Source organism: Muntiacus reevesi, chromosome 1 (assembly GCF_963930625.1).
Source record: "Muntiacus reevesi chromosome 1, mMunRee1.1, whole genome shotgun sequence".
In the NCBI taxonomy this organism is placed as follows: domain Eukaryota; kingdom Metazoa; phylum Chordata; class Mammalia; order Artiodactyla; family Cervidae; genus Muntiacus; species Muntiacus reevesi.
Window position 1 is genome coordinate 205846397 of NC_089249.1, and position 144179 is coordinate 205990575.

General features: G+C 40.3%; 1 protein-coding gene and 2 pseudogenes across 4 annotated transcripts; all 3 read right to left on the bottom strand.

The window, feature by feature from the left end:
• Positions 1-3030: 3030 nt before the first annotated feature.
• On the bottom strand, positions 3031-121442 carry GRAMD2B (GRAM domain containing 2B). Of its 4 annotated transcripts, none has more exons than XM_065918194.1 (14): positions 121172-121442; positions 32953-33072; positions 29922-30033; positions 27563-27629; positions 26560-26663; positions 22563-22658; positions 20626-20697; positions 20433-20513; positions 16948-17059; positions 16154-16276; positions 15458-15545; positions 12499-12603; positions 8533-8626; positions 3031-4251 (listed from the first exon to the last, which is right to left on the bottom strand). In XM_065918194.1, exons 1-14 carry the CDS (start codon positions 121297-121299, stop codon positions 4210-4212), a joined length of 1344 nt encoding a protein of 447 aa, XP_065774266.1. In that variant the 5' UTR covers positions 121300-121442; the 3' UTR covers positions 3031-4209. The 4 variants fall into 4 exon arrangements, with proteins under 4 accessions (XP_065774266.1, XP_065774265.1, XP_065774268.1 ...); XM_065918193.1 differs by having other exon boundaries at positions 15458-15548; XM_065918196.1 differs by lacking the exon at positions 121172-121442 and adding an exon at positions 76457-76711.
• Positions 14057-15448, bottom strand: LOC136155948 (large ribosomal subunit protein uL24-like; annotated as a pseudogene).
• A 10527-nt stretch (positions 121443-131969) lies between the features above and the next one.
• Positions 131970-132358, bottom strand: LOC136167120 (large ribosomal subunit protein eL27-like; annotated as a pseudogene).
• Positions 132359-144179: the final 11821 nt, after the last annotated feature.

Genomic DNA, 144179 nt, shown 5'->3' on the forward strand with positions numbered 1-144179 from the left:
CATCTTTTTGATAATAGACATTCTAACAGATATGAGGTGATATCTTATTATAGTTTTGATTTACATTTTCCTGTTTAGTGACATTCAACATCTTTTCATGTGTCTATTGGCCATCTGCATGTCTTTAGAAAAATGTCAGTTTAGACAATAACTTTTGAATCCATTTTTGAGTGAATTTTTGTATATAAAATAGAGGTGTAATTTCACTCTTTTGCATATAGCTGTCTAGTTTTTCACTCACAATTTATTGAAGCTAACTGTCCTTTTCCCACTGAATATTCTTGACTCCTTTGTCATAATTGGCCATATATGTGTGAATTTGTTTCTGGGCTCTCTATTCTGTTCCACTGATCTATGTGTCTGTTTTTATGCCAGTATCATACTATTTTGATTATTGTAGCTTTGTAATTTAATCTGAAATCAGGGGATGTGGTGCCTCCATTTTTGTTCCTCTCTCTTGGTTGCTTTTTTTGGCTATTTGGAGTCTTTTAGTTCCATACAAATTTTAGGATTGTTATTTTTGTGAAAAATGCTATTGGAATTTTGATAGGGATTGCATTGAATCTGTACATTGCTTTGAGTAAGGCTTAGCATCTGGAAAAAACAAAAGCGCTAGAAATATTAGTGGTCAAAGATGCTCCATTTAATGTCTGATTTTGTTTTGTAAAGTCAAGAACTGGTAATATCATTATTAGCAAGGACAGGCTTAAAAGAAGTGCATGAGAAGTATTATATCACTGAGCTCCTTTGTAAGAAGATCGGTTTATGGATCCCAAATGAAAGTATTAACTGTTACAGATGAGTAGAATTCTGACTTTAAAACAATGCTTGAGAGCAAAATCTACTGGGCTGTCTATAACATGTTAGTGTTCATGTTATAGGTATCCATCCATCCTTTAGATCATCAGAAACAGATAAACAAGGAAAGTATCACCCGAATTGAAATTTTAGGATACAGAAATCAAAACAGCATACAACACAATAAACATATAGGTTGGAAAATTTTCAGTCTGACTCTATGAATTTGTGAATTAGGGCGGGCGAGTTGTGGAAGGCAAGGAAAAAGCATTAAATAATGTGTCTGGTAGGGAATTCTCTGGCAGTCCAGTGATTAGGACTCTGTGCTCCCACTGCAGGGGACCTGGGTTCAATCCCTGGTTGGGGAACTAAGATCCCTTAAGCCTCATAGCACAGCCCCCCCCACCCCCCCAAAAAATGTGTCTGGTAGAAAACACATTTATGGTTACAAAGGGAAAAGGGAGTGGTGAGGAATAAATTAGGAGTTTGGGATTAGCATATATAAACTACTGTATATGAAACATAAACAACAGGGTCCTACTATATAGTACAGTGAAGTATACTCAGGATCTTGTAATAACCTAGAGTGGAAAAGAATATGAAAAGGGTGTGTATATGTATACATACATATATATATATATATGTATATATATATCTGAATCACTTTGCTGTACACCAGAAATAAACACATTGTAAATCAGTTATACTTCAATTAAAAAAAGAGGAGACAGGAATGCATTTATTGTTTGAAAAGATTGCTCTTTCTGCATCTGTATGTATGTGTATGAATAATTTTTATTTTCTAAATAAATTAGGCTTAATACATAAAAAATGTGTCAGGGATGGTTTTAAAGAACTACATAAATGAATAGCTGGGAAATGCCTTGGAGTGCTGTGTATATTTACGAAAATATCTTCAATATTCACACAGCTTGAGAGATCAATAATCATGTCTACTTTCCATATGTAAGACTGGTAATTTCTCTCCACCTAAATAGTATGTTTTAATCACAGATTCTCTATGTAAGTCTGTTTGAAGATAGGTTCATTTGTGTCATATTTTAGATTCCACATGTAAGTGATATCATATGGTATTTTTTTTCTTCTGAGTTACTTCATTTAGTATGATAATCTTTAGTTGCATCCATGTTGCTACAAATAGCATCATTTTTTTCCTGGCTGAGTAGTATTCTATGGTATATATGGACCACACCTTTATCTATTCATTTGTAGATGGGTGTTTAGATTGTTTCCATGTCTTGGCTATTGTGAGTAGTGCTGCCAGGAACATGGGGGTGCATGTATCTTTTTGGATTAGAGTTTTGTCTGGATATATGCCCAGGAGTGCGATTTCTGGATCATATGGTAGCTCTAGTGTTTTGAGGAATCTCCATACTGTTTTCCATAGTGACTGCACCAATCTTCATTCCCACCAACAGTGTAGGAGAGTTCTCTTATCTCCACATTATCTCCATAATGCTTACCTTTTTTAATGCTATTTTCTATGCCAATTTTTGACAATACCATTCTAAATAGTGACATAATTTAAGTGCTCTGCTACTGAATAGTCACTAATGTTCTGCCCTTAAGGCTTCAAAGAATAGTCTTGTATGTAAATCTTTGAGGAAATCACTTATTGCTTTGGGATAAATTCCTGGATAGCCTTATTAATTCAGTGAAATTACTTTTAAAAGGCTCCTCACACAGTTGCAAAATTTCTCTCCAGAGGTGGCTGACACTCTTGAATCTTTAATGGTTTTAACGATAAAGCATTGATGTAGAACTTTGATGATCAAACACTGGACTGTCAGACATGCAAACATTTTAAGAAAAAATGAATACGGTTCCTATTAAAAGAGTATACTTCTTGCCCCACAAGGCCATCAGCTTTAGAAAGATTATCACATTTAATTCTCACAATGACACTTTCCCTTGGTACTTTTATCAACAAAATGGGGGAAAATAACCAGATACCTTGCTTATAATAATAATAATTCAAAATGAGGACGCAGGAATCATGCATTGATGTTCTGACATCACAGATCATTTTCTTTCCCCTATATTGTTGTAACACAAGAACTTACATCAGTTTTTTTGCAAGTGAATACTAGGGAGGAAAGAAGTATGGGTGAGTTGGAAGTAGTAGAGAGGGATGAGAAGCAGTTAAAAAGCAGTTAAAAAGTCTTAGTTACAAGAATTTACAGACTGACAAAAGACAGTGTTAGCAAGGTATTTAAACCAATGAGTATTTATTAAAAGCCAGGGGTGCAACCAGGCACAGTTCCTGTCCAGGAGGCTAACAAATACAAATGATGTAACCAATTCACTTATTAGCTTATCTGATTAAACAAAATACATTTCATAGAAATGATTATAAAATGCATTATAGATAAACAGAATATCTTTTATATTAACAAATCTTAGGGCATCTAAATAATTATTAATAAAAACTAGCCAACCCATATGGTAAATAGAAGTTAGCAAACCACCAGTTATATATTTTAGTCAGCAAGAGAGAAAAGCATGCTATCATCATGCTGATGGGTTTCAGCATGAATTATAGACGTCCTGTTTCAAAACAAACACAGTCCACCTACAATCTTAAAAATGCAGTATCTTCCATCCAGTATCAAATCACTATTATACTTTTTGGCTTAAAGATTAGTTTTGGTTTAAAAGTCAGTTTAAACTTAGTACTTTAGTCTCATGTCTCACAGATTCTTGAACTGGGGTGGGTGAGAATCCATCCTGTTAAGTATTAATGAGAAGAACAAAACAAAACATAAAATGGGATAGTTTAATCAACTTTGCCTGATTTTCTTGCCAATACTCGGCTGAGAAGTTAAGATACACACGTCACTTAAACCAGAAAATAACATCAGAAAGGGAAAAAAAAACCCAAATTCAAATGTCACTTGTTTGAAGCAAGTTTGTCCATCAGAGTTTTTTTTCCTTTTGGAAAGTCATGGCAAATTCTTTAAGGGACTGTATCGAGTTTGTTGGCACATGATATATCCCTTCCGTTGAAGGCTGGTTAAGGCGGGGGTGGATACAGGAGAGAAAAGGCAGATGGGTAGGACTGAAAAGGCTGGAGTGGAATACGTTTGCTGACGCAGTCACAATAACCTGCTGAACCACAATCATCCACGTGTCTGCCGGGCCCTTCCCGAGACCTCCAGAGACGGTTTGCTTCAGGCAGCAGAACTGAAAACTTGCTCAGAGAGTCAAGGTCAACTTTTATTGCACAGGAACCAGAACTATTCCCCATTCCCCCCTTTCCTGAGCCTGAGACCTCCAAGGGCAAGCGAGGCTGCCCGTCCGCTAGCTCCTCTGGCCAGCAGGGAGCACTCCACCAGCACACCCCGGGAGCACCTTCTTCAAGGAAGTGCGAGGTATTGCATGGCTCGAGCTTCAGTCACCATTCTCAAGCAGCTTTTGTAAGTTGTTTTGTATCTTGAAATAATAGAGAGAAAAGCTCCTGTTATTACACAGAGTGGGGTATACAGTAATGGCGTATTTGCTATGGTTCATATAATGCTTGAAATTAATCTCTTCTACCTTGAATAAAAAGCTACACATGGGTTAAATTTAGATCAGGCAAATAAATGCATTATCAATGGCACCAAACTGTTTTGACAGTCCACCTTAAAATGAAAAAAAGGGCAAAAAAATGAAAGAATGGCACAAAGATGACAGTGTCAGTAGAGGCTAAGAGAAGTAGAACAAAAACCTCAGCAACGCCAGGTGTGACCCAAATGCATTCAGAGACAATGGGAAACTACTTGACAAAGCCCATGTGATGGTCTGAGTCGGACAAACACCACAATATAACATTTCCCAGAAGACAGAACTTCACAGGCCATTGCCTATCTGTGGATATCAAGACCACAGGAGAGTGCTGGACGATGAAAATGGGTTTGGTAAATGTTTGGGTAAATGAATTTGAAAGAATCCAGAGCAGGGTGTTTTTAAGGACCAATACTGTGAAGAGAATAGGGAACCCTGTGGGACAAGACAAAGAGAACATAGTCTTCTTTTGCAAGAATATCTGGTGATGTCCTACTGGTATCCACAGGGTAAATGGAGAGGAAGAGGTCTAATAAGTATGTCCCAGGAACTTCATGTATGCTCACCTTAACCACACGCACGTTCACACACAGAGGTGGGTTTTCCACGCGAAGGTAAGGACTAGAGACACTATATAACAAGACTGGTCACACAGCAGGAGGCACAGTAGGGAAAAGAACGGATGTCTGACTCCATAGAAGAGTTTATGCTTTTTCTTCTGCACTGCTGCTGCTGCTAAGTCGCTTCAGTTGTGTCTGACTCTGTGCTACCCCACAGACGGGAGCCCACCAGGCTCCCCCGTTCCTGGGATTCTCCAGGCAAGAGCACTGGAGTGGGTTGCCATTTCCTTCTCCAATGCACGCATGCATGCTAAGTCGGTTCAGTCATGTCTGACTCTGTGCGACCCCATGGACAGCAGCCCACCAGCCTCCTCTGTCCACGGGACTCTCCAGGCAAGAATACTGGAGTGGGTACTGCTCCGACATTAATGCCACTTCCAGTACTAAGAAAATAAGTATTTACTTCTTTACCTGTAGAGGGCACTGGCTTCATTCCCCATATTCTTACTTCACATCTTCCCTACCTCTCCCATATGACCAAAGATAAATGGAAAAGCAGGAGTGGGAAGGGAGAAAAAGAAATGATAAAAAAAAAAATTGATATCCAAAATATTTAAAATGCCTACAAAGACAAAAACCCAAAAAGTAAAACAAAGGAGATAAATGGGCAGTTTACAAAAGGAAATTCATAAGGAGAATATATATATGAAATGATGTTCAACCACAGTATCAATCAGGAAAATGTAAATAAAAACCATGAGATCTGACTTCAAACTGTCTAGGAGGTGGGAGGGGGCCAGAATGGCCTAAGATGGTGTCTACACTAGAGAATCTGAGGAGACATTTGAAGATAGACTAATTAGTGAACAAAGTCTTGTGCAGTGTATCAGTGGCAAGTAAAAAAAGAGGAAGGAGTTAAAAGTATTCTTCAATTTCCCACAAGAATGACTGAAAGGACAGTGATGCCATGAACAGAAATGGGTAAGATATAAGCGGGCAGATCAGGAGGCTGAGACGTGACCAGTCCCTGCGGGAGCATAAAAGAGAGCGGCTGGTGTTGAGTAGCAACAGCTGAGACCTGGCTCCTACCTCCTCATAGCTGCTGCACCTCCGCCGTGCGGGGCTGGGTCATCACCAGCCTGCCTCTGGGGAGGGCGGGGCGGGGGCTACAGCCTGAGCAACAGCAATGGGCGTGCCCTGGTGACTGTTTTCATGCTAAGATTCCTATGAGCAATGTGTGCAACTTGAGTATTTACAACGTCAACACAAGCATTTTGACCCTAAATCCCCTCTTTCCCGCTTCTGCTTTGGGACACAGGTTTAGATTGGCACCCTAGCCGAGTGGCTGGGTTCTGCGCAGGACATGGCCAGCTGTCTCTCCTGTTTTCCTGTCCCTCATTACAGTGTTGTCCCTGCCAGGATCCACAGGAGAATGGGAAGAAATGCACAAGAAGGCGGCTGGGTTCTGCATGCTTCCCAGTCCAAAGAAACATCATCATGTGCCAGCGTGAACAAAAAAGAAAATTACCACTCCATTCTCCAGGTCAGCATGGAAGCCAAATATGTCTAAAGTGAAAGTCACTCAGTTATGTCCAACTCTTTGCGATATAGTCCATGGAATTCTCCAGGCCAGAATACTGGAGTGGGTAGCTTTTCCCTTGTCCAAGGAATCTTCCCAACCCAGGGATCGAACCCAGGTCTCCTACACTGCAGGCAGATTCTTAACCAGCTGAGCCACAAGGGAAGCCCAAGAATACTGGAGTGGATAGCCTATCCCTTCTCCAGCAGATCTTCCCGACCCAGGAATCGAACTGGGGTCTCTTGCATTGCAGGCAGATTCTTTACCAACTGAGCTATCAGGGAAGCTCTAAACATGTCTAAACATTTCATCAAAGAAATTTTATCTTCAATTCTAGCAACTAATGTTTTAGTTGCTACTCTATACCTTCTCTAGCTTGACTATGGATCGAAAAGAGAAAATGTCTGAGTCTGCCCACTGATACAGTGATTCAGTGGGGATTATCTGTCATGCCTTGGTTTAGAACAGAAACCTGTGGACTCCTTTGCTCTCCAAAGCAAAGTGGAGTTAAGTGCTAGATACCATTTGGTATCACAGGACAAACTTAATTTGACTCATTTGTTTTATGTTTTTTCCCAAGTAAGCATAACTGTACTATTATGGAAATCCACCAAATACTAAGCATTTGTGGCAGCAATTAGAATTGAATAATTCACTAAACCTTTCCTGAGATAAGGATCAAAACAGCGCATCAGATGGGAAGGGATAGACATGCTGAAAGGAGAGATAAGAAATGTTAACAAGGTTTAACTTCAGGATATTTCTGGGTGCCTACCGTCTTCTCCTGTTTGCCTCACTCTTCAGTGACCTTATACCCAAGCATAAGGTTGGATTTTTGAGAGCAGTAAAGCAGAGGGCTTCTCAGGATAAATGTGGGAGTCAGACCCGGCTCAGATTCTAGCTCTGTCAACTTTCTGGCTCTGCCTCCTTGAGTAAGTTAACTTGAAACTTTGATCATTTTGTCAGATGGAAACAATGACATATACAGAGACTGAATGCAAATATTTTATGTATGGGGACAACCAGTCTGGGTGGAGCTGGGGCTGCCCTCTCTGGTCAGGACACTCCCTACAGTGTCCCTCCCTGGAGCTCCATGTCAGATATCACTTATCCTTGGGCCTAGGACAAGAGAATAATTTCTAACCAAGGAGGAAAACCACAAAATCTACTATTAATAACAAGGAAAATGAGCTGAAACCTATTTCTTTGTGGAAAATCCCCTGGCGAGGTTTAGTCATTTCAATGGCCTGTCGCACACCCATGTGTGTGTAACCCCTGCCCTATGGTGGTAGGGGGCCTATAGTACCAACATAAACCTGTGTCCCAAAGCAGAAGCAGGAAAGAGGATTTAGGGTCAAAATGCATGTGTAATAACGTTCCAAAATGCATGACGTTATAAATAGTCATAAGCTGTACACATTGCTCATAGGAATCTTAGCATAAAAACTGTCAACAGGCAGTAAGACCAACCTAGACAGCATATTAAAAAGCAAAGACATTACTTTTCCAACACAGGTCTGTCTAGTCAAGGCTATGGTTTTTCCAGTGGTCACATATGGATGTGAGAGTTGGGCTATAAAGAAAGCTGAACACCGAAGGATTGATGCTTTTGAACTGTGGTGTTGGAGAAGACTCTTGAGAGTCCCTTGGGCTGCAAAGAGATCCAACCAGTCCATCCTAAAGGAGATCAGTCCTGGGTGTTCATTGGAAGGACTGATGTTGAAGCTGAAACTCCAATACTTTGTCCACCTGATGTGAAGAGCTGACTCATTGGAAAAGACCCTGATGCTGGGAAGGATTGAGGGCGAGAGGAGAAGGGGACGACAGAGGATGAGATGGTTGGATGGCATCACCAACTTGGTGGACATGAACTTGAGTAAGCTCTGGGAGTTGGTGATGGACAGGGAGGCCTGGCGTGCTGCAGCCCATGGGGTCGCAAAGCATCGGATATGACTGAGTATTGAACTGACTGACTGACTGAGGCAGTAGGTACAGTGACTGACCCAACACACGAAAGAAAGCACTCACCTTTTCTAATCTGATTATGTTAGCTGTAAGCTCTTGGCACAAGGCCTCCACATTTAACTGTACTTGTGACCCCAGGCCAGATGGTGCTGTCTGTCTGTAAGAACCAAGAGAAAAATTACTGTGGGCAGGAATGGCAAAGAAACAAGTGGAATGTACACACTTTAAATTTATTGGAACAGAAAACTAGGTTATAATAGAAGACAGTGTGCATTTAACCTACTAACATCAGAAATGCCCTGCAGTAATCCAGAACTCCAGACTAGATGCTTAGGGGACTAATTCTACAAAGATCAGCTGGAAATCTCTTATTTTTGTCTAAGTGGTTGTGTTGTACCTCGGCTTCCAAACAAGAATCAATTATTCTTAAGCATGTGGTTTCTTAGACTCCTTTTATTAACCACTGATACTTCTCTCTGTCCATGATGGCATGCAATTTTAAGGAGTATTGCTTTTCTCAGTCATATTCGTACTGTTTATGGGAGAAGCAATCATTTACACTAGAACTTTCATAATGTTTGGGCTTCCCTGGTGGTTCAAACGGTAGAGAATCTGCCTGCAGTGCAAGAGACGCAGGTTTGATCCCTGGGTCGGGAAGACCCCCTGGAGAGGGAATGGCAACCCACTCCAGTGTTTTTGCCTGGAGCATTCCATGGACAGGGAAGCCTGTCTTTCATCAAATTTCTGCCGATGTATGTGACTTCTGTATTTCCTTCCTTGAGACCTGCCATATAAATGTAATTGCCCTTGTCTAGTAATATAATTGATATATTCACCATTAACCACTCGAGAGTTAAAGGCATGGGCTCTTACTCTGGGGTCCTCTGGGCTCCTATACCAGCGAAAACTGTAGGACATCTAGAGATATGTATACATTTTCCTGAAGAACCGCTCAAAAAGCATTGATCAGATTTTCATGTTAAGGTCAAGCACCATGGTTTGCATCTCCTCTGTTTCTTGATTGAAATTTAATTTAAGCTGTATTTTTTTTTAAAGTATGGTTGCTTTACAGAATTTTGTTTTTTGTCAAACCTCAACATGAATCAGCCATAGGTATACATATATCCCCCTCCCTCCCCATCCCACCCCTCGAGGTTGATACAGAGCCCCTGTTTGAGTTTCCTGAGCCATACAGGAAATTCCCGTTGGCTATCTATTTACAGATGGGAATGTAAGTTTCCATGTTACTCCTTCCATATGTCTCACCCTCTCCTCCCCCCTCCCCATGTCCATAAGTCTATTCTCTATGTCTGTTTCTCTACTGCTGCCCTGTAAATAAATTCTTCAGTACCATTTTTCTGGATTCCGTATATATGTGTAGAATATGATATTTATATTTCTCTGTCTGATTTACTTCTCTGTATAATAGGATCTAGACTCATCCACCTCATTAGAACTGACTCAAATGTGTTCCTTTTTATGGCTGAATAACATTCCATTGTGTATATATACCACAACTTCTTTATCCATTCATCTGTCGATGGACATCTAGGTTGCTTTCATGTTCTACCTATTGTAAATAGTGGTGCAATGAACAGTGGGATACATGTGTATTTTTCAATTTTGGTTTCCTCAGGGTATATGCCTAGGAGTGGGATTGCTGGGTCACATGGTGGTTTTATTCCTAGTTTTTTAAGGAATCTCCATACTATCTTCCACAGTGGCTGTATCAATTTACATTCCCACCAACAGTGAAACAGTGTTCCTCTTCTCCACACCCTCTCCGCCATTTATTGTTTGTAGACTTTTTGATGATGGCCATTCTGACTGGTGCGAGGGGATAGCTCACTGTAGTTCTGATTTGCATTTCTCTAATAACGTGTGATGTTGAGCAGCTTTTCATGTGCTTGTTATAAGCTGTGACGTTTTTAGATGGCATTAACTGGTCTAATTTATTTTACATAGGATCCATCTTTGAGCCATAGATACTTGGTAACTTATTGATGATTATCTAAATGTTAAGAAAGCAAACATGTTTTTCATTGAGCAGAGGTGAACAGTTTCTTCTTTAACCTTGATCCATAGCATCAAAGTCTTATATCCCAGAAAGGAAACTGAGTTTAAATCTTAAAAAAAAAATTATTATTTATTTATTTGGCTGCACTGGTTCTTGGTTGCAGCATGTGGGATCTAGTTCCTTGACTACGGACTGAATCTGGTCCCCTGCATTGGGAGTGTGGGATGTTAGCCACTGGACCACCAAGGAAGTACCTGGTGAAATCTTTCGGCTTCTAAACGAGGGATCTGAGACTCAAGGTACTGATTTATCCACATGAAATTCTGACAGTCCACAGGCTGTGAACCCGCTAACAAAACTAGTACAATGTATATATTAAAAAATGGTTCTGTACCCACGAAAGCAGATTACAAGTGTGGATTTAGCTACCTGGGCAGCATGGATGGATGACCCTGGATGAAGTAAGGTACATAGGAAATTCAGGTTCTGTTAAATTACTCCATTAACAGACTTTCCCATCATAGATGTTCCCTGACCTCATGTCACATGTGACCTCTGTGATTTTCCTTTTAAATGATTGTTTTTCAGATTGTTACCTCCTCTTGGGTTGACTACCTAAACAGTAAAGTAAATATTCCATTTGACTTTCATTAATAGAATTTCCCCCTCATTGTCACCAAATTAATTAAATGATAACAGGACAGGAGGTACATTTCCCTAATAAAATCACTTTTATCACTTAGATGATAGTGAACTAATATTAATAGTTTACAGTAATGTAGAGTCACCTCCTAGCTCTAGCTGGTTATTAACATCTGAACAACATGGGAGAGGGTAAGGACAGGGTATAAATCTATCCGAAACCATTCATTAGACTTATTATTGGTTCAAATGTATGTTCACGGTAAAAAAAATAATCTGTGTAACAGCATATACATAAGCCATAGAACAAAACTTCAAGGTAACTGTCAAGAAAGGCCCCAGAATGGTATAGCATAATAATTCTTAAAGTGTAGACCCCAAACCAGCACCAGAAGCTTGGAGAATGGGCCCTGCAGTCTATGTTGATAAGCTGTCCAGATGATTCTGATACACAATGAAAATACACTGACTGACTTCTCGGCTATTCCTTACATGCAAGGAACCACTGGTAGACTAAGTTTCTATGGTCATATAGACCTGAATCCTGATTCTGTTATTATTTATTTTTTTTACAAACTATTTCTCTGAGTCTCAGTTTTCTCATCTGTAAAGGAGGGAATAACACCTATCTTATAGGGTTATGGTGAAGATATAATGAGAGAACACTGTTGGTGTGTGAAACTATGTATTATAACAGTGTCTCTAGCACATGGTACATACGCTATAAAGAAATATCTCTACTTTTAAAACTGCAGCTAGCAGTATGCTTTATTTTACTTTTTAGGAAATGTGTCAAAATCCTCATGTAAATGGGTTTATAGGAAAGACCGCTGTGTCAACAGATTTAATTAGTTGGGGCCTATTAAAAATACCATAGTAGAAAATCTTTACAGACACATTCAGCTAATTATTGGTCACATAGATCTTATAGTGGTCAAGAGTTTTGTAAATAAGTGAGTTCCTATAAAGAGCTATAAATGATGAAATGTGCTGAGTTTCTTGAATTGCTTCTTTTTTATGAATGACTTGACTCACTGCCATTTTACGAAGATAAACTTGAATATTTTAATAAATGGGCTAAGGTCACAACGGAGCTTAGGATAAGAGAACAAGATAATAATGTAAAATTAGGCTTGTGTCTTGCCTTCTCACTGGCAACAGTATAGCAACCAGAAAACATTCAGAGCCAGGTCATTCATTTTTTTCTCCAGGGCCCACCTCCCTCTTTATTTTCTATAGGCATACTTAGCAAAATGTCTCATACAGAATGTATCCTCAATTAATGCTTGCCAGAAGGATGCCATGCTCAGGTCAAACATTATACTAATGTGAAAAGCAAGCAGAAGACAGCACTGGAGGGACTGTCTTACTCAGTCTGATGGGTGTCCACAGTGGAGGTTAGTGACCCCAGCTGCTCCTCCAGAGTATTAATTCTGTATCTCATGTAGAAGGTCGAGATGATCAGTGCACAGACACTAGAAAGGGATAAAAGAGAAATTATCAATAGGTTGATGGCCAGGATCTGATTGATGTTCCTAAAGCAATCAATGTAAACCCCGTACATTTGAGGCAAGGTATTTACCAAAATAACTTGGCTACAGAGACTTTAAAAAGGTCATTCTTTTTTTCAACAGACTGATGCTTGCACCAAACTTTAGAACTAGGATATTAAACTTCTCTAGTTCCTCAATTTATAAATAATGGCCATTCAGGAGTCTTACTCAAAGCCAGCCAATGTAGATTGTCAAGCTGGGGCTCCTCCTCCCACCAGGTATTATCGGAAGTCCTGGCCAGTGAGTGTCTGGTCTTGTGACTCACAAATTCCCTGCTTTATCTAAAAACCAAACCAGGCACATCCTCCTCGGTTGTGAGGAACAGCCTAGAACTGGGTCAGGCTATTTTCAGAAGAACAACTGGTTACAGAGTGGAAGCTGAGGGGGAAGTTAAAAAAGTCAACGCCTAAGTTTTTATTGAAGGGGATTACTTTTCTAAAAATTGAAATACAGTTGATTTACAGTGTTGTGCTAATTACTGCTATATAGCAAAGTGACTGTTATACATATATTTATATTCTTAGAAACATTCTTCAATACTATTTTTTAAGATTCTTTTAAAATATTTTCCATTTTTTAAACATTCTTTTCTATTATCCTGTGGTTTACCATAGGATACTGAATACAGTTCTCTGTCCTATACAGTAGGACTTGGTTGTTTCTCCTATACTTTACATTTTATAACTGTATATAATTTGCATCTGCTAACCCCAACCTCCCACTTCATCCCCCTACCCCCTCTCTCTCGGAAACTACCAGTCTGTTCTCTGTGTCCAGGAGTCTGTTTCTATTTCACAGATAGGTTCATTTGTGTCATATTTTAGATTCTGCATATAAATGGTATCAGTATGATATCTGTCTTTCTCTGACTTACTTAGTATGATAATCTCTAGTTACATCCATGTTGCTGCAAATGGCATTATTTCATTCTTTTTCATGGCTGAACAGTATTCCATTGTGTATATAAACATAACACCATATCTTTATCCATTCATCTGTTGATGGACATTTAGGTTGCTTCCATGTCTTGGCTACTTGGCACTCCATAGGAGTGCATGTGTCTTTTTGAATTATAGTTTCATCTGGAGATATGCCCATGAATGGGACTGCAGGATCACACGGTAGCTCTATTTTCAGTTTTCTGAGGAAACTCCATACTGTTTTCCACAGAGGTTGCACCCGTTTACATTCCCGCCAACAGTGTAGCAGGGTTCCCTGTCTCCACACCCTCCAGCGTTTCTGGGCTTTTTAACGATGGCCATCCTGACTGCTGTGAGGTGGTACCTCACTGTGGTTTTGATTTGCATTTTTCTAATAATTAGCAATGTCGAACACCTTTTCAAGTGCCTTTTGGCCATCTGTATCTGTCCTTTGGAGAACTGTCTATTTAGGTCTTCTGCCTGTTTAACCAACTGGGTTGGGTTTTTTTGTTGTTGGGTTGGATGAACTGTTTGTATATTTTGGAAATTAAGCCCTCGTTGGTAACATCGTTTGCAAATACTTTTGCCCAATCTGTGGGTTTTAATTTTGTTTACAATTTCCTTTGTTCAAAAGTTTGTAAAACTTTGACTAGGTCCCATTTGTTTATTTTTGTTTTTATTTCTATTGCCTTGGGAGACTGACCTAAGAAAACATTGCTAAGGATGTTTTGCCTACGTTTTATTCTAGGAGTTTTATGGTGTCATGTCTTCTGTTTAAGTTTAGTTTTTGAGTTTAGTTTTGTGTATGGTGAGATGGTGTGTTCTAATTTCATTGATTTACTTGTAGCTGTCCAATTTTAAGGGGATGACATTTTAACGTTGTTTTGGTTTCTAACCGGAGGACATTGGATAGATGAAAAAATAAACAAGAACAAAGATGCATCGTATTTCAGACAACAATTTCTCTACTGAGAGTAGCTACTCAGAACTTAGTCCTCTGCTGGATCTGGCCTGTTTTGCTCCTCTTTCTTCCCTTCTCCACTATTTATTTATTTTTCATTTTAACAGTTTTTAATGAAAACTGTAGACAAGATGACTTTATTCCTGCATCTTCTCAAGTGTTTCTTCCTTATATTTGCCCTTTTTCTTTCCTACTTGGCGAGATTTGGCTTTACGTTCGAGGATCTTTTTGCGGTCTTTGTGCAGTTTTAGTCTGGTGATAACCACCTTGCTGGGGTGAATGCCCACATGGACAGTTGTGCCATTAGCCTTCTCCCGCTGCACTCGTCCAATGTAGATGCCGTATTTCTTCCTTTAAACCTGGGCTACTTTGCCAATTTGCTGCTCTTTGTAGTGCCCTCGTACAACCTGAACTTCATCATCCTTTCGGATGGATCGAACGTTGTACTTCTGTCTTAGCTCTTTAGAAAGAGGAGAAGACATAATTTTCCTGCGAATGTGGGAAGGCGTGTTGAAATGCCTTTTTCGATTCTTGCTTCGGTCAGAAGTCACAAAGGGATTGAACTTCATTTTGGCTGCTGGCACTGCAGCGATGACCACAGAAGGGAAGAGATCTGCAGGCTGCTGCTGGTTCTGTAAATTTTCCTCCATTATTTATTTAAATAAAAAGGGATGAACATGAAAATGTGACCTAAGTTTAAGGAAAAAAAATGCTGAAGTAGGAGATGAAAATTGCCCCCCCCCACCAAAGATCTGGGTCACATTAGAGACATTAGAGATTCATGGCTCTTGACAACATGAAGAGATTTTTCCTTTAGTGAAATGAATTATTTTCTTAAGTCATTAACAGTAAAATACAAGTCTTAAGTCCATTCACAGTAAATACATTTACTTACACAATTGCATAGAATATAAGAATATGGTGGAGAGTTGGCCATTTCTCAGACTTTACTCTGGGTATGAGTCCAATGGTTTCTGACTGACCTGCTGAATGGAAAACAAAATATATGTTTTAAAGTGATAACATATCTCCTTCATGCAGTAGTATCCCTATAGGGAAGAAGTACTTGAGAGGCAGAATTATTTCCAGGCAATAGGAATCAGAGAAAATACTATCTGAAGCCTTCCAGTTTTCATTTCAATCAGTGGTTACAATTCCTTCCCACATGTTTCATTCAATACATATTTGTTGAGAGCCTTCTCTATGCCAAGCCTTGGGATAGAGAGTGACTGGTGAACAATACAGACCCCAGCCTTGATCTCCTACCAGGACAACCGGTGACCAGTTATGATAATAATCAGTAAATAATATTAAATAATTTAGTTTTATGGGTAATTTTTGAATCATAGTCTCAATGTATTCAGAATGATGAAAGGTCCTCTACAGAAGCTATTCATCTTTGTATCCCTTACAGTAAAGCACAGAACTGGGTACTGTCTGTTGAGTGAATAAATGAACTAATATGCAAAGACCTACAGCAAGAAGGGAGGAGAGGGAACAGGAAAGGCAGTCATAAAGTGAAACATGAGGACCTTTTCAAGTTACAAGCAGATGCCCCACTACCTGCCTGCCATCATAATCCATTCCTTACCATGCCCAGGGAGGCTCTTGGCTTTTCCCTCAGGTACTCTGTTCACAAGGGGATCTGCCCGAGTCGGTTTCGCTTCTCCCTTGGAGACATTCAGAACTGTCTGGGATTCTGTCACATGGAAATCTACCAAGATGAAACAGGGCTGGGTAAGTTTTCCCTCCAGTGTGTTTACACACATAGGATCAACCACAAAGCAAATCAATCACTGAATATATACATAATGGTTGGGAACATAAGTGGATCTTCTCACAAGCTGGTTGAGTGGTTTGGAGATGAAATTCAGTGTTTAAGCAAATAAGAAATAAAACAATACAAAGGCAGTTTGTCCTTATCCCACTGACTCATGGGGATCATTCGGCCATAATAATAAAATTATAAAGAAGAGGTAAGAAAATATTGCATGTTTCTGTCTTTCAACCACTCCAATATTATGTCTATTTAAGAGATTTTTTTCTCCCCCCTCCCCCACACCACACAGCTTGTGGGATTTTAGTTCCCCAACCAGGGATTGAACCGGGGCCCTCTGCAGTGAAACTGTGGAGCCTTAACCACTGGACCATCAGGGCATTCTCAAAGAGACATTTGTTACATGCATATAAAGGAAAATGGGTTTTTACCACATAGGCAATTCGTTTCCCTTGAACTTTAAAACTACTCTTTGTTTAGAGTCCCGTTTTAACTGTAAGCTCAGAAGATGTGTTGTTTATTGGTTGGTTTTGTCTTCTTGTTTTGGTTAAGGTAAGGATGTTTTGTGAAGAATTAAGTTTCAGTAAAGATACAAAAATCTCCCAGACCTCGAGAGTTCTCAGATTCAGGGGTCTGAGATCCAGAACTACTGTATCCTTCCATGTCTTGCCTTCTTTGCTGTACCACTCCATCCAGATCTGAGAATTCATCATTGAAATCCTGAAGGGAAATAATGAAATGCAAAGAGGCCCATTATCCTTTATTCAACATGCAGGCCTTTCACTTAGGCCTGACCTATAAAATACATATAAGGAGGGATTACCCTATACTACTGGGTTTCCACAACAGAGTATCTGGTTACTGATTTTCTGGGCAATCAGAATTCTGTTAGCACACAGTGGCCAACTTGTTTGAAACAACAAATGTCTAGGGAAAAAAGTGGAATGCTGATGACAGAAAAGCTTCCAGGTAAAGCTGGAGAAGTCTCATTTGCATTCTGTAATGAGAAAAAGTGACTGAAATACATATATGTAACAAAAAAGTAGCTAGAAAGTTCTAAATGTGTATTCTAAATGCAGAGTCCTTTGGACAGCAAGGAGATCAAACCAGCCAATCCTTAAGGAAATCAACCCTGAATATTCATTGGAAGGACTGGATGCTGAAGCTTCAATATTCTGGTCACCTGATATGAAGAGCTGACTCAACGGGAAAGACCCTGATCCTGGGAAAGATTGAGGGCAGGAGGAGAAGCGAGTGACAGAGGATGAGATGGCTGAACGGCATCACTGACACAATGGACATGAGTTTGAGCAAATTCCTGGAGACAGTGAAGGACAGGGAAGCCTGGTGTGCTGCAGTGGGATCAAAAAGAGTCAGACGTGACTTAGTGACTGAACAACAACAAATGCAGAGAAAGTTTTCTTTCAAATTACAGTTTTAAAAGAGGTATTGGAAACAGAAAAGGGAAAATGGCCTAAGCTAATTGGACAATGAAGGGAAAGTTTTAGCTTTTTTCTTCCCTCAAACAAATCAAAACAGGGTCAGTAACATACTTCCAAATGACAGAAGGGTTATACAGGAGTATGAAGTTGGGAAAAAGTGGGATGTTTTTGCTGTGTACCCTACTTGTTCCCCAAAGTACCTAAGAAATGAAGAGACAAGAGGTATCACTAAAATGTGCTGGTGAAAGTACAATTAAGCAGTTAGGCAAAGGTACAATTAGGCGAGCTTTTCACAATTTATTTAGCGACCAAGTGAAGAAAAGGAAACATGGCCTATAAGCAAATTACCAACATTTCACCTTCAATTAGCTGTCTCTTGATCATTTCAACAGCCACTGCAACTTCATGCAAGAATTTATAGGGGAAAGAAAATTAAACAATTCAAATCTCCTCAATTTAATAAGTATTAATGGAATGCCTACCATAGATCAGGCAGTATGCAAAGCTCCATACATATGATTTCATGACTGCACTTAATCTTCACAGCCATGTAAGGAGCTTGGCATTTTACCAGATAAAGAAACTGAGTCAGAGTAAATGAAGAGCTTGCCCGATGGCATGGCTCAGTTGGCTGGAATCGAGATTTGAAACCAGGTTTGATGGATTCCAAATCATAAGTGTTTTATCCTATTTCTCACTGTTTTTTTCTTTTTTTCATTTATTTTTATTAGTTGGAGGCTAATTACTTTACAATATTGTAGTGGTTTTTGCCATACATTGACATGAATCAGCCATGGATTTACATGTGTTCCCCATTCTGATCCCCCCTCCCGCCTCCCTCCTCATTTGATCCCTCTGGGTCTTCCCAGTGCACCAGCCCTGAGCACTTGTCTCATGCATCCAACCTGGGCTGGTGATCTGTTTCACCCTTGATAGTATACTTGTTTCTCTCAGAACTGCTATTCTCTCAGAACATCCCACCCTCGCCTTCTCCCACAGAGTCCAAAAGTCTGTTCTGTACATCTGTGTCTCTTTTTCTGTTTTGCATATAGGGTTATCATTACCATCTTTTTAAATTCCAAATATATGCATTAGTATACTTTATTGGTCTTTATCTTTCTGGTTTACTTCACTCTATATAATGGGCTCCAGTTTCATCCATCTCATTAGAACCGATTCAAATGAATTCTTTTTAATGGCTGAGTAATATTCCATGGTGTGTATGTACCATAGCTTCCTTATCCATTAGTCTGCTGATGGGCGAGATTTGAAACCAGGTTTGATGGATTCCAAATCATAAGTGTTTTATCCTATTTCTCACTGTTTTTTTAAGGTAGATTTTTTTTTTTAAATTGAGATAAAATTCACTGGTTTAAGTATACAATGTAGTGGTTTTCAGAATAATTACATTATTGTACAACCATCACCCCTGTCTTATTTCATGATATGCCCATTTCCCCACCAAAAGAAACTCTTTATCCATTATCAGTCACTCCAATTTGTCCCTCCTTTCATCCCCTGGCGACCACTAGTGCATTTTCTGTCCCTATGGATTCGTCTATTCTGAAAATTTCATATAAATGAATCATACAACATGTGGCCTTTTGTGTCTGCCTTCTTCCCCTTAGCATAATGTGTTCAAGATTTATCCATGCTGTATTATGTATTGATAGTTCTTCCTTTTTATGGTCAAATAATATTTCACTATATAGATATATTACACATTTTATTTGTCCATTTATCAGCTGATGGGTATTGGGGTTGCCTGTACTTTGGGGCTGTGATGTATAATGCAGCTATGAACATTCTGGTTTAAGTTTTTGTGGGAACATGTTTTCAATCCTAGTACTTTTTAATAGCTCTGAAAAAAAAAATAAAGATTTGTAGATGCTGAAACTCTGGACTCATCCCACTTCACCAAAGGTACTAAAACATTTAACAATCATCAATTCGGGAATAACCATTTGAACAACATGGCTGGGACTTCTTGGGCTTATATTATACCATCTCAGGTATAAATCTTGTACAAATGGGGGAGCTATTTTCCATTAGAGATTTACTCTATAGTCAAAAAGTCTAAAGGAATCAAAGAATCTCTGTCTTTCACTTGGGCATTACTGGGCATTACAGCTTTCTTCTTCCACAGTTATTTCTAATTATCCCTCTTCCACAGTTATTCCTGGGTATCTCTCATCACCTGCTAAGCTGTAAAATCTCTGAAGGTAAGAACTAGTTTTGATTTTTCCTGGTGTCTTTATGGGTATACTATGCTAACATGGTGCCTTGAACACAGAAGACAGTCAATGACTTGTGGGACTGAATCATGCCCTCCCCAAATAAATTGGTGAATCCTTCTAAACAACACTGATAAACACATCAAGATTTGATGAATACCTTTGCGGACCTGTAACTGGTCAAGTTGGCCCACTAACATGTTTCTTTTTTTTTGCAGGGTGGCTCTTCAATTTCCTGAATAGGTTTGTGACTTCCTACGGTCCTCTCTTCTTCAGGATAGAAATGCCCTCTTCAACTCTGCCTCAGACACCATGGTCCTAAGCTCCTCGCACACCCTGGTCATGGTGTGAGGAGCAGTGCCACTGTGGGACCTTCTCACTTTCTTTTGCCTTTTCATCATTATGTAGGCAACTCACCAGAGGCAGGGATGAAGGGCGGTCTGCCCGGAAACTGTTTTCAAGAGAAGACGGACTGGGACCATTGCCAATACCTGTATTCTGAAATTATTGAAACAAAATTATTTTTACAAAATGGAAAAACCAGATCAACTCCAAAACTAAGAAATACAGGAGAGAGACAGCAATTGAGGCTCAGAGATGTCATACTCACTTCTAAGTGTCCACACACAGATTTCAGCAGTTTATAAGTTGAGTCTCTGGAGAGTAAGGAGACAAATATGTACTGAAAAACAAAATAATAACTATTAACAGATACTGCTTGACTAGAAGTAAAAGTTAAACATTTTATCTATCTATATTTTTTCAAACAATGTAGCCTATATTCTATATAGAGTCTATACTCTCATTCCTCTCACCCACACATTGAGTTTTTTATTCCATTCCTGGAATAAAGTGAATATGTTCTCCCACAATAGCAACAAATCTCTCAAACCCAACTTAAATAGAGAAATGTATAGCAAAAGGAAAGCTCTGATACCCTAACCTCGGTGCCCCAGACAAGCTTGGACAGAAAGAGACCTGAATAGTAAAGAAAGGCCCGTGGTGCTTTTGCCAGGTCCCCTTTTAAGTCCCTCTCCCTCCCCTCCCCACCTCCTTTTGAGAAGGTATTTAAGAGTTCCCAAGGGGCTGCTGTCTCTGCTCTGACCTAGATTTCCATTGAAAATTTCCCAACCGCTCTAACAGGGTCATTTGTTTTTTTTCAAGCCACTTCCAGATTCTTTCTTGTACAAATATGGAGATTTCCTAGTGGACGCTTATAAGTAAGTTATGAGAAAGAAGTCAAGTCAGAGCTAGACAGGTCATTTGGAGACAAATGACATAAGGAAAAATGATTTTATCATCCACCACATGTTAACAATAAAAAAGCTCACTCTTTTTTCATCTGTTCGAGTCCTACAGTCTTTTCACACTCGCTTTCCAAAGTTTGTGACTACCCTCTCTTGCTCACCCACGAGAGAACTTGATATGCTTTCCAAGCAAATACTGTATTCCAAAGTAGTTAACATTATGGGTTCTGGCAGTACATGGACTGAGTTGCAGATTTTGGTTCCTTTACTTACCAAGTGGGTGACATTGGGCAAATTGCTTATTTAATGCCTCTTAGTTTCTGTTTTAACAGTCCCTACCCCTCATAGTATGGCAGTGTGGAATAAATGTGTACACACAAGGAAAATGTCTTGTGTACGTTTGGCAAGAAGTACCTGCTGTTTGCTAGCCATTAGTACTTTTTAAAAAAAATCTCACAATAGGTATCAGCATATTTCCTAGCTCATCGGAATAGCTTCTTTTAATCTTCCCTTCTCTTTCCTTCCCTCTTTAAGTTATTCAGCAGGGTTAGAAATTAGCTTTTATGCTTTCTTAAAAACAGTAGGGAAAAGATATAAAAAAAAATTTCAAGTGAAAAATGAGTAACCAAACCATTCCACTGCCTCTCTCTTGCCAAGATGAAAGAAACACTGCTCTCCATGCAAATATTTCAGGCTGTCCATGCCTGGCGTAGCCCACGGCCAATGACAACTCCAGAACTTCTGTATTGAAGGGGGGTAGTTAAGGCAACCTGGAATCAGAGAGGCCCTAGATTGGGCCTGAAGCTGCACCTGAATAGCAGACCCCGCTTTTACGTTTTCAGGTTGGCTCTGGAGAGGCACCAATGGAGGTTATGGGGAGACTCGCCACCCCCACCCCAGGGAGTCCTCCTATCACCCTGCCTCAGCCTGTAAACAAGGCCGTGGTAGTGTTTTAAATAATAATAAAGAAATGAAACATATCCCTTTGGCCTGACCTGATCTGATAGACGTTAGGGAAAGGGAAGTTGGGAAAGAATTTTAATTTTTTGGACCTTGGTCAAGAAAGTATAATGTAGTCAGGAAATTCAAAATAGGCAATGATTGGAAGAAATCACCTTATCAGGGGAAAACCACACTATACAGATGTCTGAAGGCTGTGATTTTAAAAAGTAGTCTTCTAGAGTAACTCCCAATTCATGGTATTTGTGGCTCAGGGTCTTGGTAACTTGGCAAGAGGCCCCCAAGGCAAGGAAAGCCAGAGCAGGACCAAGCAGGGTGCCCACGCCCGCCGCGTACTCACCCTGTCTGTGACCGTCGCGATGATCAGGGCATTGGGCACCAGGAGCGCAGTTTTGGTTTTCTTTATCAAGGTCACTGAGAAAGCTGGAATTGAGATCTGAAACGCAATCACTGAGTTAACATGGGCTCTGGCTTCACAGAGCAGCAGCATTCCAAATCATCATGTTAAAGGAAAAAGAAAAGATGACACCAACAGCCGGCTCTTCAGTCTCCATGAAGAAAAGGGAATCTTAAAGAGTGCTCTGGGTGTGTCACCGAGGTCTCAACGTGGTGTTTACAAAGCAGGAGGATAAGTGTGGATCACTGAGTCTGTTGAAGGGTTTGGTGGGAAACCTTTCTCTTTAGACATGGGAACAGAATGCAAAATGTACAGTCATTTTAAAGGTGATCCTAAGACCCTAAAGAAGTTAGGTGCTTGTGGTTACCCACTCTGAGCTCATCTCCAACCACCTCGCTCTCCTCTGTTCTTAGGGGAAGAGGCTCAAAGCACTGGTGTAGCAGAACCCATTTGGGGACAAGAATCCTGGGACCTGAATTCTCAGTTCTGTTACTATCTACATGATCTGTCCAACCTCATAAGCTGTCCTTTCTTGGCCTCAGTTCCCTGACTTACAGAGACAGTTTTACCTACTTCCCAGGGTGTTCTGTGGATTAAATGAGATAACAGATGGAAAATACCTAGCAGTCAATAAAAATGTCATTCATTTCCTCATATGTCTCTTAAAAAAGAGGATGGGTGAAATAAAAGAACTCTTAAGTTCTTTTCTGATTCAAACAATAAGAAATAACGACAATTACAGCAGCTACCATTATCAATACCTATTCACTAGATGACAATTTCATTTAATTATGACATTCCTATAATATAGATATTCTAAGAGAAAAGGATGTTTGTTTAGAGAGGTATATGACTTTCACCAGGGCTTTCCTGGGGGCTCAGATGGTAAAGAATCTGCCTGCAATGCAGGAGACCTGGGTTCTATCCCTAGGTCAGGAAGATCTCCTGGAGAAGGGAATGGCTACCCACTCTAGCATTCTTGTCTGGAAATTTCCATGGACAGAAGAGTCTGGTGGGCTACAGTCCATGGGGTCTCAAAGAGTAGGATATGACTTTCTCAGGGTCATAAATAAGTTACAAAGATAGAATCTGAACCAATCTGATCCAAAATAGGGGTTCTTTTTTATACAATGTACTACAAGAATGTACCAGATGCCACAAATAGTAGATGTTCCTCATATTTTAATCAAACCTGGTTGATTTTTATGAGATCAACCAGGCTTGATCTCAAAGGAAAATGGATCACATCACTTTGATCCCCGAAAACAGAGGCACCCACACTCCTGGTAACAAGGGCCTGAATTCGCCCACAGGTGCACACACTCACGTGAACATACATTTTGTAAAAATGCTTTATATATTCTGAAAGAAATCAACAGGGTCAGTTGGTGGGAAGGAGGGCCTTATGCTAGTACTTCCAGCTTGAATGACCAAAACTGAACTTATAATTTTCTTAAGGTTAAATTTAGGATATTTGTGTTCACATGGAGGTTTAACAACATGGAGTTGTTCTACTGCCCCAGATGGGAAGACTATGAAGAAACAGGGGCTAATATAAATTAGACACTAGAGGAAAGAAAGCTATTTCACCAAAGAACTCTACCCACAAAACTTTTGAAGTTGGGGAAATAATTCAGAAGTGATAAACTGGTATTACTTTGGAAAAAAGAACTTCGTATCTTCCATGAAAGATGATGATATAACAATAAGTCTAATTTTGATTCTCAGCAGCAACACAAATACACAGTGACAAGAGCTATAAATTTGGATTTTTGCAGAATCTGAGGCATGGAACACCCTTAGGATGGAGTTTTCAATCAACTGCTTCATAAGTATAAAATGACAACTAGATAACACTGGAGAAATAAAGCATGAATCATTTCTCTGTTTGAGCTTAGATGGAATGTGATACATGCCTTTAATTTTACTAGCATCTGAAAATACACACAGGCTGAAAACGTCTTGATTAAATTGAGGTTACACTTTATTATTAACATTTCTCCAGGGTAGGGTGCTTAGAAAACTCCCCTTCCTGGTGCAGTTTGTTTGACTCCTTTTAGTTCATGCTAGATCGTGTTGGGCCAAGGTCTGTTGGCAGAGAGCAAATTTTGCCAGAGGACTGAAGCCCAAGTTTCCATGACACCATCCTCAGTGGGGAAGGAATGTGCAAGTCCCTATTGTGGTTCTTATCTTCCCACCCCTCTTAGATTAGATACAGCACAGGCAAAAGCAATCCGGATCCCATGTGTCCTTGTCTTAAAAAAACTAGGTCAATCCTTTTTTTTTGGTCAGTTCTTTCTTAGCTAGAGGAGGGATTTTGAAACCATTACTAGAATAATATTAGCTTGAAACCACTTACTGGTTTTGTGAATTCCTCATCACTTAACAAAGGCTAATTCTTTGTTCTCTAATGTTTTCAATCCCTGCTGCTTTGGTCAGAGGTGTTGGCTTTCGCTATTCCTGAGAATTATCTTCATCCCACAGAACTGGAAATCAGTCCCCTTATCCACTCTATGGACAAGAGTTTATAATCCAGAAATCTAGAAACATGGTATGATATTACTCAATACGGCTTTCCATTATACTGATTCAAATAATACTGTGAATCTAAACTATGTTTATCTCAACACAACTCTATACAATAAAAATTACGTGTTTGATGCTAGTCTGCTGACTCAATACCAATATAAAGTATTTCCACTATATTTGTTAAGTGGCCTTTATAAGACTGCCAGTAGCTTTAGGGAGAGTATTTAAATAAAACATATCTACCAGTCAAAACAAAAGGAGTTTTTACTCAGCTGCTTCATGAATATAAAAGTTGCTTATTCATGATCATGAATCAGAATAATTAAAAACTCACCAAGGCCACGCAAACCCCAGGTATTTCTTTGCCTCCTTGTTCTGGTGGCCTGACTGAACTGTGTGATGTGACGCCATAGCTCAAAGGGAAAGAATGTCAGTGGGAAGTAATGAGCTTTTTCCTCTCTTACGCCAAACTCCCAAGGGCCTTGTTTTAAAAGGCGGTGGTGCCCTGGGAAAACTACCAACTCCTTCAGGCTATTCTCCTTAATGGCTCAGGTATCATGGGACTCTGCTCCCCCAAATCTGTATTTAGTGAGAAGGAAAAGATGTCAGTCAGCGTCTACTGGAGATGGTATGTGACTCCCAGACCAGGACCAAAATGCTCCAAAGCCTGCACATTTTAAATGTACTAGTGACAAAGGGAGCTGTAATAAGTAGCTTATTTATAGACCTGTTTGCCTAGATTTCTCATGGTAACTGTGTGAATATGGTGTACAATTTTTTTTTTTCAAGAATTGTTTTGGGTTTAATGTATGTCTTTGAAACAAATTACAGCACACTCTCCATATGAAGAACTTTGAGTGTGCTGGTGACATCTTGGTAAAAAGGATTTAAGGCAGGATTTTAGGAGGGATATATGTATGTAAGGAAATGAATGAAGAGAGTGCAGTTTAGGGACAAAGAGAAGTTTGTGTCATCCAGAGGCATTTAGGGGGCTTCCCAGGTGGCGCTAGTAGTAAAGAACCCGCCTGCCAATGCAGGAGATGAAAGAGACACGGGTTCTATCCCTGGATTGGGAAGATCTCTTAGAGAAGGGCATGGCAACCTACTCCATTATTCTTGCCTGGAGAATCCCATGGACAGAAGCGCCTGGCAGGCTATAGTCCATAGAATCACAAGGAGTCAGACACAACTGAAGATACTTAGCACTCATGCAGAGGCACTTTTTAAATTTTTTTTTTTTTTTTTTGCAGAGGCATTTAGAACCTGTAGTATTTGGGACTACAGTCAAGGAAACTTGGTATAAAGGTATAATGATGACACAAATATTTATAAACATTGCTACATTTAACAATTAATATTAACAATATGTAAGAAAATGCAGGGTTAGTTTTCTTTTTAAAAAAATACTAACCTTAGTGTCTTTTCCAAAGACCTTGGAATGAAAACAAATCCAGTTTTCCGATACAAAGAGCTTCCCTTGGTATAATATTTCTTTCTGTAGAGCACACGTAAAACCTGGGAAGATACACACAGGTATAACATCATTTAGAATTTCCATTTAAAATGAAAATCGTATCTATCTGTTGATGACTCAGGGATGGGCAGAGATAACACACTCATATGCTCAAAAGATCTCTCCCCTGTTTTTCAGTCATCTTTGGTGGAATAAAGCTATGGAGATGAAAGTTTGTTTTTTAATTCCAAGTCTTACAAACTTCAGTATAAACATCAAAATAGAAAGGCAAGTCTGTCATTGCAGATGAGGGTTCAGAATGAGAAGGTGTATCAGCCTTGTGCTAATGTTGACACTGCTGCCTGCCCCTCCTTCCCTGGGAGGGTCATAATGACTCTTTCGAAATAGATGGTCTCCTTGTGGGAAGAGCACGTGACCCACGCCTTCCTGTGTGGAGAGAATGGCAGGAACCCAGCACGCTGCCTGAGCATTTGTGTACTGAGGGAGGCTGGAAGGGAACCCTGGGTCCCTCTGCTCCCAGGTGGAGCCAAGCAGGTACTGAATGGCGTGCTGGGCCAGGTGTTTAGGTGTGACCGCTGAGCCCTGCACAACGCAGGGGTCGACATGTCTGTCGACCTAGGTCTGTGTTGCCTTCTTCCAGTCTGGTCTTGCTTGGTCTTGTTATCCTAAAACTCAGCACAGACCAATCACCATGCATGTGAGCACAAATATGGAAGGCGAGGACATTCTGGAAACCTCAGGGATAACTCTGTATCACATGGAGGGAGTCATTCTACTCTCTCATCTCTCAAGGTGCTGGGTGAGAGCTGAGTGAGGTCAGCATTACGGTCACATCACGACTTTCAGAAACCTATTCTCCTCAGTGATTCAGTCCCCAGACTCTTTGACCCCCCCCAAAATCAATTAGCATCTTTTCAAAGTCAACCAGGTCAGAACTTACTTTGTCTCAGGGGTTCCTCTGTGGGGACATCTAGAAAGAGTTTGTGGAAATGCATGTTTGCTTTGTCCTACAAGGAAGACAGAAGTCACTGCTATCAGTGTTCTTATCAAACAAACAAACTGTAACTTCAATTGAAATTACATAACAAGCCTCCCCACTCTTAAAAAAAGAATCTTTAGGAATTCCTTCTCCCTGATCTGATAGTCTCCAACACAGTCCTTCAGTGAAAAACAGTGGAGGTCACAAAGGTTTCATTTTCCAACAAGATGAGTGACCTGATGACTGGGCATGTATCTATAATCATGAAGTAGCTGGTGGGCAGCTTTCTGCAGAAGTGGCTGGACAAGGGTATCCCTAATAAGAAATGAGGCAGAACTGTCAGAAATCTCACCAGGTAGTGAATCCCAGGGCACTCAAGATCCCAGTGAGTCCTCTCAGAAGAGGGGAGTGGTTAAAAGCTCTGTATCAGATAACCCTGAGTTTAAGTCTTGGCTGCACCTCTTCTGTGATATGCGATCCTGGCCTAGTAACCTAACCTCTCTGGGCCTCAGTTTTCTTACCTGTGTCAGAAGGATGTCCTAAGGCTTAAATGGGCTGATACATCTCCAGGACCTGCTCCTGGGTTTGCCCCTATCACTATTACTGTGGGGAAGGCATTTCCTTAACCAGTGTTGGGGGAGATGACAAATAGGATTTCTTATGAAAGATTTAGCTCTCCAGGGCAGTGGAAGGCCCAAGAGTCTGAAATGCTACAAATCACTTCATCTTCAAGGCACCTGTTTCCAGTTGTGACAACAATGTACAGACAGCAATTTACAGCCTGTAAAGGGCATTCACAAAACACCACTCCCAGCTCCACAGTCACCTGGGAACCGATGTCCGTACTGCACAGTTCAGGGACCTGTGCTTCAGGGATACTTGGGGACTTAACTGGCTCCACACATCTACTAAGAGGTAGAGCTGGGCCCTCCATCCACAGGACCACTCTTCTTCAAAAGCATCCAGCAGGCAGAATCTTATGAGCAGAAAAGAGATACCACAAATTGGCCCTTGATGATTTTATTATCTAAACTAGAAGTGGTCTCAATGGCATAAGTGGTCCTAGTATTGTCATAAAGGTCATTCATATGACAGACAGTACCCTCAAGACAACTAATTGATAGATGAACACTTCACATAAAGTAGGTTAGCTCATGCTGCTTCTTGGAGTGCATCTTGCATCCAGATAGTTCCCTTTGATTAAAGCTAGATGTTGTTCTAAAACTTACGGTTTACCAGTGGGGAAACTGGGGGGTGGGAGGGAGGCATAAATTGGGAGATTAGGATTTATAATATACACACTATTATAAAGAAACAGATAACTAATAAGAATCTACTGTATAGCATAGGGAACTCCAGTCAATACTCTGTAATGGCCTCTATGGGAATAGCATCTAAAAAAGTGGATATATGTATAACTGATTCACATTGCTGTTCAGCAGAAACTAACACAACACTATAAATCAACTATACTCCAGTAAAAATTTAGAAAGCTAGGTGTTCTATCTATCATTTCTTTTTAATGGCTATAGTGAGTATTGGCTGCATGCCTGATTTAAAAATATCCTGGGCCATGAAATCTTCAAAAATGTGGATAAAAATCAAATTAAAAAAAGGCAGGGACTGATCTAAATTAAACATGACATGACAAACAAATGCAGTGCATGGCTCAACTGGATTCTAGAGAGCAGGGGAAAAAAACCCTCTGTAAAAGACATTGACTACTGGGACAAGTGTGGACATTGAAAATGGATTTTACATTAGTAATATTTTCATAAATTTACTATTTAGTTAAATTTCATGGGTGAGTCAACAGTTTCTTGTTCCAGTTGTTAGGTGACATATATTCAAGTATTTTAGGAGTAAAGTGCCAAAAAACCCCAAACTGTTGACCCCAGTATGTCATACTCTATGACACAGATCTGTCTGGGTATATTTCAGAGCAGATTCTTCTAGAGAAGAATCATAACCCCGTTCCAGGCTTTCCTCCTCTGTGTGCACTTGGGAGGCCTTCTATTCACACAGATGCCTTATCAGACTATAACTGCAGTGCAAGGATGTCATAGTTCTGGTCTTGGCTAATTATTAGACAAGCACATGAATCTGGGTGGCCCCTGCTCTCTGGGCACTTGTCAGAGTTCGGGGCCACGGTGCAGGACTCACTACCATTCAGCATATGCTGCAAGGTCAGCTGTGAAATCCAGCGTTCTCTAAATCTGTACCTGCGTTAGTCCTGGCCCCTGCCTTCCTTCCTCCAGCTGGCTTCAAATCAATGCCCCTTTCACCCTCTGAGACGATATACATCTCATTCCCAAATCACCTGGCTTGAAGATGAGGACTTTTTCCTTTCAATCTTAGAGTCACTCTTGCTTTCCGTTTTACAGTCGCTTTTCTCATTTGCTAAAGGGGCACCATCGAAACTGGATTTTGACCTGAGGAAAGAAAATCCAGGGAGTCTATAAAATGAAATTTTTTATGCTACCCACTAACTTTATTACTACATCTTAATTATCACGCCAGCTCACAACAAAGCTTTTCATTGGCTTTTCTCTTCTAGATATCAGCGATCACTCAGTACTCTAAGGGCAATTACCCAGCATGTGATGTGGGTGACAGGGTGATTTCAGCAGCTGGTCATCCCAAACTGCAGAAATCATACCTTATGGAAGAAAGAAGTATTGGTCGAGCTGTGAAAGTAATTATATCATCTCAAAAGTACTTCAAGCAATATACAGAGTAGTACTGGAGGCCAATAACAGAAGCTGCAGCTATAGTTCAATCCAGGAATATCTGGTTTCAAAATTCTGTCAATACTTCACAAGTGTTAATTAAATGAGGTGCTGCATTAAATGCGTCAGAACAGACAAGACAGTCTTTATCCTTAAGGAGTCTGTGCACACATCAAACATCTCTTTAAAAAGGCAGTATGTGATATAGCATCAAAGCAATACATATCACAGGCGTTAGGAGGAGATACAGAGACAGTAAGTCCAACAGGAGGTAAGAGAAGAGACCAACAGGACAACATGGGTTTAATACACTGGGCCTAACAGGATGAGCAGGAACCAGGTGTGAGGAAAAGAGAGGCAGATCATCAGAGTGGGAATATAGAAGTGAAATCATGATTGAAAAAAAGACCATGTGTGGAAGTCCTTCCTTTGTTCTCATAAAGGCAGAGGTCAGAGCTCCCCGGCTTCTTTCCAAAATGATTCCAGTCCTGCTTCTCCATTTGGGTAGCATTTGCATCTTCAACCATACAGCAAAACACAGCCATTTCAGTGTGGATTGAGTGCATGACTTTCAGAGGTATATGAATGAACAAGGTTCGTGATACAATTATGTAGATTTTTTCTGTTTCTTGGGGGGAACATGGCACATGAAACTCATGATTCCACAACAGGATTCTTTAGATCAAGGTGCAGTTAAAAACAATGTTTGGTTCAAAGTGAATTTAAGAAGACTCTTAAGCAATTGGGGTGGCATATGAGTGTGACATAGAAACAGAAATGAAGTTAGAGAGACTTTAAGCTCTGGTTTTCTCAGCTATGAGGACCATGCAATGTCCCAGGCCTCTGCCAGCCCCAACAGTTTGAGTCCAAGATACCTATCATTCAATTCAAGGCACAGAGATTTGGATTCAACTACTGGCCATTGAACCAATTTATGGGTATAAATATCTTTAGAATTCTAAGAATTATTAAAAAAAAAAAACTGTGAGTAAACATTTGTACTCTACTTGAAAATAAAATTGTTTTTACAAAGGTCAAACTACCTATTATTTATATTAGCCACTAATTTGAATTTATCACCTCTATTGATTCAAATTAATAAATGTTAATGGTATTGTCAAGGCAATGATCAGACCTTTCAAAGAACTACGGGCTGTAAGCAAGCGTGACAGAAGGGCCGCTGTGCCCTTGGTTTCAAGTGGCGCAAGCAGAAGGGTTTGTCTGCACAGCACTGGCCTGAAGTAAGGGTGGGAGGGATGTTCATTTACATACATGATTTCTTTGTGCCTTTTCAACTTCTCACTTCTTACAAAGGACTATGAGCAGGACCTGAAGCCTAGTGCAAAATTTTTATTCAAAAATTCAGAATTTCCAGACAGTGACAGCAGTGCCCTCAACCAAGCGCAGAGCTCTCTGCACTACACAGATCACACGTTGGAGAAGTTTCACAAGCCCTGGTGCCTGGTGTAAGATGATGAGTGTATTAGTCTCATGTGAAGCCTGGGGAAGGTGGAGTTACATGTGTAGTGCATTTCAGAGCACCTGTGGTAGCCAGTCACTGGTGGTGAAAGTCACAAGAAACAACAGGCTTTATGTCTTTGTTGAGTAAGGCGGGATGCTCTGACAGGAAAACAGCTGTACAAAGAATGGTTGAAAGCGAGATGCATCAAAACAGACTTCCAGAAAAGATGGAGAGAGAATTGGGAGTGATAGAAAAGAAAAAGCAGGGGGCAGGGTAAAGACTTATGCTTGGTGCTGAGTGAGGAACAGATTAGCAGAGAAGACATGGGCTGGGGTAGCCAGGAAGGAAGGGAAAAGCAGGAGTTATTGAATCATCCTTTAGCAGAGGCCCAAAGACGTAGAAGGCAGCAGTTCTGACAGTTCTAATAAGGGGAAACGAGCTATCAGTCCAGTCAACGTAGATGAGCGGTCAGAGTTACTTGTGATTGATTGTTGGCTTAACCATTCTCCTTTAAGGGCAGAAAAGCAACTTGAAACTCCTACTTCTTCCTTCCATGTGGAAAAAAGCACATAATTGGTGCCCCTGAGAGTGATGGGGAGCAGAGGTCCAGGTCTCAAACCCCCTCTCTCCTCACAGCCCCATGACCAGACTAGGCCTGGTTTCCATCACTGGCCCCCAGACACAGGCAGTGTCTGTCCAGGGATCCCAGGCAAGGGTTTTTCCCCTCCTCTCTCTTCTGCGGCTGCCAGGAACGTGAGACGGCAGGTGTGCACGCCCATAGGCTGAGCGCACGATCCAGCCGGGCGGCCTCATCAGGGACCCTGCCAGTCTTCCCAGGCGCTCTCTAACTCTGCGCCAGAGAGGGGGCCACCCAGGCTTTATCACGTAGCAAAATCAGTGCTCAAGGAAGGGGCAGAAAGTTTGCAGAAGACTGGGGCGGGAAAGAGAAGAGACCCTGCTAGGAAGAGCTCAGAGAGAAAGCAGGTGCCAGAGCCTGGATGTGAAGGAAAAATACCTCACTTCTTTCTCAGGGGTGTCCCCTGCCTGCAGGAGAGCTTCCGTCTTAGCCACCACCATGAAACTAGAAACACCAGCTCTTTCCAACAACCCCCTCCCCCCGAAAAGCCTAAAAAAAGGGAGGGAGTCATGTGAGGACTCACCGCATGGAAATGGTTCTCTTCTGGTCCTGGGACTCGGCCTCGCTGGACAGAGTGGGAGACAGCGCTGCTGGCGACCTGCATACCTTCTTCTTCTCCTCCACGCCATTCTCAGCCTCTGAGCTGGGGAAGAGAAAACGCTTCACCTTAGACATCCAGGGTGGGGAGGATGGAAAGACGATGACGTGACCTCACTTTTCTGAGAGTGGAATGACCTTCAGTCCTGCGACAGGCTGAAGTCAACAGGGACAGCTGTGCCCTTCCCATCCCTCCATTCTGGCCCCTCCGCCGGTGCCAGAGGAGGAGGAGCTCCGAGTCATGCTGGCTTCAGATACACCTGTAGGTTTATGTGCAGGTAAATGTCTGACTTTGCAGGGACTTGCTGGCTCCCGGGTCTGTGGCCCATGAGCCCTGCACTGCCCGGCTCGGCCCTGCCCAGCACGGAGGTGGCAGATCACCTGGAGGCTGGGAGGGCCTCCAGAGCCTGCTCACGTGTGGCCTCCAGCCAGGTGTGAGCGGTGCCCCGGGGAGCCCCACCCGTTTTGTTTGCACTTAAGTCACTTATCACCTTTTGTTGTAGTCCTATAGGACGTGACTTGGGTAGTTGCTCATTTCACCAACTGCCTCTCTCAGCAATTACAATCTCTAATCGGCACCACCACCTAGGCTAGGTGGGAATTACTACCCCCACTTCACAGGGGAAGAAACTGAGGCTCTTACATGGTGAATTACTCGCCCCAGTTCATAGAACTGGCACCTGTCTGAGTTGGGATTCAAACTCAGGTCTGTCCATCTGAGAGGCCTTTGTATAGAAGGCCATTCTCAAATTTTCTCTCTTCGCATTTGTCCATCCCCTCAACCACCTATCTATCCTCTGAGCCCTCTTACTAGTTCTGTGATGTGGGACCCCCAGGCTAGGGGGAAAAATCTCATTGATCTTTATACTGACCTCAGGGTCTAGGACAATGCTGGTATGTAATCGTGCTTAATGGGCTTTTGGAAAACTAGATCTGACCTCGGAGAAAGAGCAAGAAGAGGGGAGAGTAAGTCAGAGGGCTGCATGCTGAACCATTAATGGATGCAGGAGGGCCAGTGCGGTAGACACAGGAAAAAAGTTCCCACAACCTAGTGAAGTAAGTTGAATAAACCAAAAAAAGAAAAAGAAATCCAGTCGAGAGTCCCTCTTTAAGTAGGGAGACAAAGTGTGTGTGGAACTTCAATAATCCACTCCAGCATTCCTTCAAATATTTACCAAGTTCTCTGAAGGGTCAGATTGAGGCCCATCCTGCATAGCACCTTTGAGGACTCAGAAAGAGCCATGCCCAGTCAAAGGCACCCAGGAAAAGGTGCTGTCTGTCTGACTGTAGCCCTGTGGACACATGGCCAGCCAGAGAAACGGTGCCCCTTGCTCTGGGCAGAAAGAGCCCAGGGCCAAGATGTGGAGGAAGCAAAGTGGCCGGAGGTCAGCCCCTCCTGGCGTCACCTGTCCTGAGCAGGCACTTGAGTGCAGTGCGGGGCCCTCAGCTTTCACCAAGTGGGTGCCTCTGATGCAGGGCCCCCAGCTTGGCCCTGACAGAGTTAGAGACCTGCCTCCAGGCCAGCCCACTCAAGCCTCGCCTGTCAATGATAGAACGTCCAGGTATGCACAGGTTAAAACGGCTTCTAGATAGAGAGTCTCCACCCTTCTCGTCCCTAACCTGCCGCCTGCTCTCCAGCACTGGTCCTCCCAGGAAGGCCCTCCTCAGCCACACAAACTCCCCCGAACCTCCCAGCCCAGGCGCCCCAGCTTTGCCGTTGCTGTCTCTATAACTCGCCGGACCCCTCCTGATTCACGCCGGGGACTGTTAACTTTTTGCTCCCAACTGGCTTATCAATCCAACTATGAGACGGAGTTCCTTAAAAGCAGGGAACTTCTGTTTTTTTCCCACTACACTCAATCCAGCACTTTGCTTACTGCGGTCACTTGCCGGTGTTGATCGATATGGGATTGACAATGATTGATTCTGTGATGGCTAAAGCGGAAGTGCAATTCATCTACAGGCCAATTCAATTTGGGGTTTTTGTTTACTCAAAGACGCTCAGGAAACTCAAGCAAGCTAATTCCTAACACTGGTGAGATGATTCTTGGAGGCACCCCTTATCCCAGAGGTCGTCTTGTCAGCAGCAGACTCTAACTGCTAAAATCCGAAAAGCAGAGACTTGCCTGTGCTTGAGTGAGGAGGGTGCAGGGAAAGAAAGAAACCACTTCCTCGGGGCCTCTCGGTCACTGTAAACTTAGTCAGTGAAGCTGAACTCTCACTGACAAGGGAGATGAAATAACAGGTCTCACTGAAGTCATGAAAACAAGGAAATCAGTTTAAAAAACAAAACAAAACAAACAAACCAGAAACAAGAAGATAAGTTTCTTTCAAGGACACTGACTATAAGAATTAACTAAAAAAAAAAGTCAACGATCCTTTTCTCTCAACAAAAGCTTGTTTATGGGTCCCTGCTGGCCCAGCAGGATATTCAGAGCTGAGTGGATAAAATGAGTTTCAGTTTTAAGGAAGCACAGAAGCAGGAGAAAATGCTGGGAACAGGGGATCCCATCTTCACCTGGTATTAGCAGGTTATTTCTTCTCCAATCTCGAACCCAATTTAAGCATCAGTTATGGGCCCTGAAAGCTTCTCAGGAGGGAGTTTCTGAGCAATTGCCATCAATAGACAAGGGTGACAATGCTTGGGAGAAAAGGCAGACACACTCATACTAACCAAGCTTGACTTTACCTGCTAGGCAGCAGCATATGTATTACCAGCTAGGAAGTGATGGTTTCAATAAGACACTGCCACACACCGTTACACAATCTATAAATTAAAAAAACAGGCTGACAATACCTATCAGCAGTCTGATATTCCTTACTTCCTAGACCTCATTAGTTTGGTGATGAGTTGATTCAGACTTCACAATGTTTCAGAATTAGATTTTTTTTTTTCATTTATTTTTATTAGTTGGAGGCTAGTTACTTTACAATATTGTAGTGGTTTTTGCCATACATTGACATGAATCAGCCATGGATTCACATGTGTTCCCCATCCTGATCCCCCCTCCCACCTGTTTCAGAATTAGAATTTTTATGTGGAGTCCACTATTATTCCTCCTGGAAAGTCTCTCTCTTCGTTTAGAGTAAACTCAACACCTCTCTCCTGTCGTGTCTGTCTCCCAGGCCCTTTGCCTCTCCTGCTGAGCCTGTACTCAGGCACCATCACATCTCACTGATGATTAGGTTCTGTCTCAGGTGAAGGATTATGCTGTTATCTCAGATAAATGCAAACAAGTGCCTCACTCTGGTTCAGTCCAGGAAGCTGTGTTCCTTCCTAATTACAGTGATAAACCCGTGTTTGTCTCCCTTCAAGTTAAATTAGTCTAAGCTTGGGCATCAAAAAGGTCACTACATTCCTTTATGGTAGTACCAGTGAGATAGTTTTATATCCACTATCATTTAAAAAACTCTCTGATTATCATTTCTGGAAACCACAGTCTTGCCCAACAAAGGTGAAGAAGTGACTTGAAGATAGCATATGTTTCACCAGAAAATAAAATCCTGGAAATCGGATGGTCATGATTAAGCTCAGGTCTGTGAAAGGAGAGTGACACCGAAACCCTATGCTGAAAACTAGGCTGCCCCGGACTTGCCAAGATCTGTAGCCTCAGACTTGTTTTTAGCATGCTGCCTGCTTGGTGACCCTGTGGCCGGTGGGCAAGAGCGGCCGTACTTGGAAAGCAGAGGGATGGCTGTAGCGGCAGAGGACGACTCTGGGGACCACTGGGCAGCAGCCACGCAGCAACCAGAGATGATCAGAGTAGCCGAAAGCAGGAAGCAGCATGGGGTGCACCCAGGAGCTGGTGATGGAAGTCAGGACCTCTCCAAGACCTCTCAGCCTCTCCCAAGTGCAAAGTAAGCTCAATCTAGTTTGGGAGCAAACTAGATTTTTGTAAGTCAGGAAGAATGGTCTTTCATTTACAATTCGGATGGAAGTATATCTTTATCTGGAAACTTTACATTGCGTTTATCTATTGACGTATTTACTCCTGAATAGGTACGAGAAGCACAACAAGACAAATGGAAAAACAAATCTCCCCGTGCCCACCCCTGCTTCACGGTCGCCCTGTCTCTCCCAGAGGCACCTACTGTTCCCAGCGCCTGTGCATCCTTCCAGGGAACCTGAGTGCTTACAGGTGTCGGTGTGTTTTAAGCACAACTGATAGCATGCTATTCTATGCCCCTGACCCCCTTTTGTTTTTCAACTTATGGCATCTTGGTCCTCTTTTCCTATTAGTACCCATAGAGCTTCCTCATTCTTTTTAATGACAGCACAGAGTTCCACTGTAATGGCTGACTTATAATTTAACCAGTTCCTTATTTATGGGCATCTAGGTGATTTCAGTCTTATCATAAATACAGACAACATTACTAAGAACGTCCTCATATGTTATTATGTGTGAATATATCCATAGGATAATTTCCTGGAAATGAAACTGCTGTGTGAAAATGTACACAAATAAAAGAAATTTTATAGTTATTGCCAAATTGCCTTTAGTAAAGGCTTTGTGACTCACACCCACAATATGTATCAGAGTTTACACATTTCTACCAAAGTGTTAAACTTAAAAAATAATTCAGAGTGCCTAGCACAGAGAATAACAATTTTACCAATGACTAGTGTTACCAATGACTAGTTTTTTTGTAATGTTAAAATTTTTGATCTCTACAAATGTGAGAGGTAAAAAAAAAAACAAAAAAAAAACCCATTATAGTTTTGATTTGATTTACATTTCTCTTCTGATCAGTAAGGTTAAGAATATTTTCATATATGTGTTCTTTATTTCCTGTTTTGCAAATTAGCGGTTTGTATGTACATTTTGCCAATTTTTCTAACGGGCTGCTGATAGAAACATTTAGGGAAAACAATTCTGATCATAACTGCATCACCAAATTCTTGGCAATATCCTAGAATTGACTTTTTAAATAAACAAACATTTAGAAAAGTTAAGTGGATATTAGAGGTCAGCATAATGTTAAAATAAAACATTAATGACACATTAACTTTTCCTTTTTTCTTGATAAGCTTACTGGCAGATTTTAAAAAGGAAAGCCAGAAACATATGGTTTTGGCAAAACCTGTGATGAAACCTGACAGGCTTCCAGTTCAGGATGGTGAACAGGAGCACAGATGTTTGCCTCTTCTTTCTGAGGCCTGTTAAAACGAGAAATAATAATCCTGCTTACAATAATGGTGGGAAACCATCCACAGAAGAGTGATTTCTCCACATTCTGGAAAATGAAAGCAAAGTACAACATGAACTCATGCGGCAAAGCAGAGGAAGTTGTATTTTAAAATTTGGGCATCAATGGAAGATAAGAGAATAATAACATATTTCTCAGAATCCAATAAGGTGCTATAACAGGAGGATGTAAGAAGTGTGGAAAACATTAAACAAAATTAAAGGTGTGTGTGTGGGTGCTCAAAAGCTCTGCCCATCCTCCACCTCGCGCCTCCCCCCGATCACCCCGCAACACCGAAATGTCAGATAGTCAGCTACTTAGCCTGTGAGAGAAAAAAAATATTAGAAGAGTTGTCAATTTAAAAAAATGAATAACTTAGCAGCAGAAAATCAGGGTACCTAGTATGGAGGCTGAAACCCCAGAATAAATCCCATCTCTTCTTTCCATTTTGAACAAAGTGGTCCTAAGCTAAGTACCAACTCCCTATCCATGTTCTATTGAACTACTCTAATTCCTCATCTGAACCCTCACTGCCCACCAGTCCCTCATTCTTATATATGAAATGACAGCAAAGGATTGCCAGATACTTGAAGAAAATCTGAAGTCTTAAAGAAAAGACCAGGATAAACCAACAAGAAGGTAAAAACCCTAGAAAATTGACTTCAGAGAACAGAAGAAAATAAACAACCAAACAAGAAAAACATAAACCCAAAACCCTCTAATAAATATCTTCAGAGAGAAGACAGAACTCATAAAACAGACCAGAATATTATGCAAGAGGATAGAGTTTAAATCCTTACTAGCCTACAAAGCACTTCCAGATCTGCCCTTGTTGCCCCTCCGGATCCCCCTAACACACTTTTCTCAGTTCATGCTCCCACAAGAAAATCTGTGCCCTGGCTGTTCCCTCTGCCTGGAATGCTGTTGTCCCCATAAAGGGCAACACATGATTTTCTCTCTCCTTTCCTTCAAGTCATTACTCAAATATTATGTCCTCAAGAAAACCTGGAGTAACAGGCAAATTTGGCCTTGGAGTACAGAATGAAGCAGGGCAAAGGCTAACAGAGTTTTGCCAAGAGAACGCACTGGTCATAGCAAACACCCTCTTCCAACAACACAAAAGACTCTACACATGGACATCACCAGATGATCAACACTGAAGTCAGATTGATTATATTCTTTCCAGCCAAAGATGGAGAAGCTCTATACAGTCAGCAAAAACAAGACCAGGAACTGACTGTGGCTCAGATCATAAACTCCTTATTGCCAAATTCAGACTTACATTGAAGAAAGTAGGGAAAACCACTAGACCATTCATGTATGACCTAAATCAAATCCCTTATGATTATACAGCGGAAGTGAGGAATAGATTTAAGGGACTAGATCTGATAGACAGAGTGCCTGATGAACTATGGACGGAAGGTTCGTGACATTGTACAGGAGACAGGGATCAAGACCATCCCCAAGAAAAAGAAGTGCAAAAAAGCAAAATGGCTGTCTGAGGAGGCCTTACAAATAGCTGTGAAAAGAAGAGAAGCAAAAAGCAAAGGAGAAAAGGAAAGATATATCCATTTGAATGCAGAGTTCCAAAGAATAGCCAGGAGAGATAAGAAAGCCTTCCTCAGTGATCAAAGCAAAGAAATAGAGGAAAACAACAGAATGGGAAAGACTAGAGATCTCTTCAAGAAAATTAGAGATACCAAGGGAACATTTCATGAAAAGATGGGCACAATAAAGGACAGAAATGGTTTGAACCTAACAGAAGCAGAAGATATTAAGAAGAGGTGGTGACAATACACAGAAGAACTGTACAAAAAAGATCTTCATAACCCAGATAATCACGACTGTGTGATCACTCACCTAGAGCCAGACAGCCCAGAATGTGAAGTCAAGTGGGCCTTGGGAAGCATCACTATGAACAAAGCTAGTGAAGGTGATAGAATTCCAGTGGAGCTCTTTCAAATCCTAAAAGATGATGCTGTGAAAGTGCTGCACTCGATATGTCAGAAAATTTGGAAAACTCAGCAGTGCCCACAGGACTGGAAAAGCTCAGTTTTCATTCCAATCCCAAAGAAAGGCAATGCCAAAGAATGCTCAAACTACAGCACAATTGCACTCATCTCACACGCTGGTAAAGTAATGCTCAAAATTCTCCAAGCCAGGTTTCAACAGTACGTGAACCGTGAAATTCTTGATGTTCAAGCTGGTTTTAGAAAAGGCAGAGGAACCAGAGATCAAATTGCCAACATCTGTTGTATCATCGAAAAAGCATCAGAGTTCCAGAAAAACATCTACTTCTGCTTTATTGACTATGCCAAAGCCTTTGACTGTGTGGATCATAATAAACTGTGGAAAATTCTTAAAGAGATGGGAATACCAGACCACCTGACCTGCCTCTTGAGAAATCTGTATGCAGGTCAGGAAGCAACAGTTAGAACTGGACATGGAGCAACAGACTGGTTCCAAATAGGAAAAGGAGTACTTCAAGGCTGTATATTGTCACCCTGCTTATTTAACTTATATGCAGAGTACATTATGAGAAATGCTGGGCTGGATGAAGTATAAGTTGGAATCAAGATTGCTGGGAGAAATCTCAATAACCTTAGATATGCAGATGACACCAGCCTTCTGGCAGAAAGTGAAGAAAAACTAAAGAGCCTCTTGATGAAAGTGAAAGAGGACAGTGAAAAAGTTGGCCTAAAGCTCAATATTCAGAAAACAAAGAACATGGCATCCGGTCCCATCACTTCATGGCAAATAAAAGGAGAAACAGTGGAAACAGTGGCAAACTTCACTTTTTTTTTTTTTTTTTAAATATTTTCATTTATTTATTTATTTGGCCGGGCTGGGTCTTAGTTGCCGCACGCAGGATCTTTAGTTGTGGCATGTGGGATCTAGTTCCCTAACCAGGAATGGAACCAGGGGCTCCCCGCATTGGAAGCTTGGAGTCTTAGCCACTGGACCATCAGGGAAGTCCCCAAACTTCATTTTTTTTGGGCTCCAAAATCACTGCAGATGGTGACTTCAGCTATGAAATTAAAAGATACTTACTGGAAGGAAAGTTATGACCAATCTAGATAGCTTATTAAAAAACAGAGACATTACTTTGCCAACAAAGGTCCGTCCAGTCAAGGCTATGGTTTTTCCAGTAGTCATGTATAGATGTGAGAGTTGGACTATAAAGAAAGCTGAGCACCAAAGAATAGATGCTTTTGAACTGTGGTGTTGGAGAAGACTCTTGAGAGTCCCTTGGACTGCAAGGAGATCCAACCAGTCCATCCTAAAGGAAATCAGTTCTGAATATTCATTGGAAGGACTGATGTTGAAGCTGAAACTCCAATACTTTGTCCACCGGATGTGAAGAGCTGACTCCCTGGAAAAGACCCTGATGCTGGGAAGGATTGAGGGTGAGAGGAGAAGGGGACGAAAGAGGATGAGATGGTTGGGTGGCATCACTGATTGAATGGGCATGAGTTTGAGTAAACTCCGGGAACTGGTGATGGACAGGGAGGCCTGGCGTGCTGCAGTCACAAAGAGTTGGACACAACTGAACGACTGAACTGAACTGAACTGAATGAGACCTATTTATGTAATCAAAGGGTTGGAAAATAGCAACAAGATACAGAAATTTGAAAAAAGAAAAATTAAGAGGGAAAAACAAGACATGTTTAAGCCAGGTACTTCTATATCAAATGAACAGGAATTCTAGTCAAAAAAAAAAAAGGAGAAAATATTATTAAACAAAAAATATGAGTGGTAAAGAGGTCAAAGATGGGCAGAGGTTCCTAACTTCTTATTCTAAAAAGTTGGAAGTCAAATTAATTTCACAAGATATTTTGGTCAAGGTGTTTTTTTAAGAGGCAAATGAATGAAAATAGGAAGGAGAAAGTGATATGCAGGAAGAGAGGCAAGCAAGGAAGTTAGTATAAATGAGTTGATACTTTTGTTCCATCAAAACAGGAAGCTGATAGAGAAAGTAGAGAATTAGAACAGGATGCATATATTTTTATAGATAATGAAGTAACACTACCACTAAAATCAAGCACAGTTAAAAGTTATTGGGGAGGCAGATGAAAAACTTAGCAGTTTTTTTCTTTTTTTTCTGGAGTAAGGCAGCAGAAAGAAGCAAATTAAATTGTTGTAAAGTTTGGTTCTTAATGAGAGAGGGCTGTGTTTAGACTTTATTTGGTTGGCAGTGGGGATTAATAGAAGATTTTTAGACAGAAGTAATGAAACGATGAAGATGAGATATTACTCAGTGTTTACCTCTCTGGCACACACATCACAAGCGGCCTGATGATATATGTGCTCATGGAGGGCTGCACTCGCATCAATGTGTAAGAACGGGGAAGGGGCGCAGGTGCGGGCTGGAGACAGTCAGAAAACAGAAAGGCAGCTGGGGGAGGAGTTTGACCTCGAGAGGGGCAGACTGGAGAGATAATCAAGAGAGAACACCAGATCAAGTGGGAGAACAGGCAATGGAGAGGAACATCCAAGATAACCCAAAGGTTATCTGGGGAGTGGAGAAGATCAGTACCACCAGGGATAGTTACAGGGAACACAAGAAGAACTGTAGTTTTGAGGGAGTGATTTTGCAAATCTAGTTTGCCATATAATAGACATATATTGGTAGCAGGTAAAAAACTATATATGAAAACCAGCAGAGCCCAGAGAACAACAACAAAAAGATACTGTCTTCGCAGAGGAAGGTTTGTCAGTTGGAAACGATTTCTGTTGAGTCCCAAGCACACTGTCATAGGGAGTGAACGTGAAAGATGCTCAGTCGTGTCTGACTCTTTGCGACCCCATGGACTATACAGTTCATGGAATTCTCCAGGCAAGAATACTGGAGTGGGTAGCCTATCCCTTCTCCAGGGGATCTTCCCAACCCAGGGATCAAACGTAGGTCTCCTGCATTGCAGGCGGATTCTTTACCAACTCAGCTATCAGGGAAGCTCTAAATCTTAACTGCAATATCAGGGCTGGAGGAATGGCTGAGCACAGACCACCAACTGAACCCAACACGGCCCTTGAACCTGGTTCCATGAACAACCACGTGATTCATTCCTACCTTTATATCTACTCCCAATTCTATTTTCAGCATTACTGGTTGGGGCACAGACTTGGATTACTGTGCTACTGAATGGTTTGCCATGGAAACGAACAGAGATCATTCTGTCGTTTTTGAGATTGCATCCAAGTACTGCATTTCGGACTCTTTTGTTGACTTATGATGGCTACTCCATTTCTTCTAAGGGATTCCTGCCCACAGTAGTAGATATAATGGTCATCTGAGTTAAATTCACCCATTCCAGTCCATTTTAGTTCGCTGATTTCTAAAATGCCAATGTTCACTCTTGTCATCTCCTGTTTCACCACTCCGAATTTGCCTTGATTCATGGACCTAACACTTCAGGTTCCTATGCAACACTGTTCTTTACAGCATCAGACTTTATTTCTATCACCAGTCACATCCACAACTGGGTGTTGTTTTTGCTTTGGCTCCATCTCTTCATTCTTTCTGGAGTTATTTCCCCACTGTTCTCTAGTAGCATATTGGGCACCTACTGACCTGTGGAGTTCCTCTTTCAGTTTCCTATCTTTTTTCCTTTTCATACTGTTCATGGGGTTCTCAACACAAGAATACTGAAGCGGTTTGCCATTCCCCTTTCCAGTGGACCACGTTGACAGAACTCTCCACCATGACCCATCTGTCTTGGGTGGCATGTAACATGGCATGGCTCATAGTTACACCAAGTTAGACAAGGCTGTGGTCCATGTGATCAGTTTGATTAGTTTTCTGTGATTGTGGCTTCCCATGTGACTCAGGCGGTCTGCCAGCAATGCGGGAGACCCAGGTTTGATCCCTGGTTTGGGAAGATCTCCTGGAAAAGGAAATGGCAACCCACTCCAGTACTCTTGCCTGGAAAATTCCACGGATGGAGGAGCCTGGTAGGCTACAGTCCATGGAGTTGGACTGAGAAACTTCACTTTCACTTTCTCTCTTTTCTGTGATTGTGGTTTTCATTCTGCCTGCCCTCTGATAGGTAAGGATAAGAGGCTTATGGAAGCTTCCTGATGGGAGAGACTGACTGAGGGGGAAACTGGGTCTTGTGCTGATGGGCGGGCCGTGCTCAGTAAATCTAATCCAGTCTTCTGTTGACGGGCGGGGCTGGGTTCCCTCCCTGTTGTTTGACCTGAGGCTACACTATGCTGGAGGTGATGAAGATGATGGAATGCTCGCACTGCTGCACTCAGTGCCCCCATCCTGCTCAGGGGGCCACCGCTGACCCACGCCTCCACTGGAGACTCTTAGACACTCATGGGCAAGTCTGGGTCAGCCTCTTGTGGGGTCTCAGCTCCTTTCTCCTGGGTCCTGGTGTGCACAAGGTTTTGTCTGCGCTGTTCAAGAGGCACAAGATTTAGAAAAGAGAGAGGAACCAGAGATCAAATTGTCAGCATCCTTTGGATCCTCGAAAAAGCAAGAGAGTTCCAGAAAAACATCTACTTCTGCTTTATCGACTATGCCAAAGCCTTTGACTGTGTGGATCACAACAAACTGTGGAAAATTCTTAAAGAGGTGGGAATACCAGACCACCTTACCTGCCTCCTAAGAAATCTGTATGCAGGTCAAGTAGCAACAGTTAGAACTGGATATGGAACAACAGACTGGTTCCAAAAAGGAAAAGGAGTACGTCAAGGCTGTATATTGTCACCCTGCTTGTTTAACTTATATGTAGAGTGAAGTGAAGTTGCTCAGTTGTGTCTGACTCTTTGTGACCCCGTGGACTGTAGCCCACCAGGCTCCTCCGTCCATGGAATTTTCCAGGCAAGAATACTGGACTGGGTTGCCATTTCCTTCATGCGAAATGCCGGGCTGGATGAAGCACAAGCTGGGATCAACTGGGGAGAAATCTCAATAACCTTAGATATGCAGATGACACCACCCTTATGACAGAAAGGGAAGACCTAAGAGCCTCTTCATGACAGTTAAAGAGGAGACTGAAAAAGCTGGCTTAAAACTCAACATTTAGAAAACGAAGATCATGGTATCTGGTACCATCACTTCATGGCAAATAGATGAGGAAACAATGGAAACAGTGACAGACTATTTTTTTGGGCTTCAAAATCACTGCAGATGGTGACGGCAGCTATGAACTTAAAAGATGCTTGCTCCCTGGAAGAAAAGCTATGACCAACCTAGATAGAATATTAAAAAGCAAAGACATTACTTTGCCAACAAAGGTCCGTCTAGCCAAGGCTATGGTTTTTCCAGTAGTCATGTATGGATGTGAGAGTTGGACTATAAAGAAAGCTGAGCACCGAAGAATTGATGCTTTTGAACTGTGGTGTTGGAGAAGACTCTTGAGAGTCCCTTGGACTGCAAGAAGATCCAACCAGTCAATCCTAAAGGAAATCAGTCATGACTGCTCATTGGAAGGACTGCTGCTGAAGCTGAAACTCCAATACTTTGGCCACCTGATGTGAAGAACTGACTCATTTGAAAAGACCCTGATGCTGGGAAAGATTGAAGGTGGGAGGCGAAAGGAATGACAGAGGATGAGATGGTTGGATAGCATCACCGATTCGACGGACATGAGTTTGAGCAAGCTGTGGGAGTTGGTGATAGACAAGGAAGCCTGGCGTGCTGCAGTCCATGGGTTGCAAAGAGTTGGACATGACTGAGTGACTGAACTGAACTGAATTCTGTTTTCCTTGATTTTCTTTCAAAGCCTAAGGCAACTCACATAACCTCAAAGTGTGTTCAAATATCAAGATTTTGATTCTGAAGAAACAGAAGCCTAACTCAAACTGGCTTATGTTTTTATTTTTAAAAAGCCACCCACAAGGGCTTCTGTCATTGCTGTAAGATGAAGTTAACAGTAGAGGAGAGCTGCAGCTGCAGACATGTCCCCTCAACCTGGGAGACACACAGAGGTGATCTCCAGGGTCTCCCTCTCCAAGTTTTCTTGGACATCAATGCCCCATTCATCCCCCTGAGACACTGCCTCCATTATGTCATGCCCCTATTCCAGAACTAACAACGCTTCCTATTGAGCATCAGAATGAGGCATCTGGATGTGAGTCAAGACTCTCCAGAGTTTTGCAGTCTCTCTCTACTTTCTAAAATGACTCCTCCATTCCAGCCCTGCTGGTCCTCTCACCATGGTGGTTTAGTCGCTAAGTTGTGTCTGACTCTTGCAACCCCATGGACTGTAGCCTGCCAGGTTCCTCTGTCCATGGGATTCTCCAGGCAAGAATACTGAAGTGGGTTGCCATTCATTTCTCTGGGGGCTCTTCCCAACCCAGAGACAGGACCAGGGTCTCCTGGTTCTATCCGCATTGCAGGCGGATTCTTTACTGATTGAGTTACCAGGGAAGCCCATAGCCTTGCTTATGTGTTTCATCCTTCCTCTGTGTATGGCTCTTGGCTCGTCTAGCCTAGACTGTCCTTTCTGCTCCTTCCTAACAACCCACAACTATTCATTGTTCCATGCCCAGGACATGTCCCTCTTGATATTAGCCCCTATCTCTTTACCTCTAATGTCTGGACATAAAAAAATTATGTAATTAATATTCACTGACTGGACAATTTTGAGTATGTATAAAGTTCAGAACAATAATCAGCATTGGAAAAGGGGTTTGAGCTTAAATTTAATCTCAAGAACTATGTAGAAAACTCCTTCCCAAGTGTGATTTTAAATCCTGTTGGAAGAGGACCAGGTGGAAGGTGGAAGAGGACCAGGTGGAAGGGGGCGGGAAAAGTCATCTTTTCCTTTCATTGATTCAGTATTGTGTGCAAACTTATCTTTCAAACTGATCATTAGTTAGATGAGTAATAATTTGAAATATATGAAAACGGACTGCCTTCATTGTCAGAAGAAACAACAATTGTAAGCAAAATAATAATCAAACTAAATAACTTCTCGACAGTGGTATTTTGAGGCCAAGCACAACTGGAAAACACCAAAAGAAAGTGATAAGAAAATGCATCAAGGAGACAGCAATTGACTTTTCCAACTTCCAGGAAAGGTAGATTGATGTTGCTGATAGCTCTGTTTTGTTATTTATACCCTCAGCATGTAAACAGGATTTTGTATAGTACATTGCTCATGCTAACAAATTTTCTAAAATATATATGTCTCCTTCAAACTAATAATCTTCCCAGGGCAAGGACTTTAAATATTTTTTGTATTTCTATCTCTACTATTGTTTTGAAAGTGTTCTTCCACCAACTGACACTTTTAATATACCTAACATATGTTAAAGGAAATCTATTTAACTAAGGCTTTGGCCAGAAGGGAAGTGTTGGGAAAGACCTAGATTTTTAAAAGTGTAATGAGAAACTTACCAAAACAGAAAGATAAGAATGAAAATTTCAGGTAGGGCATGAAATTCAGGAAATTGCAACCCACTCCAGTATTCTTGCCTGGAGAATCCCATGGACAGAGGAGCCTGGCGGCCGACAGTCAGCGGGGTCACAAAGAGTCACACACGACTCAGCAACTAAACAACACAGGATTAACAAATCTTCAGCTATATGACAAATATTCAAAAAATCATAAATATCAAATAAGACTGGAAATTAAGAAAACAAAACCCACTGCCAGAACAACCCCATTAAAATTCAGAATAAAAAAAAATGTTAAGACCTCTATTTTGGGTTTTCAGAAGTAAGTGGAATCCTTCTCTCAGCAGATCAGTTTGGAACCCCATTTTAAAAGAACAGAGGATCAAGAACTGGGAGGATGAGGATTTCAGGCGAAGTCATAAAAACTTTACAGTATGCAAAGGAGAAAAAAAAAAAGAACACGTGCCTTGTAGATCAGGAATGCCAATGAAAAGGCATTTGTAGTGTTAGAATCTGGGAGGTGAGTACGACTACAAAGAACTGGGTGTCTGAGGTGCTGGCCTTAAGCCTGGAGGGATGAGGGTACAGTTGAGCAGAGTTCTGAGATTGTGAGAGATTAACAGAGCCCTGCCACGGTCTCCTGAAATGAGGCTCAGCTTTATGAAAATGCTCCTCCTAAGAAGACTGATGTGTATTTTCTGATACGTGGGTACTGGAAGAGACTCATGTTAGGGAGTTCCATTTTAGAGGCACTCTTCCAGGAAAGAGAAGGAATGAGGACCAGGTGGTAAACGGGAAAAGAGGAGGAGGGAGAGACACCCCAAAGGGATGGAGTCTCAGTAAACTGCATTGGTAGAACAGTGTTTTATGTTCACAGAAATTCCTTTTGAGTTAGACTTCCTTTCTCTTGTTACCATACCTACAGTAATAACTTCTATCTGGAGAGCAACAGAGAGACAGAATGTACCATGCCAGAAATGCATGTATTTAGCCAGAAGGGAATATTTTACCTATGAATAGCACAGTAACATTTAAGGTTAAAGAAAACTGTAAAACTACAAGGCCATTTAGAAGCCGACTGGGGAAGAGAGAAACATTTGCTTTGTTTTCAGGAATCCTGGTCCCTGTGGAGACCAGCTGTGCTCCTCCGGCCTTAGCTGTTGCAGGAGGCGCTTGGACTGGAAGAACTGGCGGTATGAGCTGTCTCCTACTACCCTGGTGGCCATCTGTGATGACTTAAGTGTTTTCTTTCCTCTTATACCCTTCATTTCCTGGAATGCTATCTTCCTGTTTCATGTAGGGGAGGAGGAGAAAAGATCAAACGCCAGAGAGCTGAAAGACCAAGGTACGCAGGCATGGCAACAGAGTTAAAAGTTGCTACAAGAGTCCAAAACAGTACCAGAGAGCCAACTAGAAACGTATTTCTCCTTTGATTCCCCCACTTAAAACTGGCAGAACCACTGTCTCACTGTTCTGTATTCTGATCTCGGTGCAGAACTACATGTGTATGAGGAAAGCTCAGGATGGAGCACACGGGAATTTCCCAGAGATCACTGGGAAACGCCACATCATCCCCAGTGATGAAAACGGACATGGGACCTTATGGATGTCATTACCACAGATGAAAATTCTCTCTGCTTGAATGCTAGATAGTATTACTGAAACTCAGGATTGCTTCTTAATGAAAAACTAATGGGACTCAATTTCTAAAGAAGAGAGATACTATCACTTTTTAAAAAATGGGAAAACTTTACATTAGAGAAAACAGTTTTATGTAAAAGGCTTTGGTTTAACCAAAACACTTCCAAACTAGATATACTTAAGGGAAGAACAGTTCATGCTACCCCATGGCGAAAATAAAAGAGTACATTTTTAGTTATTTCAATATGGAATTCCATAATTATATATATGATATAAATAGTATATCATATATCAGAATATTATCATAAAAGAATACGTATTACATGCTATATAATATCACGTGTTATATAATATGTAATTGATATATGTATCAAAATATGGAATAATTGTAGAACTAGGAACTCTGTTGAAAAATGCTTATAATTAATGTAATTTATACATAATAATGTATAAAGGAAATAAACAATAAAAGTCTAATAAATCTTACATCTGATATCCTTATTTCCTATCCTTTCTCTCTCCCACTACAAATATGCATTTTCTCTACCTGTGCTAAAATATATATTGTTTTGGAAAACATCTATTCTTGGCCCCTCCGCTCTTCCTTGCCACACCCTCCTCCTGGATTTTCCAGATGACTTTACACTTGCATTGTTCTTCTCAAACAGCATTCACACCCTCACCACCACGCCATATGAGTCCTCATGCCAACCTGATGAGGCAGGCATGTAAGACAGGTGTTATCCATATTTCATAAATAAGGAAACTAAGATGAGAGCCTTGAGTGACCAAAGAACAACCTGAGTGACTGGAACCTCCACTGCTCTAATATTTGACTGCCCCTCTCCTACCAAAGCTAGTCAGAAACCAAGACCTGTGGATTTTACGTCCTTAACATACTCCAGTTATGACCGCTTCTGCTCTTCCCCAGATCTACTGGGTTAGCTAGGGTCCTCAGTGTCTCCTGTTCGGACTCCTAAACTTCCCCACCTCATCTGAATGATAGCCAACACTTTCTCCTTCCATCTGTGTGGAAGATCACACTGTCCAAATATACTATAATATTTGAAAAGCCCAAATATACTATAATATTCATATCATCTCCCCAGCCTCACCTCATTTAAAAGCCTTTTTGTTCTCCACTGACTACAGGATCAAACCGAAGTTGAGTACCGGAGGCATTCTGCAATCTGGAGCCTCCTCACTGGCATTCAGCCTCTTGCCATGTTCTGTCCAGCCCGGTGCTCGGGCTGCACAAGCCTTCTTTCATGGCCCCAGCAAGCACTGGTCATCTTCCAGGATTTAGCACGGGCTGGGGCCACCTCCTACAGGAAGCCTTCCCCAATCCTCTCTGTGCCCTGAGGGCCAACCCTCCTTTACTTAAATGATTCTCCCCAGTACCCTAAAAGGTATGACTGCCATGGAAACTGTATGCTTTACTATGGGCTTTAAGAATTGTGACTGGGCTACTATTTGTTCACCTTTACTCCTAGACCATAAGCCCTGGAGGGCAGGGCCTGGGTCTTATCTACCTCTGTATGGGATGTGGGGGTCGGGGAGGGGGGACTCTATTCATTTCATGTTCCTTATGTCACAACTCAGGCCAGGTATTCTTATTTCTAGCCCAGAACCCTTTTTAACTACACAGACCTTATAAATAGCAGTAAGAAGCAATATACTCCACTGTGAATTTCCTGGACTCAGGAAAACTGGCATGGGAAAGACCAGGGAACTTTTCTGCTGGGGGCTGGCTCATGTTTGGCAAACTTAGACTTAAACTAGTCAAGGGCAGGTTCAGTGAGGCCATGGCCTGCCTGTTTCAAGCAGATCTTTGCCAGACAAAGATCTGACAAACTGAACCTGCAAATGTTGGGGGCAGAGAAGAAACATTTCCATTGCGAAGCTTCACCATTCCCTCCTCCCAAACTGGGTGAAAGGTAATGGATTCTGCCTTAGGAAGGGCAAATGAGCTGTCATACAGCAGGGAGGGGCCGTTACACCATAAGAGGCTTTACTTTAAGAGTCTAAAGGGCAATGCTTGGTTATTGCAGATTCTAAGAAACAGAAAGAGAACAGGATTGCTTTTCTTCATTGTACACCTCTGAACTGGATTAAGGCTCAAGGAGAGGAATCAATGCTGTGCCTTTCTAAGAGTGACCCAATGCATGGTTTCTGGGAGTGGCATCTTCATAAGGGATGCTTATCATATTTCAGTGTCTTAATAAGAGCCTGACTTTCTCATCTCCACACCAGATCCTCCCTTCCACAGCATGTGTTACAAGCGGCCCTGCACAGAGCTGCTCTGTCACATCAAACCTGATTTTAGAAAACACATTCTGTTTTCATTAAAAAAGGGGGGGAGGGGCATAAAGGAGTTTAGAAAAATGTATGCATCTTTCTATTTGACCAATGAAGCTAGGTGGCACTGACAAGAGGAATAGTGGCAATTTTTGAAGATCGGGCATAGATTTCATCAGAAAAACTCAGACTCTCTATTTCTTGGGGTTAATAATTTACATCATGTGTTGTGCTGTGCTTAGCCGCTCGGGCATGTCCAACTCTTTGCGACATCATGGACTGAGGCCCACCAGGCTCCTCTCTCCATGGGGATTCTCCAGGCAAGAAAACTGGAGTGGATTGCCATGCCCTGCTTGCTCCAGGGGATCTTCCCAACCCAGGGATCGAACCCAGGTCTCCCGCATTGCAGGTAAATTCTTCACCAACAGAGCCACCAGTGAAGCCCAAGAATATTGAAGTGGGTAGCCTATCCCTTCTCAGGGGATCTTCCCAACCTAGGAATCGAACCAGGGTCTCCTGCATGGCAGGCAGATTCTTTACCAGCTGAGCTACCAAGGAAGCCCAATTTACATCATAGCCGAGTAATTAAAGCTACCTTTCACTTACTTTCATAAATGATTGCAAAAATTTCCAACCACCTACTATGAAAATTTTATGAAATAGAGTAGGCAGAAGAATGATTATCTACTCATAGCTCAGATGAGTATCTTGTTTTACCTGTATCTCTGTCCATTCCTCCCACTTCATATTTTTGTGCAACAAACATCTGTAATTAATACATAGCTGTAAAAGATAAGCACTTTTTCAAAAAAGATAAACACAATACCAGTAGCACTTAAAAAAGGATTAATTTCGTTAACTAATTGTAATTAACAAAAAACACATGAAATCTAGCTGTTCTTCAGGGAAGGTTTTGGCATTACAAATTGTTTTTTTTTACACTGTAAATTGTAAATGTAATTTACAAATTACATTTTACATTACAATGATTTTTTTTATAATAAACATTTTATTATTTCAGGGTGGAAGACAATTTCTTTCTATCTTTTCTCTTTTTTTGCCACTCTGTTTGGCATGTAGGATCTTAGTTCCCTGACCAGGTACTGAACCTGTCCCCCCTGCAGTGGAAGCACAGTCTTAACCACTGGGCCGCCAGGGACGTCTCTAGCACTATGAATTATTATTGAAGAGTAGCAGAGCATGCTACCCTAAAAGATGTCAATTTGGTATTATATAATGATTTTGAGCTACTTGTAGGTAGCTGGGAGGGGCTTTTTCTGAATGCCTCATGACTGCCTAAAGACAGATTCTCCCAGAGGAACTCAATTGTCATAAATCCCCTCCCCAAGTTTCATCAACCAGGGAGGACTGATTTCATCAGAGAAGAGACTAGGAGCTTACACCACACCTAAACAAATTCTGTCACAACTATAATACCTCCCCTTTATTCCATGGGCCCTTCATCTTTCCTAAAAATCATTTACTCTCCTCTGGGAGGACTATATCCTCTCTCCTCTTTCTTTATTAAGATGGTATTTAATCCTGAATTCTACAACCACCTGGAGTTACTAATTTTCCCCTGAAGAATCTCCCAGATACATATGAATTCCACCTGTTAATAAACTTCTCTTTGCTTTTCTCATGTTAATCTGTCTTGTATTATAGGTGTCTCAGAATCTATCTATCTATCTATCTATGAACTCAGAAGGGTAGAGAGAAAATTATTTTTCCTGCTGTCCAGTATTTAGGACTGTAGAACTGAATCATCTCTAAACAGAACTGGATATTTGAGCATCCAATATGGGATCTGGGAGAGTTCACATTTCCTGTATGAGTCCACGTGGCTGTTGCCAGCTTGTCAGAAGAAGGTACCTACCTTGAAATCTTTACTTGATACGGGTAATTTTTCTCTTGGGAGCCTAGCTACCCTGGCTATTCTGGGGAGAGTAAGGAACAGACATGAATTTCCCTAATCTCAATATGTGGGCCAGATTATGCTTTCTTGAGGGTGAAGGAAAAGAGATTCAAAATTACATGGGTCAACATGAAACAAGCTGTAATTATGAGCAAAGTGCATCCAACTGAATAGCTATCGTAACTCCAGGTGGGACCGTGGAGTCACGCCTGTAGCCTGCCTGCGCCTCATGCAGCAGCTGCTCCTCTCCAACCTCCCCCAGCTCACATCCCAAGGATAGCCTCAAGAGAAACCTGAGCAGAGCAGACACAGGTGGTGATGTGATAGTGTGACTGCCCTTTCCTCCAGCCCATCAACACTAGGTGCCAGCGAAGCCTCGGGCTGTCCTGGCACCAACACTGGGCTTTCCCACACACCTGCTCCTCTGCCTTTGAGAATTTACGGGGTCAGGTCACACCTCCTGAGCACAGAAGAGTGTCAATTCTGCACCATATATAAAGCAAGCAGGGTGTAGGTTTGAAACACAATCTGGAGTTCTAGGTGCAAAGAGCAGCGCTCTCAAAAGCATTCGATTCTACCTCACACCAGTCAGAATGGCCATTATCAAAAAAGCTACAAACAATAAATGTTGGAGAGGGTGTGGAGAAAAAGGAACCCTTTTGTACAGTTGGTGGGAATGATACAGACTGATACAGTCCCTGTGGAGAACAGTATGTAGGTTCCATAAAAAACTAGGACTAAAACTACTCTATGACCCAGCAATCTCACTACTTGGCACATACCCTGAGGAAACCATCATTGAAAAACACACACGCACCCCAATGTTCATTGCAGCATTATTTGCAATAGTCAGGACATGGAAGCAACCTAGATGTCTATAGATAGATGAATGGATAAAGAAGTTGTGGTACATATATACAATGCAAAAAACTCAGCCATTAGAAGGAACGAATTTGAGTTGAACTGAGGTGGATGAGCCTAGAGCTTGTTGTACAGAGTAAAGTAAGTCAGAAAGAGAACAACAAATATCATATATTAATATATATATGGCATCTAGATTAATCTATATATTAATTAATCTATATATTAATATATATATGGAATTCCATATATATATATGTGGAATCTAGAAAAAAGGTACTGATGGATCACCAGCCCAGGTGGGATGCATGAGACAAGTGCTCGGGCCTGGTGCACTGGGAGGACCCAGAGGGATCGGGTGGAGAGGGAGGCGGGAGGGGGGTTCAGAATGGGGAATACGTGTAACTCTATGGCTGATTCATGTCAATGTATGACAAAACCCACTGAAATTAAAAAAAAAAAAGGTACTGATGAACCTCCTGATGATATGTGAGGTAACTGAGGGTGTCTCTCTGCCACAGCAAGCTCAAAGTCATCACTGTGTCAACATCTCCACGGGGACAGCAGCAGGTGATTGGGTAGAGGGTGTCTTTGGAAACACAAGAGAAGACAGATGTGAAAGAGGATGTGAGAGGACTCTGTGTCCTCAAGGTTTTGCCTGGATCCTATTTTCTTTTAACTAACTAATGGAACCCTGGGCTCAGGACACAAATATACAGACTAAAAACAACACGTACCAAAACCAAGACTGAGAAGACAAATTGGGCTAAAAAATGTTTCTCTCCTCCAGGGTGTGTATTTAAGGTGTCCCTGAGCCATGCAGCTTCTGGTAAGATCAGTCTGTGAATTTTACAATTTAGTGGTTCTCAAAGTGGGACCTAAGGACCTTCTACCTCAGACCCATCTGTGGTTAGGGGAGGATCTTGTAAAAATGCACGTTCTTAGCCACCCTTGAAGTCTTATAATCATTAAAATCTTGAAACTACTGAGTTGAGCGTCAACCAAGCCAAGATTACTGAGCCGAGTGGAAAACAGTTGACTTGTTTTTTTTAAACCACCAATTTTATGATGAGGACTGGAAGAGAACGGTTAATTTATCAGCACGAACAAGTACTTCTGGAAAAATAATCCCCCTTACTGATGAATGAGATGAAGTTTCTATATTAGTTAAATGCACTACCTAAAATTCTTTGGTAGACACAATTACTGGTTGTTTTTCTTTTACTTTTTTTTTTGCTTTAATTTATGGTTTTAAAAAAACAGAGCAAAAGTAAGATGGAGAAGCTCCACACAGTCAACAAACACAAGACCAGGAGCTGACTGTGGCTCAGATCATGAACTTCTTATTGCCAAATTCAGAATTAAACTGAAGAAAGAAGGGAAAACCACTAGACCATTCAGGTATGACCTAAATCAAATCCCTTACGATTATACAGTGGTAGTGACAAATAGACTGAAGGGATTAGATCTTACAGACAGAGTGCCTGAAGATCTATGAATAGAGGTTTGTAACACTGTACAGGAGGTGGTGATCAAAACCATCCTCCCTCCAAAATGCAAACAGGCAAATGGTTGTCTGAGGAGGTTTTACAAATAGCTGAGAAAAGAAGAGACGTGAAAAGCAAAGGAGAAAAGCAAAGATAAACCCATCTGAATGCAGAGTTCCAAAGAATAGCAAAGAGAGATAAGAAAGCCTTCCTAATTAAACAATGCAAAGAAATAGAGGAAAACAACAGAATGGGAAAGACTAGAAGTTAGTGATATCAAGGGAACATTTCATGAAAAGATAGGTACAATAAAGGACAGAAACAGTGTAGATCTAACAGTAGCAGAAGAGATTAAGAAAAGGTGGCAAGAATATACAGAACTATACAAAAAAGATCTTCATGATGCAGATAACCATGATAGTGTGATCACTCACCTACACCCAGACATTTTGGAGTGTGAAGTCAAGTGGGCCTTAGGAAGCATCACTATGAACATAGCTAGTGGAGGTGATGGAATTCCAGTGGAGCTATTTCAAATCCTAAAAGATGCTACACTCAACATGCCAGCAAATTTGGAAAACTCAGCAGTGGCCACAGGACTGGAAAAGGTCAGTTTTCATTCCAATCCCAAAGAAAGGCAATGCCAAAGAATGCTCAAATTACTGCACAATTGCACTCATCTCACATGCTAGCAAAGTAGTGCTCAAAATTCTCCAAGCTAAGTTTCAACAGTATGTGAACCGAGAACTTCCAGATGTTCAAGATGGATTTAGAAAAGGCAGAGGAACCAGAGATCAAATTGCCAACATCTGTTGGATGATAGAAAAAGCAAGAGAATTCCAGAAAAACATCTACTTCTGCTTAATTGACTATGCTAAAGCCTATGACTGTGTGGATCGCAACAAACTGTGGAAAATTCTTAAAGAGATGGGAATACCAGGCCACCTTACCTGCCTCCTGAGAAACCTGTATGCAGGTCAAGAAGCAACAGTTAGAACCAGACATGGAACAATGGACTGGTTCCAAACTGGGAAAGGAGTTTATTATACTATCAAACCTATATATTGTCATCCTGCTTATTTAACTTATATGCAGAGTACATCATGCGAAATGCCAGCTGGATGAAGCACAAGCTGGAATTAAGACTGCCAGGAGAAATATCAATAACCTCAGATATGCAGATGACCTGACCCTTATAGCAGAAAATGAAGAGGAACTTACTATAATCATAGATGTTGTCTGGGCTTCCCTTGTGGCTCAGCTGGTAAAGAATCCACCTGCTATGAGGGAGACCTGGGTTTGATCCCTGGGTTGGGAAGATCCCCTGGACAAGGGAAAGGCTACCCATTCCGGTATCCTGGCCTGGAGAATTTCATGGACTGTTAAGAGTCCACGGGGTCGCAAAGAGTTGGACACGACTGAGTGACTTTCGCTAAGATATTGTTTAAAAGTTCTTTACATCTTAAATAGGGTTTTGAAGGAGCTTATTTCAAAATGATGACTGATGCAAATACTGAGGTAAAAAAGGCAGCTGAATATGAGACTAGGAGTTAATGGGTCAATATGCTAAATTTAAATCCAATAGCTTGACAATACACCAGGGAGACAAGTTGTGGGCCTTTCTTCTGTCATGCAGATTGAGGCTGGATATTCTTACAGGCTTATCCTTTCAGAAGAATTTTAGACTCATTCTGTAATTAAAAAAAGAACACATTTATTTATTTGGCTATGCTGGGTCTTAGTTGCAGCACAGGGGATCTTTCAGTTATAGCATGAAAATTCTTAGTTGCTGTGTGTGGGATCTAGTTCCCTGATCAGGGATGGAATCTTCTTCCCTGCACTGTCTAGCCATTGGACCACCCTTGAGGTTTCTTAAGACAGTCACTAAGATTCTGTTTGGTTGTACTGAACTTAAAAATTTAAGGAATGAAGCTATCTTTATAATGTGAAGGTTTCCTTTTAAAAGGAGGTAAACCTCTCCATTTAAGTTGTCTCGTTTAGTAGGTGTAATTCCATGGACTGTATAGTCCCTGGGGTTGCAAACAGTCAGACATGACTGTGTGACTTTCACTTTCACTTTAGTAGGTATACAGCTTTACTTTAAGTCCTAACATCTATTTCTGGGAGTTTTCATTTCCTGCTGCTCTCAGGGTCTTTACTTCCTCCAGTTTACTTTTTAAATTAGCATTGTTAGAAAGTAACTGATTCTTTAAAAACACTTTATTGGCTTATAGTTGACTGAAAGGGCTTCCCTGACAGCTCAGCTGGTAAAGAATCCACCTGCAATGCAGGAGACCGTGGTTCAATTCCTGGGTCAGGAAGATCCGCTGGAGAAGGGATAGGCTACCCACTCCAGTTTTATTGGGCTTCCCTGGAGGTTCAGTCAGTGAAGATTTGCCTACAATGTGAAAGACCTGCGTTCGATCCCTGGATTGGGAAGATCCCCTGGACAAGGGAAAGACAACCCACTCCAGTATTCTTGCCTGGAGAATTCCAAGGACTGTAGAGTCCTTGAGGTCACAAAGAGACACAGCTGAGCGACTTTCACTTTCACTATAGTTGACTTAAAATGGTGTGTTAGTTTCTGCTGTTAATTTTTAAAATGTTTCAGATAATTAACTTATTGAATACTCTTGTTTCTAACCCACACATAGAACAGAATAGAATAAACTTCATTAGCTTACTTGATTTTAAAAACTAAAATTAATTTTTACCTACGCTTAGCACACAAAAGGTCCAACCTCCTGTGAGTTACACTGACCTAGTTCCTTATTGCTTTCATCCTCTAACATACTGTTCATGTTCCGTTTCTTGAGAATGTTGACAGTTGACACCTTGATCCTTCAAAGTCCAATGTTCGCATTGGTCGTATAGTGGTGAGCATAGCTGCCTTCCAAAGTCCAATGTTCAAGAGGGATGGCATCCAACAACTTGGCATTAAGTCCAGTGACCTTTATTTTCACTTCACAATTTCCCGGTGGCTCAGTAGTAAAGAATCTGTCTGCAATGCAGGAGACGTAGGCTAGATCCCTGGGTCAGGAAGATCCCCTGGAGAAGGACACAGCAACCCACTCAAGTATTCTGGCCTGAAAAATCCCATGGACAGTGGAGCCTGGTCGGCTACAGTCTAAAAGGTTACAAACAGTCAGACACGACTGAGCACCCACGCACAGAACAGAATAGAATAAACCACCACCAGTGTCTTGCTTTCATCATTATTCAGATTGCTCCATCCAGAAAAGGGATCATCCAGAAATTAGGCTATCTCTAACCTTCCACTCTCAGCCTATAATCTCTCCAGTTCCCACCTCATTTACTTTTTGGCCTCAGACACAGACTGCAGTCCTTGATATTTCCATGTTCTCCTAGTTGAATCAATCCCTTCTGGATTTATTTCTTGAAGCAGCTCAGACCACATACACACACACACATATATATATGTATATATACACACACACACACACACACACACACATGACTGATCACCTTTAGTTTCCACTTATGCCCGTTCTTTTGCACAGCCATTCAGCACAAATACCCCCAAGACCAGCTCTGCACACTGTTAAAGGGGGAGAAATTAGCCCTTACGGTGGACTGGTTCATTTGCTGTCAGCTGGGCACTCGGCAGTTCTCTCCTATACCCTCAACTTGCATGCCAAATATTCTCCAGGCTCTCAAGTCCCTAACCAAACACAGTTCATACCTTTGAATGAAAGGGGTTACCTTATCACTGTGCTGAGTCAATTGAGAACTGAAGTATTCAGACAAGGGCATGTCTTCCCCTGACTACAATCACCTAAACCTGCATCTACTGCATCATACATGTCTCCAGTTTCAGAAGACAGTTTCCCTCTTGATGTTCAAGCCCACTTTCTGATACCTCTGGGCTTGTTCTATCAGTTATTCTATCTTTGGGCCACATCTTCATCTTTTCCTCTTTGCTGGTTCTTTCTCCTAATTTATATACAGGCTCACAAAGCTCTCCATCAAAAAAGCCAAAATCTTGCTTAGTTCTCACTTCCTAAGGTTACCTTCCTGTCTTTCCTTCACTTCTCAGCCAAGGCTGTCAAAGCCTTAGTCTACCCATGTTGGGTCTGTTTCCACATTTCCCATTAACCCACTTCACTATAGTCTGGCCTCCATTTCCATTGCTTCACTAATGTTTCTCCGGCAGAGTTCACCAGCAATCTCTACATTGCTAAATGCCAAGGGCATATGAGGAGTTCTCTCAATGCTGCTATTGGTGGTACCTCCCACTGTTGACTAAATGTTGAGATTTCCCTTCTCTTGTTTTTTCCCCCCCTCCTGTTTCTATACCATTCTGTTTGCTTTATTTTCTGCTATACTATTTATTTTCCATCACCTTTGCAGCCTCTTCTTTGACCTTTATCTCAACGTAGCATCACTCCTAGGTTCTCTCTTTGGTCCTCTTCGCTCCACTGGGAAATTCCACCCATTCCAGCCACTGGGAAATTCCATCCACTGGATTTTAACTGTCACTTCTATGCCGGCATTTCCCAGCTCTGTGTCCCAGCTCTGACCTTCTGGGATATTTTTCTGATGCCAACAACCAATTCTCTGATTCTCCAGATACCAAGTGGATATCCAACAATCCAGTTCAATTCTGGCACTAACGACCCACAGTTGGATCCAATCTCATAGGTTAAGGGCTTAGTTCTACTTAAGACTGCCTCTACTTCAGATGGCAGCTGCAAGTCCCAGGCCAAATGGCTATAAATCAGAGGTTTCCAAGACACCTTTCTCCTCCCCCATTAGGTTCGATACTTTGCTAGAATAGAACTCAGGGGAATGCTTAGCTTACATTTACTACTTTATTATACAAGACGACTCAAGGATAGCCAGATGGGAGAGTTGCACAGGGCAGGGTATAGGGGTGTGTGGCGTTTCCATGTCCTCTCTGGGTGCACTGCCCTCCTAGTATCTTGATGTGTTCACCAATCCAGAAGTGCATCAAATCTTATTAAGAGTTTTTATAGTGCTTAATCTCTTGGTCCCCTCCTCTCCCAGGAGGCCAGGGATGGGGCCCAAAGCTCCCAACCTCTAATCACCTGGCCTTGCTGGTGGCCAGGCCCATCCTGAAGCTATCTAGATGTACTGCCCTAAACCATCTCATTAGCATAAACTCAGGTGAGATCAAAAGGCATCATTATGAATAACAGGGACACCTGATAGGACGCCTTCCTATCAGGAAATTCCAATTCTGGGACTCTGCCAGAAACTGGGGACAAAGACCAAATATATTTATCACAGCACAGACCTCCATCCCAATCTCGCTTTTCCTATGTTCCATGGCTTAATTAACAGCATCACAATCCATGCAGCCTTCCTGGAGACAGAAACTAAGAGTCTCTCTACCTTCCTTCTTCTGTCAATCCAATCCATTACCTGGTTCTTCCGATTTTATCCCCTTGACATTTCTCAACCTTGTTCTCCCATTTTCCTACTAAATCAATCTCACTTGGATTGTTTCACAGACAGCTAATCCTTGCTTCCTATTTTGTTCTCCATCAAGTCTACCTTAGACCTTGCTACTGGACCTGAAAAACTAAAACTTGACTTTATCACACACCTGTGTAAACCTTTCAGTGACTCCCATGTCTTATAGGCAAGTCCAAGCTCCTCACGGCATACAAGGTCATCCTCTGAGACCTTCCTTCAATACACTGTGCCTGCCCAGGTACTGCCCCTGAGTATATATTTTATATTCTAGTAATATTTGTTCCCCATAATCACCAGACTGTTTCACATTACTCTGCATTCATCTAGGCTATTCTGTTTGGATAAAATGACCTCTCTAATTTTTTTTTTAGCTAACTCCTATTCCTCCTTCAAAATTTGGGTATCATTTCTTCTAAGAAGGCTTTTACACAATCCCTGCACTGGGCTGGTTGGTTCTCCACTATTCTCTTAAAATGCGCATACAATATTCTTATTTATCACAACAGGCTGAAGTTGGTATTTAGAGTCATGGTAAGATAGTGCTGAATTTATAGTAAAATCTGCTGTGATGTTCTTGAGGGCAAGTTCCACATCTACTATATTCTAATATTCCTGTAACACACTACAGTGCTTGACAATAGTGTCAAGCGCTTAACACAAAAACTGCTCAATTCCAACTACTGCTACAAATAAAAGTACTTTCAAGGATATAAAGTGTGTTAAAATGCGGTGTGTGTGTATGTTAGTCATGTAGTGGTCTCCGATTCTGCGACCCCATGGGCTGTAGCCCGCCAAACTCCTCTTGTCCATGGAATTCTCAGGCGGGAATACAGGAGTGGGTTGCCATTCCCTTCTCCAAGGGATCTTCCTGACCCAGTCAAGGACACCAGCTTACCCTTTCCAATTAAAATGCTGTAATACTTATTAATTGGAAAGGGTAAGCGAGTATCCTTGACTTCGTATCTGAGGAAAGGGCTTTTTCACTTTAAATTGTCTTTTGTACTCAAGTGCAATATACGATTATTTTCAGATTTGAAGTAGACCCGAGAAACCTGCCGTTCCATTGATAACGAATTTGCTCCCCATTTGTGTTACAGGCTTTACATTGTTAGTTGCTTAGCCCTTTCTACTACAAGTTGTTCAGAGGCACTTGGTCCTGTCACCTGTAGCCAAAGGGCAGGCCAGGGTTGTCCAAAAGCAACAAGGACGCTAATGTCTGTCTATAAACATGTAAGAGGGGACTTGAGGTATGTTCCAGCGGCAGTCTGCCTTAACCAAGTATAAGTTAAGCAAAAAGAAGGAAAAAAAAAAGAGGCCAAACCAAGTAAGAAAGCAAGGATTCTATTCTTATTCAAAACACTTTCCTCAGCGTGCTCAGTCGGGTAGAACTCTTCACACAAAGGCTACAGAAGAGCACAGAAGTAGGGCAGTTTCTTCAAAGAACTCACACTCTTCAGGTTGGAAGGGAATGAACAAACCAGGTCACTCAGCCCTCTCTCTTTATAGAGGAGTTAACTGAAGACCAAAGAAAACAACCTCCCCAAAGTTCCAAAGAATCAACAGCATGGCCAAAGCCAGAAGCGAAGTGCAGAGAGCCAAGCAAGGGGAATTCTATTGGTAAATGGGGGCTCCAGGTCCTCCCCATTCTGCTTTCCTGCCCTGACCAGTCAACAGTCCAGCCACAGCAGACCCCTAAGGATTCATCACAAACACACATCTGAACTTCCAAGCCTGTCCTTATTCATCCCTCGCCCAGAATAACTTATCCCTTAGCTGAGGCCAAATTCTTTCTTACCCATCAGCTGCACTTTAGACACCAGCACTTAGCTCAGCTCGCCTCAAAAATAAATAAATAAATAAATAAAACAAAAATAAAACCACAAACTCTTCAGGAGCCAGGCATAGAAGTGAGATGGAAGTCTCCGTACTGTGGTGCCCCCAATTCAGTGACGAATCTATGTCTTGCGTGTGACACCCAAAGTCTCCCAGGGAGCTGTTTGGAGGTAATGAGCTGTACCATTTCCATTAGCATTTGATAATTATTGGGGAATTTTTATCACATAGCATTGCTTGTGTGTGGGGGTGTGTGTATGTGTATGTTCCACCCTCCTCTCCCCAGCCTGAGAGCTCCTAAAACTCCCACTCAGATGCACTATCTACATCTCAGTCATGCATTCCCAGCAGAGAGTACATGATCAAGAATGAGGCACCACCTCACACCGGTCAGAAGGCTGCTATCAAAAAGTCTACAAGCAATAAATGCTGGAAAGGGTGTGGAGAAAAGGGAACCCTCTTACACTGTTGGTGGGAATGCAAACTAGTACAGCCACTATGGAAAACAGTGTTGAGACTCCTTAAAAATCTGAAAATAGAACTGCCATACAACCCAGCAATCCCACTGCTGGGCATACACACCGAGGAATCCAGATCTGAAAGAGACACGTGCACCCCAATGTTCATCGCAGCACTGTTTATAATAGCCAGGACATGGAAGCAACCTAGATGCCCATCAGCAGACGAATGGATAAGGAAGCTGTGGTACATATACACCATGGAATATTACTCAGCCATTAAAAACAATTCATTTGAATCAGTTCTAATGAGATGGATGAAACTGGAGCCTATTATACAGAGTGAAGTAAGTCAGAAAGAAAAACACCAATACAGTATATTAATGCATATATATGGAATTTAGGAAGATGGTGACGATGACCCTATATGTGAGACAGCAAAAGAAACACAGATGTAAAGAACAGACTGTTGGACTCTGTGGGAGAAGTGAGGGTGGGATGATTTGAGGGAATAGCATTGAAACATGTATATTATCATACGTGAAATAGATTGCCAGGCCAGGTTCGATGCATGAGGCAGGGTGCTCAGGCTGGTGCAATGGGATAACCCAGAGGGATGGGATGGGGAGGGAAGTGAGAAGGGGGTCAGGATGGGGAACACATGTACACCCATGGTTGATTAATGTGAATATATGGCAAAAACCACCACAATATTGTGAAGTAATTAGCCTCCAATTAAGATAAAAAAAAGAAATTAATTACACTGAATTAGAGAAGAGTGGAGATATGTTACATAGAAGTTACTAAACAACACAAGATTCAAATCAAATCTTAGATATGCTACGATAAGGAATCCATTCCAACTCAAAAGCAAGAAAAGGGAATAACGAAATATGCTTGTTTTTAAGTAGGTTCCAGGACTGGGAGGTAGTAGACAAGTCAGCTCACAGATAATAACTAGCAGGTAACAATTAGAATGAAAAAAAAAGAACAGAAAAATGGAAAGCCTCATGAGCTTCATAGTTAATTGACTGCTATCATATGAGAAAGGCATGAGTCATGCCTTGAATATACCAGTGGAAAAGTTCATCTGGTATAAAATGAGGATATGGGGAGTGGACCTGAAAAAATATAATGTGTATACAAATTCCCATAGTGTGTAATGAAGCAAAAGAGAGAACAAGATGATTGTAATAGCTGAACCTTTCACTTCCTTCACTGTCTAAACTCATGGAAATGTTTTTCAAAAGCTGTTTTCCATTATTCGTAGGGCATACTCCTCAAGAAAAAAAGTCATTGCCTGTTACATTTGTATCCTCAAAATATTTTTAAATGCCTATCACATGCCCAAGACCTACATAGGTAGATTATATACACTGAAAAATGATTTTAGAACAGAATAATAAGCAGAACATTTTACTGTTTTCATAATGAGGTTACAAAGTAATAAGTCTAAACTGGGTGTAGAAATTGGTTTGTAAGTCTCATCAGAAATTCCGACTTATTATAGTTACATCTTTTTGGATCAAAAAATGATCTTATCCATAGAATGGTTTAAAGGTGTTTAAACTATTCTTATTCACCAAATTTGGTTTCAGGCTGTTTCCCAAACTTGAATTCATTCTCAAAGAAAGAGGATTTGCCAACCTTATGACTATTCAAAGGATGAGCTCCAGGCTCTGAAAGTAACTTCGCAAGAATTTCAAAAAGAGTCTGTTCAACTGCATAATTTTTGCAAAAGTTCTTGGTCCCTTTGGCAATTACTTAAAAAAAATCCGCATGTTTTTAAAAACAAAATCGGTCACATTACTTTATAGAAACACTACGTACTTTTGCAAAGAAGAACCTAACCATGCTTTTTCAAAATCACAATCTGAATGACTGCTATGCAAATCACCATGTGAAGCTGGAACTGAAACAATCAAGTTTCAGGTCTATATAGTCAGGTCTGAGCTCAGATGGAGACAAAAGAATCCAGAAAGGCACCTGTGTCTGACACAGCTCCCAACTGGCAGCTACAGGTGCGCTCTCTCCTCTGTCCTCTCTAAGACCGTTAGAAATCCTTTCAGTGTTAGAAGTGTGCAAAGAAAGGAAATGAGTCTTGGTTTTATAGTTGAGAAAGCAGACCTATAAAAGTTAAGAAATCTAAACTGGGCTGCACAGATACCTAATGGGAGCCACTTTGCCTTCTGCATTTTTGCTCTTCCCAACTCTACTGAGTCTGTAGAATTAATGATTTTAGGAGCCTGGCTCAGATTAGACTGCCTATATTTGAATTCTGGCTCCAACATTTCAACAGCTATTATAAACTTGGGCAAGTCACTGTGTCTCTGTTATGCATAAAAATGTGATGGTAACTGTCCCTTCCTTTGTATATGTCTATATATACAAGTACTTTGAAAAGGGTCTAGCATGTAACAATATTATCTCATCTCATCTAAATATATCAACTGCTATATTTGATATACATTTTCTGGAGCTACCTAGTTTCTTCTTTGAAAGAAATCTCAAAAAAAAAAAAAATTCCTTTTCTCTACTCTTTTTTGTATGGGCAAAGGCCCCATCTTCATCTTGGTGATTGCCATGACACTCAGCACAGTGCCCAATACACGGAACTCCTTAATAAATGTCAGCTGACAACATGAGCAAATCTCTCTTGTCCTTCAGTTCAGTTCAGTTGCTCAGTCGTGTCCGACTCTTTGTGACCCCATGAATTGCAGCATGCCAGGCCTCCCTGTCCATTACCAACTCCTGGAGTCCACTCAAACTCATGCCCATCAAGTTGGTGATGCCATCCATCCATCTCATCCTCTGTCATCCCCTTCTCCTCCTGCCCCCAATCCCTCCCAGCATCAGGGTCTTTTCCAATGAGTCACCTCTTCTCATCAGGTGGCCAAAGTACTGGAGTTTCAGCTTCAGCATCAATCCTTCCAATGAACACCCAGGACTGATCTCCTTTAGGATGGACTGGTTGGATCTCCTTACAGTCCAAGGGACTCTCAAGAGTCTTCTCCAACACCATAGTTCAAAAGCATCAATTTTTTGGCCCTCTGGTCCTTATCAACTGTTAAAATACTGCCTTTCTCCTAGCTCATATACCATTTATTACTCTCTCATCTCAGGTTCTGTTGAAAAGTATGACATTTGGTGATTTAAGAATTTGAATTTAGAAAATGTGTTGTGATTCTTTGTATATAAAAATTTCAGAAAAGATTCTGATCAAATCAGGAAAAAGTATAAGCTATCTACCAGGTTCATGTCAAAACCAGTTCAACTTCAGAAGAGAGGAAGGGACACAGGGAGGGGAAAAAACATTCTTGACAATTTATATAGGCTCTCAGAGGACCACTTTACATGTTATACAAACATTTAAGTTGTTAGGATCAAATGAGGAACTATTTTCCTATGAATTACAGAAACAGTGCAGTGATAATAAAAGCTGTCATGATGAATAGTTTTTCTTCACTATTGACAAACAGCAACTCAACTCACAATGCAGCTTTTATAGCTCTACACATTAGATGTTTCAAAATAATCTGTAGGATCACAAGATAACTGTTTTCAGATAATAATCCTTAACACTAAAAGACACAAAATTAGAGTATTCTGAGTTCTTCCCATTTTTTAATGGGAACAGGTTGGAACTGAACAGGATGGAAGACACAATTTGAAAAATCTAGAAGGTAATAAACATGGATATAATCATAAACCTGATATATACAAACTTTAAGAAAACAGCAACACTTTATGTATAGAGATTAGCATCTCCATTAGGGAAGGAGAGGCATGTCAGCCACCCAGCTCAGTGCCCGGGATTTCAGCAACAAGAATAGCACAGGTAGAGACAAGGAGAAGGGGGAGATTAGCTAGGTCAGAGGTGAAGTACCATTTGTTTTTTCATCTTTTCAGTATGACTCAATGTTCCTCTTGTCTTTCTAAAGCGCTTCTATTCTCTCCCCAGCTGCTTCCAATTGCCTCCAATGTCACATTTCCATTTCTCCACTCTGGTCTCTGCTCTGCTCATGTCTCATCACTACTGTGACTTCTACCTAGTTGTTCACGAGGTAGTCCAGATTTCTTGCTGCTTCATTTGACTAGAAGCCTTTCTAGGCTCATCCAGGCAGGACAGAGGCACAGAAAAGATTAGAAGAGGAACCGGCAACTTGAGGATGGGTCAGTAGGACATCAACTCTTCCATCTAACACTCCCAGTCTACCCAACTAAGGCAAACCTCTGTTCGCATGAATTTATTTATTCATCAATATTTAAACTCTGTATGTCATCTTGCTTGTGCTCAGTCACTAAGCTGTGTCTGACTATTTTCGACCTCATGGATTGTAGCCTGCCAGGTTCCTCTGTCCATGGGATGTCCCAGGCAAGAATACTGGAGTGGAGTGCCATTTACTTCTCCAGGGGATCTTCCCAACCCAGGGATGGAACCTGTGTCTCCTACACTGACAGGCAGGTTCTTTACCTCTGAGCCACCAGAGAAGCCCAGGTCACTGATAATTAATTATTCTGCCAAGAAGTTTGGGAAAAGTTGTTCATGAGAATAATGGCTGCTCTTTATTGAGCTCTCTTATGGTGTACAGTCCAGATACCGTAGGATCACATTTAATCTTCCTGACAACCTCACGAGGTGCTTCATTGTGCCAAGTACAGCACACTTAGAGTCATATTGGAAGGTGGATATTCTAAAGAGAAAGAAAAATCAACAAAAAAATTTGCCTCTGGGTTTAAATGACAACAGCATAAGAACAAAATCCAAAGGGACTTCCCTGGTGGTCCAGTGGGTAAGACTCTGTGTTTCCAATGCAAGGGGCACAGGTTCGATCCCTGGTCAAGGCATTAGATCCCACATGCTGAAACTAAAGATTCTGATGCCCCAACTAAAAAAGAGAGCCCACACGTTGCAACTAAAAGATCTTGCATGCCAGAATGATCAATGATCTTGAGTGCTGCAACTAAGAGCTAGCAGCACAGCCAAATAAATAAATAAAATACATTATGTAAAAAAAGAACAAAACCTGAACCCTTGGCAAGTGGTTACCTTTGAGACAAGGAACTGTCAGGTACAAGAGAGGAGGAATACCTTCACTTAAAGTGATGACCAACCTAGACAGCATATTAAAAAGCAGAGACATTACTTTGCCAACAAAGGTCCATCTAGTCAAGGCTATGGTTTTTCCAGTGGTCATGCATGGATGTGAGAGTTGGACTGTGAAGAAAGCTGAGTGCCGAAGAATTGATGCTTTTGAACTGTGGTGTTGGAGAAGACTCTTGAGAGTCCCTTGGACTGCAAGGAGATACAACCAGTCCATCCTAAAGGAGATCAGTCCTGGGTGTTCACTGGAAGGATTGATGCTGAAGCTGAAACTCCAGTACTTAGGCCACCTCATGCGAAGAGTTGACTCATTGGAAAAGACCCTGATGCTGGGAGGGATTGGGGGCAGGAGGAGAAGGGGACGACAGAGGATGAGATGGATGGATGGCATCACCGACTGGATGGACATGAGTTTGAGTAAACTCTGGGAGTTGGTAATGGACAGGGAGAGGCCTGGCGCGCTTCGATTCATGGGGTCGCAAAGAGTTGGACACAACTGAGCGACTGAACTGAACTGAACTGATACTGTTTTAATTTTCTAGCTTTTAAATATGTTAGCACGTATGGGGGAACATTATAGTCTCATTTAAAAATTTCTTCTTTATCAATCTCATCATTAAAAATAACCCAGTAATAAATGTTACATGTAAAATTTTAAGAGATTGTAAAAACAGCACCCAAGTATGACAGCCTGAGTTATCTTTTTAACATTGCAGTTTGGGGGAGTTTTCAAAATTGTAAGTATTAATGTCACTCAGTTAACAATGCAACAGATATCTGTTATGTTATTAGGTGTAAGGTACTGACCTATCTTAAGGGGCTTACAGTCTTGTTTCCCAAATCTATACCACGGGCCCTTATACACTGCTAGTGGGCATGTAAAATGGTGTAGCTGCTTCAGAAACCAGTTTGCCAGTTCCTCAAAAAGTTAAAACACAGAGTTACAACATGATCCAGTAGTCACATTTCTAGGTATATGCTTGAGAGAAATGAAAACATATATCCACAAAAAGACTTTCACACAAGTGTTCAAGGCAGCATTATACATTATGTTCATGAACAGGTGGACATACAGAGAAATGGTCTATCCACATAGTGGAATACTATTCGGCAATGGAAAGGGCCACTGACATACGCTACTTCATGGATGAACCTCAAAAACATGATAGTAAGTGAAAGAAGACAGATACAAGAGATCACATGTTATAGATGACTCCATTTGTATGAAAAGCTCAGAAACAGGAAATTTAGAGAGACAGAAAATAGTGGGGCTGGGATGAATTTTGACTATTTTTTAAATTACAGTTTATGTCATACTAATGGGAGTTAGTATAAATGGGCCCAACAGATCTTAAAGGGGAAGCGTGTGAAAATGTTCTAAAACCTGTATAGTGATGGTGCACCACTCAGTAAAGTTATTAAAAGTCATTGAATTGTCTATTTAAAACAGGTAAATTTTATGATGTGTAAAATATGCCTCAATAAAGCTGCTAAGAATCACTAGCATCTCTGGTCATCGTGTCCCATCATGAATGTGGGAACCTTTGCTATGTGTGGAGTGACCAATGAGAACATATTAACTAGTTTATTAATAAATTAGGGACTGGAGTTTAAGTTGGTTCTGCTTCTCTTCTAAGGGTAAACAATCAAATTTAGGCATAGATAAAAATACCCTCTTTTCTTTAAGGAGGAAGAAGTCACTTTAAGTCATTGAAGTGGCTGTGGAGAAGTTTTTCTCGAGGACCTGTGCTTTACGGCACTTGAAAATGTGTAAAATGCCCAAAGCTGGGCACTTAAAGAATTAGGAAGATGCTGAAGGACAAGTCTACTGAAGTTTAGCAAATGGAAACAATTCAGCAGTTTAAAGATGAGGAGCCATGAGGCAGAGCTTCCTCACCTGAATTTCTTACAAGTGTCCTATATTAATAAATCTATTAATATTGCTTGCCCAGCAAAGGGAAAAAAAATGAGAAGCCATGAAAGAAAAGCTCAGAACCAGGACGCAGGATGTATAAGTCAACGGGTCAGAAAGAAATGCACTAACAGATGCATGCGTGTGTGTGTGTGCTGTCTTGTCCGATTCTGTGACGCCATGGCAAGAATATTGGAGTGGGTTTCCATTTCCTACTCCAGGGGATCTTCTTAACCCAGGGATTGAATCCACGTCTCTTGTGTATCCTGCATTGGCAGGCGGATTCTTTACCCCTGAGCCACCTGCGAAGCTCTGATAGTAGATGGGAGAACACCAAATCAGTAAGCAACATGGAAATGAGCTGGCAGGCCACTGAAGAGTTACGGTGTGGGATCCTTTCAGCATAAAGTAAAAGCCAAAATGCCGTGTTGGATTCATGGAAACGTTGAGTGGCTATCCTGAGTGCCAGATAAGTCTAGTTGATGGAACAGAGGCTTATTTAACAGGACACTGGTACCTGTGACTGTTAGAGCTAGGCCTTTTGAATTTTGACTATTTTGTTTAAGTATATTTTATGTCACCCTTCCTTCCCACCCCATAGTATGCTCCAGATCTTCATCAGCAAGCATTACCACATGGCTTATGGAACCCTAACCATTTCAGGAACTAGGTGAAATGAGTTTCTGACGTTTCCCAGTTAAACCTCAAAGTAAACCTGACTTTATCTTATTTATTTTTTGCCATGCCATGGGGTTTGTTGGATGTTTCCTGACCAGGGACTGAACCTGTGCTCTGCGGCAGTGGAAGCTTGGAGTTCCAACCACTGGACTGCCAGAGAATTCCCACAGCTGACTTTATTATTCTTTATATAACAAAGCTTGGAGGTGTTAAGTAACTCTCCAGGGTCACACTCCTAGGAGACAAGAAAGTCATATTTCAAATCCTCGTCTTCGAGAGCCTGTGTTCTTAATCTTCTGTACTGCCTTGACAAATCGGCAATTTCTAATGATATTTAGCCATGGAGCTGATTGGGTCATTAAATTTCTTTTCGAAACAGTTCAAACTAGAGCACTGTTTATTTTTCTCTATTTTTTCAAACTCTTCAATTAAGCACTGCACCTTAATATAATGTAAATATTTTCTAATATGTTATAATTTTTTCCTCTTATCCAGAAGTTTATATTAAAAAGTACCCTAGATAACCTGTCAGAGTTACCTGAAAATTAGAATTAAAAAAGAAAAAAATATATACACAACTATGGGAAGATATATAATATACAGATAATTAGAGAGATTTTCTTACTAAATAGGCACTTTAAAAGTTTGGAGTTAAGAAAGCACTAAGAAATCAAGCTATACTCAATAAGTATTCATCTTTACTCCTATTGCTTCCAATGCAAGATCAAGCCCTGACTGCAACCCTTATTCTCTTTGTCAAGTACCCACAAAGACAGTGTAATTGGAAGATAAATGCCTTCACTACAGGTAATTTATTTTTACTTGAATTCACTATTTAAAGTATATCTTGCAAATAATTATTATTTCTTGATAATCCCAGACAACTTCCTTTTAAGGTAAAAATGCTTATATTGCATGCTTCCCTGGTAGCTCAGAGGTTAAAGAGTCTGCCTGCAAGGCAGGCAGGTTCGATCCCTGGGTCGGAAAGATCCCCTGGAGAAGGAAAGTGGCAACCCACTCCAGTATTCTTGCCTGGAAAATCACAAGGACGGAGGAGCCTGGTGGGCTACAGTCCACAGGGTTGCAAAGAGTCAGACATGACTGAGCGACTTCTTTCACTTTTTCTTTCATTTATTTACCTTCTCTTTCTCCACATATAAGAAACTGAATAAATTTCTAGAATTGTTATGTCCTAGGGTATTAAAGCTTAAATGTTTAAAATTCAAGCTGCAGGGACTTCCCTGGTGGTCCAGTATTTAAGAATTCACCTCTCAATGCAGGGGACACAGGTTAGATCCCTGCTCGGGGAAAATCTCACATGCCAAGGAGCAGCTAAGCCCACTGCTTTAGAGCCTGTGCTCTGCAACAAGAGAAACCATTACTGCAACGAGAAGCCTGCAGATTGCAACTAGGGAGTAGCCCCTGCGCGCCATAAGTAGAGAAAGACTGCACGCAGCAACAAAGACCCAGTGCAGCCAAAAATTAATCAATAGCTGTGTACTAAAAAAATCAGTATTAAAAAAAAATTGTATTACAAGTATATGTTATATGTGATGTAATTCATTATTTGAAATATGAATCAACTGCCCAGAATTATGTATTAGTTTTATATACTTTTTGAAATTCGTTAAAAGTAACTAGGCCATTACTAAATTAGATCCATCAGAGACTTTAAGAAATAAAAGTGTATCTAAAAAAGTCAGTCTATGTTAGAAATATCTATGTATTGTGAACATGAAAGAAATCAAGGATGAAAAAGATAAAGCAGAGAAAAACTAGGCTTTCAAAAAGAAATATGCAGCGAAAACTACCAATTCTTGGTTTAAAAAAAGGGGGGGGGTGTTAATTTTTAAGTCAAATATGTACTTTGGTGGTAAGTAAATGTGCAGCCTCACTTCTAGCACAAAGATGAATAAATAAGCCACAGCTCTCAGGCAAGTAAAGGTATCTAAAAATTCTCCTGCTACTGACAGAAAATTTGATTAAAAGTATAATTTCCCTTGAGATAGTCAAACTGAAAGTCAGCTATAATCATATTACATACCTTAAGTAGGTGGGATGGGTCTTAGCCTTCATAGCTCATCAACAGATAGTTACTGAAAGGGATTATTTGCCAAGTTCTTTGAGAAATTCAATACAAAAAAAATGTGGAGTTTTCAATTTATTTGGGGACAGTTAACTAAGGTACACTGGACTAGTGTCTGAATTAATATATGTTAACAAAACAGTACTCTGTACATACTAAATGTTATGCAAACATTACCTATTAATAAAAAGTAATAACAGTAGCAGCTCACGTCTCTGGGCTGACCACATACGTACAAAGTGAGCACTGGTAAGAAAGGGGAGAGCGTGACCAGTGATGAGATGGCTGGATGGCATCACCGACTCGATGGACAAGAGTTTGAGTAAACTCCGGGGGTTGGTGATGGACAGGGAGGCCTGGCGTGCTGCGACTCATGGGGTCACAAAGAGTAGGACACAATCGAGCGACTGAACTGAAATGAACTGCCTGCCTAGTTACTTCTCAGAGTTTCAACATTACTACTTAAAAATGGCCATAATCATAGTGTCAGTCTGAATTTGTATGAAAATGAATGCGAAGTTTTGAGCACATGGCCTGTAACATAGCAGGCACTCTCCATAACTGGCATCTATTATTAATTAAGAGGCTAAGGTCTTAGGTGATGAGGCCCATGTGGGTGAAGTTACAGATGTAGGGACTGGGGAGGGAGCAAGCCATTCTAACACGCTTGAAGAAAATGTCCCTTGGGACACCAGATTTCAACAACTCGGAGTTCAGTGATAATTAATCTAAAATAGGAAATTCAAAACAGAGAAGTTAGACTGAGTTTCCAAGCATAAAAATGTCACTATGATTTAAATATGGAATTATCACACCAATATATCACTGTGATAATATATCTACCTATGTCTTTAAATGACATTTATTCTGTTACCCAAGCAAGAAGTTAACAGATCAGAATAAAATGGTGTCTAAAATCTTAGACTGAATCAGAAGTGACTTCAGTGGGTCTAGGAATTACCACTCTGTTGGGAAAAGCAAACCAAAAGCCCAATAAACCAAGGACTGCCAAATGGATAAACATCTTAACTGTGGAGAAGATTCAGTTGTAGGCCAAACTTTTTATAGATTCTTTTGTGTTTAATGGTAATATACATATGTGCCTCCCCTCAATGTTACTCTTGGAGTTACAGAAGGATGGATACTAAATCACATTCATTCGTGTATTCCCCACCATTACTGAAGAAATAGTAAGTATTCCAATATTTATAGAACTGAAATGAACTTGTGAAATGGAATGTTCCAAATGAAGGGGCTGGCCATTTGGGGCCTTGAGCTTCAGTGCTGTTGTGCTTATATTCCACATAATTATTTTCTCAATATCTAAAGAGTTTTAATTTAACTAAATTAGTCTAAATAGCAGACATTTAGTCTATAATAAACGTTTTCAATCAATCAAAATGAACTACTTGACTGAGTACCTACAGGCCTGGGAATGTGACAACTTAAAACTTAAGATCTGTGGGGTAGATTTGACTCATTCTCCTTGTGTAGCTGAAAATAAATACTGCCTTTGGATGAGTTCTGAACTAGGAGTTTAGAGTTCCAGTCTTCCCTGTGTCAATTACCACCTCAGACATCTATGAAATGATGACACCTCTTATTCAGGGAAGTAAAGTTTATAAAAGAATGATTAAGTACAAAGGAAATACACGTCATTTGCTAGTTCATCTTTTTCTTGGGTTTGAATTATTAGTATAAAATAAGGATTTTATTTTGGGGCAAGGAAACAAGAATATGTTGTGAGAGTTATACCTACAGGAATTTTTCCTCAATCATCTTTCTTCAATCAGTAGAGAGGAAAGACAATCAGCTTAAGTTGATGAAGATGAGGGAAAAACATAAGAGAAGCCAAAGAAAGCAGACATTGGAAGAGAATGTGACCAAAGCTTTTGAAACCACAAATCAAAGCAGTGAATAAAAGCTATTCTTTTTCCTAAAGGTCAGCTCAAACTTCAATAAATGGGTGGAATATGCTTTTGCAAATGCATATGTTTATGTTGAACCAGGCTATGTTTTTAAAAAACCAGTAAGTGCTGAAATAATGAATGACGGGGATTGAATTTTTAAAAGTTTTTCTCTTTTGATTTTGGATTGAATCTTTACTATTAAAAAGTGTGTCATCTTTTTATACTAATATCAATAAAGCATTTTAGATACCCAACAGCTTGGTACCATAAAAAGTAAAACTGGGCTTATTTAGATATTTACTTTACTCTCACTTAATGTTATAGTGATGTAGAAAATAAGCAAATGAAGATTCTTCTCCTTTTTAAAAGAAGAGTTTGGGAATAACAATCATACAACAACCATATTTCTGGATTTTTTTTTTTAAGTACACGAGATAAACGTTGTTACAGGAAGCCAACCCTTGTGATCAAATATTTGCATTTTCAGTTTCTTAAACCAGAAGAGTTTATAGGTCAAACAATGTGCAAATCCTCTTCCCCACACGAGCCCTTTAAGAGGACAGTCACCGTCCAATATTTGTTGTTTTATTTGTTATACTTTCATTGTGCGTCCCCACCCCACCCCCGCATCCTCCCTTTTTATACACTTTTAAAAAGTGTGTAACAAGTTTGTGTTACGTATCCAACAAAGGCAGGCAGTCTTTGAGGGGGGAAAAATAAAATGTGTTTCATGTTTTCCACTACTTTTGCGGTCTCTAGAGGGTAAACAGGGAAGGGGATGACGGAAAAACACCCTCACGTCCGAATCAGAATGACAATACGCGTCGTTGTGAAGCTACAGTCGAGATGCCATCTACGGGATAGCCGCATCTCCACACGCGTCATAAGAAGTAAGACAATTAGAATAAATGTGAGGCGCTGTTTCTCGACTTGGCTTGGAGATCTGAAAGTTCGTCGCAGACCCCCCTCGGGATTTATAAAACACCAACGGTGCTTTCTGCTCGAATAATTCCCAGCCCCGCGGGAATGCATGCTGCAGTGCATTCCAGAAAACTCTGCCGTGCCTATATTCGCTACTATAGAATCGGGGGCAAAAAAAAGAGACCGGGCGCCACAGAAAGTTCAAGCACAAGCCTGTCCACGTTTAAAGCTCCAGAAAGCCGTGTCCACTTCCAGCTCGCCCCTGGCGGAGAAGTTCGGGCAGCGCGCGTTCTCCCGCCCCGGCTGGGTCCAGCGGAGGATACTTACTGGGCTGAGCCAACTCTGCTCTCCCTCTTCCCGAGCACTTTGGCAGACTTGGTGTCGTCCACATCCTGCTGTAGTTCGGTCATCAGGGCCACGTCTGGAGGGCGCCTTCACACAGCCTCCTCCTCCCCGCCTCCCCGGCTCCCGCCGCCCGGGTTGCAGGCCCCGCGAGCCCGCCGCGCCCTCCGCTGCGCCCCGGGCCGCTGGGAGCATCCGGGCCGCCCGCGCCGGGGCCGCCGACCTGGACACGTTCGGGCCGGCGCGATTGGTCCGGGCGAGAGGGGCCGAGCCGGGAGGGAGGGAAGGGGAGGGTCGGAGGGAAGTGACAGCCTCTTCTCCCAACCCAGGAGGCCGGGGAAGAGAAAAAGGAAACCTGTAGAACTCGTCTTTCTGGGAGAAGAAGCTAATTGGCCAAGCAGGTGAAACATTTGCCTAACCCGGCGCCCTATAAGTAGCCTCCTAGTAAACTGGGCTTTTTTTTTTTTTTTTTTTTTTTTAATATTCTTTCCTATCTAGACTGTAACTACGAAGGTTGAACAGTGGGCAACACGCTGTAGATACAGGAAACCATGGGGTTTTCGCGCACGGATGCGCTGGGTGGGCTGGCCTGTTCCCCAGCCCAAATTATTCAAGCAGGGTGTAGCCTCTTTGAGGACTGCCTGGCAGAGCTTAAGCAATAGGTCGGTCGTGTAACAGGTGATATGAGCTGGTTGCCTGGTTAACCCTTCCTAGATGATGAGGGCAGAGGGGAGCAGGGAGAAGCAGCCATCACAATCTCACCAGCAACTTGCCTACAATGCGCCCAGCCAATGAAACGAAGGCCTCTTCTTCCCCCATCTTGCTGATTCTGTCTGAAGTTTTGTGTTTGGAGCACCCACTTACTCGTTTAAGGAACTCTGAGATCTACCGTGTTCCAGGCATTATTCTAAACATCCACTTAGTAGCGAGAGGGAAGAAGTTTCCTCTGCCCTTCTAGGTTCTTCTGGCTGGTTGAAGAATTACACTGAAGTGAGATAGATTAACAGGATAAGGTCAAATTTAACTACCTGCGTTCAGGGGATTGCCCAAGCATATAAGACCTAAGGGCAAGTTAGGCAATTGAGGCTTATGAGCCACCTGAGAAAAGAGAATGGGGCAGGCAGGGATTTGGGACTTAAAAGTGTCGACTGAAAAAAACAAAACAAAACCCTGCACAACCTAAAAGTTGAGAACCATGTTCTATTTTGCAGATTTAAGCCCAACAGACAGCCTTTCAGATAGTACTAAAGGACTGACCTGAAGTAAGGGAAGAGCCGGGATATATAGGAGTTTTGGCAACAAAAACCTTAAAAGATGACTATTAATCAAAGAATAATCAAGCTTCCCAGGTGGCACTAGTGGTAAAGAACCCGCCTGCCAATGCAGGAAACAAGAGAGGTGGATTCCATCTTTGGGTGGGGAAGATCCCCTGGAGGAGGACATGGCAATGCACTTCAGTATTCTTGCCTGGAGAATGCCAAGGACAGAGGAGCCTGTCAGGCTACAGTCGATAGAGTGGCAAAGAGTTGGACACAACTGAAGTGCCTTAGCATGCAAAGAAAAAACAGACATCTCAGTTAATGAATTTAGCACTTTTCTATGTATGGGGAGATGCAAGATTCTGTATTTATTGAGATTGTTCCTTGATATCCACCTTAACTGTCCAGGGCCAGTGTCCTTTTTTTCCATCCTAAATCCATCAGGGTGCACAGTTGTGGGTGCCATGTGGGATGATGACTTGATGGGGCTGTAATATCTGTTGTTTACTGATACGGCAGGCAACATTCTTATCCGCAAAAGGGAAGGAAGGTCATTCACAGAGTGATGAAAATGAGCAAATGTTTGGTAAAATGTTTGCTGGGCCATACAGAAACAATGGAACACAGAGAGAAATTTTAACAAACAGACTCTGCTTAGGTTCCTCCCTGTGTACACACCTAGTTTGTATTATACTGTAGTAATCTACAGTGACAAGTCCCTTCCTGCATCAGGTCTTCTAGCTAAATTTTTTTTGGCAATTAAGAGGAGAGGTCAAAGATTCTTCTCCAATCTTTTGAGCCTTGATTATTTTTAGCTTGAAATAATCTGCATGCCAAATGGATACATTTCAGGATGACAAATTTTGCTCCACTACAATAGCAAATAAGGTATGTGTTGGTAGATTTCTGATTTACTACAGAGTAGTTAGGAATAAGAAAAACTAATATAAAACCTTATTGTTGGAGGTTTAACTTTATGGCTGGGTAAAAAAATGACTGACTCTATGCTCTGGGGCTGCTTTCAATTTTTCTTTTAAAAATGATTTTAGGTTTAAGAATAATTACAAAGAATAGGCAACAATACCATTTATCTGTGGAGGAAAAATGTCGCCTGCCAACAAGCCACTGGAGTTACCCACAACTGTGCACCATGAGGGGATTCATGATGGAGAAAAACAGGATACTGGGCCTAGACATCAAAGGTATTATTTCAATAAACCCAGATTCTTGCATCTTCCCTTACATAAAAAAATGCTAAATTTATTAATTTGAAGTTTCTGGCTTTCTTTAACGGTAATCTTTTGGTTCAACTACCTGTGTTGTTAGGGCTTTGCTTTTGTTTTTTGCAAAAACTCTATAACCTGGCTCCCTCCTTACCTCTTTGGAACAGTCCCTCAGAGCAATCTGAGAAACTGTCTCCCAGTCCGTGGAGTACAATATAATTCTCAACTTTTAGGTTGTGCATTTTTTTCAGTCAACAGTGTGTGTGTGTGTGTGTGTGTGTGTGTGTGTGTATGAAAAAACCAAAACCTACCCTTCTAAATAACCCCAAACATTTTGAAAGTGAAAGTTCTTTCTGAAGTTTTCCTATTCCCTCTATGTTTAGTAGCTGAGAGGACAAAAGCATCTTTTTGTGACCTTCTTGCTCCCAGAATGACTCTCATGACACTTGAAAAGTAAAGAAAAACGTTTACAGAAATTCCATTTGAGTTGGCTTGGTCAGATCTCTCTGTCTCCCTGTTTTTTTCCTATCTGACCACCACTGACCCCCTGGCTGCATGAGCCTGGCTGGGCAGGGTGGGGAAGGCTCTGGGTGACCCAGAGGCTTGGAGATATTACTGATGCCTTCAGGCTCCCGATCCCTTCTCTAACTCACCATAGTACTTGGGATGGGAGTGGACTTAGAATATAGAGGAGGTTGTCACCATCCCAAACTCTGGGTAGTGGCTCTCTCATTAAAACTCAGGTGTACTTCAAGCCACCCTCATTGCAGGATTCAGATCAGAAGTGACTTTTTGGCCCCCTAAGTAATTGTTTTTATTGCTGTCAAAGCTATGTAGCATAATATTTTAAGCATTGGTAAGTGTACAATTTAGGGACATTACATTCAAGATATATGTAGCCATCACCACTATCTAGACCCAAAACTTAAAAAAATGACCCCAACATAACTATATCCATTCAACAATAATCCCTCCATCCCACCTTCTCCCAGGCCTTGGTAACCTCTATTCTATTTTCTGTCACTATGAATTTCTCTATTCTGGGGCCGTCATGAAAGTGGAATCAGACAGTTTTCCTTCTGGTGTCTGCTTTATTTCATGAAGCACAATGTTTCCGGGTCCATCCAAGTTGTCGCATTTATTTGTACTTTATTCTCTTTTTTGTTGTTGTTAAATAATGTTTGATTGTGTATGTATATTCCACACTTGTTTACTCATTCATCCCTGGAACACTTGGATTGTTTCTACCTTTTGGCTATTGTGAATAATTCTGGAATGAACACTGATGTACAAATATTTGTTTGAGCCCCTACTTTCAATTCTTTTGGGTATATACCTAGGAGTGAAATGCTGGGTCTTTTGGTAGTTCTAGGTTCAGCCTTTTCAGAAACCATGGTCAGATCTCTTCTGATATATGAATAAGGGCAAATGTTCATAACTTCCCCACACAGGCTTACAGTTGAACTCAATTGCCCTGAAATGTGTTCCTCAGTGCCTGAGATGAGGAATTCTAGAAGTGTGATCTTAAGTGAGAAAGGGAGAGAAAGGTGGGGGTGAGGGAGGGATTTGAGGAGGAGCAGGTAGGTGTTCATTGGAAGGACTGATGTTGAAGCAGAAACTCCAGTACTTTGGCCACCTCATGCGAAGAGCTGACTCGTTGGAAAAGACCCTGATGCTGGGAGGGATTGGGGGCAGGAGGAGAAGGGGACAACAGAGGACGAGATGGCTGGATGGCATCACCGACTCGATGGGCATGAGTTTGATTAAACTCCGGGAGTTGGTGACGGACATGGAGTCCTGGCGTGCTGCAATTCATGGAGTCGCAAAGAGCCGGACACGACTGAGCGAATGAGCTGAGCTGGGCTGAGGTGGGGAAAACTAGTTAATAGCACTGTCCTAGAGTGGGGAGGAATTATAAAGGAGCTAGGGGGACTTCCCTGGTGGTCCAGTGGCTAAGACTCCCTGCTCTCAGTGCAAGGGGCCTGGGTTTGATCTCTGATCAGGCAACTAGATCCTGGATCCCACAACAAAGATCCTGTGTGCTGCAACTAAGACCTGGTGAAGCCAAATGAATTTTTAAAAAAGAAAGAAAGGAGTTAGTAAATGACATTATTATACTTAGTGGCATTTGATTAAGTGTAAGAGATGCTGTCAAACAGTTTCATAATTTGTTTATTCTGGGAGTTGTTCTACAATAGGGCTTCTCTGGTGGCTCAGTGGTAAAGAATCCTCCTGCCAATGCAGGAGACCCAGGTTTGATCCCTGGATCAGGAAGACGCCCTGGAGAAGGAAATGATGGCTTGTTTCTGTATTCTTGCCTGGGAAATTCCATGGACAAAGGAGCCTGGTGGGCTACAGTCGAGAGGGTCACTAAGAGCCGGACACAACTGAGCAACTGAGCATGCACAGCAGTGAAACAATAGGGAAAACTTAATTTTAGCGTGATAAAATAGACATAAGATTTTGTCTAAAATACATTTTGGGATACTCTTTCATTTCACACCAGTAAAAAAAAAGCTCTACCCTCTATTTTCCTTCCTACAAGCCTCTGGGAACAAAATTTCTTGTTTCTGACATCAAAGAAAATTTCTAGCTGATACTTTTTCAGGTGTTGAAGCAGTTCTAGCAGAAAATGCCTAACCCATCACCTTTCAGGATATAGGGGTTTCCATTCAACAGCTTAGAATATTGTGAACAGAGAGTATTGCCTGACATTTTCTAAACAAAGTATGTTGCCCATCATCCCTTTTCTACAAGGATCAAGCCATTAGCCACTCTAGGTACCCATAGATGGTGCACCCTGAGGGGAATTCAGGATAAAGAAAACCAGGAAGGTTTTTTGTACTTTGGATACTGGTCCTAGATACTAGATAGTTAAGATACATACATATTTAAGGAATACTTTTAATGAACTGAGTCTTATATCCTCCCACACATAGAAAAACATTAAAAACATTGAGATGTCTGTTCTTTGTGAATAGCAGTGATTTTTTGACATTTGACTGCATTTTTTTTCCCCCAGCAAAAAACTCGTATATATCCTGGCTCCTCTGTTACCTCCTCTGTCTCTCTTTGCTATGAGAGACTGTCTCCTGGGACATAGTCCTCAGTAAGATCCTCAAATGAAACTCAACTCAAAACTCTCAAGTTGTGCAGTTTTTCTTCTGTCAAATATTGATCAGATTGTGGTCTGCTTTTAACATGATCAGATACACTGGACATCTGTCCATAGTCGGGGCAGAGTTCAAATGTGAGTTTGGAGATTTGAGTGGCTATTTGGTTGCAATGTATGGTCAAGTAGTTGTTTTATTTACACACAGGGCAGGGTATGTAATTATTAGCCAATATAAGCACATGTAAAGTGTCATCACATGCCTATAATTTTATGCATATTGTCTGATGACGTATGTCTTAGAGGATGTTGATGCTCTTATCAATATGCAACCTGGAAGTGCTGTAATAATTTAATTATGCATAGTATTTAATATATACCACTAGTCAAATAATTTTAGGAACTCTCTTCAGACCATTCCTGTTTTCAATTTAAAGTCACTATGCAGAGGAGAAAATGGGAAAAAATTGAGAGAGTTCAGAGGAGCGCTAGTACAGTGATACTGAAAAACTTAATTATATGACTTTTTAAAAAAGTTGCATGAAAGTTGAGAAGCATTATGTGAATAGGAACTTTACTGAGTGAGTGATTTTTGTCAAAAATGAAGGAAAGTTTCCTAATGAATACCCTCATTAAACATTGGAGTGGGAATATATAGTAGGCTATGAAATCCCCTACTGTAGAGGCCTTTGAAAATATTAAAAAAATCAAATAGAATGGGACTTCCCTGGTGGTACAGTGAATAGAAATCCACCTGCCCATGAAGGGGACACACATTTGATCCCTGGCCTGGGAAGAACCCACAAGCCAAAGAGCAACTAAAGTCTTTGTGCCACAACTGCTGAGCCTGAACTCTGCAGTCTGAGAGCTGCAACTACTGAGCCTGAATGCTGAAACTACTGAAGCCTGTGTGCCCGGAGTCTGTGCTCCATGATAAAAGCCACAGCAATGAGAAGTCTGTGAACCACAGCAAGGAATAGCCCCTTTCTCACTGCAACTAGAGAAAGCCTGCACACAGCAATGAAGACCCAGTGGAACCAAAAATAAATGAGTTAAATAATTTAAAAAATCAAATAGAATGATTTTAAGCCAGTATTTCCCAAGCCCAGTTATACTGCAGATGGGGAAATTTGAAATACTCTATTTCTTTCTCTAAGGATGAGGCAAGAACTAAGTTTAGCACCTGTATTGAAATGAATAGGCAAGATCATAAGGGCTTACTGCTCTAGGGTCAGATAGTGGTTGGGAAAAACTAGTATAAATTTGTTTCTATGAGAAAGCAGAAGCAATAACAAAACTCTTCTAGCTCAGTACTCTGTTTTTAAATTGAAAAAAAAAAAAGGAGAGGTCTTCCCCAGTGGTCTAGTGACTAAGACTGCACTCTTCTTATGCAGGAGGTCAAGGTCTGATAGTGGTCAGGGAACTAGATCCCACATGCCACAACAAAAGATTCCAAATGCTGCAACTGAAAGGTTCCATGTGCTGCAACTAAGACCCAGTGCAGCCAAATAAACAAGTAGTAATAAATAAATACTTATATAAATAAAAAATAAAGTAACACCATATAAACAATAAATTAAAATCTACCCTGAAGTTATGTGTCTATTTTCTGTGTGATAAATGTTAAAAATCACAATGTGTAAAGTGAGGAGGCCTCTGAGACCATCCTGTATAGTGCTTTTTATACTGGGTTCTGGCTGACTGGTGAGGAGAGGAGCTGGCATTTGAGCTTGGGTCTTCTGACTCCAGTCTCTGCTTCTGACCACTACTCCAGTATATAGCCTGTCCTGCTTCCAAAAGAACAGTTCCACTTGTATCTTTTTCACTGGTTTCTGTTTTGTGTTAGTTTCAGTTGGAGGGAGGGGAAAGGGTTGTCTATCACACACTATCCAGAGTTAAAAAATCAAACCCCCCACTATGATTTTTCATATAAGAGGAGAGTGAAAAAGTTGGCTTAAAAAAACTCAACATTCAGAAAACGAAGATTCCGGCATCTGATCCCATCACTTCATGGCAAAAAGATGGGGAAACAATAGAAACAGTGACAGAATTTATTTTCTTGGGCTCCAAAATCACTGCAGATGGTGACTGCCACCATGAAATTAAAAGATGCTTGCTACTTGGAAGAAAAGCTATGACCAACCTAGACAGCATATTAAAAAGCAAAGATATTACTTTGCCAACAAAGGCCCGTCTAGTCAAGACTATAGTTTTTCCAGTAGTCATGCATGGATGTGAAAGTTGGACTATAAAGAAAGCTGAGCGCTGAAGAACTGATGCTTTTGAATTGTGGTGTTGGAGAAGACTCTTGAGAGTCCCTTGAACAGCAAGGAGATCCAACCAGTCCATCCTAAAGGAAATCAGTCCTGAATATACATTGGAAGGACTGATGCTGAAGCTGAAACTCCAATACTTTGGCCACCTGATGTGAAGAACTGACTCTTTTGAAAAGACCCTGATGCTGGGAAAGATTGAAGGTAGGAGGAGAAGGGGACGACAGAGGATGAGATGGTTGAATGGTATCACCGACTCAATGGACATGAGTTTGAGTAAGCTCTGGGAGTTGGTGATGGACAAGGAGGCCTGGTGTGCTGCAGTCCATGGGGTCGCAGAGAGTCGAACACAACTGAGCGACTGAACTGACTGATGATTTTTTTCAGAGCTTGAGCTTTGGAGAGTTTAGTGACTTACCCAGAATTACAGCGGTCCCATGAGGATGAAGAGCCATCTTTTCTGACTTCCAGTGGGTTCTTATAAAGGAGAGTAAGACAGTGAACCGTGCACATAAAGCTTGTTAATGGCAGAGACACTTGTCTTATTAAAGAGTGGGGGGTGGGCAAAGTCCAAGGACCCTTAGACATACGTTATGCTTACAGGGAACGTAATGTATGATTCTAGAGCTATCTTTTTTTTAATATAATTCAAAACTTTTCTTTATGGGTTAGTTTTGGCTGTGCTGGGTCTTCGTTGCTGCACAGGTTTTCTCTAGTTGTGGTGAGTGGGGGCTACTCTCTAGTTACTATGCACACGCTTCTCGCCGTGGAGGTTACCCTCGTTGTGGAGCATGGGCTCCAGGGCGCACGGGCTTCAGCAGCTGTGGCTGCAATAATGGTCACAGATGAGGCACAGTGCCAGCTCAGGTTCAAGGCAAAAGAACTACCCAAGGTGTGAATACCAGGAGTGCAGTTCACTGTGGGCCAACTTTGGAGACCAGCTACCACAGTGCAGATAAGAGATTAGGCCCTCTGAGGCTAGATACATTGTCATTGGGCATGTGGGTAAACAGGCATTTCTAACAGCTCTGTAAACTTGAGAGATATGGACATGGACAACACAAGAAAAACCCATGCTGCTGGGACTCTTACATTCTAGTGGAAGAGATCAAAAACTGTTTTACAGAGGAAGATCAAGGAAGACTCTGTGACAGGTGACATCTCTGCTGAGACTTGAAGGAGGGGAAGACAGAAGCTATATGATATCTGGGGGCACAGCTTACCAGCCAGAGGGAAGGGCGTGGGGAAAGGCCTCCAGGTGGGACTAAGCTTAGCATATTCCATGAAGGGCAAGGAGGTCACTGTTCTACACCTCACCTGGAGCATAAAGAGGGAAGAGGAGGGTGGAGGGAGATGGTCTCACAGAGGTATTATCTTCTCTGTCCCTTTGTTTATTATCTGTCCTCTTCTACCTGAATGGAATCTTCTCAAAAATAAAGGGTTTGTCTGTTGTGTAAGACACTGTATTCACAGTGCCTGGTTCATGTTAGATGCTCAATAAATACGTGCTGAATGAATGAATGAATCATTGAATGACTGTTTCCAGCCAGTGGTTCTCAACCACACTCTAGCTCACCTGAGATGTTGATGTTGAATAACATCAGTCTTTTTTTTTTTTTTTTTTTTAATTTTCAGGGGGTAAAAAAAGCATGCATGAAAAGAATTATAACTTAAATCCTTTCTAATTCTCCCTCCCAATTTAGGAAGGAAAACCTTAGGCCTGTGCTACTTCCCACTTGTCTGCTAGCTGAGTACAAGTGCTTCCAACAGGTCAGAGAGGTCACATGACTCCCAGATGGTCTAGCTCCAGAGGAAGTCCAAGAATCACTGTTTATAACCCACAGGCAACAATTTAAAGTGATGGAATCACTCCTATTTTCTTAGAGAAACATTCATACAGCTACTTCCTTTCCTTGTTTTGGGAACTAATGATCATGCCCTCAGTATGCGGACTGGCCTTTCTCTTTCCTTGCACCCTGGTTTGGCATGTTCTGTTTCCCTCCCTGTGAAATGTTTGACAAGGCAGTTTATGTAGCACAATCAGCACATTGTTTCAAAGTCATGTAACATTTAATTATTATTAAAGTAGTTTCTTCAAGTTGCATTTTTTTCTTAATGTCACCAATATCATAGACTTTTAATTGCTTTTCTTTTTTTTTTTTACATATCTTCATTTTTTTTGACAATTCCTCTTAGCATTTTGCTATCTTTTCTTCCAATCTGTTCTCCATGTAGCACTATTTATTTAAAAAATTTATCTAACAAATAACCTGACAAAGAAGGAACATGGGAGAGGGGGACAAAAAACACCTCAGGCAAATGAAGTTTATCTATCTCTCAAGTTTACCTTGCTTTTATTTTTTGGTTGACTCATAAACAGAACCTACATTTGAGGCAAATTGTGCACTCTCTCTGTCCTTCCTTCTCCCCTTCCTTCCTTCCTCCTTTCCATTTTCCTTCCCTCCAATCAACACTTTTTTGATGCCTTTTATGTGCAAGGCTATATTCTGGGTGTGGTTTCCCTGATGACTTAGCAGTATCCTCCTGCCAATGCAGGAGACGCAAGAGATGTGGGTTCGATCCCTGGGTCAGGAAGTTCCCCTGGAGAAGGAAATGACAACCCACTCTGGTATTCTTGTCTGGAGAATCCCATGGACAGAGGAGCCTGGTGGGCTACAGTGCATGGGGTTCCAAAGAGTCAGACATGACTGAGCACGCATGCAGTCACACAGTCTGCTTGCTGTGAGTTTGCAGTGCAATGGGAAAGTTCATTATACAGATATTTACAAAACACACACACACAAAACCTTAGTCAAAAACTCACCTTCATGTATCACAGCAAGACCCTTGGATCAAGTAATATCATGATGTAAAGTCATGGGAGGGGCAGGAGATGGACATTTGATTCTTCAGGTTCTTGCTTTTTGGATCATACACCAGCCACCCCCTCCTCCACCCCCAGACATTTGCACAACTTGTTGAAAGGCTCTAGGCTGGAAGTCAGGAGGACTGGGCTCTAGTCCAAGCACTGTGCTTGGAGCTGGAATGTGGATCTATTCATGGAACATGGCATTGAAGTAACAGCTCTGGCCTCAAGGGAAGGACCCTGAGGACAGATTATAGCTACATCACTTTCTGCCTTACACAGATTGACTGTAAGAATGAGGAAAAAACAAAACACCTTTTACACAGAAATGTTGCATTTACCCATTGCAAAACGCCAATTTTAAATAAATTAATTGTTTACTCTCTCATGAGGAGAGAGTAATTATGGAAACCTATTTCCTGTGGGAAGCTAGGGCCTTGACCTCCTTCCTGTAGGACTTTGTGCTTCTTTGCATTCGTTTCTACTTTTAAAAGCAAGCCAGATGAAAAGAGAATGTTTTCCTGTGTGTTAAGATCACAGGCTGATTAAAATCAGAATTTAATTTTTAGTTTGAGTAGTAGTCAACAAAATGAAAAGTTCATCCTTCCTTCATATCAAAAAATGTATTTTTTAAAAAATGACATATAGTAGAGGGAGATTTAGACATTGGAAATGTTTGGTGGTATAGAATCCCAAGTCTCCAGGTTTCAAAAATATATTGTAAAAAATTGTAGTAGACACTTCGGAGAAACAGGAGGTGAGAGCTGTTGGGAATGGTTTTGGTTCCTAGCTTCTCAGTTGCCTGCCCCAGGTGGTCCTATAGTATTTGCTTTTCTGCCCTTGATATCCAAGGATTTTCCTATGCTACCCTGTCAGTAAACATATCTCTTGTTTGAGCTAGTTGAGTGAGTTTATCCCTAATTAAAGAGCCCGGGGGGGGGGCGGGGGGGGTGGAGAAGGGAATGGCTACCCACACCAGTATTCTTGCCTGGAGAATTCCAAGGACAGAGGAGCCTGACAGGCTACAGTCTATGGGGTTGCAAATAGTTGGACATGACTCAATGACTATCACTTTCACTCTCAGGAGCGGGTGGATGTAGTGTAAAACCAGATAGTGGCTAAGAGTCAGACAGATCTTAGAGTCCTAATATGCATTGTACATCCTGGACCAATGCCTTAACCTCCTCTAAGCCTCAATTTCCTTATCTGTGGGGAAAGAATGGGAACAGAAGTTAAATTATCTTGAAGGATCTTTGGGGAATTTAAAGAACAAATATATATAAAGGAATTAGCACACATTGCCAGGTACATAGTAAGCACTCAAGTTATATAAACTACTGATGATCCTTATTACATTATTAGTGAGCAAGATAATATCTTAACAAATGAGGATATTGCCCTCCCTTAGTTCATCAGCTCTCAGTATTTAAAGACAGTGTGTGCATATATATGGAATTTAGAAAGATGGTAATGATAACCCTATATGCAAAACAGAAAAAGAGACACAGAAGTACAGAATAGACTTTTGAACTCTGTGGGAGAAGGTGAGGGTGGGATGTTTCGAAAGAACAGCATGTATATTATCTATGGTGAAACAGATCACCAGCCCAGGCTGGATGCATGAGACCAGTGCTCGGGCCTGGTGCACTGGGAAGACCCAGAGGAATCGGGTGGAAAGGGAGGTGGGAGGGGGGATCGGGATGGGGAACACATGTAACTCCATGGCTGATTCATGTCAACGTATGACAAAACCCACTGAAATGTTGTGAAGTAATTAGCCTCCAACTAATTAAAACAACAACAACAACAACAACAAAATAAAGACAGTGTGTGGAGTATTAGATCACATGCTAGATGGATTTACAAAAGCTATAGATGTAACTTCTCTTCCTCTGAGTCCTCAACCCTCTTCAGGTTGTTTTCCTCATGTCAGAAGCTAAGGCTGCGGCATCGATATGTTTAACTTGCTGGAACTCAGCTATAATCTCTAGGTCATCCTTTTCTCTCTCTCTCTCTCTCTCTCTCTCTCTCAGATGTCTTTGCCACTGTAAAAACTTTAGCTTAAGTAGTAAAGGAGTCGTCAGTATCGAGAGTTAATCAGTATGAAATTTTATGGATTGGAGGCTTGTGATAGCTAAGGTGACTGTATATCCTGGTTTGCTTGGGTTAGTCTGATTTAGTTCTACTATTCTGGAATAATGATAGTGGCCCCTTTTACACTCAAGAGGTGTGCCTATTTGGATAATTTATTGATAGCCAACGTATAGTACTGGCCAAAGGGAAATATCATGTCAGTTCAGTAGTTAGGCTAGGCATCTGATGGACCAGATTCTTGGATCTTATTGTCTTGCCACTCAGTAGGGTACCCTCTGTCACTCACTGTACCCCCAAATTTATTTAATAGCCTGAAAGTATGGAATGCTGGGGTGAAAATCAGAGTATGCAAGAACATCAAATTACCACAGTTACTTGAAAAACAACTCAAAGTTCATGCTCCATTAGTGTCAAATTGTCCACAGAGTTGATAGCTTCATGAGCCAACCAAGAGTTTGGGTCTAAGTGTCTCATTGTTATTACTTATCTTGACTTTGCTAAACACAATGCAGACTTTTTGCTTAGATCTAATTGAGTTGTACTTATGTTGATACTGAGGTTGTAAACAATCCAGTTTAATTCTCCAGATGCTTTCTTTTATCATGTGTCTCTAGAAGAAAGAACTGGGCCACCTGACTCTCCTACAGAAAGAATTTGAAGCCTGTTTCTTCTGTTAAAGGCTATGGTTTTTAGTTTACCACCTAGGGCGCTAATTCCTTAGAGCCTTGGGTATCTAATGGTTACTAAACCACCAATATAAATTTTGTAAAGAAAAACTCTTAGAACAGAAACAAAATATCAGGTTTAGGATTCCTTTACTTTTTCATGTATCATTTTCTATTTTTGTTACCTGCTTTATTTAAAATGTGAATAGTAGTTACCTTGTGGGTATGGACTAAGAAGCAGGTAGAGGACTTTCAAGGGCACTAGAAATATTCTATATATAGATCTGAGTGTGATTACATGGGTATCAGTTCAGTTCAGTCACTCAGTCGTGTCCGACTCCTTGAGACCCCATGAACCACAGCACGCCAGACCTCCCTGCCCATCACCAACTCCCGGAGTCCACCCAAACCCATGTCCATTGTGTTGGTGATGCCATCCAACCATCTCATCCTCTGTCGTCCCCTTCTCCTCCTGCCCTCAATTGTTCCCAGCATCAGGGTCTTTTCAAATGAGTCAGCTCTCCGCATCAGGTGGCCAAAGTATTGGAGTTTCAGCTTCAGCATCAGTCCTTCCAATGAACACCCAGGACTGATCTCCTTTAGGATGGATTGGTTGGATTTCCTTGCAGTCCAAGGGACTCTCAAGAGTCCTCTCCAACACCACAGTTCAAAAGCATCAATTCTTTGGTGCCCATCTTTCTTTATAGTCCAACTCTCACATGCATACATGACCGCTGGAAAAACCATAGCCTTGACTGGACAGACCTTTGTTGGCAAAGTAATGTCTCTGCTTTTAAATATGCTGTCTAGGTTGGTCATAACTTTCCTTCCAAGAAGCAAGCATCTTTTAATTTCATGGCTGCAATCACCATCCACAGTGATTTTGGAGCCCAGAAAAATAAAGTCAGCCACTGTTTCCACTGTTTCCCTATCTAGTTGCCATGAAGTGATGGGACCAGATGCCATGATCTTAGTTTTCTGAATGTTGAGCTTTAAGCCAACTTTTTCACATCCTCTTTCACTTTCATCAAGAGGCTCTTTAGTTCTTCACTTTCTGGACATATGCCTATGTAAAAGTTTTTGAGTATACCACCAAAATTTGTGTATAATGTGTATAATGAAATGAGGAAAGTCACTCAGGTCATGTCTGACTCTTTGTGACCGCCCCCCTGCCCAGATAGCCCACCAGGCTCCTCTGATCATGGAATTCTCCAGGCAAGAATACTGGAGTTGGTAGCTGTTCCCTTCTCCAGGGAATCTTCCTGACCCAGGGATCCAACCTGGATCTCCTGCATTGCAGGCAGATTCTCTACCATCTGAGTCACCAGGGAAGCACAAATGTATATAAGGTAAACCTCAATTAAAAGAAGTAAAATGAAAAGCCTCAAATCTCTTTAGTCAGAGCTAGTTAAAAAAATATATTCTGGTTAATAAAGTAACAGAAAGAAGAAACAAAATACCTACTTAAATGAAGTTCTTTATATCTATTTTCTTCTCTTGAGTATCAATATGATCTTTCTTACTCTTTGCTATGGATGTATATTTATTATCTCCATCTTTGATAATAAAAGTTCAAATTATGACAAGAGTTTTTGGATAGGACTTTTTCTTCTTACTTCCATTCACGTGTTTACTTCAGTATGTGACATTACAAAATTTTAAACTCTTATCTATGAACCTTTTGCACAACCCATGCAGTATCTACAGAAAGCTTCCTGAGCTATATCAGTCACAGTTTATAAATAGTATGTAGCTTCACCCCTTGATTTCCAGTTTATCATATGATGGTTTAATAAGTCAGTTGAGTTATAAAAACAAAAAGAGCAAAAGAAGCAAACAGCATTTGAAAAAAGTGAAAGTGAAAGCTCCCAATTGACTCTGAGTTTTTGAAATCTCATGGACTACAGCCCACCAGGATCCTCTGTCCATGGAATTCTCTAGGCAAGAATACTGGAGTGGGTAGCCATTCCCCTCCCCCCAAAAATGCACTGCAAATTAGATCTAACATATATTTTAGAAAATATTCGATGCCCTCAAATATCCTGTTTTACTTTACTATCTGCCTCCAAATGATGTCCTACCATTGTGTAGCCACACAGTGATCTAAGATTTAGGTCAGTTCAAGAACTCAAATTATATACAGTTAAAGAAAAAGTAAGGGGAAGGGGTTTCTCAGGTGGCGCAGTGGTAAAGAACCCACCTGCCAGCGAAGGAGACCCAAGAGATGAGGGTTTGATCCTTGGGTTGAAAAAATCTCCTGGAGGAGGGCATGGGAACCCACTCCAGTATTCTTGCCTGGAAAATTCTATCGACAGAGGAGCCCGATGGGCTACAGTCCATGGGGTTGCAGAGTTGCACATGACTGAGTGACTGAGAATATTACACACAGCTAAGGGAAAAGAGAGACAAAAATTACTTGAGTGCATTCTATGTGCCAGGCACTGTGCCTAGATAGCTAATCTTCACAACAACCCTATGAGGATTTTCTTATTGCATCAATGACAAAACACTAAGGTTCAGAAAAATAAGCAACTCTCCAAAGATCACACAGCTAATAATTCAGTTGTGTTGATTTCTGAAGCTTACTCCTTTTGTGTTATCTCCAGTAGCCATCACAAGAGGTGGATTCTGAAGTGATTAAAAGATTCAAAGGGATTTTAGAGGTAATCTCATCAGTCCTACTTGTTTGGAGGTAAGAAACTGGGTCTAAGGAGGTTATATTTTGTCTATCTGGACAGCACACGGCTCAACTGTTATTTCTTTTTGGAAGCTCCCTCTACTTCTCTCCTCATCTGCCTACCTCATCTGGCCTCACTAAACTACCTAATCATAATTAAAATCATTTGCATATATTTTATGGTATGAAAGAATGACTTTTGGAGCCTGAGTTTAAATCGCCTATCTACCATGTATGAACTGTGTGACCATGATTAAGTTACTTAACCTCTCTGAGCTTCAGTGTCTTCATTGTGAAAAAGAAGAAAATAATAGTACCTGTCTCATAGAGTGACTGTGATAATTAAATGTATTAAAACATGGATAGCCTTTTCCCCAATAAACCTATGTTGGACATGTGTAGTGAGCAAGAAACTTTGCTAGAGACATTGAAATTTTGCTCGTATTCCTTGCCACAGTATAAACTCACTTCGTATGTTTCAGGGTATTTCTGGTCAGTCTCTATATGCAGGACCTTTCTTCTAGACCATGCATACATTCACTAACAGTGGGAAAAAACAAGCAGACTGATGTTCGTGATATGCCTCATTGGCTTGATTTACAAGTGGAACAATAATTTATTGTCATGTGATTAAAATGTTCATTGCATCAGCTCATACTTTCCCTTTTTCTTTCCCTTTGGAAGCCTACTAGCAGCAGACACTATAGAAATTTAAGGGCCCTGGGGACACAGAATTTGCCTCTGTCAGAAAAACAAACAAACAAAAAACCATGGATAACCCTTTAAAATGGGGTATGGTATGTAATAAGTGTCTCATGAATATCAGTGAATCATTTTTGTTTTTATGTAGCATAATATTTCTCTCTTGATTTATAGTTACATGTGTGTAGGCTCGCCTTTCCGGTGGGATTGAGATGGGTCTGGCACATCTTGGTAATTCTCCCTTCAGTGCTAAGATAGGTGTTTAACAATTCTAGACACGGGAGTTCCTCAGCAGTCTGGTGGTTAAGACTTTGCCTTCCAATACAAGGGGTGCAGCTTTGATCCCTGGTCAAGGAACTCTGGTTAAGGTCCCACATGTCGGAAGTGGAGGGGTGCAACAAAAAATTAAAAAAGGAAACAAAAAACCAGTTCTAGACACAGAACAAAGACCTATTGAATTGATTTCATTTACCTAACTAGCGAGTTTTCAAGTCTTCCAAATATCACCAGTTAACAACTCCATCAAGTGCAGAATCCAAACATTATCCTGTTATTCTTGACAACCCTGATTATAAGATTTCCCGGCTAGCATGTATCCCAAGAATTCCTCATTGCTTTTAGAAATCTAAAAGTACAGGGGTAGTTGCATTTGCTCATGATTCAATTCAGGAATTAGTTATTTCTCTGTTGTTCCTTCAGGGGATTAACACCAAGCATGTGTTGCCTTTCTATCCTTGGTGTTATGTGGTTGATGCAAACTGGACTAGTGTAACAAGCGAGGAATCCCAATATGTGCTGTCTACCTACAACTTCCCATTTTCATCAGCACTGCTTCTTTTTTTCCTTTTCATTTATTTTTATTAGTTGGAGGCTAATTACTTCACATTTCAGTGGATTTTGTCATACATTGACATGAATCAGTCATGGAGTTACATGTATTCCCCATCCCGATCCCCCCTCCTAGCACTGCTTCTTTTTTTTTTTTTGAGTGTTTTTCAAAATTTCTTTTTTTTTTTTTTCATTTATTTTTATTAGTTGGAGGTCAATCACTCTACAATATTGTAGTGGCCTTTGTCATACATTGACATGAATCAGCCATGGATTTACATGTACTCCCCATCCCGATCCCCCCTCCCACCTCCCTCTCTACCCGATCCCTCTGGGTCTTCCCAGTGCACCAGGCCCGAGCACTTGTCTCATGCATCCAACCTGGGCTTTAACCCTACCTGCAAGCTGCCAGGAGAAAAAGTAAGGTCTTTATCTCTTCTCGCCTCCCTTCACATTGCACTCTCTCTCAAGTATTCCCATCACAGAGAAGTCCAAGGCTTCATTTCCTTGGGTTGTGTTGAGACTGTGGAATCCTGAGATTTCCTGATTTCAGGGAGGTTGCTATTGTTTTTTGATTTCCACTCAGAAAATTTAACCTCGGCATTTCAGTAGCATGAAACTATTGTTTTCCGAAGTATGATATACGGGATGTTTCTAAAAATGTGGACTACCACAATCAGACATTAGCATTCCATCCTTTTTTGGCAAAGTTGTGGGGGTTTTTTTAATGACAAATTCAGCACTATTGTCTTAAGATTCAAATATTGTTCAACGTCTCTGAGTTTTGGAAAAATTACGCTATTATTCCACTGTGTAAGTTGTTTCTTCCAGATAACCTCTTCCTTAATAGCAGAACCCAGAGGATGAATAACATGTATTTAGAAAACATCCCTGGCCTTTGTGAAGGTTTGAAGACTTTTGAGTTATTCAGTGTGAATCTTTGAATGTGCCAAACTCAGTATCAGGAAATCTGAAATTGCTTTTAAATAAGATAAAACTCATCATGCAAGTGTTTTGATGTATAAATTATGGGAGAAATGTAACTTATGAATACTTTACTTCAAGAAGAGGGCATAAGCAAAACATTCTCTGACATAAATCATACTGAGATTTTCTTAGATCAGTCTCCCAAGGCAATAGAAAAATAAAAGTTAGTGACAACTAATCAAACTTATAAGATTTTGCATAGCAAAGGAAACCATTAAAAAAAAAAAAGGAAAACCTACAGAATGGGGAAAAATATTTGCGAGTGATATGACTGACAGGGGCTTAATCTCCAAAATATACAAATAGTACAACTCAATAACAAAAAAACAAACAACTCAGTTGAAAAATGGACAGAAGGACTTAATAGATATTTCTCCAAAGAAGAAATACACATGGCTAGTAAGCACTTGAAAAGATGCTCAACATTGCTGATTATTAGAGAAATACAAATCAAAACTACACTCAGTTACTACCTCACACCAGTCAGAAGAGCCATCATTAAAAAGCCTAAATAATAAATGCTGGCAAAGATGTGGAGAAAAAGAATCCCCCTACAATGTTGGTGGGAATGTAAATTGGTATAGCCACTATGGAAAACAGTATGAGAGGTTGCTCAGAAAACTAAAAAGAGAGTTACTATAAGAATCAGCAATCCCACTCCTGGGCATATACATGGACAAAACTGTAATTCAAAAAGATACATGCACCACTCTGTTCATAGCAGCACTATTCACAATAGGCAAAACATGGAAACAACCTAAACTAAATGTCCACCAATAGACTAATGAGTAAAGCAAATGTGGTACATATATACAATGGAATACTACTCAGCCACAAAAAGAACAAAATAATGCCATTTTCAGCAACATGGATGCAACTAGAGACTATCACACTAAGTGAAGTAAGTCATAAAGAGAAAGACAAGTACTATATAATATCACTTACATGTGGAATCTAAAGTATGGCACCAATGAAACGTTCTACAAAATAGAAACAGACTCAAAGACATAGAGATCTGACCTGTGATTGACAAGGGAGAGAGGGGAGAGTCAGAGGGATGGACTTGGAGTTTGGAATTAGTAGATGTAAATTATTACATTGAGAATGGATAAACAACAAGGTCCTATTGAATACTATACAGTACAGGGAACTGTATCCATCTCCCAGGATAAACCATAATGGAAAAGAATATTAAAAAAAAAGAATGTATGTGTGTATAACTGAGTCACCTCATTGTATCGCAAAGATTGGCACAGCACTGTAAATCAACTTTACTTCAATCAGAAAAAGAAAAAAAAGATGAGCTTACTTTCACCTTTTTTCCTCCTGTCTCTCCCCCTCAAATCTAAACTGTATGAGGGCTGATTCATTGTCTCTTGTTGAACTCTCTATTTCCAGTACGTATGAAGAGTGCTCAGTAAATATTTCTTGAACAATGAAAGATGACAATTAGAAAAACACTGCATATTACAGGCAACATCCAATGTAGAAATGCATTGTGTTCTAAATGACATTTTGCATATTATTATTTGGGATGCAGAATATATATATTTTTCATATTAAACAGTAATGTGAAAAGAACTCAGATCCATAGATTCATTCTCAAAAGTGAGCTTATCCCATATTATAAATTCTACTGCTTTTGCTATGCTAGGAGCAAACTTTTGGGGGTTTAGCTCAGGAATCAAATCATCATTTTAAAATTTGTATGGTGATGAGATATTTTATCCCACAGGGAATTCTACACTGAATTCAAGAACAGGTTTCTCTCTATGTAGTTTCCTGCCTGGGTGAATATTTGTCAAAGGAATCTAGAGAGATAGGGCTTCCCTGCTGGCTCAGAGGTAAAGAATCTGCCTGCAACATAGGAACTGCAGGAGATGCAGATTCAGTCCCTGGGCCAGGAAGATCCCCTGGAGGAGGGCTGGGCAACCCACTCCAGTATTCTTGCCTAGAAAACCCTGTGGACAGAGGAGCCTGGAGGGCTACAGTCCATGGGGTGGCAAAGTGTCAGACATGACTGGTGACTGAGCGTGCACGCAGGCATCCAGAAAGACAAGAACTGACTGTTAAGGGGTAAACACTGTCTTCTCCAGGGCTTTGGGAGACACTCTACCCTAATTCCTGGCTCTATAGAGGTACTCAGTTTCCATTAAATTATGAGGACTTTCCACTCAATTATGAGGACTTCTAATTTTCTACACATGGCCTCTCCCTATTAGCCACAATCCTGTATAATTACTTCAGTCTGCTGCAGAAAATATTGAAAAACACCTCTGGAACTAATTTTGACACTATTACCAATCTAACAAACCTATATCCAAAACTCCTGGGGACGCGTGTGTTTTGGAATTCAGATTTTTGGATTTTAGGAAGGTAATATGACATATGTTGCATGTTACAGAATATCACCGGCTTGTAATTCAACACAATAATATTTCTTTAGCTAAATGTGTGAATATCCCCATGAAGTGAGAAAAATAGACATTGTTAATAGCCTTAAATCTCTTCAATTCAGTTCTTCAATGTGTGCATGTGGGCTGAGTTGTGTCCAACTCTTTGAGGCCCCATGGATTGTAGCCCGCCAGGCCCCTCTGTCCATGGCATTTACCAGGCAAGAATACTGGAGTGGGTTGCCGTTTCCTTCTCCAGGGGATCTTCCTGACCCAGGCATCGAACCCGTGTCTCTAGCATCTCCTGTATTGGCAGACAGATTCTTTACTGCCAAGCCCCCAGGGAAGCCTGTTCTCCTGTTTAAGTAGAAATAAAGTAGATCTAAATCCAGAAGTTCCCATAAAGCACTCCTCATTCTAGAAACTGAGTAGCAAGTTCTCTCCTGCTGCTTCTGACTTTTCAGTCCCTGACATTGTTTTGTTTTTTTCTCCTTCTCTTCTGAACTTCTGCATTCTAGCTTTGATTAATACTTAGCTTGCTTTTTAGAAGTTTTGGGGATTAGTTTTAGCAATAAAAATAAAGTGGGCTTTTTTTTTTTTTTAAAGAAATGAGCTGAGCTTTTGTTAGTGCCAGAATATTTTCCATGAAGGCATATTTGTGAGTTCTCTGTTGCCTGGAGCCATACTGGGAAGTTCAGTGAGTCTAACCTCCTGGAATTTCCCTAGAGTTTCTCTCTTTTGCCTCCTGACAATCTATGCAAACTCTAACGTGCATTTTAGCTACAACGGGTCATTTTTCCAAGTTGTCATGTGATCCAAGTCTAAGATCATAGTTGTTAAATTCAGATTAAGCTAAACTAATCATGTCCTGGAATGTGCTGATTAGGTAAATAATTAGAAATGAACTTCAATAATTAACATTAATAGGCAAGGATAGATTATAAATACTTAACCAACTTTGTGCATTAAGAGATTTAATTCTGAGACTAATGTTTTTAATGCTAACCATTAAAAAAAAACAAAAAACCTTTTTCAATATATACCAGCCTTGTGTTTCTTTCCTAATTATGAAATACTGTTATTCCATTTTTCCAAAGGAAAACTATTGGGTTGGCCAAAAAGTTATTCAGAAAACCTGAACAAACTTTTTGGCCAACTCAATATCTTCTAACCATGAAACCTGTTGCAAGAGCAACAGGATGATTCTAAATAGCTCACTTTAGGAAGATAGACTTGAGGTTCCTTTATTAATGCAATTTGGAGACTGACAGTTATAACTTCAATGGCTTGATCCCAATAGTATCCCAAATATTCTTTATGCTAGCCTTCAGTTGTTTCATAACTAAGGGTTATTAATCTGATTGGCTCATTCTCGGTAAGAATAAGAACAAATCTGGGGCTTTTCAAATGTAGGAAAAAAATATGGATTTTACTTCATAGTTTCTTGAGGTTAGGAAAAATTTCACAGGTCCTGTCTTAGATGTATGTTTGAGTCTCCTCTGTTGGATGAGAGCAGGAACCATGGTTATTTCATTTACCTGTATGTAGCTTATGTTGAGTCTTCAGAGTAGTTATTTGATAAAAAGAATGTAGAATATTGAATGAAACTATCAAAGACTTGAAACCTCTGGCTACAGGAACTCATTAGCATTCAAAGCAGCCCAGTTCATGCTTGGGCATTTCTGGTTGTTCAGAGTTCCCCTTTATAATGATTGGGTTGTCATCTCTTCCCACTCATTCCTTCCATTTTACCCCTTTATTTACCTTTAAATATCTGAACTCACCCTCATGCCCCACTCTCCCTGCCTGGCTTCTGGGCTTTGCTTCTACAGACTAATACCCTTAGTTCATCCAGAAGTGGTGTTAGATGTTAGTGTCTCTGCATGCTTTCAGATTCCTCTCTGAGCATGGCCCAGATTATCATCTATAAGTAGGCAGGATGGTCAGAGAAGGCCTGACCTGCCTGGGATGGTTACCTTCTGCATTCTAGAGTCTATTGGTGCTTTTTAATATCAAATTAACTTTCTAATTTTTTTGAGAAATCAATTTTTTCAGCTTTTCAGAGAGAACTTCTAATTTAGTCTTGACAGAGCCTAACTAAAAGAAAGGCAAATTAAGTGGGAGATAATTATTATCTTGGAGGCAGGTTTAATCTGCTAATGGTTCATCTGTTGTGTCTTGTTTCCAAGAGGACTTATCTGGATTCAAGATAATTTGAATCTTTGTGAAGATTACATCTAGGGAGTTAGATAGAGCATTTCTCCCTGGTTGATCTCTGTCAGGAATGTTTCTTTCGTGGCATCCAAGCCAATCATTAGGACTGCCAAGTCAGATTCTGGGAAACTAAGGTCTCCCCACGTGCATGCCTGACAGTTATGTTAGAATTCGAAGGGCAGTTCCTGAAAAAGAATTTATTATATTTTTTCCCAATAGGTCTAAAGGCACAATTTAACAAAAAGAATTTATTGATTTTTCATGAACTTTAGTATTGTCTAAAGATAATTTTTAAATCAAACTATTAATTGAGGGCAGGAGAAGAAGGGGGCAACAGAGGATGAGATGGTTGATGGCATCACCGACTCAATGAACATGAGTTTGAGCAAACTCTGGGACATAGTGAAGGACAGGGAAGTTTGGTGCGCTGCAGTCCATGGGGTTGCAAAGCATCTGATACGACTTAACAACTAAACAGTAACAAGGACATTAATGTAGAAGATGCAGGTACATGTAGGTATTTTTACTAGAAATAATCTATGAGTGAGGTAATACATTCACATTTGGGTAGAGTAATAAAATTGTAAAAGAAAACAAAATTCTTTGCAGCTATTTGAATCCTCTGAAATTACAGTCAGTTTATAATTGTTTGGGGAGGTGAGATGATGGAAAACAGGAGAAGCAAGAGGAGGAAGCTAATCGGTGAAGGTAGGGAGTGGAAAGGAGGAGAGGGGTGGGGTGTGAAATGTGACAGTGAAGGTAGAATGTCTAAGTATTTCCAAGTGGCCAGAGAGTCCTTCCCTGTTTTCTTGCATGTACTTTGAGTTCTGCATTATGATATATTTAGTAACTCAATGGTCAAAGTTAAACAATTCTTATGTAATAGAAATTCATTGCCCTGGGAAAAAAGACTTCCTTTCACTTCCCTTCACTTCCTTTTTTAGATGTATTCTAGTTGATTTATGGTGTTAGTTGGTTCCAAAAAGAGCGGGAACAGCGAACAGATTCTTCTACACTTCCATGAGATAGAAGATTACTCTTATTCAGTATTTGCAAGAAAGAAAAGGACTAAATTGGAGCCCTCCTACATAGGGCTTATTCCTCAAGGTTACATCTTTGATCATCACGTCTGGGCTAATAAGAACAGCTGGGCTGATAAGTATTTAGAGGGTGTGTTGTGAACTCTGCTCTTTTTGATAACCTTTTCAGCATCTGTTCATCTGCGAGGATTCTTTCTGGAATGCCAGGGCATTCCATTTTTACATTTTGGTAAGAATCAAAGAATGTTTGTAATTCAGACATCCTCCTTTCCATTGCAATATGCTGATGCCCAGAAAGGAATAGGGGTTTACTTTCACTTGGAAGGCTGGAGAGTGGAAGGCCAGAGAGTGGAAGGCCATCATGGTGGTAATAGAGAGGACTTTTAAGCTAGAAACTCCTGGGACTACTTCAAAGTGATCAGGCCTAAGTGGTCCTAAGACTAGTGAATCAATCTTCTTGACAAGGTAGTGGGGTCAGTAGACTTCTGACTTGAAAACCAAACCTTACAGTTTCCCCCTGGCCCGGAAACCCTGCTGAGTCTATTTCAAAATCTCTTAGTCCTCTTCCTCTTTCCCTCAAGAATCTATTTTCATTGGATGCTGGTTTTGAGATCTTCATTTTCCACTTCTGTGTAGAGAAGAGGTAACATAGTATGTCTGAGACTTCTAAGAAAGACCTATTTGCAAGGTTGACTCTTAGTTGGCATTTGGGCATTTGGGGTATTTCCATTGTTCTTCAACTCACTGAGCCTAGAATATGCAGATAATATAATTTATGCCTATCATCTGCTTTTTTTGGAGGGTGGGGTGCTGCATCACACAGCTTGTGGAATCCTAGTTCCCCAACCAGGGATTGAATCAAAGCCCTCAGCTGTGAAAGTGTCGAGTCCTAACCAATGGACCACCATAGAATGCCCTGATCATCTGCTTTATTTTCTGAGAGTTTGTATTTGGAGTAAGGACTAGGCAGAGGGTGCCTAAGTGACTAGCTGCCAATAAAAGCCCTGGGTCCTGAGTCTCTAATGGGCTTCTCTGGGCAGAAATATCATAAGCATGTTGCTACATTTTTGTTGGTGGGGGAGGAATGCATTCCCTGTAACCCTCCATGGGAGGGAGAGAGCATTAGGAATCCTGTACATAGACTCCTGACTCCACAAGTATCTTTTCCCCTTATGACCCAACTTACTGTGTCACTATAATAAATCCTAGCCACGTGTACAACCATATGCTGAGTTTTGTGAGTCTTTCTGGGGTTTCCCTGGTGGCTCAGATGGTAAAGAATCTCCCTGCAATATGAATCTCTGAGTGTGGGCTATTCTGGGGGACCTTTGACACAACCCCTTCCTTATAGTACTCTAGTATTCCTATCCTAATGCTACACAATTCTGGTGAAAGGGTAAAAGGGAAGGATTTTTAAAAAGTTAAGTGGCAAATAAAGAAAATATTGATCTAGAAGTTCTGGTTCAGTAAAAACACGTCATTCCTTTTAAAAGTTAGGAAGTCAATTTATCAAGCTATCCAGGTGGTTCAGTGTTAAAGAATCCGCCTACCAATGCAGGAGATGCAGGTTTGATCCCTGGGTTGGGAAGATTCCTTGGAGTAGGAAATGGCAACCCACTCCAGTTTTCTTGCTTGGGAAATCCCGTGGGCAGAGGAGCCTGGCAGGCTACAGTCCATGGGGTCACGAAGAGTCAGATATGAGTATGTATGCATAAGCCAATTCATCAGTCATGGAAAACTAATTTACATACTTCATACTTACAGAATATGAAGTTTCAAAAAAAAATGATTTCTTATAATCTTTCACTAGCATTTAAAAAAATAACAGCTTAATTGAGATGTATGTCATATGCCATAAAGTTCACTCTTTTAAAGGCTATATAATTCAGGGGTCTTAGTATCACTAAATGGAGTTGTGCAGCTGTCAACCACTAATTCCTGAACAATTTTATCACTACAAAATGAAACCCTGTCGCCATTAGTAGTCAATCCCCATTGTCCCTTTTCCCTAGCCCTTTCCCCTAACCACTAATCTACTTTCTATCTCCATAGATTTGCCTCTTCTGGACATTTCATATAAATAGAATGATGAAGTCTTTTGTCACTAGCTTCTTTCATCCATGTTGTGACATGTAACAGTACTTCATTCCTTTTTTACACCAAATAATATTCCATCCTATGGATATACCACATTATATTGATTAATAGATAGACATTTGTGTTATTTCCACTTTTTAGCTATTATGAATATTCATGTGCAAGTTTTGGCCTAAACATGTGTTTTTAATTATCTTGGGTATATTCTTGGGAGTGGAATTGCTGGGTCACACAACTAATTTAAGTTTAGATTTTAGAGGAACTGCCAAACTTTTTTCCAAAGTGGTTGTACCATTTTACACTCCCAACAATGTATGAAGGTTCCAGTTTCTCAAACATGCTCACTAACACTTTTTTTTTTCTTTTCTGAGTATAGTCATTCTACTAGATGGGAAGTGGTATCTCGTTGTGGCTTTAATTTGTATTTTCCTAGTGAATGATAATGTTGATCATCATATTACTTCTTATTCGCCATTTATACATCTTCTTTGAAGAAAAGCTATTCAAATCTTTTACCCATTTAAAAATGAACTGTCTTTTCATTATTGAGTTGTAAGAAATTCTTTATATATTCCAGATGCTATACTTTTATCAGATACACGGTTTATGAATATTTTCTTTCATTCTGTGGGTTTTCATTTTTTTTGATGGTCTTTGGTATTTATCGTTGATGAGGTCCAATTTATTATTTCTTTTGTAACTTAGGCTTTTGGCGTCACATTTACTTCTCCAGTTTTGGTGGGGATTTAAATCACCCCACTTACTTTACAATGTCCACACCCATTAGCCAGTACTGTTACTCCATGATGGAAGGAGATTAAAAGTGGAAGGGGTTGGAGTATAGTGAGAGAGAAAGAGCATGCATCTAAAATCTAAAGATTGAGTCCAACTCATCTGTCATGGAATTTAAGTACTTAATTTTCCAAACTTCAGTTTTCTATTTGCAAAATTGAGTAGTTACTATTTCATAAGGCTATTGTGAAATCTGAATTAGCTAAATTGCAAAAAGAGTTTACGGTGGTACCTGGCACATAGGAGGTATCTAATATACACTACTGCTGCTGCTGCTAAGTCGCCTCAGTCGTGTCTCACTCTGCGACCCCATAGACGGCAGCCCACCAGGCTCCTCCGTCCCTGGGATTCTCCAGGCAAGAACACTGGAGTGGGTTGCCATTTCCTTCGCCAATGTATGAAAGTGAAAAGTGAAAGTGAAGTTGCTCAGTCGTGTCTGACTCTTAGCGACCCATGGACTGCAGCCCACCAGGCTCCTCCGTCCATGGGATTTTCCAGGCAAGAGTACTGGAGTGTGGTGCCATTGCCTTCTCCCTAATATACACTAGGCTATTGTCATTTTTATTAAGAGAGGTGGAACTGAGCCTGGACCTAGTCAAGAATTACTCAATAGAAGTAGAGCTGTCACTCTGTTTCTAACTGTGCATTTTGGATAGGCTGCTAAAATTATATAGAACTGCAGATTTGCTTTTTATTATATAATAATAAGCACTATGGAAAAATCTGATAGGCATATAGTAGGATAATTTTTATTTCTTTTGAATTCAGGGATAAACAAAGCTATTTTTCTTTGGGATCCAATGAAGAGACCTAGACCAAAAAAACTGTGGTGTCAGCATGACCACGTGTTTCTTATTATTTATAATTAATTAAGGGCCATTTAAATAACTATAAAATGAACAAAACTCCCTGTCACTTAGGTAAAGGACTTTAAGAATGGTCACTCAATATTTCCATTAAATATTTACCATGGTTTACAACATTACTTTAGAACTAACCCAGTCATTTAGTATTCACATAAACAGAGTGATTTAGGACATAAACAGAGTGATTTAGGGCATAAAAACATACTCTGTTTTATTATGATAAACCCAGATATTGGGGAAAGTTCAAAGTAAAATCATCTTGATAGGCTTCTCCTCTGTGGCAGGTAGACTGAAAAATGAGGTGGCTTCCAGTAGAAATATCTTATTGATATTTAAGAGAAAGAAGTTTTTTAATATCTTCTGTTTAACCAACTCAACCTAAAATTCTGCTTCTTTATTCATCATCAAAAGTTCAACTCTTGCTCAGTAACTGGCATAATTATACTTCTTAATTTGGAAAATTTAGCAAAGATTAAAAACCGTTTTGAAAAAAATCTATAATAATCCTATGCTGTGAAACATTTAAGCTATGCCACATGATTTTCTATTTCACTTGTTCTTAAGTTGCAATTAAGAAATATTTAGTGATTACTTCTGTCCTTAATAAGGCCAGAAGACTAGCTAATAAACTTAAGGGGATACAAAGATGAATAACACAGTCTTTCTGACTAAAAAGTTGGCAATTCAGTAGGTGACCTAGAGGCAACATGCTATCATTAATGGGAAAACAACAGTAGGATAAAATGAAAAATTTCATAAAGTTGATAAAGCAATTTTTGAGGTAATAGCCAAAGTTAGAAATCAGCCACAGGTGTGTTAAATAACATTTATTGCCTGGGAAATTCCATGGGCAGCTGAGCCTGATGGTCTACAGTCCATGGGGTCACAAAGAGTTGGACATGACTGAGCATACAAGTTCACATGTAGCACTTCTATATGGTAGGCAGATTTCTAAGTACTTAAATCTAGTTACTCATTTTATCCTTACAGCAACTCTTTGAGGTAGGAGCTATCACCCCTCCCAGACTTTAATAGGTAAGGTAAATGAAGTACAGACATGACAAGCTACTTAAATGAGGTGGTGTCCCAGGCAATCTGGCTGAAGAACTGGTCTTCTTAACTACTCTCCTATGCTACTTCTTAACTCAAAGAGGAACTATTATTAGTAGAGTAGCTTTTGGATTTCTGGAACCTCTACTTCTTCAAAACTCCCCGATGTGGGATATAATAATGCATATAAATAAAAAATCTGATAACTCCTTTCTCTCTTTTAAAGAAGTTACCATCTTTATGTTTTACTCTAAAATTAATTCTACATTAAGTATATGTCACATACTCTAGTATATATGGATTACATAATGTGGTCATCTTGTATGACAGTATGAATGGTCTCCTTCAAAGTATGTCTATGTAGGGAATAAGGTTTATTTCCATATTTTCCAATTTTGGAAATATCCTTTCATACCATCATAATAACTTCCTGCATAGATTTGTTAAACTGTTAGATTATTTCCCATTTTACTTTTACGAAATATTGATGATAATGTCTATTAGTCTTGATTGAAAAATGCAGCAACTAGAGTAGACTCAGTTTTGTAGGGTATAAAGCCTAAACAATATGGAGGACTTCTTTCAGAAGAAGCACTACAAAATTAGGTGCAAAGAATGAATACTGAATTAGAAGTGCTTCACTCTGATAGGCCCTAAAAGTTTCAGCTTTATTAGCCTGATTTTTAAACCATCACTTCAGATAGTAACTAAAATAAAATTTGAAAAAAATTCCACAAAATACACAAAAAGAATGCTTCACATTTTTTTCCCTCAGAAGGATCTTGTAATTTTAAACTTTATATGTATCACCTCATTTGATTTTTTTTTTTCCTCCTTTTAATTTCTCAGTCGTCTGGAAAAACTATTCACAACAGATCTCTCCATTTTGTGAGATGAGGAAAAAGAAAGGGTCAGTGATTTGCTCCAGGTCACAGAAGCCTGTTAGGGGTCTTTCCACTATTCTTTTCAGCAGATGAATTTGAAGAAAGAATATTTTGTATCAGAAACGAAGAAGCCTCTTTTCTTAGGATCTTTAGTATTACTTTACTGGAGAAGAAGCTAAGCTTGGACAAATTTATAATAAAGTGAAAGCCCAAAGTGTGGAATTCCTGAGTAGAGAACATTGTTTCACCTTGTAACTGGTAGCACTGTTAGGAAAACCTTTCATTTTGATGTGACACAGACCTTTTGAACCTGTCTTTTTTTTTTCCCCCCCTAGAGATAATCACATCCCTCCTTGCCCCCTGCCTCCCCACAAAGTAGTGTAATTTTGAGGAAACTACTTGGCCCGACATCATTTGTTGTTGTAGTTTTTTTTAAACCCTTATTTTCGTATTTTTCTAAAAGCATCATAACATGGACTTCAGTCACAATGAAGAAATGAAATACTTTGACAGCTGCTTGACTCTTCAAGTTTGAATCTTAAAGTTCTCAAATGTTTCCATGGTTCAAATAAATAAAAAAGGATTTTTTTTTTTTTTTTAAGCTTCCTCTACTTTGTCCCCATGTTTTTAGCTCTCATTGAGTCGTTTTATTGTTTAGTTGACTTTGGGAATATCTCCTGGAGAAGAAAATGGCAACTCCCTCCAGTATTCCTGCTTGAGAAATCCCATGGACAGAGGAGCCGGGCGGCCTACAGGCCATGAGGTCACAAACAGTCAGATGCGACCGAGCAACAAACATCCACAGGCTGTGCATCATTAGCCCCTACCCTGTTACCAGGCAACGGTGATGAAAGTCAAAGTGAGAGGGATCTAAGCGGGTCTCCTGCACTGCAGGCAGAGTCTTGAACGTTGAACCAGCAGGACCGTTAGTGGTCCTACTCAGTCATTGGTCAGCGCCGCAGCTGGACCCGCCCACAAGCAACCGTCAAAGAGCCGCCAGTTAGCGAGTGCGTTGAGTCCATGGTAGGCCTGCGCAAAGTGGTGGTCTTCGTACAGAGGGCAAGGTAAGAGGCCATTCCTGGCCTTCTACCCCAGACCCTCCAGTTCACAGGCTCTGGGCCAGCAGGTGAGAGGTGGGTGGGGAGTTGGGGGCGGCGGGCCCAGGGAACAGGCTGGGGATTGTGTTTTGCGCCCTCAGCCGGAGAAGGCAATGGCACCCCACTCCAGTACTCTTGCCTGGAAAATCCCAGGGACGGGGGAGCCTGGTGGGCTGCCGTCTATGGGGTCGCACAGAGTCGGACACGACTGAAGTGACTTAGCAGCAGCAGCAGCAGCAGAGCCCTCAGCAAGGTCGTTTGGGCCACGGTGGAGCCTCTCCCGGATCCCTTCCTCTGGGACCTAATGGCAGAAGCTGTTTGCTTAGGATGCAGTCTTCGGGACCTGGCTCCCATCGTTTGGGTGGCCTGAGGAACCTGAGGGTCAGTTGGCTCCTGGGTGCCTGGCTCCCTCAGGGATGACAGCTGGACAGGGTCTGGGAACCTGGCCCTGAGAGAGCTGCCAATTGATATCTGCCTCCTTAGCCAGGACTGGGACCTTGGAGGGTGAAAACTATGCCTTGGGATCTTGCCCTTTCTTGTCAGAACAGAGAAAAACATTCCTTTGGTAGAGATATACGGGAACATCCTTACCTGACCATGACCTGAACTCAAGAACAAAGTGATGTGTTGCCAAAGTGATGTGATGCCAAGAAGTTTGCAAAACTTTCCTAGAAAAGGGCTTCGCTGAAAGCTTTCAGAGAGCTTGGGGGATTTTAAGGCATGAGCGACCTGTCTCTTTGCATGGTCCTGCAGTAAACCTTTCTCTATTCCAAACTCTGACATTTTGGTATTGTTTGGCCTCTGTGTATTGGGCACATGGACTTTTGGTATTATTTATTGTTGTTTAAGCCATCGTATCTGACTATTTTTGGGACCCTGTGGACTGGTAGCCTGCCAGGCTCCTCTGTCCATAGGATTTCCCAGGCAAGAATACTGGAGTGGGGTGCCATTTCCTTCTGTAGGGGGTCTTCCCGACCCAGAAATTGAACTCTGGTCTCCTCATTGCAGGTGGATCCTTTACCCTTGAGTTATCTGGGAAGTCCCATGGGGATAATAAAACAAATGCGGCGGTAGGATGGGGGGACCCTTAAGATTTGATACAGTGTCTGGATTATGACTTCCTATTGTATTTCTATAGTAACACTTCACCAACCTTGTCACTATAACAGCAGTTCTTGAGTGACCTATTTGCCACCATGTACTGTGAATGCCTAATCCTCAAAACAGTCCTAAGAGGCGCTACTTGCCCCATCTTACAGATGAGAAAACTGAGGTTTGGAAAAATTAGGTAACTAGACTAAGGTAATGCAGTACGTGCTGGAATTGTGATTCAAATATAGGTCTGAGTAACTCCAAGGCTCCTGCCCTTCCCTCATATATTACTGTTCAGATTAGAAATATGTAGTAGTTTTGGTGTCATCTACAAACTGCTGTGCTGCCCCGCCTCCATTATGGTCTCATGTGGTCCCCCACTTTCTTGGGTTTCTCCCCGTTAATGGTCCCCATGCCCACTGAATACACTGGGCCAACCTGTGTAAGCAACAGGATATTGCAAAAATGCAAAACACTTGTTGGTTTAGTATTGCTTGAGGGAACTACTATCCCAGGCAGAGAGAAAACAGGCACAGAGGTATGAAGCTATGAAAGTGTGAGGCATCTCTGAGGGATTATTTATTAAACTAAAAGCCAATGTTTATTAAATTATTTATATTTATTAATTTAGTTTTAGAGTAATTAAGCTTATTAAGCTTAAATTAATTCAGTGTAGAATTAAGTTAAAATTAAGCTTATATTTATGGAAACAGGAATTTCAGCCTGTGTTGCTGCTTGTAGCCTTTCAGTTGTGACTTTTCTCCTCTCTCTTCCCAATGGCAAGGGTAAAGCAGTTGGGACCATAGTGAAGCAAATAGCAGTTGAGATCTAATAATGAATCAGAAGAAGAGTGAAATTAGTGGGAGGGTGAAAAGATTCTAGACTTGGAGTCAGAAGATCTGAGAGGTCATCTGACTTTGCCATTAGCTGCTCTCCCTGCACTGAGCATATTACCAGCTTGTCTGCTGCTCCTCAGCCTTCCTGGGGCGTGGTCAGCAGCACCCCAGCAAGGGTCAGCTATTCTGGTCAACTCAGGGGTGCTCCTTATGTATCCATCATCCACCCCCTTTCATTCATCCAACATTTATCATTGTTTAGCTTAGGCCAGGAACTGTGCCGAGTGATTGGTTAGGAATAAAAGGCAGAGTGTAAGGAAGAGAGATATTGACAACAAGTAAGATTGAGTGTGTGATAAAAATGCAGTAATGGAAATAAACAAAAGGTACAATGTAAGTCCAGAGAAAGGAGGATAAGGTCAGGGTAGACTTTCTGACGGCAGTGGTACCTGGTCCAGCTTTGAAAGACAGCTCAGACTTTACTCTGCCTGTGTGTTGTAGGCAGTGTGTGTGTGTTAGTCAGTTGTGTCTAACTCTTGTAGGCAGAGAAGAAGGTTCAAAGGCCCCGAACTAGCGTGTGTGGCTGGAGTGTAATCTCTCTGGGGTACAAACAGGGCAAGAGATGTGACAGAGAAGCCGACCAGGTCACAGAGTGTCCTTCTCACAGTCCAAAGGACAATGCTCAGCGATAAATCAACACACTTGTATGATCTGACTATTCCTGCTTCCAAGTTTCTTTTTCCTTTTGCAGGAGCATGGTTGGAGTGAGAAAGGCTTCCCAGGTGGTGCAGTGGTGAAGAACCCATCTGCCAAAGCAGGAGATTCAATAGATGTGGGTTTGAGCTCTGAGTTGGGAAGATCCTTTGGAGTAGGTAATGGCAACCTGCTCCTTTATTTTTGCCTGGAAAATTCTGTGGACAGAGGAGCCTGACAGGCTACATAGGGTTGCACAGAGTCCGACATGACTGAACACATACGCTTGGAGTGAGGCTTGTTCATGGCACCCTGTTCTGCCCCTTTGGGTTTATTGGAGGGAATAAAGTAGAAGTTTCTTTTTCTCCAAGATCATCCTGGCAGCTGTGAGACTTCCACATTAGGAAAAGTTTATTTTGTCCCACTAAACATTTGAAATGTGTAGTTTATTTCTAGATCTAAGTATTGCAACATTGGGATTAACAGGAAATATGCTGTGGGAAATTATATCTTGGAGAGTTCAGTCAATAATTTAATCTTCAAGGTACATGTACCTTCCCTGCCCTTTATGGTTGTCTGAGTGTGTCTGTCTCCAGCAGAAACTGAAGTCCCTTGGAGATAGGAGCTGACTCTTTAAAATTTTTTTTCTTTTTATTTTAATTGGAAGCTAATTATTTTACAATATTGTGGTGGTTTTTGCCATACATTGACATGAATCAGTCATGGGTGTACATGTGTTCCCCATCCTGAACCCCCCTCCCACATCCCTCCCCATCCCATCCCTTCTTTAGCCATTTCTTTACTCCACAGGAGTCTCTCCTTATCTTAGAGTTTCTTCTTTGTGCTAGGTGCTAGGGATACAGAGACAAGGATGTATTCCTAGCCTCTAAGAGCTCTAGGTGACAAGTGAATATTACCATTATTACTTTCCCACTGCCTTATAATAATCACAGCTAGTGTCAGAACATTTGCTGTGTGCCAAGCACTTTCTGTATTATCTCACTTAATACTCTCCACAATCCTATGGTTATCTCCATTTTACAGTTGAGGAAAGTGAGGCACAGAGGAATTACACAGTTTAGAAAGTGATGAAACCAGATGTCCACCAGGCAGTCCTCCCTAGACAGAGCATCCCTAACACAGAGATCTTAGAAAGTATTCCATAACTTTCTAATAAATGAAATTACCCACCATACTTGTTCTTTTGTCATTGCTCAAAAGTACATAGAGCAAATACCATTGTCTTTTAACATAAATTTAACTGAAACTCACAGGATCATAAAATGACTAAATGTAAAAATCAGAATCCCAGAAAAGTCTTCTTAAACTTCACTTTTTCAGAGAATTATGCCTGTCTCTGAAACCAGTGTCCCCTCTGGGGTTGTAAAAATCACCATGAAGAAACTGAATGAAATGACCCTTGAATGTTGGATTTGATTTTTGGAAGTAGTCCAAATAATTGGAGCCAAGCCAGGTGAATAAATTGGTTAATGAAGTTGGATAACTATTTTGGTTTTGTAAGTGGCTGCGTATTTGCTGCATGAACTCATTTCATTGGTTCAGTTTTGCCATATGGTAACAACAGAAAACTTCTCTTCCTTTACTGTTACTTGCTTTCTTCACCTAAGCAACATAGAGAGTAACCATAATCCATCTATCACAGGAAAAAGCCACCAAAGTTTATAAGGTCATATCTGTAAAAAGTTCCCATGAGTATGCCACAGTGCAATTAGAGGAGACTATTATTGTTACTGCTGGCTTATGTAGAAACAGTTATTCATCACTTATGTACTTCTTGGCAGGGCTTTCAATTTCCCTCATCCAGCCCCACATAGATACACACGGAGGAAACTCCTAGAATTTCCACATCAGTTACTCTTGGGTGGTTTTATTTTGTTAAACATGGAGGAGAGAGAAGTAGGAGGGAGGAAGGGAGGGAAAGAGAGAAAGAGGGGGAATGAAAGAGAAGAAGGCATGGAAATGAATCTGACTTTTAAAATTCTGTTACAACAACAAAGAAACCTCTTAATGAAAATGGAACTTTAGGCTAAACTTATCCATAATAGATTTCCACGAGGTTTTAAGATCAAAAGGCTCAGATCTCCTGGAGAACACAGACACAGAAGCAGTTAGAATCAGGAACATATCAAGAGTTTGTGGATTGAAGGCTTATACTGCTTTAGGGTCTTCTTTAAGAGAAATTATGAACAAAAAATTAGGCATGAAAGGGAGTATATATTTAGAAAGAGGAAAGAAGTCAGGTTGTTAGTTTGGAAATAGCTGATAAACTCCATCAGTATCTCCAAATCCAAAAAACTAATGTAACACTCTTATAAATTAACTGCCTGACATATTCTATGCTGTTTTCTTATTTTTAACTGATACTTGTTGATCCTTTCATATGACACAAGTTTTATAATTTTCAATTAGAGATAATACAGTCTTTTCTCTAGAAAAAGTTTGAAAGTGAAAGTCACTCAGTCATGTCCAACTCTTTGCAACCCCGTGGACTGTAGCCTGCCAGGCTCTTCCATCCGTAGGATTTTTTTCAAGCAAGAATTCTGGAGTGGGTTGCCATTTCCTTCTCCAGGGGATCTTCCTGACCCAGGGATTGAACCTGAGACTCCTGCCAGCGGACTCTTTACGATCTGAGCCACTGGGGAAGCCACGAGCTTTATCAATAGGTTAGACATTTTCAGACAGCTTCAAGCCTGTTCTTGATAATATCATGCTGAAATGTACTATGTGACACACACAGACACAATGGCTGCTTTTAGTATTACCTTGGGTTTGTGCCCCATAAACAAAGGATTCTGATAAATTGTGTAATAAGCATAAATAAAGTTTGGTATACTTAGCTGCATTATCAAGTATCAAGTCTTAACAGGAGAGAGAATTTCAGGTTTGACTTGGTGTTAGTGAGAACAGAACCCAGAAGTTACTATTTACACATGTGATGATGGGAAGACCTTGCTGGAGATAACCTTTGGCTCTGTACATTTCCAACTTAATTTCTCTTCCATTACCTACGTGCTTCTGATGCATGGCACTTGAAGGACATGTTTATATGATGGTATCATCTTTGGTCCTGCACCTTTCTTCCCCCCTAATGTTTATTTATTTGGTCATCACAGGTTTTAGTTTCAGCATGCAGGATCTTCACTGTGGCATGTGAACTCTCAGTTGTGGCATGTGGGATCTAGTTCCCTGACAAGAACTCAAACCTGGGCTCCCTGCATTGGGAGCGCAGAGTCTTAGCCACTGGACCACCGGGGTAGTCCCCGGTCCTGCACTTCTGTGTCATCAAGCAAGGTGAATTTGCTTAGTGGAGTATTCCTGGAAGCCAGGAGGACTAGTGATAACTTAGCACATAGAAATGATGGCAAATCACATAAATATTTTCTGATTATCTCTAATTAAATGTATCTCCAAACAACTTCCCCTTAGTCCACAGTGCCAAAAATACCCTTGGCTACCTGACTGGAGGGGACGTGTAACAGAGAGAAAATTGAAATGAAGAGAAGGCAATTATAATTGTAGTTAAAATATTATCTGAAAAGTTTATGAAAATGTACGACTACATGAATATCTTGCTAGGGACATTCCCAGGGCCTTGGAAGGGCCCAAATAAGTGAAGGTGGAAGATTAAGCTTCTTTGGTTTTATAATAAATACTTCCCTTTGACAATACATTCTGATACATAGTTAATATGGGATAATAAGAAAAGGCTTCTAGTTTTGAGGGCAGAAGTAAGGGGGCAAGGGAAGAGCTCTGATGTTATACTAAACCTTTCAGGAGGTGCATCTGGAAAGATGAATAGGAATTTTCGGACTTACTGCATTTACAAAAGCCTGGTAATAGGCTTGAGCATGTGTATTGAGAGAATCCTGGGTGCTTTGTATCATTAGACAGTAGACAAGTGTCTGGCACAGTTTGGGAAGAAGACTGTAGGTCCCTCTTCTGGCAATGTTAGTTCTGGGGAATCCTCTTTCCTTCTTGGAAATTCTAACTCTTCCATCAAAGAGGCCTCTTCCTCTGTATGTCACCTCCTCGTTCTAACTTCCACTACATCATTGTACCTCAAGGCCCAGCAGAGTTCACTGATCCTACCATCTTGACCTCACCTGCTCACCTGACCCCACCTCATCTCACTCCATTCACTGAAATCCTTGCCTCATACTCAGGACACTATTATCTTTTCCCTTAACACAGTCCTGCTTTCTTTGATTGCTAGCCTTCACCCCTGTTCCTAGAGAAGGAAGCCCATTTCCTAAAACTCAACCTCCCTTTAGCTTCTAAGTATCACTCTTAACTCTACAACTCCTGTGAACAGGAGCTGAGGCCATGGGGCTTACCTAGTAAAAATGGATCATGGTATAGTATCTACCATGTTCCTGTTCTTCAGGTACCAAATAGTCTTCTATCCTTTCCCTAATTGCAGAAATGGGACTGGCTAAGAAAAAGCAAGGCTCTTGGGAGGGGAGAGTGGAAAGGAAGGGTCAACATCTCCTTTACCACTCATTGATGACAACTGATGAGCAGAGAAGTAGAAGCAGAGTCGTTGGAGCCACTAAGAGGAGGCGCAGTGAAAGTGACTCAAGGCTGTTTTGAACCTACCAACTTCATCGTCCACTGCAGCCTGGAGTGGTTCCCCAAACCATAGCCCAGCACTGGTTCCATCCTAGTTTCACATTCCAGCTTGGTCCTGCCCCATATTTGCCCTCTTTTGTTGTCATCTTGGCCCTTGTTTATGCCCCCAAAGCCCATGGTGCCCCATTTAAAACATTAGCTTCACTGGGCAACTTTCATCTTTGCCTACAATGGCAATAGACTGACAATCTAAAGAGAAATATTTTGGAGAAACAAATTTTTTAAAAGCAATAGATCTATTGGCTAATTTGAATAGTAAATCTCCAAAAACTAATTTAAAAATACCTGATTTTTATTTGCTGAATGACTAATTTATGGAAGTATTAATTCATCAGAGCCTTTTCCAGTCTATTTATGAAGCTTAAAGCAATTCATGTTTTTCAAGGCCTTCCAGCGTTCTGTATTTTGGGAAATGATGACTTCTCATGTACTTCAAATGAAGTGCTGTGTGCTTTATGAGTGCCAAAGATTTTCAAATGAGGATCATCTTAGTGGAGGCTAGGAAAGCACTCAGTAGTTTCAACAACCTTTTAAAAAACCTCAACAAGAAGGAAATATCTTTAACCTCGGAAAAATTGATAAAATCTGAAATAAAAGCATTCCCTTAAAAAAAAAAGCATTCCCTTTTAAATTAGGAACAAAGTGAGAAATTCTGGATTTACTATTTATACTCAACATTATATGGAATTCCTTGCTTGTATAATTAAATTAAAAAGATTTAGAAGGACTAAAGTTCAGAAAGATAAAATTTTTTAAAAAATTTCAAATAGTATTTTCTTTACAAAAAACACAGCCTACAGATTATTAACATTAATAAGATTTAGCAAGAATGTAGAATATAAGATCAATTTAGAAATTCAATTATATTTCTGTACAACATCAACAAAATAAAATGCAATTAACTTTTCCAAAAACAGCAAAGGTGTAAAGCACCTAGGAATAAGTCTAACAAATGATGTGCAAGATTTCTGTGTAGAATTCTCTAAAACTTTATCAAAGGATATTAAAGATGTAAATAAATGGAGGCCACATCATGTATTTGAGTAGGTATATTGAACACCATAAAATGTCACATTTTCTCAAATTGAGCAATAGATTTTCTGCAATTTCAACTTTTAAAATAAATCTTTACTTGACAAGCCACATTCTAAAATTTAAATGGAAGAGCAAAGGGTCAAAAGTAGCAAATCACTTCTGAAGTAGGTAAGAATTCTTGTCTTATCAGATAAAAAGCTTTCCTTATAAGTGACTAATAAAGACAGCAATGTGTGATAGAGCTGCATTGCAGATTAATGGGGAAGGAAAGTCTATTCGATGAATAAGGTGGGAGAATTCATTATCCATATAAATGATTAGACGATTCCCTAATTCACACTGGAAATAAAAATAATTCCAAATACATGTGCTGTACTGTGCTTAGTCGCTTAGTCATGTCCGACTCTTTGAGACCCCATGGACTGTAGCCTGTCAGTCTCCTCTGTCCATAGAATTCTCTAGGCAAGAATACTGGAGTAGGTTGCCGTGCTCTGCTCCTGGGGATCTTCCTAACCCAGGGATCGAACCCAGGTCTCCTGCCTTGCAGATGGATTCTTTATGATTTAAGCCACCAGGGAAGAATTCATTATCCCTAGAAATGATTAGATGATGCCTTAATTCACACCAGAAACAAAAATAAATTCCCAATACATAAAGGATCCTAGTTTGAAAAGAAGACATTTTTAGAAGAAAATACACAAGCCCATTCTTATAACCTCAGAGTGGAAGGAGTTCTTAAGTTACAGAAAGTGCAAATTATTAAGAAAATAAGATACCACCTCACACCGGTCAGAACAACTATTATCAAAAAGACAACAAATAACTAGCATTGGTGAGGCTATGGAAAAAAGGGAAACTTCATGCACTGTTGGTGGGAATGTAAATTGGTACAGCCACTATGAAAAACTGTATGGAGGTACTTCAGAAACTTAAAAATAGAACTACCATACAATTCACTATTTTTACTTCTGGGTATTTATACAAAGAAAACAAAAACATTAATTCAAATAGGTGTATGCACTTCAGTGTTCAAAGCAGCATTATTTATAAAAGTCAAGATATGGAAGCAACCTAAGTGTCCATCAACAGAAGAATGGATAAATGTTTGATATATATATATAACAGAATATTTCTCATATACTATAAAAAGATTGAAATTTTGTCTTCAACAATGTGAGTGGACCTGCAGGACATTATGTTTAGTGAAATAAGTCAAATAAGTCAGAGAAAGACAAATGTATGATTTCACTTATATGTGAAATCTAAGAAATAAAACAAATGAAAAAATATAACAAAACAGTAATGGGCTCATAAATACAGAGAACCAAACTAGTGATTACCAGAGAGGAGAATGGTAGGGTCAGGGACAAAATAGGTCAAGGTAATTAAAAGGTACAAGCTACTAGGTATAAAATAAGTAAGTTACAAGGATGTAATGTTTAGCACAGGGAATATAGTCAACATTTTATAATAACTTTGTATGGAGTGCAGTCTATAAAGGTATTGAATTACCATGTTGTACACCTGAAATGTTGTAGGTCAACTATACTTCAATAAAAAATATAATAAGCAGACTAATAAGTTAAAAATAAGAGCTCAGACATAATAGACAACATGAACAGACAAGTCATATGCTGAAATAAAACATTTACAACACACATAGCTCACAAAAGATCAGTATTGGGAGTATTTCAAAACCTATCTAAAAATAAGGAAAAATAGTAATCTCTCCATTTCTGCTTCCGCAAAGGGTCATAAATTCATAAGCAGTGATTTAAAAGAGGAGGAAATGAAAATGACCAACAAACATACTGAAAAGATGCTTCTCTTGTCTTAATAAGAGACATGCATATTAAAACCATTTATTTTGAAATGTCATTTCACACCCTCCAGATTAGAAAACAATGAAAATTTAGATAATGGCAATGTTGATGAAGCAGAATAACTGCTGGTGGTAGCATCAATGACACAGAACTTTGAAATGGAATTTGACATAATGAGTAAAGTTAATCATGGCCATTATATGGCCCCACTGTTCCTCTCCTAGGTAGGTACCTTGGAGACTCTTGCACAAGCTCATCGGACACCTGGGCAAGATGGAGTGTTGCTTGAATGAGCAGCTAACAGGAAATACCCAGAGAGGGCCAAAAGGGAGCATCACGTTATGATACTCCCCTAAACCTTCTAGTGGTTTCCCATCTCAGTTAGAATAGAATTTTAAACTCCTCATCCTCTGCTTGTCTCTCCGATTTCATCAGGTGCCCATTGTGGTTCCTCAGGACACATGTCTTCTCCACTTCAGAGCAACATGCTCCTTCCCAGTCATTTTGCGCTTGGCTCTTTTTCATCCTTAAAGTCAGCCTAAATATCACTTGGAGAGTCCTTGACTTGCCACTTCATCTAAAGAAGTTTTTCCCATCTTAATCTCCATCTCTGCCCTGAAATTATTTCCTATAATAACATATATTAATATTTAAATTATGCATGTATATATACATTAATAGTATATATATATATTTTGCCTATGTTCAATGCTAAATTCATAACTTTCATAAGGACAGGGACTAGGTCTATCTTGCTTTTTTTTTTTTTCTGTCTTGCTTTTGATTGTACTTGCTGTGTCTTCCACACAGCCTGACATATAATACTTAGTCAATAAATCTTTGTTGGACTAAATGACTGAATGTAAAAACTGCATAGATTGTGTGTGTCTGTTTGAGTAGTTTGTTGATCTGAGGGTACATTTGATTAGCTTTAGTTCATGGGAAAGATAATGGGATAATACAACAGCCACATAAATTCCCAACATTTATTTAGAAGGTAAAGAGAAGGGTTTATCTTTTTTGATTCTTTTTTAAAATGAAGTATAGTTAATCTTCAAGGTTGTGTCAGTTTCGGGTGTACAGAGAGTGATTCAGTTATATGTGTATGTATATTTTTTTCAGATTCTTTTTCCTTACAGGTTTCCTTTCAGATTCTTTTTCTCTTTCCTTACAAGACTTTGAATATAGTTCCCTGTGCTCTACAGTAGGTCTTTGTGGGTTTCTATGTGATTTTTGACCTCAAATAATTAACCAACACATGACTGAGTGCTTCAAAAAATTATTTTAAATGATTTTATACACAATATGTAAAGTAGATCTTTCAACTAGACTAAAACTCCTCTAGTGCCAAAATATTTGGAGGTATGAATAATGTTTTAAGATAGATTCCAATACACATAAAAAAACCTTACATATACTAATATATAGATTTGATGTTGAATATTCAAAGATGCAGGTAAAATAGGCCTGGGCTCTTTTTAAAAAGTCTTAAATATGGATTGATGTAGGTTTTAATTTTATTAGTATTCCACTTATCTATATTTATTTAAATCATGTGTATTATATGTACTTAAATTATATTTTGCATATTTTATGCATTTTAATAGTTTTATACATTTAATTTAATTTTTCCTGGTTAGATCTTGAGCTACAAGAAGAGTTTGCACTACAGTCAATGTAAGAGAAAGATTAGGTAGACAGAGTAATTAAAGAAACAAATTTCAGGAAAATATGGAAATAATCCAAGAGTTTTACATTTTCAATCAGAATTGTACTCTTACTCAAATAACTATAATGCAAGTAAGGTAGCTTTATTTTATTGATGAGTGGAAAAATTAAACTCACTTTAAATAGATGTATTGAGAAATATTTTACGTAAATTCAGGCTCTTGATCTCAAAAACTTAAAAAAAGTGATTGAATTTGTCTTCCTAAACTGACAGTCTAATATATGAATGCTATTAGTGGGATTTCTTTATTTTCTATTTAATTTTTAGAAGCTATAATTTTGAGTACTTTTTTTGTGTAAATGATTTAAAATGGTTAAAAAATAAATCAGACGACTGACTTTCTGGATATGGTGCTATGCAAAAGTGAAGTTCAGATATGGAGGTTCCTCTTCTACTTTGACTTGATTACTTTACATGGAAGTTACATTAACGTTTATGCCAGATGGAAAGTAAATTTTAGGTGGTTAGCATGCTGTAATGTATATAGAAGTAGAAATAATAAGCATGAAACATGTAATATTATAGACCAACGTCACCTCCATTAAAAACATTTACACCGAAGTTGGATGAGTTATAATCTATAAAAATTTTATTGCGTTGTATATCTGAAACTCATATAGCTTTGTAAGTCAGCTAAACCTCAATTTTATAAAAGTTGGATGAGAAACTTTTTCTTGTAATGGATTTCCACCTGCACTTGGTTTCCCCATTTTATAAGTTGCTAGAAAATTATTATGAATCAAATGAATAAAGAGTAGAAAAATGAATTTTCATTAAAAATATAAATTATCAGAGTGATGTTCATGTAGGTATTAATAATTATAGCTAAAAAAGATATGTTCTGAATCTAGTCAAAGCTGCTATAAATCATTTTACAGTAAGTAGCAGGACCAGACTACAGCCAGTATTATTTTAGCATTTAATTTAGAAAACTCCAAAGAAGGAAACTGTTTTGATATTTTAATAATTACTGTTTTGATACTTGGGTTTCCTGGTGGCTCAGACAGTAAAGAATCTGCCTACTATGCGGGAGACCTGGGTTTGATCCCTGGGTTGGGAAGATCCCCTGGAGAAGGGTATAGCAACCTACTCCAGTACTCTTGCCTGGAGAATCCCCATGGACAGAGGAGCCTGGCAGGTTACAGTCCATGGGGTCACACAGAGTTGGAAACGACTGAATGATTAAGCACACAGCATATTCTGATACTTATAACATAATTTTGACAGCCAAAGGAGGTTTTTGGTTTAACTATTTGATTCAATGGATATGAACTTGGGCAACCTCTGGGAGATGGTGAGGGACAGGGAAGGCTGGAGTGCTACAGTCTATGGGGTCTCAAAGAGTTGGACATGACTTGGCAATCAAACAACAGCAACCACACCACCACCAACAGCAATTTGGTTTCACTTACTGTGAACCTGAGAGTGGGTCAGGAACCGAGTGACTGCGTAGCTGGCCAGCTTGCCAGTACGTATTAAATAGTACTACAATTATTATTAAACAACAATTATTGTCCCTGCATGGTGTTAAATTCTATTTGCTCAGCAAATCACATCTTTGCTATGTACTCCCTTAAAATCCACCAGCCCGGGGGCCTGGGCTGTGCCCTCTCTTTCTCCTTGGCAGAATCCTCCCTTTGGGGATGAGGCAGGAGCTCTCCAAGCAACATCTGTCCGGTGGCTGAGGCCATGGGGTTGGGGCGGGCAGAGAGGACGCACCCACCTGAGAAACACTGCGCCGGGGCTGTCAGGAACGCTGCTCTGGGCCTCTGCACCCGACTTGCCTGGGCTGCCTGGAGTCTCAGACCGGAACATCGTATCATTGCCTGATGAGAGCCTTTTCTTCATCATTGTCCACTTGTCAGCCGCCAACTCAAGAAGTAAACTCAAGGGCTCATTTTTCAAGCTCCCCAATAATGTGAAAATCTCTGAGTTTCAGCCTTGTTCGGTTTCTGCATTGCAGGAAGCTCTTTCTTCACATGACTCCTAATCTAGCTGAGGTGATTTTTTCTTTTTTTTTTTTGAAGCCAGTTAATGAGTAACATGTAAGTATAACAGAGAGTGGTTTTCATCCTACCCACATTTGCTCTGAAGGAGAAATAAACATGTTTGGCAGACTCAGCTTTCAGTTTACTAATAGGAACACCATATGACTCTGGATTTAGGCCAAAACGTCAATGGAAACTCAAAGACTTAAAAGAATGAGATGCAGAGACTGGCAGTAACTAAACATGAAGGGCAGGAATGTTTCCTTTAACCTCCTGAGCCTGATCAAAAGGGCGGGGAATGTGGTTGACGTATAGGAAATAACTAGCCCATGTTTGGTAAGACACACAGGAGACTGTGTGCTGTGGTGCTGAGCCTCTGGGGCCTGGAGAGCTCTAGAGTTCTTATGGAAGTGATACGTACCAAGTTAGGGAGCTTCAACATTCAGGCTATGTATTTTGCTGGTTATACGAAACTGTACTCAGTACCAAAATGGTGATGACTATAAAGACAAACAAAACAACACTAGGAGTTAAGGGCTCAGACTCCTTCCATTGCATGCTGGCTGTCTAACCACAGGTGATCCCAACCCTGCCAAGCATATCAACCATGCTTCTCTCACAAGATTAGAAGGAAATCATATTGGAGAATATTCTACATATTATCATTTTTGTTATTTAGAACCCTAGTAAGAGTGTGAAAGTGAAAGTGTTAGTTGCTCAGTCCTGTCCAACTCTTTGTAACCCAGTGGACTGTAACCCGCCAGGCTTCTCTGTCCATGGGATTCACTAGGCAAGAATACTGGAGTGGGTTGCCAATCTCTTCTCCAGGGGATCTTCCTGACTCAGGGATCAAATCCAGTTTTCCTGAATTGCAGGCAGATTCTTTACCGTCTGAGCCAGCAGGAAAGCCCACTAAAAGCAGGAGGGAAAATGAATTTACTGTGTGATGATCTTCAGATCGTCAATCACTTAATGTTTCTGCACAAGAAAAGCATCAGTTTTTCACCAGTGTTACTAGTGGCAGGGAAGGATTTAGTTCAAAGGAGCTATATTCTCTCTCTTCTGTTTCCCTTGTGATGAGTCAGCGACATTGGAGAATGACTGCCTTAAGTGAAGTACACAGATTCTGATAGTGGAAGAGAGCAAAGTTTCCTGGGAAATCAAACCTTTAGCCTTGCTTTTGTTAGCACTTTGCTCTAACCAGCTGATAACCAGTCAGGGGTAGGTTTTTGTTTCTCTGTGTGCAGTACCGACTCTAAGAATACTTTTGAAATTATTAGATAATTTCAGTAGGAATTTACTGGTGCCTACCAAAATGACCAGTTTATCCCAGTTTGTCCAGAATATCCTTAGTTTTCAGCATTGAGTGCCCCACATCCTAGGAACCTCTTAGAGTTGGGCAAACCAAGGCGGGTGGTCATCCTGGTTCCAGGTGTTGTCTGTTGGTGTAATGCACCAGTCGTGTAATGCAGAACTGTGTAATGCACAGTTCTGATGGTGTAATGCACCCAGGTTCCCTCATTTTTTTTTTTTTGATAGTGCAGTATACATATTTCTCTTTTTCCCTTTATGTTTCCCCTTATGTACCCTTTTTGTGTTGCAATTATGTTAGAAAGATATTAGGTAAGGTAATTTATACTAAAGTGGATCAATCAAACCCATCATGACCTAGTGATTATCATATGAAGTAAGTCAGACAGAGGAAGACAAATATGATATCACTTATATGTGGAATCTAAAAAATGATACAAATGAATTTATTTGCAAAACAGAAGTAGACTCACAGACATAGAAAACAAACTGACGGTTAACAAAGGGGAAATGTGGGGGAGGGATAAATTTAGAGTTTGGGATTAACAGATACACACTACTATATATAAAATAGATAAACAGCCAGGACCTACTGTCTAGTACAGGGAACTATATTCAGTAGTTCACAATAACCTGTAATGGAAGAATCGATCTATTGATAAAACCTGAATCACTTTGCTGTGCAGTTGAAACTTAGGCAACGTTGTAAACCAGCTATACTTCAAAAAAAAAAAAAAAAATCCATTACCAAACCTCTATAATAGCAGCAACCTATACGGTAGTTTCTGCTCCTTATGAACAAAAATCGCACAGATACTATAACCAATGAAACATAAATGTTATTGTTTCCTAGGCTGGTTTGGATTTTAACTAGGGGCAGTGCTTAACTGAGGACAAAATGTCTCCAAAGGAAGAAATCCTAGGGTCATCAGTGTCTTTGGACGTATTTTTCAGTAGAGAAGATTCTCAAATCAAAAATATTTTATCAGCAAGTCTCCATGCTAGCTGCAGTGAGTGATACAAAAATATTTTAAGAAATGGGTCCTTGCTCCATTGTGTAGCTAGGAAGAGAAAATATATGTAATTGAAAAGTTAGCTAACCAATGAAAGAGGGAGGAAAGCAGTAAATTAGGCTAATATTTCTTGAATCTCTGTACTGTCTAACATCTTTTGTGTCTATGTAGCATCTCTGCTAGATAATTTAATAATCACATTTAATCATTGCCAAAGCCATATCTTTACAGATGATGAAAATATATCTTTAAAAAAGTTAAGCAATTTGGCCATCATTAAGTGGCCATAAGAATGTGATCTTGCCAGATTTGATTCACTCATTCAAGAAATGTTTATTAAGTGTTAATTTTTAAAAGGAGGCAACATCATCTGAGACTGGGATAATTTAGAAAGGCTTAGAGGAAAAGGTGGAGTTTGAGTTGAGCTCTGAAGATTGAGGAGATACTAGAAAGGCAGAACAGGAAGGGAGCAGGGCTTGTGAGCAAATAAACAGGCACGGACCATGCACGTATTTGAGAGTGGAGTGTTTGTGTCAGGGATGTAGGGGAAGATCTTTGAACATCTAGATGTTGGCTGAATTGTGAAGGACCCTGAATGCTGGTGGGTAGTTCAAGCTTTATCTTATAGGCACTGGAAATAAAGTGAGGAAAGATTAGTCTGATGGTCATGTGCATAATGCTTTAGAAGCAGAAGGGAATGAGTGGATTCACTACTGCAATCATCTGGTGATATGGTTGTTTCATAGAGGCAGCAACTACTTAGCCTATGAGAGGCAGCCCTGAAGTAGTGGAAACAGTGTTGACTGAACTCTTATGTAAGATACCGAGTTCATTCCTTATCATAAGAAACTGTGTCAGAGATGAGATTTGCTGAAATTCTAGAGCATGGGTCATAAACTCAAATGCCTTCAAGACCCAGAAGAGTAGTAAAACCATGACAGGGGAGAGGGGGCATAGAAGTCTGTAGAAAGGGGGAGAGAAGTGGAGAGTTCATGGCCTCCCTAGAACCTGTCAGTGTGAAACTACAGATGCTGGTGGGAGAGGGCAATCCACACTTGGCTGAAGGCAGGAGTCAGTCATGGCTTTTCTACTGAATTCCACTTCTTGATATGAGCTACCTATGATCAGTCTTAAAAATTTTGCTAGTAGTCATGTCTGCACTTTATGTTCAAACAGGAGTAAGGTTCTGATAGCACATGACCACTGAAAGAAATGTGACTGATTACTTTAGTTTTTAAATGGATGACAGTTGACAGCTGTGCATCAGTCTACACCTGCAGACACTCAGCTGCCACTGTTTGACCCCTTTGGCTGTGTTTAGATGTGGCCTGTACTCAAAGCACTTTTAGCCTTTGCCACAACTTTCATTTTTATGTGGAAAAATGGAAATGAAGACCAGGTGACAGAGACATTGGCAAAAAAAGAAAAAAAAAAAGTATGATCTATGAGATAATAACCAGAATACAATGAAAATAAAAATAGCAGAGACCTTTCATATCTTTCCATGGAAAGGGAGATTAATAAATAAAACTAAACAAGATAAAAACTGACAACTAGGAGGCAGTTTTAAGTAAGACCACCAATGATGGAAATATCTCATTTTTCTGATGCTTTCCAGTAAGTCACAGTGCTGTATCTTTATCAACAGAGATTATAAAAGGCAAAGTGGTTGACTGAGGAGGCTTTATAAATAGCTGAGGAAAGGCGAGAAGTGAAAAGCAAGAGAGAAAGGTAAAGATATACCCAACTGAATGCAGAGTTCAGAGAATAGGAGAGAGAGATAAGTCCTTCTTCAATGAAGAATGCAGTGAAGTAGAGGGAAATAATAGAATGGGAAAGACTGGAGATCTCTTCAAGAAAATTGTAAATATCAAGGGAAAATTTCATGTAAAGATGGGTGCGATAAAGGACAGAAATGGTAAGGACATAACCAGAGGCAGAAAAGATTAAGAAGAGGTGGCAAGAATACAGAGAATTGTACAAAAAAGGTCTTAATGACCCAGATAACCATAATGGTGTGGTCACTCAACTAAAGTCAGACATCCTGGAGTGTTAAGTCAAGTGGGCCTTAGGAAGCATTACTACGAACAAAGCTAGTGGAGATGATTGAATTCCAGCTGAGCTATTTCAAATCCTAAAAGATGATGCTGTTCTCAATATGTCAGCAAATTTGGAAAACTCAGCAGTGGGCACAGAACTGGAAAAAGTCAGTTTTTATTCCAATCCCAAAGAATGTTCAAACTACCAGACAATTGTGCTCATTTAGCACGCTAGTAAGGTTATGCTAAAAATCCTTAAATCTGGGCTTCGGCAGTATGTGAGCCAAGAACTTCCACATGTAGAAGCTGGGTTTAGAAAAGGCAGAGGAATCAGAGATCAAATTACCAACATTCATCGGATCATTGAGAAAGCAAGGGACTTCCAGAAAAACATCTACTTCTGCTTCATGGACTACATGAAAGTCTTTGACTGTGTGGATCAAAACAAACTGAGGAAAATTCTTAAAGGGATGCAAGTACCAGACCACCTTACCTGTCTCCTGAGAAACCTGAATGTGGGTTAGAACAATGCAACTGAATGCAACAGTTGGAACCTTACATGGAACAACAGACTGGCTCAAAATTGGGAAAGGAGTATGTCAAGACTGTATATTGTCACCCTGTTTATTTAACTTATATGCAGAGTACATCATGTGAAATGCTGTACTGGTTGGATCACAAGTTGGAATCAGGATTACTGGGAGAAATATCAACAACCTCTATATGCAGATGACACCATTCTAGTGGCAGAAAGTAGAGGAACTAAAGAATCTCTAGACGAGGGTGTAAGAGGAGAGTGAAAAAGCTGGTTTAAGTCTCAACATTCAGAAAACTAAGATTATGGCATCCAGAAGGCAATGGCACCCCACTCCAGTACTCTTGCCTGGAAAATCCTATGGATGGAGGAGCCTGGTATGCTGCAGTCCATGGGGTCGCTAAGAGTCAGATGCGACTGAGAGACTTCACTTTCATTTTTCACTTTCATGCATTGGAGAAGGAAATGGCAACCCACTCCAGTATTCTAGCCTGGAGAATCCCAGGGATGGGGGGCCTGGTGGGCTGCCGTCTATGGGGTCGCACAGAGTCGGACACAGCTGAAGCGACTTAGCAGTAGCAGTAGCGGTAGCAGTACCATCAAATTCATGGCAAATAGAAGGGAAAAGGTAGATGCAGTGACAGATTTTATTTTCTTGGGGCTCCAAAATCACTGCAGATGGTGACTCCAGCCATGAAATTAAAAGACGCGTGCTCCTTGTGAGGAAAGCTATGACAAATCTAGACAGCATATTAAAAAGCAAAGATCACTTTGCTGACAAAAGTTAATATAGTCAAAGCTATGGTTTTTCCAGTTCAGTTCAGTTCAGTCACTCAGTTGTGTCCGACTCTTTGTGACCCCATGGACTGTAGCACGGCAAGCTTCCCTGTCCATCACTAACTCCCAGAGCTTACTGAAACTCATGTCCATTGAGTTGGTCATGCCATCCAACCGTCTCAGCCTCTGTCATCCCCTTCTCCTCCTGCCTTTTTTCCAGTAGTCATGTACGGATGTGAGAGCTGGACCATGAGGCTGAGTGCTGAAGAATTGATGCTTTCTAATTGTGGTGCTGGAAAAGACTCTTGAGGATCCCTTAGACAGCAAGGAGATTAAACCAGTCAATCTTAAAGGAAATTAACCCTGAGTATTCCTGGAAGGTTAGATGCTGAAACTAAAGCTCCAATATTTTGATTACCTGATGTGAAGAGCCAACTCACTGGAAAAGCTCCTGTTTGCTAGGAAAGATTAAAGTACAAGTAGAAGAAGGTGGGAGAGGATGAGATGGTTAGATTGCATCACTGGCTCAATGGACATGAGTTTGAGCAAACTCTGGGAGATAGTGAAGGACAGGGAAGCCTGGTGTGCTGCAGTTGATGGGGTTGTGAAGAGTTGGACATGACTTAGTGACTGAACAACAATAACAACAATCATCTGATAAATTGTGTAGGAGTTATGGTATATTCTGTTTTGTTTGATTTTATACAAATTGGTAATATTAATAACTTCCAGAGAAATATTTATGAACAGTGTATGATTTTTTAATGTCCCCATAATGGATTTTTTGGTATTATTTTTATTGTGGTTAAATACTGTGGTTAATGTGGTTCATAATGTTTTACCATAAGGTTTATAAAGACAAAATACACAAAATATAAAGAAAATTTAAAAATCATTATAATCCTCAGTTCCCAGAAATAATCACAGTGAGTATTTTAGCATCATTAAAATTATGTTTTACTCTAGTTCAGTTCAGTCACTCAGTTGTGTCCGATTCTTTGCGACCCCATAGACTGCAGCATGCTAGACCTCCCTGTCCATCACCAACTCCTGGAGTTTACCCAAACCCATGTCCATGGAGTCAGTGACATGATCCAACCATCTCATTCTCTGTTGTCCCCTTCTCCTCCCGCCCTCAATCTTTCCCAGCATCAGGGTCTTTTCAAATGAGTCAGCTCTTTCCAACAGGTGGCCAAAGTATTGGAGTTTCAGCTTCAGCATCAGTCCTTCCAATGAACACCAGGGCTGATCTCCTTTAGGATGGACTGCTTGGATCTCCTTGCAGTCCAAGGGACTCTCAGGAGTCTCCTCCAACACCACAGTTCAAAAGCATCAATTCTTTGGTGCTAGTCTTTCTTCATAGTCCAACTCTCACATCCATACATGACTACTGGAAAAACCATAGCCTTGACTAGATAGACCTTTGTTGACAAAGTAATGTTTCTGCTTTTAAACATGCTGTCTAGGTTGGCCATAACTTTCCTTCCAAGGAGTAAGCGTCTTTTCATTTCATGGCTGCAATCACCATCCGCAGTGATTTTGGAGCCCCGAAAAATAAAGTCGGCCACTGTTTCCCCGTCTGTTTGCCATGTTCTACTCTAAAGGACTGTCAAATTGTTAATCCTGAAAAAATATTCAACATTTACTAAACAGATTTTTATTATTTCTAAGGGGCCTTGCATTCAAAGTGAGGGATAAACAGATACATCTCCTCAGTTGTCTCCCCACAGCTGGAGCATCTGGGGCCAGAGCAGTTGATGTAGAGCCAGAAAAGATATGTTTGGAGAATTTCATGAAACAGATTTGAGCAAGATTTGTTTGGGAGTAAGCACAACACTGGCCAAGATGTTTCTAGTCTAGGCACTAGATGGTAGATAATGAGATTTTTAAAACAAAAAGGGATCTAAAGATATTTCACATTATAGATGTATCCAGAAGAGTTAGATGACCCACCCAAGGTCATGTGAATAATTATATAGTGGCAGAGGTGGGGCTGCCTCCTGGACTCTCTCTTCACTCCTGGCCTGGTAACCTGGCTCATGTTCACGTCATGAGGGTCTGCAGGATTCCTCCTCTTGTCACTCACAGGAGAATGAGAACATATCAGGGAGCAGCAGCAGCCCACCTGTGTTTGCTATTGTCTTTATACATTTCTTTTCTCACTGCTATTGTGTGAAGCAGCAGTTTTTCTTTTTGATATTAACTTTTTAAGACTTTGTCATTAATCATAATATTTAAAATTTTCTCCAGCTCTCTGAATTTCAGGGATTTTTCTTCCCATATTTTGCTATTGGATTCTAGGGCCACTACACATTTTATTTAAAAACACCGACTCTCTGTGCTTGAATTCTTATGATGCAACTTAATGGCTTTAGTTTTCTAATCTGTGCCATGGGACTAGTAATAGAGTTTACCTAATAGGTTTGTTGGGAAAGCAAGTTAGTTAATACTTGCAAAGACTTTGAATATTGTCTGCCACATAAGGAGCACTCAGTAAGTTGCTATAATTATTACCAACTTTTATAATTATTTTTATCAACATTTATAAAAGTGGGAAAAGGCAACCCATTCCAATATTCTTGCCTGGAAAATTTATAATAAAATCATAGGGCCTTATATACAGTAACTAATTATCTGTTTTTCAAGGTTTTCAAAAGAGCCTAACACATTATTTACATAACATAAACTCCACCTGTTTAAAGTGTATAACTTAGTGGTTTTTAGTTTATTTACAGAGCTACACAACCTCCACCATCGTCTAATTTTAGAACATTTTCCTCACTCCAAAAAGAAGCCTTGTACCCCATGAGCAGTTACTCTCCATCCCCTCACAGCCTCCTTCCTCTGCCCTCAGCAACTGCTAATCTACTAATGTAACTGCTCTATATGACAGAAAGTACCTTATCTGAGTATTTTATATAAATGAGATCATGTGTAAACAAAATCATACTATATGTGACCTTTTTTTGGGCTTCTTTTACTGGCTTCTTTTACTTAGCATGTTCTACTGGCTTCTTTCACTTAACGTGTGATTTCATCCACATTGTACCATGTATCAGTAATTTATTCCATTTTGTGACCAAATAATATTCAACTCTGTGGATACTGGAGAAGGAAATGGCAACCCACTCCACTATTCTTGCTTGGAAAATTCCATGAACAGAGAATATTGGTGGGCTGCATACAGTCCATGGGATTGCAGAGTTGGACACGACTTAGCAACTAAACAACTATAGATATACCACATTTTATTATCCATTCTTCAGGTGAATGTATTTGAATTGCTTTCACATTTTGGCTTTATGAATAATGCTGCTATGGAAATGTGAGTACAGGTTTTGTGTGGTCATATATTTTCAGTTATCTTAGTTGTATACTTTGGAGTAAAATTGCTATGTTTATATTTTTGAGGAACTATCAAATTGCTTTCCAAAGTGGCTGCACCATTTTATATTCCAACCAGTCATGGATGAAGGTTCCAATACCTCCATATGCCTGCCAATACTTATTACTTTTTCTTTTTGATTGTAGACATTCCAGTGGATGTGAAATTGTATCGCATTATGGTTTTGATTTACATGTTCCTAATAACAAATGATGCTGAGCATTTTTCTGTGCTTATTGGCCATTATAGCTCTTATTTGGAGAAAAATCTGTTTAATCCTTTGCCCATTTTCAAGTTGGGTTGTCTTTTTTATTATTGAGTGGTATCCTTCATATATTCTGGAAATAAGAATCTTCTCCAATATATGATTTGCAATACTTTCTCCCATTCTATAGGTTCCTCTTCACTTTCTTGATGGTGACCTTTGAAGCACAAAAGTTTTAATTTTGGTAACATCCAGTTTATCAATTCTCTCTTTTATCACTTGTGCTTTTGGTGTTATATGGAAGAAATAATTGCCTAACCCAAGATCAGGAAGATTTACTCTTATGTTTCTTCTAAGAGTTTTATAATTTTAGCACTTACATTAGTGTAAGCTCTTTGATCCACTTTGAGTTAATTCTTAAATGTATTATTTGTTAGGGGTACAACTTCATTCTTTTGCATGTTGTCCCAGCACTTAACTCTTTGGCCAGTTTTCCTGACACTATTGTTGAAAATGAATTGACTGTAAATGTTAGGTTTTATTTCTGGCTCACTATTTTAACAATATAATTAGAAACTTATTCACAATTGATTAATCTGATCAACACTGTTTCTTTTGAAGACGTGTGTTTTTATCTTTTTCATATGGTCTACATAAGTCCAGGACCAGTATTTTTGGTATTTTCCCTTTATCCTTCTTGGTAATCCTGAAATCATGTTTTTTAGGTGGTGGTTTATTTCACCTGTTTGTAACAGTGATATAACAAAGAACATTAATAGTAATGAGTCTGTACAAAATCTTCAAGCATTTAGAGGGGAATGAACTAAAAGACCAGTCTTAAAGACTGGCAAAGAGAAAGAGATTCACTTACTAATATGTTTCTATTTACTATTGATTACTTTTCTTCAATTTAGCATTCATCTTGTAACATTAAAAAAAAAACAGTAATGAATGGTGAGGCTGGGCTGAATTTACAACTACTGACTGTGATGGTACTGTCTGTGACAGTTTAGTCTTAAAAAGCTATTTTATGGTATCTTTAAGATGTGAGTCAGTATAGAAGTGTGAAATTTATGGAAGAAGAAATGTACATGGATAAAAATAAGTGAAAAATATTCTCTACTAGTTATAAAAAATGCAGATGATGACCTAATTGGGTAACAAATTAGCAGAGTTTTTTTTTAAAGATCACCAAATTTGTGGTGATGATAGAAGGCTTTTTCTTTTTCTTTTTTTTTGGTATTTTAAATGACCAAAACAAGACAAACCTAAAACTGCAGCTTCTGGAAGAGCCATTTGTCCTTGCGGGTCTTATATCTCTCCTTGAATTTGACCTGGGTGTCTTGTTGAGAGTAGGATCTCTGAAGAAATCCTTATGACAATGATTTTGTCCAAGGGAATATCCACAGAGTACCTTGTGGGGCATGAGGTGATTATAATTGTAAACTTTCATAAAAGACTTGATCTTTGACCTCTTAACAATTTTCATCTTGTTAATGATGGTTGTCAGTTTGTGGTCAATTCTAGCCCCCAGAGCATGGCTGTAGAGTTGGCCTGAGGTGCTATCATCAATGTTCTTCATGATGACTACTTTGTGTCTAGAGTAGCATCTGGCCAAGATCAGATCCATAATATTGGATTTCATGAACTTGCCCATTTCAGCAGCACCACTGAAGACTACAGCTGGTGGTAGGCTTCTTAACATGTATGTGTTTAATGCTGGAAATATTCCATAAAGGAGTTCTCATCCTCATTTTGCGGAGGAGGAAGCTGAGGCTTGTGAGTTTCATGAACTGATCCCACATCTCACGGCTTGTGTGTGACCAAACTGAGACTCAAACCTATGTATAAATGCTGATCTACCCTTCTATAGCCACAGGGAGAGGTTAGCCCAGACTGGTCAGAGGTCTTCGTGAGATTTCTGGTAAACCAGGGTTTGAATTCTGCCCTAAGCTTCTGTGCAAACCCTGTAGAGTAAGGTGGGGTTTGGTGGTTGCCTGGACCATCATGGGACTGAGGAGATAGACTATATCTCTGAGAAACTGTGTTCCATGTTAGGTTTTCAGGGAGGGAGGATAAAGAGTGGAAGTGAATTTATTTGTTGTGTAATTTCTGTATTCCTGGCACTTTATATATAGAAACTTATTTAACCCTCCTCTAATGCTAGGAAACTGGTATATTTCTCATCATTTCAGAGATAAGGGAACCAAACTCAAGAAAAAGAACTTTTTTTTGCTAGTTCACACATTCAGTTAAACAGCAGCAGAGCTGAAATTTAAGTGTAGGCCTATGAAATCCAAAGTCTTTCTGCTATTATACAGTTTTCCTGAAAGGAAAATAAAACACATGGTTCCTGTTTCTTATTTCTTAACTTACTTACATATTATATTACATTTTATGTTCCCATCATGCCTCATGCAGTGTATGTATGCCTTCACAGTGTCTGTGTGTACCCTTTGTGATGCCTTCAAATGTCATTCTGAGGCCTTCTATTAATTGCCCGGGTCTAGGCTGAGACTGATCACCTTCCCAGAAGAGAATCTTTTGCAGATAGGATTCTTTGAGGGATATTTAAGGAGTTGCATTCATAGTTGGAACTGTAGAGGAATTAAAAAAAAATTCAACTCCTTGCCACATACATGGTGCTCTGCTAGTAGGTTTACAAACTTTAAACTAATAAACATGGTAAAAATAAAAAAACTGAAGGCCTAATCTACAGTGTCTGCTTGTAAGGAAGTCGAAGAAACTAACCTAAAACCGAATCTATCTTTCTAGATGAAAAGGAACTTAAAACCAAAACTTGCAGAGTTGCCCTGCCTGTTGCACAAGTAACAGTGCAAGTATGTAATCATCCTCTTTCCCTTGTATATAACATAATGAGTTCTTCTGGACAAACTGTGTCCCAGGTTGCAGCCATACTTCCAAGCCCTTCCTAGAATTGTTCGTGGTCTCCCTCTGCTTGAATTCTCCCTCTTCAGCTTGAATGACACGAAGAACTTTAAACTCTACCAGTTCTCCTTTGCAATCAACCTATAAGCAAAAGGCATTTGTATCAGAGATTCCTGAGCACCGGGGACCACTCTTGTTTGTGCTCAAATCCTTGATGATTAAATATAGAAACTTCCCCTGATAGGATCTCCTTCCTGTGGAGACTTTCTGTCCTTGAAATACCCAAAAGACCTTTAATGCAGCAAAGAGGCAACATTCTACACTTAACTACACTTTCCAGGTCTGAGACCTGTCAGGTCAGGATCCTTTGGCTTCATTGCTTTCTCCTGAAGCCTACTCTTCCAGGGCATGAGTCATGCTTGGAATGTCTGCTAGATGCTGCTCTTTGCTGCCAGGGACTGTTGTCTTTTCCACATCTTCTAGAGGCTAACTAATCTTCAAGAAACTCTGAAGAGTATCAGGAAGGAACTTTGAGTTTACTCCTGACGTGGCCAATAACAGACCTTTCAGCCAAGTGGCCTGTTCTTCCCTCACAAATAGTATGTAAGAGAGTTTCTCTTTCAGGGTCTGGTTAGAGGGACAGATCAGTCACATCTGAAACCCACATGTGAGAGTCAGGAATTGACCACAGAGACTTTCTATGTGACTTCTAGGATAATGTTATCCTCTCACCTGAGGAGCTTCATCTTGTTTTGAGGCTGGTGTGGGGTTGCTTTCATTGACCCCTTATTCATGATGACCCCTCATTCATGATTCATGACACCAAATCTGATGTCTTTCCTCACTTTAGAAAACAGTAAGTACCTGCTACCTCAGAGATTCCACCCTAATTCTTCCTAAATGGTCTTCAGTTTACTCCCTGAAGTTCATGACTGTACATTATTTAAATTAAACATGCCCAGCATAATAACTTTCATATTCATTTGAATTAAACATAACAAATTTGATATCAAAATATTGATAAAACATCAATATTTTATCACCTATGTCTCATCTGTGCTTTCTATAATCAGAATATACTTTTTTTTCTTTTTCTTAAAAGAACATGTTTTATACTGTATTCATCATGGTTCTTTCCTCACTATGGAGGCTCAATAAATACTTATGGGTGATAAACCTGCTATACTTAAAGCCAGATTTACTGGGAAATTGATCTTTTTTTTATTCTTCCTTCTTTTTAGCTGTTCTACCATGACACTAATGCAGACACTTAAGTTGCTCATTAACTAGAAAAATAATAAAATCACGTTAAAGTTCTTTTTTTTGCTCTGTTTCAAACAAAAGTCTAATTGACTGAACTCAAATGTAAATGTTTTGGAATATCTAATTCATTTTAATCTAAGACCATTGCACAACAAAATGTATATGGGGAGATGACTTATTTGTATTGGAAAGATTAAGATGAAAGTTTACATAGAGCAGAAAGTGCAATTTGCTTGAGTTCAAAACTAGATAATAGAACTAGAGACTTCCATGCATAATATTATTAAATATACACATAATTTTATTCTCTATCTTTTCTTTCCTACTCTTTCATGCAAAATTTGCCCTTCCATCCTGTGTTAGATTGAAGGCGTTAATGATCTCAATTAAATTAATGGCTTCTCTCTGTCCATACTATCTGTCTGATAACCTTGGAGTCCCTGATTCTCTAACTTGGGCTGCCTTTTTAACTTGCTCTGGCCATATAATGTAGTAGGAATGATGTGGTGACAGGTCTGAGTCAAGAAGCCATGTGTATTTCTGCTTCCTTTCTGGCTCTTCTTTGGTCACCATGGCAACATGCGTGAATTAGGGGCATGTTCCAGGTGAGACCCGGTGGAGCACCGATGAGTCATTCCAGCTTTCATAGACCATTTAGCTCCCGGTTGACCTGCTATTTGACATGTGACTGAGTCCAGCCAAAATCTAATTGGTCTAGATCAGTAGAACTGCCTGCTACCATGTGGATTCATAAACAATAAGTAACTGTTTTAAACCCATATGTTTTGAGATGATTTGTTATAGAGCAATAGCCAACTTCTTCAGATTCTACATTCTTATCACTAATAGAGTAAGATGATAATAGCTCCTTTTAGGGGCACTTATATTTTACCTGTTGTCAACTGCTTGAGTTACATGAAAGTAACTTTGAGAGTGTCTTCGTTTCACTAAGTGAACAGAGGGAACTTGGAGACAGTAGTGGAATCTTCCTGGGGGAATAGCTGAATGTGCTTCAGAAGGCTTTTCTCATCAGAAATAAGGAAAGGTAGCTTTAAGGCAAGGTAGGGTAGAGGACATCTTTTAAAGATATAGAAACTGTTGGTCTTCCCTGGTGGCTCAGATGGTAAAGAATCCACCTGCAGTGTAGAAGGCCTGGGTTTAATCTCTGGGTTGGGAAGATTCCCTGGAGAAGGGAATGGGTACCCATTTCAGTATTCTGGCCTGGAGAATTCCATGAACTGTATAGTTCATGGGGTCGCAAAGAGTCAAACACGACTGAGCGACTTTCGCTTTCAGCACACAGTTGCTACCACATCCCCCGCTCCAGCCTCCCCTTCAGCCCTCCTACTCTCCATGAAAATCCTACAGCAGCACCTGCCACTTACTCTTATCAGGTCTGTTCTGGAAGTCCTTCTTCTTACCCCTGTCTTGACCATGTTCTATGTCTTTGCCTTGAAGCTCTTGTGACTTCTTTGGTGTAAGATGAAGCAGGCTTCCAGTCCAGTTTATGCCTGACATGTGATGGGTCCCCAGGCATATGAAGGGTTTTTTTTTTTTTTTTTAATATATAATCATTTATTTATTTTTGGCTGTGCTTGGGTTTTCATTCCCTTTGCATGGGCTTTCTCTAATTGTGGCAAGTGCGGGCTACTCTGTTGCAGAGCACAGGCTCTAGGCACCTGTGGACTTCAGTAGTTAAGGACACAGGCTCAGTAGTTGTGGCTGGAGGACTTTAGAGTGCGGGCTCAATAGTTATGGCCCACAGGCTAAGTTGCTCTGAGGCATGTGTGGTCTTCCCGGACCTGGGATGGGAACCGTGTTCTCTGCATTGGCAGGTGGGTTCTTAACCACGGTGCCACCAGGGAAGTCCATGCCAAGGGTTGATGTCTTTGTGCTCCTGAAAAATGTTGGTGAGAAAGTGCCCTCTGTGATGCACTATTCTTTTTCTCCATGGTGTAATCTTACAGTTAGTGAAAAAAATTAGCTGTTGCTTTTTAAAAAGTTAGTTGAATGTTCTTTTGATCACTGGTAAAAGACACTTTCTACTGATTTAGAAACTTTTGAGTTATGGGTCAAAGCTTTAGCAAATATTAACTCAAATATTAATTATATCTTTTCTGGATTCTTCTTTACTATGGGTTATGAGATATTGACTATAGTGCCCTGTGCTATACAGTAGGCCCTTATTGTAAAAAATCTGTTGAACTTTAATAACTCAGGCTTAACAGAGATCCTGGAAACTTGTGAACACCTTAGAAAAACTTTGTTTTGAAGATGTGGAGACAGATGATTCTTAAGATTTCCTTCAGTTGTAAAGACATCTGAGGTAATGTAAATACTTTAATTCTATTGGAATGTACAGCAGAATCCACTTTTACCAAGGAATGAAATAGGGAAAAAAAGTAATATCTTGTTGATAGTCTACTCTGTCGTTGAGATATTTGACATTTAAATATTTTATGTATTCATTTATTCCTTGCAATAACCATATGGAGTATTATTATTCTTACCTTAACTATATCATAAATAACCACTACAGTCTTATTGAGAGAGTATCAAGCATCAGTGTAATCAGTGGGCTCAGGCCTCTCAACACTCTTCTCTATCTGCACATGTTCTCTTAGTGATATTATCTAGCCTTATGGCTCTAACTTCTATTTATGTGCTGATGACCATCAAATCTTATAATCTCCCCCTAACTTTTCTCATATTAGATAAACATCTCAAACTTACTCTTACCACACCAAAATGTTGAAGTCACAGCTCTCCTCCACACATTTCCAGTCAGAAAGGAAGATGCTAAGGGAAAAACAAGCCCTAAAACAGCCTTCCTCAAGCCCCGCTCAGAGAAAGACTAAGACAACTGAAATAAGTTCAAGGAGAAAGATGCTGAGTTGTTTCGGTGCGTTATCCTCCTTTTCTAAAAGGTGGAGAGACGAGGAGAGAGATAAAAGGGAAAATGAATATACTGTTTACTCAAAGGGAAATGCTCATGAAAATTCCATCTTCAGTATCCTGGCACCATCTAGTGGTTAACATATCCTGTTTCAGAGACCAGTCATTTTTGTGGATGGTATTAATAGTTCTCAGACTTTCCTGGTATGTCTTAGAATCCTGTGTGCTCAGTCCCTTCAATTGTGTCCGACTCTTTGGGACCTCATGGACTATATAGCCTGCCAGGCTTCTCTGTTCATGGAATTTTCCAGGCAAGAATACCGGAGTGGGTTGCCATGCCCTCCTCCAGAGGATCTTCCCCACCCAGGGATTGAACCCAGATCTCCTTTATTGCAGGCAGATTCTTTATGGCTGAGCTACCAGGGAAGGGTTTGACATAGGGTTTAGGCATGAGAGTTTTGAAAAACAAGTTACACAGGTGATTCTGCTTTAGTTGATGGTTTTAAAACTCAGAACCATCTCTTTGGAAATAGTCTCTCATTTGTATGACTTTCCCTCTCCTTTCCTTCACCCCTTGTAAGAAGTATTTATACAGGATATTTTATACAATAGGATCAAATTGAATTTTGAGAAATGCTATTTTGAAATTCTGAGGATTTTGTGATGCATTAAAATCAAAACAGAGTTGAGAAGTTGTATGTGTATGGGGAGTGGTGTAGGGTGGCCCCAAACCAATGTGGCCAATCATTGCTCTGGTCAGCCAATAACCAATTAAATAGGACAGAAAACATTTGTAATCTATTTTCAAGGTTCCTCTTAAATTTTCCATCATCTTCTATCCTATTGATTTTAATAGTTAAAACTTTTCACTCTTTTATTTTGAAGGTTTAAGTCATCTCAGATTTACAAAATATTTCAAAATACCAAGAATTTTCATAACTTTTCATCCAGTTTCCTCAAGTGATAATACATTGCAAAACCACACCACAATTATAAAAATCAGCAAATTAGCATTGATACAATATTATTACCTTACACATAGACTGTATGTGAATTTTCTAATTGTTCCGCTAGTGCTCTTTTCTTGGTCTGCAATTCAATCCAGATTCTCATGTTGTATTTAATTAGTGTCTCCTTAGCCTCCAGTCGGTGACACCCCTTAGTTTTTGCCTTTCAGTAAACTTGATTTGATTCTTTAAAAAGTACTGAGCAATTAGTTTTAGGATATAATTCAATTTGTGTTTTTAAAAAATTTTATCTTATTGAAGAATAGTTGATTCACAGTATAATATTAGTTCCAGGTGTACAGCATAGTGATTCAAAATTTTTATAGATTATACTCCATGTTTAGTTATTATAAAATATTGGCTACATTCCCTGTGCTGTACAATATATCTTTATAGCTTATTTTATATATAGTTTGTGCCTCTTAATCTCCTGTCCATATATCTTGAAGATATACCACATCTTCTTTATCCATTTGTCTGCTGATGGACATTTAGGATGCATCTGTATTGTGGCAAATGTAAATAATGCTGCTATGAACACTGGAGTGCAGCTCTTTGAGTAAGTGTTTTTGTTTTCGTCTGAGATACACCCAGGAGTGAAATTGCTTGGTCACATGGTAGTTCTATTTTTAGTTTTCTGAGGAAACTCCCTATTGTTTTCCACAGTGGCTGCACCAATTTACATTCCCACCAGCAGTGTAGGAAGATGTCCATTTTCTACACGTCTTCTCTAACATTTGTTATTTATAATCTCTTTGATGACAGTCATTCTGATAAGTATGAGGCAGGTTTTCTTACTGGTTTTGATTTTCATTTCTCTGATGATGAACAATGTTGAGTTTATTTTCATGTACCTGTTGGTTATCTGTATGTCTTTTTTGGGAAAATGTCTATTCAGATATTCTACCTATTTTTAAATTGGGTTGTTTATTTATTTTGAATTGTATCAGCTGCTTATGTATTTTGAATATTAACCCCTTATTGATCATATTACTTGCAAGTATTTTCTCCATTCAGAAGGTTGTCCTTTCATTTTGTCAGTAGTTTCCTTTGCTATGCAAAACTTTTTAAGGTTAATTAGGTCCCATTTATTTTTGCTCTTGCTGCCTCTTGGCTAAGTTCAGCATATCCATTTTTGCAAGAAGTGATGTTTGAGTTCTTCTCTGCACTGGATCAAGAAATGCATGATATCAATTATCCCATTACTGACTCATGGGAACTCATGGTTTGCACAACCACCTTGGGAGCTCCTGGACTTTTCCAGGAGAACTTTGATATAAGAATTCCTGAGACTGCCCAAGGAAATGGATCTTCAGATATGACCTCAGACATGGAACAGCAGTGACAATGGCTAGTTGATTCACATTTTGTTGGCTGCCCTGTGATTTCACTTGTGGTTATACTGGGCAGTTCCATGCAGGTTTCCACTAACTTTAAGGTGACACAGTCTCCTGTTAAGTGCTTCACCTAATTCCCTAGTGTTTCCTTTGGCATTACAGATGTTGTGAGGAACTTTCTAGGCCGTGGTATGTGCCCACCTTTGGGAGCAACCCTAGTTGGTGGAATAAGAGCCTCATTATAAAGTGTTTTGAAAGGGAGGCTCAGAATTTTATCCCATAGACAGAAATGTTTAAATGGAAGAATAGTAGCAGGGAGAATTTTAATTAGGATCCTAGATAATTTGGTGGTGACATGGAGATTAGACTGGTATGGGAAGTAAATGGGGGCAGACACAGATGTCAGGAGTCAACTAGAATTGTCCTGATTAGAAATACATTGGGTCTAAATATGGCAGCAAAGTGCTGTAGAGATTTAAAGTTGGAGATATGATAGTAAAATTCCAAATACATCGGCCAGTTTTCCTTACTTAGTTGTTATGTTACATAATAAAATGGGTTCTGGGTGCCTGTCTCAGGTATCTCTTGCTGTAAAATGAAACTTTGTCAAATTTGGTGGCTTACATCAATCAGAGAAGAAAAAGAAACAGAAGGAATCCAGATTGGAAAAGAAGAAGTAAAACTCTTACTGTTTGCAGATGACATGATCCTCTACATAGAAAACCCTAAAGACACCACCAGAAAATTACTAGAGCTAATCAATGAATATAGTAAATTTGCAGCATATAAAATTAATATATGGAAATCCCTTGCATTCCTATACACTAACAATATGAAAACAGAAAGAGAAATTAAGGAAACAATCCCATTCACCATTGCAATGAAAAGAATAAAATACTTAGGAATAAATTTACCTAATGTAGACCTATATGTAGAAAACTATAAAACACTGATGAAAGAAATCAAAGGTGACACAAATAGATGAAAAAATATACCATGTTCATGGATCAGAAGAATCAATTTAGGGAAAATGAGCATACTATCCAAAGTAATCTATAGATTCAATGCAATCCCTATCAAACTACCAACAGTATTTTTCACAGAACTAGAACAAATAATTTCACAATTTGTATGGGAACACAAAAAACCTCAAATAGACAAAGAAATCTTGAGAAAGAAGAATGGAATTGGAGGAATCAACTTGTCTGACTCCAGACTATACTACAAAGCTGCAGTCATCAAGACAGTATGGTACTGGCACAAAGACAGAAATATAGATCAATGGAACAAAACAGAAAGCCCAGAGATGAGTCCATGCATCTATGGACACCTTATTTTTGACAAAGAAGGCAAAAATATACAATGGAGAAAAGACAATCTCTTTAACAAGTGGTGTTGGGAAAACTTGTTAATCGCCTGTAAAAGAATAAAACTAGAACACTTTCTAACACCATGCACAAAAATAAACTCAAAATGGATTAAAGATCTAAATGTAAGACCAGAAACTATAAGACTCCCATAGGAAAACATAAGCAGAACACTCTCTGACATAAATCACAACAAGATCCTCTATGACCCACCTCCCAGAGTAATGAAAATAAAAGCAAAAATAAACAAATGAGACCTAATTAAACTTAAAATCTTTTGCACAACGAAGGAAACTATAAGCAAGGTGAAAAGACAGCCTTCAGAATGGGAGAAAATAATAGCAAACAAAGCAACTGATAAAGAATTAATCTCAAAAATATACAAGCACCTCATGCAGCTCAATTCCAGAAAAAAAAAAAAAACAACCCAATAAAAAAATGGGCCAAAGAATTAAACAGACATTTCTCCAAAGAAGACATAGAGATGGGTAACAAACACATGAAAAGATGCTCAGCATCACTCATTATCAGAGAAATGTGGAGAACAGTGTGGAAGTAGAACTGCCATATGACCCAATAATCCCACTGCTGGGCATACACAGCAAGGAAACCAGAATTGAAAGAGACACGTGTACCCCAGTGTTCATCACAGCACTGTTTACAATAGCCAGGAAATGGAAGCAACCTAGATGTCCATCGGCTGATGAATGGATAAGAAAGCTGTGGTACGTATGCACAAGGAAATATTACTCTGCTATTAAATTTGAGTCAGTACTAATGAGGTGGATGAAACTGGAGCCTATTACACAGAGTGAAGTAAGCCGGAAAGAAAAACACCAATACAGTATATTAACACATTTATATGGCATTTAGAAAGATGGTAATGACGACACTATATGCGAGACAGGAAGAGACACAGATGTAAAGAACAGACTTTTGGACTCTGGGAGAAGGCGGGAGTGGGTTGATTTGAGAGAATAGCATTGAAACGTGTTTATTACCATATGTGAAATAGATCACCTGTCCCAAGTTTGATGCATGAAACAGGGCACTCAAAGCCAGTGCACTGGGACAACCCAGAGGGATGGGATGGGGAGGGTGGTGGGAGGGGAGTTCAGGATGGCAGACATATGTACACCTGTGGCTGATTCATGACAATCTATGGCAAAAACCACCACAATATTGTAAAATAATTAGCCTCCAATTAAAATAAATAAATTAATTTAAAAAATTTGGTGGCTCAAATAAAAAACTTATTTGTTCAAAAAGTTGGGCTGGAAACTTCCTTGGCAGTCCAGTGGTTAAGACACTGTGCTTCCAGTATAGGGTACATGAGTTCAATCACTGGTCAGGCAATTAAGATCCCACATGCCATGGGGTGAGGCCAAAAAATAGAAGAAAAAAAATTTGGGCTGGATTCAGGTAGGCAGTTCTTTTGCTGTCCTTTTGGAGTGTATTTAAGAATTCTGAGGTTTGATTGATGGTTAATACAGTTGACTTGAGGGCTTCCCAGGTGGCTCAGTGGTAAAGAATCCACCTGCTAATGCAGGAAACACAGATGTAGGTTCAATCCTTGGGTTGAGAAGATCTCCTGGAGGAGGAACTGGCAATCCTCTCTAGTATTACTGCCTGGAAAATCCCACAGACAGGGGAACCTGGTGAGAACCATGGGGTCACAAAGAGTTGGACATGACTGAGTGACTGAGCCTGCACGCACGCGCACACACACACACACACACACACACACACACACACACACACACACACACACAGAGTTGACTTGAATAACACAGATTTGAAGTATGTGAGTCCACTGATAAATGGATTTTTTTCAATAGTAAATTATGTGGTACTATGTGTCCATGGTTGGTTAAATCCAGGATGCAAAGAAACCTCAGCTGCAGAACAGCAGATGTAGAGATGGAAAGCTGACTTTAAATTATTATGTGGATTTTAAAGTACATGGAACATTGGTATCCTGGCATCATTCAAAGGAACAGATCCAATAGGAAATAAGATATATGTATATATATATATATAGTGTGTGTGTGTGTGTGTGTTTGTGTGTGTTCTGTTGCTCAGGCATCTCTGACTCTCTGCGACCCCATGGACTGTAACCCATCAGGCTCCTGTGTCCATGGAATTTTCCAGGCAAGTATACTGGAATGGGTTGCCATTTCCTACTCCTGGGATCTTCCCAACCCAGGGATTGAATCTGTGTCTCTTGCATCTCCTGCATTGGCAGGGGATTCTTTACCATTGTGCTGGCTGAGAAGCCCACATATAAAGATAGTAGAGGGGATTTATTATAGGAATTGTCTTACACAGTTATGGAGGCTGAGAAGTCCCACAGTCTGCCATCTGCAGGCTGAAGAACCAGGCAAGCCTAAAGGGTGAGAATCTGGATCTCTGATGACTGAGGACAGGAGAAGATGGATGTCCCAGTTTAAGAACAGAAAGAATCCACCCTTTCTTTGCCTTTATGTTCCAATGGGTTGGATGATGCCCACCCACATTGGATAGCTCGGTTAGCTCGGATTCTCTCAACTCAGTCTATTGAATCAAATGCTAATCTCTTCCAGAACTGCCCTCACAGACACCCTCAAAATAATGTTTTACCAGCTTTCTGCGCATGTCTTAGGCCAGGTGAGTTGACATGTATATTAATTATTGTTACCAAACCAGGTTTGTTTTGCCTGACACACAGTGCACCAAAATGC

Excerpts from the sequence above, each read along its gene's own strand:
- GRAMD2B (XM_065918193.1), bottom strand. The coding sequence starts at position 121,299 with ATGATGAAGAAAAGGCTCTCATCAGGCAATGATACGATGTTCCGGTCT. Across the intron at positions 26,664-27,562 it reads AGAGGAACCCCTGAGACAAA|GTTTTACGTGTGCTCTACAG; the intron begins GTAAGTTCTGAC and ends GTATCTTCCCAG. Across the intron at positions 4,252-8,532 it reads ACATAATCAGATTAGAAAAG|ATACAAAACAACTTACAAAA; the intron begins GTGAGTGCTTTC and ends TATTATTTCAAG.